The 115,623-nt window shown below is 44.2% G+C and overlaps 3 protein-coding genes across 4 annotated transcripts; 1 reads left to right on the top strand and 2 right to left on the bottom strand.

Annotated features, from left to right (window-relative positions):
• Window positions 1-18,764: 18,764 nt before the first annotated feature.
• Window positions 18,765-63,885, bottom strand: PRTFDC1 (phosphoribosyl transferase domain containing 1). The gene is made up of 9 exons (XM_033165150.1): window positions 63,765-63,885; window positions 59,874-59,980; window positions 54,559-54,742; window positions 35,035-35,100; window positions 23,420-23,437; window positions 22,494-22,576; window positions 21,586-21,632; window positions 20,230-20,306; window positions 18,765-18,934 (listed from the first exon to the last, which is right to left on the bottom strand). The coding sequence occupies exons 1-9, from the start codon at window positions 63,828-63,830 to the stop codon at window positions 18,887-18,889; spliced, it is 696 nt and encodes a 231-aa protein (XP_033021041.1). The 5' UTR covers window positions 63,831-63,885; the 3' UTR covers window positions 18,765-18,886.
• A 5,119-nt stretch (window positions 63,886-69,004) lies between these two features.
• ENKUR (enkurin, TRPC channel interacting protein) lies at window positions 69,005-79,771 on the bottom strand. 2 transcript variants are annotated; one of them, XM_033165801.1, is made up of 6 exons: window positions 79,594-79,771; window positions 77,680-77,773; window positions 74,784-74,929; window positions 72,013-72,236; window positions 70,590-70,736; window positions 69,005-69,377 (listed from the first exon to the last, which is right to left on the bottom strand). In XM_033165801.1, the coding sequence occupies exons 2-6, from the start codon at window positions 77,754-77,756 to the stop codon at window positions 69,204-69,206; spliced, it is 768 nt and encodes a 255-aa protein (XP_033021692.1). In that variant the 5' UTR covers window positions 77,757-77,773; window positions 79,594-79,771; the 3' UTR covers window positions 69,005-69,203. The 2 variants fall into 2 exon arrangements, with proteins under 2 accessions (XP_033021692.1, XP_033021691.1); XM_033165800.1 differs by having other exon boundaries at window positions 77,680-77,831; window positions 79,594-79,770.
• Window positions 79,772-81,470: 1,699 nt separating this feature from the next.
• Window positions 81,471-85,126, top strand: THNSL1 (threonine synthase like 1). Its single transcript, XM_033165588.1, has 2 exons — window positions 81,471-81,754; window positions 82,751-85,126. The coding sequence occupies exon 2, from the start codon at window positions 82,794-82,796 to the stop codon at window positions 85,011-85,013; it is 2,220 nt and encodes a 739-aa protein (XP_033021479.1). The 5' UTR covers window positions 81,471-81,754; window positions 82,751-82,793; the 3' UTR covers window positions 85,014-85,126.
• Window positions 85,127-115,623: the final 30,497 nt, after the last annotated feature.

The raw sequence follows: 115,623 nt of genomic DNA on the forward strand, positions 1-115,623 counted from the left end.
AAGGAAGAGGGCCTCTTTTCCATAAAAGTGGCTCAGCTTATCTTTGTGAACATCTTCTTCCAGGCAAGTGAAAGGATAAGGAAAATGGAGACCCAGGCTGGGCTGAAGGGTAGCAAGCACTCCTTACCATACCCTCTAATTTATCTTAGCCACCCAACTTCTCCTGCCACCCCGTCCGCCATCCAGGCTGCCACCAAGACAATGCAGCCAGGGCCACCATATTATTCCCTGTTTCTGGGTCATAGTGGTCTGTGATCAAGGACAGCAATGCTTTTAATTATTATGCAATGGAGATAATTGCAGCCGCCACACTAATTCTCTTGGGATTCTATGCCTGTCTAATACCATCAGATGCAGGAGGTTTGAAAAGGCAAAATGGGGATGAGCAAGATGGGGAACCAAAGGATCTTTCCATCTTTGCAGAAACACGAAGTCCCTTAGCAGGGGCCCAGGGGGTAAAGAAACGCATTCTCATCCTCTATTGGCCAAATACGATTCGGTATTCCAGAAAGCCAAATGGCCTCCTACTCGCTCTTGCCTGCCAAAGTCTACAACTGCCTACACTTTTCTTATTAAAGGCGCTTGTTTCCTATGGCAACGCCTCGCAATTACTTCTTGTGAATATGAAACTACACTTGCAAGGCAGGGTGCTGGCATCTGAGGTCAGCGTTAAATTGAGCATTTGCTTCTACCAGGAAAGAGTGCACTACCAATGCATGGACTCTACCCCTTTTATCTCTGCTCAATGACCAGGGCCAGCATAAGGGGTCAGCATCACTGGGCACCTGCCAAGGCCCATGTCCCCGTAAGGGGCCCAGGGCCAATACCTGGAGCTCCTCCTCTTCCTCACTGTCATTTCCTGTTCACTTCTTCAGCCTAAACAAGTGAGCAGTGGCAAGAGTGGAGAGGGGGCCATTTCCCTCCAATTGGCTTGTCCTTTCCCTCTGGGCCAGAACGCAGGTGGCACTGTGGTCTAAACCACTGAGCCTAGGGCTTGCTGATCGGAAAGTCGGCGGTTCGAATCCCTGCGACGGGGTGAGCTCCCATTGTTCGGTCCCAGCTCCTGCCCACCTGGCAGTTCGAAAGCACGTCAAAGTGCAAGTAGATAAATAGGTACCGCTCCGGCGGGAAGGTAAACGGCATTTCTGTGCGCTGCTCTGGTTTCGCCAGAAGCTGCTTAGTCATGCTAGCCACATGACGCGGAAAAACTGTCTGCAGACAAACGTCAGCTCCCTCAGCCTGTAAAGCAAGATGAGCACCGCAATGCCGAGTCATTCACAACTGGACTTAACTGTCAGGGGTCCTTTACCTTTTTACCTTCCCTCTGGGCAGCTGTGAGAAATGTGCTCAAGGAGAAGGCATGTGAACTGGCTGTTGTGACAACAGCGAGAAAAAGCAGAGTTCACTAAGGACACCTTGCCCCAGAGTCCCACAGAACCAAGAACCAGCATTGTCACGTTATACGCATTTCACCTAGTATCTCCTACTGCTTTTGCTTCTTCCAGGGCGCTGTGTTTCTTCCAAAAGTGTCACAAGGGCACTCTCACATTACAATCACAGTGTCTGCCACTTCCATTTTGTCCTTTTAAGGTGCTTTTTGTTTAAAGTGACACGACAGAGGTGTACAGTGGCATCTTGGTTCTCAAAATTAATCCATTCCAGAAGTCCGTTCCAAAATCAAAGTGTTCCAAAAACCAAGGCACGCTTTCCCATAGAAAGTAATGCAAGATGGATTAATCTTTTCCAGACTTTTAATAAACAATGTACTGCAGTCACACAATCAGTAGCTGAACTGGGTTCCACACAGTCATAAACAAAAACAAAAAGAGAGCCACAAAAATGCAAAATAAACAGCAAAAACAGATAGACCTCAGCGTAACACTCAAAACGGAAGTGTGGCACTCGAATCAGAAGTGTAACATTCAAAACGGATCACGTTCGGCTTCCGGAAAAAGTTCGCAAACAGGAACACTTTCTTCCGGGTTTGCAGTGTTTGGGTTCCAAGTTGTTTGAGTACCAAGGCATTTGAGATTCAAGGTACCACTGTACATGTACCTGCTGCATGGTGCAAGATACATATACATAATGCTTGAAGGCGGGGTAACTCAATGAAGCTGAATGGTGGACGATTCAGACAAAAGGAAGTACTGAGTCTTGCATGTCTACATGTGTTGTAATGAACATCATATGATAAGCTGACATAAATACTGAGTCATTCCTTTGCTGAGGTTAATTAGCAACATAGACATTGTGTCAATTAATGCATGCTTGATATTCCTACTCAGTTTCACCTTGATTAACAAATGGCAAGGAACGCTTTGTACATTCACCGTTGTTCCGCGTTGAGATGGAGGTTGATATACCCCCCACCCCCAATAGTATGTATGGTATTTCTCTCCCACCCTTAATAATATTTATCACAGAGTAGGGATTATACACATATGTACACTGTTCGGTTTCTCATTACTCGGTGACATAATCATCAGGCTTGGCTCACAAGTGCATATTCACACTTTTTTCTTCTTAACTGATTATCCTACACTTGATGATTCATAATTGAATGTGTGAGCCGACGTCCTTGAAAAGCACCGTCTGAGGTGTTATGAAAGTCGATTATTTATTCAGTGCTCAGTTCATGCCACCCCGCGCAAATGCATACATTACTTGATTGCTTGCAGAACAATTTTATGGCTGGCAATGTGCAGGCACAGAGCTCCGCCTCTGGTCTCCTGGCAATCGCTCTGCAGCACTAAGCCACCTAGAGTTCAGGAAGGGAAGGGGGCCAAACACACAGAAAAAGTGGAGCTGGAGGAGCTATCTCCTTCCTTGTTCTCTCCCATTAGAGCCAGTGAGAGAATACTACAAACACCAGGTTTTATCCTGACATAGCTCTTTCATTTATTTATAAAAGTACTTCTGTACCACTATAATGACAGTGAACAGTGTGCAAAGCTAAAATACATGAACTCAGCTGTGTATGTGGGCCTATGGAAATGTTCTGCCTGTGTTGTGCTTGCTCTGTGATGATCCTTACATGCAAATGTTGCCACTTGGTAACACAGTAGTGTGTTGCGACTCGAGAATCACATGTGTGCATGAACCAGTCCATTTATTCAGCTGGGGAAGCACATCAGATGCACTTCAGAATCAAAGCAGCACATTTTCCAGACGCCCCTGCTGCGGAGCAACACAGAAAATTGTTTCTAAAAATGCTTCTGAGATGTCACTTGGAAACAGGTTGCAGTTGGGGAACATTTGCTGTCCCGGCCAACTCCTTGCATTTAAGCAGGATCACTGATGAGATACAGCTGCAGGGTGGAGGCCTTTTTAGATGCTCCAGATTCGATTGCCAAATATAATGAAAGAAGGATGACTTCCAGCTGATTGTTGATTTTAATGCGACAGAGGTTTTGCAATGTGAATATTTCAGAGGCCTTGAAACTGGACTGCGGGAGCACCAAAAGCAGAACAGAGGCCGCTAGGAAGGAAAAACTTGAGGCAAAAATTCAGGAGGAGGGTAGAGGTGTAACAAACCATAGTCTGCATAATGCTGACATGAAGATGAAGATGAACGGCACAGGTATGGACATGTGAGTAGCAGAAGGAGGATAAGGTGGGAGAGGAAGAGAAGAAAGATCAAGTATACTTTAAATCTGGCTTCTAAAATGGCACATTCTGAATCGGCTTCACTGGATCAGGCAGCTTTCTTTGTGTATCACAAATAGGAAATTGAAAAGTTCGGAGAAGGGCAAATTCTGAAGGATGGCTTTGTTTTGGTTTGGATATTGCTTCAGAAAGTGCATATTAGCTACATTTGTCTTAAAACGAGAATTGAACCAATTTTTCAGAGTTAAAGCTAAGGTTTTCAGGAAGCTGAATTTCATGGTCAAACCATGTTGCATCCAACATAACATTCGTACATAGGGAAATGCTATATACTAAGTCAGACCACTGGTCCATATAGCTCAGCACTTGTCTGCATTGGCTTGCCCAGCTCTTCAAGGTTTCAGGCAAGGTTCTCTCCTTGGTCTCACCTAGAGATGCTGGGGATTGACCCTAGGACCTTCTGCATTCAAATTCAAGTGTTACTTAAATTTATATCATGCCATTCCTCCCAAAGGAGATCAGAGCAACAAACAACCAAGTAGTAAAAGTAATGCTTGTTGTCGTCGTTTAGTCATGTCTGACTCTTCGTGACCCCATGGACCAGAGCACGCCAGGCACTCCTGTCTTCCACTGCCTCCTGCAGTTTCGTCAAATTCATGTTGGTAGCTTCGAGAACACTGTCCAACCATCTCATCCTCTGTCGTCCTCTTCTCCTTGTGCCCTCCATCTTTCCCAACATCAGGGTCTTTTCCAGGGAGTCTTCTCTTCTCATGAGGTGGCCAAAGTATTGGAGCCTCAGCTTCAGGATCTGTCCTTCTAGTGAGCACTCTGGGCTGATTTCCTTCAGAATGGATAGGTTTGATCTTCTTGCAGTCCATGGGACTCTGAAGAGTTTCCTCCAGCACCATAATTCAAAAGCATCAATTCTTTGGCGATCAGCCTTCTTTATGGTCCAGCTCTCACTTCCATACATCACTACTGGGAAAACCATAGCTTTAACTATACAGATTTTTGTTGGCAAGGTGATGTCTCTGCTTTTTAAGATGCTGTCTAGGTTTGTCATTGCTTTTCTCCCAAGAAGCAGGCGTCTTTTAATTTCGTGACTGCTTCACCACCTGCAGTGATCATGGAGCCCAAGAAGGTAAAATCTCTCACTGCCTCCATTTCTTCCCCTTCTATTTGCCAGGAGGTGATGGGACCAGTGGTCATGATCTCAGTTTTTTATGGTGAGCTTCAAACCATATTTTGCACTCTCCTCTAACACTGAAAAACAAGAACTTCTAAAAACTAGAAGAGCAGATCTGATGAACAATTCAAAAACAATTTTTTGCTTTAGGGTGGACACTACTTTGACAGTGTCCAAAGCGGTTTCTCCCTTTAAAAAAAAGAAGCTCTTTCTGCAAGGAAGGCAACATTCAGGCCAGAGTGCCAAGATAAGGTAAACCAATACCACACAAGGAACAGAAGGCAGCTGCTACTGACTGCCAGCTTGAGTCTTGCTGAAGGAAACAGACAAAACATAAAGGGCTCCTATTATGAGGCTCTGCGCACCTGGCATGTTTCGCCAACCTAGATATTAAATCTAGGTTGGCGAAACATGCGCACCCAAACAACTCAAGACCAGCTTTAATCCATAGTTTCAGATCCGGGTTTGGTGCCTGATTGCAAACCATGGTTTATCAACCTGGACATCATGACAAACTGTGGTTGGCCTTTGCAGATCATGATTACCGTAGGCATTGTGATGGAACTGGCCCTATGTCAGAGACAACAAACAGCACCTAATGTTGCACTGTGTAGCCTGACATTTTATTATGGGGCAATGTGCACATACATATTCATCACTTGACTGTGGAAAACACTGTTAACTTGTATATGCCACTGACTGAAGTGCTGCTGGGATCTGCAGTTGAATCTTACTTCAGTACTGCTTGCTCTTATCTATTCCAGGATTTGCCACATGAGGCAGTCACCTCACTCTGCCTAACAGTAGGGCCATTCTTGGGGATGACGATCCCTTATCCCATTGCTACCTCCTTTGTAGTCTGTCCCTCAAGGCATTTTCTCCTCAGCCAGGCTCTAATACTATATTAATGGGTCATGGTATAATAATAATAATAATAATAATAATTTATTATTTATACCCCACCCATCTGGCTGGGTTTCCCCAGCCACTCTGGGCAGCTAAGTTAAGCATTGTCTCCAGTTATTATTGGTTAGAGTGAGGACTCCATGCTTTAGCTTGTTATTGTGGCTACATTCACTTTCCAATACAGTTGTGGGTTAACCTATTCGAGGATAAATGGCCTCTTCTTCTGAGCCTACAAAAGTGAGTAACCCTGCCTTATACCGGTATTAAAGAAGAACTTAACAGATACCAAAAATGAGCAGAGCTGGAAGAAAAACATCTGGGAGGGGGTGGTTGAGGACAAATGCACAGGGTAAAGTGGCAGGCAGAGGGAGGATTCAACTTCCCACATGCCTTGTAGTTGCTGCTGCTTATTTTACATTACCCAGCAACCATTTTTCAGGCGCTTCACACTTTCTCACATTTAGAAGCCCTGCCCTGCAGTTCTCCTATGTTGTTGGGCCCTAAGATGACATTTTCACTCGATGCTGTATGCTGTGCCATGAATGTTCCAGACACTTTTTATCATAGAGTAGCAGCTTCATTAATATCCTCGACTTGCTGGTTTCTTTCTTCTCAATGCTAGGCAGCCAAATCTTATATAATATATCATACAAACTTTCACTATGGCATGCCTGCCTCATAGCTGTCCTAGACTAAGCAAGAGAGGCGATTTCCTAATTCATTTATTTTCTGGCGCTTGATGAGTGCAATTTTGGGGGAGGTGTCGTGGGTGTCTAGGACTCCTTCCTTCTCCTAATTCCAGACTCACCTGCTGGGCTCCACAGTGTGCTTTGAAAACATGGGACAATCTCCTGATTTCTGGAGCAGGTTTGCATTTATTTTCACTGAGGCTGCTATCAATCAGCGTGAAGCAGAAGGCCCTATTGCAGAACACACAATACTGGGGCTTGATCAGTAAGCATCATATTAGCATTTCAACCTGTCCCTGGAGGGATGAGCACTTTTGCAGCTGCAGGTTCGGCAGCCCGTTCTGAACTGGCCCTTGAATGAGGCATATTATTTCATTTCAGAAGAAAGGAAATTGCAACTGAAAGGAGCTTTTTACATCATCAAGCAGTTGAGCTCGCATGCTCCCTGCTTGCTCCCCCGCCATGACCTCCCCAGGTCCAATCACTTCAAAACTGCCCTCCACTTTCTTAATTCTCCCGTTCTTTGTCTCGTCCAGTTGAAATGACTCAGGCTATGGATCCCCCACCATTTCCCTTGGGAAATTAGTTCACAGTCTAGTAGTCCTTACTGTCAGGATTTTTTTCTTTCTTTCTTCCAGATATTTGGCCTCCCAACACATTTTTCCTTTGTCCATATTCAGCTCATTATTTCTGCTGAATCCTCCTGGTACTGTATCCTCGACCATTCCTGTCTCTCTTCTTTATAGCTCCTCCATTCACTTGCTCTTCATAAAAACCTGCCAGCTTTGGTGTTTATTTATCATTCTTACCATTTACGTGAAGAAGTGACACGGGGGGTGGGGGGGTGGGACAGACATATAGGATAGCTGGGTCCTTTATCTGGAAATATTTCCTAGTCTGAGCCACTGATGGGAAAGGGGAAATCTTACGATTGTTCGGTCATTAAATCCAGGCCCACTTAAATGGGCAAATGTCATCCCTTGCCACCTCCAGAGTGATTATAGAGGATTTCTGGGCAGCTGTCCCACTATTTGAGCCCTCCCCTGTAGTTGCTTCCTGAGCACTCCCTCAAATTGGATGCTGTTTCCTGTACCTTTCACCTAGGCCCCATCTGCACTATAAATCTAAAGCACCATCATACCACTTTTAAACAGTCACGGCTTTCCCTAGATAATCCTGGGAGTTTATTAAGGGTGCTGAGGGTTGCTAAGAGGCCCCCCCCCCCAAAAAAAAATCCCTCCCAGATCCACAATTCCCAGAGTTCCCTAGAAAGAGGTATTAATTGCTGCACCACTCTGGAAATTGTAACTCTGTGAGGCGGGTATGGGGACCCCTAACAACACTCAGGATCCTGAACAGACTACTGTTCCCAGTATTCTTTGCAGGGAAGCCATGACTGTTTCAAGTAGTGTGATGCTGATTTAAACATATAAAAGTGTGCGGATGGGGCCTCACGTGAAGAAATTTTCCACATGAGTTTTAATCAGTTTATAAATATCAATCAAATTGCAAATGTTAATATCGGAGGAAGATAAAAGATGCTGCAGAGCCCTGTCAGGTTTCACATGCAATTAGCCCGTGCCGACAGAATTTGGACAGGTCAGAATCTTAGCATCTGAGGTGCAGCTTTCATTATCCTCTCAGGCACAGGACTCCGTAACAGAGGCTCTTTGCTGGTCACCAGCTGTAGACTGATCAGAGGTGCAAATGCCAAGGTTGATTCTATTTGGGAAGGGGTGGCAGTAGAATGGATCTGAAGCATGTGAGTGCACAGAGGACAGAAGGGGCTCAGCCAGGGATTGTGAAAGCACCATGGGTTATTTCCCTCGCCTTCCATTCCCCTGTCACTGTGCCACTATGTGTCATGTACATAATCTTCTATAAATTGCCCCCAGATGCCTTCATAATCCCCCAGCCAATCTCTGGGTTTAAAGACTATCCTTTCACTATTGTGAAACTCTTTCATTTCTTCAATCCACGTTTGGTTCATTTTCCCTTCTAGATAAAAGTATCCCAGCAGTTCCCCGTTTACACTTTCCACGATTTTCACATGTAGAGCACCCATATAATATGAAAGGGGGAGGGGAAGAGTGCATTTTCTGGGAAAACTTTTAAACTTCCTGTTTCTTTCCTGAAAACCAGAGAAAGCAGTCAAAAAGGATTAGACCAAGGATGGGGAACCAGTGACCACTGGTCAGGATGATGGGAGTTGGAGACCAATAATATCAGGTTGCCCTTCCCTGCATTAGCAGGTTTTCTATCAACCTGGTAGACTCTTAGATGGTAGATTATGGGCAGCCGTGGCCATGAACTTTTTTCCCCTCCTGAGAGCCAGTGTGGTGTAGTGGTTAAGAGCGGCAGGCTCGTAATCTGGTGAACTGGGTTCGCGTCTCCGCTCCTCCACATGCAGCTGCTGGGTGACCTAGGGCTAGTCACACTTCTCTGAAGTCTCTCAGCCTCACTCACCTCACAGAGTGTTTGTTGTGGGGGGAGGAAGAGAAAGGAGAATGTTAGCCGCTTTGAGACTTCTTCGGGTAGTGATAAAGCGGGATATCAAATCCAAACTCTTCTTCTTCTTCCTGAAATGGGAGAAGAATGGCTTCACAGCCTAGGCTGTGCCTTGGACCAGGTGCATTATCAGTGTTTCCTCAATATTTTGCATGGGCACGGGTTTTTCCAATCTAACCTAGAATGCTACATTCATAAAATAGTTGATTTCTACCTGCAGAAGGGAAAATGTTTATTATGTGATCATGACACATAAATGTGGGGGATAGCTGTATGAAGACCCAAGAGTTCCTGCACTTCTGAAAAGTTGATTATAGAGTCATCATGTTACTGTGGAACCTGAGATACAAAATAGTTAGAGAGCTTCCCAAAGGCTGTGCAGGAGCTGCCTTATGTATTTAGAGTTCACTATAGGAGGTGTGAAATCCCAGACACTTCAGGTGGTGCTGTGAAGCTACATCAGAATATAGGGAATTCTTTCCAGTAGCACCTTAGAGACCAACTAAGTTTGTTCTTGGTATGAGCTTTCATGTGCATGCACACTTCTTCAGATACACTGAAACAGAAGTCACCAGATCCTTAAATATCATATCTTAAATATCATATCAATTAAATATCATATTTAAGGATCTGGTGACTTCTGTTTCAGTGTATCTGAAGAAGTGTGCATGCACACAAAAGCTCATACCAAGAACAAACTTAGTTGGTCTCTAAGGTGCTACTGGAAAGAATTTTTAATTTTGTTTTGACTATGGCAGACCAACACGGCTACCCACCTGTAACCAGAATATAGGGGTTCATAATTGGCAAGTACATGCAGGTCCCGCTATCTACCTGCTTGTTATGTGAAAATTCACTTATCCAAACATAAAGAATTATGCCGAAACCTCGCTATACATTCTACAGATATCTGAACAGCCCGCGTTTCTCTCACCTCCTTAATTCTTGTTTGTTTGTGCTTCGCTGGTTGGCGGCAGCCATTTGGGGGCAGAAACCAGGCAAGGAGGGAGGAAGCAAGATCCGAAGAATCAGAGAGCAGGAGAGACTTGACAAATCACAGAGCAGGAGAGATCAGACAAATCAGGTTTTTCCTTCGTCTCTTCTTGGCTAGTTGGCTGTCGCTATTTCAGAAAGAAACCATGGAAAAAGCGGGGTGATAGATCAGAAAAATCCTGGATTGAAAATTTCCCCATAGGATTCAATGAAAATCCTAGGCTCTTTATGTGAACGCTTGCCTGACGAACAATTTCCAGGGAACACATTGTGTTTGGTAAGCGGGACCCCTAGTGTGTTCTCTTTTTACTTTGTGCTTGTTGTTTGATCTTGTTGTAAACCACCATGAAATCAATTTGGATGAAAGATAGCATATAAATACCAAGTAGACTAATATTGTTGTTTGTGCTCGAAGAGAGGCCTTAATTCAGCTGCCTTTACCCTCTTGCCTACTCATGTGGCATACCGGCCTCGCTGGCTGCCAATTTCTCTGGTAACAGCTTGCAAGGTTTAGAGAGAGTACCTTGCAGATGGCACTGCTCAAGGATCCTAGAGTGGCTCATTTTCCAGGTCGGCTTTCACTTGCCCAATATGGCAATTGTCACAAAGAAAAAGCTGCTCCAGACCAACACTGTTTTGGAGACATATTTGCAATCAGTGCCTTTTTAGTGATAGATTAACATATGCTCTTGCGGCTTTAAATCAACAAAGAAACAGAATCCTTGCAGTAGTGGCCCTGAAGTTGAAAGTGCACCTGTGATCATCCCACTCTATATTTCTCCTAGGTCTGCTTGTTCTTCTATCTGGAAAGAATGCATTTGCTAGGAAACCCTTCTCTCTGACACTGCTGTCACCCCCACCACTGGGGACAGGTCCATAGGCAGCTGCCTTATTCTGAGTCAGACCATTGTCCCAGATATCTCAGTATAGTTTTCACTGACTGGCAGCAGCTTTCCAGGGTTTCAGGCAGGGGACAGTCCTGGCCCGACCTGGAGATACAGGTTTTGAACCTGGGACATCCTGCGTAACACTGAGCTATGGTTACAAGGCAACATCTTTGGGACAAACTTTGCCCAGAGTTTTCTGGCCATAAAACTCCCTGCCAGAAAGGGTGACTTCACCTTGCCTCAGGACAAGGTTGGAGAGCCGCCATGGGAGTCTAGGCTGTGCCAGAGAGTGAACTCATTGAATATTTCTGCATCTCTCTGGAGAGAGACAGCTTGGGCTATTTTGCGGCAGCAGCTCCACGAATGTACCCAGACTTCCTTCTCCCTTTCTGTGCAGGAAACACGTTCTTACTTCTGGTTCCGTTTACATAAATAGAAGTAAACACCCACCAATTTGCGACTTTGGCTCGTCTCCTTTTTGGATGTGGAGCCAGGTGTCTGCTATATTAGGATTCGGCTAATATTCCATGTTTGGATGTCCTAAGTGGACTCCGCTTAGGTCAAGCAGCCACTCCCTCTCATGTCAAGAACGCACTGGGCTACTGGATCAAGACATGTGCTTGATGCTGGTAAAGTTAAAGGTAAAGGTACTCCTGACCGTTAAGTCCAGTTGCGGACGACTCTGGGGTTGCGGCACTCATCTCACTTTATTGGCTGACGGAGCCAGCGTACAGCTTCCGGGTCATGTGGCCACCATGACTAAGCCGCTTCTGGCGAACCAGAGCAGCGCACGGAAATGCCGTTTACCTTCCTGCCAGAGTGGTACCTATTTATCTACTTGCACTTTGACGTGGTTTCAAACTGCTAGGTGGGCAGGAGCTGGGACCGAACAACGGTGGCATGGCTCATTTGCGTGTCCAGTAGCCAGGGAAGGCTTTCCAACCGAAGGCTCTGTTTCATAGCAGATCTGTTGTCTCAGCTTTGGGAACAAAGCGTTTGGGCACGGTGGTGGGTACAAAGAGTTTCTTGCTGTGCACTCAGCATGCCAGCAAGCCTTTCGACTCTGATCAAGCTGGAAACAAACCAGAAGCCTCTTTTAAAATAATGAAAATTAAATTTCCATCTGCTTTCTCTGCTTCTTTCAGTCTGTAAAGTAGGTAAGAGAGCTGATAACTGTGTAAGGGTGGATCCATACCACACATTTGAAAGCACACCCAATGCACATTTAAGGCACATGATGACTACCTGGAAACCCCCCCCCCCCCGCTCACAAAGCTAAAACTACCAGCACCCTTAACAAACTACAGTTCCCACAGAGTCCAGGGAAAGGCTGTAGCCCAGTGGCAAAGCATCTGCTTGGAGTGCAGAAGTTTCCAATTTTCAATCCTGGCATCTCCAAGGAGGGCTGGGAGAGAACCCCGCCTGGAATCCTGGACATCCTTGGCCTATCAGTGTAGACACTACTGAGCTGGATGAACCAATCACCTTACTCAATATAAAGCAGCTTCCCATGTTCACTGGATTCTTTGGGGAAAGTTGTGAGCTTTTAAGTGTGTGATGCAGATGTCAGGGAAGATAACTTGACAGGGAGGGACGAACAGCCACCAGCCTTGCTCCAGTTTATCCCCCTCCTGTGCTGACATAACCCGTAAGGGTTGTCCGCTCATCAGACTCCAAGGCATCCTCCTCTTGGACCAATTTCCTCCTCCTAAACGATTGCCCCCTTTTTATTCTTATAAAAACTCTGGATTAGATAGTTAGATACTGAGGGGTCCAAGGTCCCTGAGGTTGCTTTTATGTGCCCTTTGGGGAACATAAGAACCTGGGAAGCCCCGATGAATCAGAGCAAAGGCCTGTTAAGCATCCTGCTCTGACAGATGCCAACTAGATGCCTATCAGAAGCTCACAGGCAGGGTATGAGTGCAACAGCACTCTCCCACTTGTGAGCCCCACAACTGGCATCCAGAGGCATCCTTGCTCTGACACTGGGTGCAACATATACCCATCATGACTCGCAGCCACTGGTAGTCAACTCCATGGATTTGTCAAATCTCATTTTAAAGCCTTATTATTATTATTATTATTATTATTATTATTATTATTATTATTATTATTACTACTACTACTACTATTAATGCTGGCTATAGTAATTTCTGCTACTGCTATTAATGTTCTTGTTGATAATAACGATGGTAATGGTAATAATTAATAAATTGCATGTTACTGTTTGCACACCAAAGAAAAATGATGCAATTTCCCCAGGGTACCTTGCAGTGGTCTTAATAATAACAGTGGCTTGAATTCAGAGTTTGATCTTCTTCACACATATGTCGTATGTGCTCTTCTGCCCTGTTATTCGCACAGTGGGAACTGGCACAGGAGCATTTGTGTGTCGGGGTGGGGAGGCTCCTTCCAAGACTCCAATTGGCGTTACTTTCCTTCGGCTGCAAACACCCCCGCAACAGCCAAGGAGGAGGAGGAGGAATCAGGAAAGGAAACAGCCTAGCCAAAGGGAAGTGCTTCCATTTGCCAAGTTTCTCATTCATGTTCTTCCTTCTGTGGGGCACCTGCCATCATGGAGTTCCCTACTCTGCCTTTAGAGCTGCGGCAGACCCATGAATAAGGTTCATTAGCAGAGCAATCCTGCGGTTGAGTTACAGTTCCTGGCTGTGATGGGGATGCAGGCAAAAGGCCTGTGTGGTGCAGGAACAGAAACTTTACACCGTGCCAATGTAGTGATAACAGTGGCACTGACAGCAGGCTGTGCTGGCCAAATGCCTGTGTTAGGCAGCGTTGACGGCATGGAGAGGAGCAGAACTGAATTGCTTTTGCCGTGCATGTTTTCATCATACATACTGTCTGGGTTGCCAACATGCATGTACACGCTGTGTTGTGCATCTCTCAGTAATGTGGACACAAATCACCAGTGTGTATTTATGCAAGACTTGTGGTGCGTATATGTTCTCATTGCGAAAGCTGCATGTATCATATTGTGTTTGCAGTTATTTATTTACTATTTCTCTTTATAAAGCACCCTTCACCCCAGAAGATTCCATCATGACTTGATGCTGCATGCATGCCCTATATGTTGAGGAGCATGTTATCATCGTTTATGAAAGACACCAATCAAATTAGGTGTTTGTTTGTTTTTAACAAAATCAGAATTACAAGGCAGAATCATGGGGAAAGGGTACTTGGGACACAACATACTTCCTTAAGCAGAAACAATAGATCTGGACTGCTTTGTAGATTGAAGCTTCTCATTAAAAATATAGCCCTTAAACTGGTTATAGATACAGCTGTTTTGGATAGTGTTTGTTTTGTCATCATCAGTCATTTTCTCCCAGATAGCTTTGGGATCCAGCCAACTGAAGGATGAATGAGTTGAATTAATTGTGGAAAGGGAGCACTCCAAAATGCTGGTGTCACTTTGGAAGATGCAACAGTCCTGCTTTTATCTTTGGGGGCAGGGTGTGGATGGATGTCAGCTATTAGAGAGCAAGAGAGGGAAATCAGAGAAAACTGTATGTCTGCAAAAAACAGAGAAACATGTTGTCCATGACGGTTTATAAAGAACATCCTCTCGCCTTATATAATCTGCCAGATGTTGTTAAATTGATTGGAAGAATAAACACCCTCCGACTAGTTCATGAGTCAAGAGATGCGACCATGATTGAAAAAGATCAGTTGGCTCTGATGATAAAAGCATTTGGATACAAGTGACTCAAAGATTTCACGGGGACTAGGAATAAAATGTATAAACAGTTATGATCTCCCCCACTTCACTTTATTTATCCCCCCCCCATATTTTCTAAAACAACCATTAAAATAATTGTATACAGTACATCAGACTAAAATGCAAAGATGAAAATAAAATATATATATACAAACAAAGCAAAGATAGATTCCTGAATCAGTATTATCTGTACCATTAATCCAGTTGCTTGGCCCAGAGTCTGTGTCAGAGCTGGGTCACCACCCCTAAAACCCCACATGGTTTAGGACCCAAATCCCTGTTAGGTCACCTTCTCCTGCATCATTTTGGCTAGTCCACTGAGATCACCACCCTGAGGTCTTTCTCAGGGTGCCTGGTGTTGGGTAATAACAAGAGAAACCTTTCAGCGTTAGCCCCTTGCTTTTGAAATGCCCTCCCTAAGGAGGCTTGCCTGGTACCCTCATTGCTATCATTTAGCTGCCAAGCAAAAACATCACTTTTCTTAGGCTTTTAAGAACCAATAATGCAAATGTTTTTAATTTTGTGTTAAAATAAATTTGAATTATTTTTAAAGCCTGAGAGTTTCTGCATGGTGGAGAAACTGCCACCTGTGAGGCGAGTAGCATTTCTTCTTTTTCATGCTGCAGTCAGGTTTTCGGGAAATAAACTATGCCAGCTCCAGGGCTGGTGTAGGTTTTGCAGTTGGTCTGGGGAACAAGGATGCGTAGATTTCTGTGAGTCATCGCCTTCTCCAATGTGCCCTTGGAACACACAATTTCAGGTTCCATCATGGGCAGTGTTTCTACCTGCAGAACAGCAGTGGAGCTTGCTGCCACCACATCAGGGCATTCCTGACATTCCTTCTTTGCACAGAGATCTCTCTCTGCTCATTCATGGAGGAGGTGGCTATCAATGCTTACTAGCTATGATGGTTATCCTCTGCCTCCACAGTTGGAGGCAGGAATGCTTCTTGAATACCAGTTGCAGGAAGCTCGTGCTCGTGTCCTGTTTGCAGGTTTCCCATAGGCATCTGGGTATCTGTAAGAACAGGAAGCTGGACTCACTGGACCATTGGCCTGAGCTTGCATGCTCCTCCTATGTGAGGGAGATCTGTAGGATCCAATGAACCCAATGCCACCCTTCCAGGGAGTTTAGGATTGCTCTCCTAGACCAGGCACCCCCAAACCCGGCCCTCCAGCTGTTTTGGGACTACAGTCCCCATCATCCCTGACCACTGGTCCTGTTAGCTAGGGATGATGGGAGATGTAGTCCCAAAACAGCTGGAGGGCCGGGTTTGGGGGTGCCTGTCTTAGACAGATAGCTGAGTGGGAATTGTTTTCTCTCCCAAAGGAAACTTGCAGAAAAATCTATCCTCAACCTGTCCCCGCTCCCCACAATCTGTATATGCATAAACATGGGGCAGTGAGAACAATTAATTACACAATGGTGGCAATCCCATAGTTACTACAGTTCATTTTATTCGGCTAAGAAAAATGTACAGGCCACAACAGAGGTACATAGGAAATGTTTACATTGGTTTCCCCCAAAGCACTTGTGTACATTGTAAAGGCTTCTGTGGGGTGTGCAAATCTGTGCTGAAGAAGAGGCGATGGGAAATTGAAAGCAATCTCTAATATAGCAAAGCGCCCTTACTGTTTATTAGTGTAAAGGAAACTGCAGTCTAACAACAATAGGCCCCATGCTGTTCTGAACAAAGCAGCTTGCATTCGATTTTTATATTTTTGCACTGGCTTCCTTTAGGAAGTTATTGAGAGCAGTTTGTATATAGCACATAATGGCCTTCTTCCAATGAGTGCAACAGGTAAATGAGAAAAAAATATTTTGCCGATGATGGCAAAGGAAACGGGAAACCTCAAAAGCCCGGAAAGTTGAAGATGCTTTTAATATGGATTTGAGTTTTGCTACATGAAATGTTTCCTATCTTCAGAAAAGACTGTTTTCCCACCCCTGTATCAACACCCCCATATTCATATTCATAGATAGGTTAATTGCTTGTGGAAAAAAACAGGATCATTAAGAGAGAGAAAAAACATTTGAGAAAGAATATATGCCATCTAAGCAACCCTTTGTACATGATTAGTTTCGGTTATGGAAATGTGCACTCATAGAGGGTCTTGGTTTTTTTGTCTAATCTATGACTTTCCTATGTTGTACACAAAGGATGCCGTTTGGGAACCCAAGCTTGGCTGCTATTGTTTGGTTCCAATTAAAATTCAGTGTATTAAACACAGTTGAGTACATCCATGCATTCATGACACACCATCATCTCCCCTTGAAAGGTCAAATCAAAAGTGTCTCACAAAGATTCATTAAGATTCAGTGTTATTATACTGGAGCTCCATATGATTTTGGATGAATGGGTAACAAAGGCTCATCAGAAACACACCCATAAATACAATTACTGAAACTGACCCACTGGGGACTTTATAGATTCACATACCTTGGTGAATCTGCAGTGTGGGACTAGATATGAATTAAAACCAGTTACCTTCCTAGGAAACACATTCCTAGGAAATACAAATGGCTTAAAGCAGGCTTACTAAAATATATATATAAGTCCTTCCATGCTCAATGAAATTTACTCCCTAGCAAGTTGTGCTTAGGACTGTAGCCCTAGAACAATGAATCACATATGAGTGACTCTACACAAATCGATCCTCATTTCAGACATTGTGACATATCGGTATATTGTGATGTTCTGCTGGCGATATATCATGATGTTGAAAACCAGATATCGCCCTAGTCGTAGTCATTGGGTGACTTAGGGGCAGTCTATATTGTTGAGCCTAGTCTACCTCACAGGGTTCCTGTGGGGATTAATGGGAGTAGAGGAGAACCATTTACACTAGTTCCTGCTCCACTGGCAGCATCAGCTTTTGAGATGTCAACTGATCAGGGATCGATCAATGTGTACTCCTGGGAGAACCAGCACACCGTTAACATAATGTATATTTGAAGTTTCTTGAAAGTGATTCTCACAGCATGATTCAAGAATCTTGTTATCCCACAAAACAGAAACTTACTGACAACAAAACTCAAGATACAGGAAATGAGCCAAGCAACCTTTTATAAGTTTGCCCAGGGCAACTGCGTTTGCCCATGATGAACAGACAGATTAATTTAGAGCACAATTATTATATAGTCTGCACTTTTGCATGCCACTCTAAGCCTCCTGAAAGCCAGTGTGGCATAGTGGTTAGAGTGTTGTCCTAGGAACTAGGAAACCAGGGTTCAAATCCCCACTCAGCCTCGAAGTTCACTGGGTGAGTCTGAGGCCAGTACATTCTCCCTCAGCCTAAGCTACTTCACAAGCTTCTTGTGAAGATAATGGGGAACATTTTTCAACCTACTAGGAGCCTTATTCCCTTTTGGGGGAACCTTCCAAGGGCCACATGCTTGTGATGGGTGGAGCCAGAAGCCAAACTGAACGTAGCAATGAATGTGCATTTTACTTCTGTAGAGCAGACTAGTTTTTTATGCATACTCACGCTCCCCCCTTATTTTCCATCCAGGCAAACATGAGGCATTATCAGAGTTCAAGGGCACATTCCAGGCAGGCGAAAACACTTGGGCGCAAAGAACTGCTAGCACATTTGCAAAGCTAAGCATGGTCAGGCATGGCTCCAAACTGGATGGGAGACCGCGTGTTGAGATTCTTGTGTTGCATGGGGTTGGACTAGATGACCCTCGGAGTACCTTCCAACTCTATAATTCTATGATTCCAAGAGCTAGTGAGGGGGGGGGGGTGAACTGCGGAAAGAGGTTGTGGCTTGCAGAAAGTCCCAAGGAGCCGACAAAGGTGTCTGGGGCTACGTTTGTTTCCAGGGCCTGCAGTTCCCCACCTCTGATGTACACTGAGCTTCTTCAAGAAAGCTTTAAAAGAAGGGCTCAGAAGAAGGCACTGGTAGGTTACTGGAGAGAATTAGAAGCAACAAGATGCAACAAAGCTACGGATCCTTGCAGAATGGCTTTGTGAATAGCGCAGCTGCCCTCACTATGTTCACAAACAAGACTGGAGCAAGGTAAGGGATAAAGCAAGCCAACAAATAAATGCCATCTCACTTTCTATCTCATAGTAACTAATTATAGTCATAACTAATTATAATGAATTAACTAATTAGTTGCTAGCTTATAACACTAAATTATATATATATATATAAAGATCATGACTTCTCAGTCTTTGCCTTGTCCAAGTTCTGGTACAAAGGCTCGAGGAGATGATGGTAGCTGAGTGCAGCAAAGCCATTTTCCCCCCTTAGAAAGAAGGGTCCACTTTTTAGTCCAGGCTGAATGAGACGGGTGTCAGTTCAATTGTTCTTCAGGAGATGCTTCAAGGGGACTGTCAGTTTTCCAGTTCAGGCTAGCCGGTTATTTCTTAGACTCTGTATTTGGCTTTCCCATGGTTATTGATAACACATATGTGCTGAAATGAAAGTTTTAACATCACAATCCACAAAGTCAACCAACAACGTTTATCATAGCTGTCAACTTTCAGATTTGAAAATAAGGGATCAGCAGCCTCACCTATGACAGCCACGTGACAGTGGTGGGCAGAGCCAGAAGCAAAAGTGGGCGGAGCAGCTAGAAAGCGGCAAAATATTATATATTTTAATGCCGATGGGAAAAGATGCCGAGGCTCCACTCCTGGGCTTACCTGCGCCATCTCCTCGCTGGGGATCCTGGCTCCTGCGCCCAGTTGCTGCTGCTTGATCTTCTCGGGACCCTGCCCCGGTAACTGCGCTGCTTCCCGGCCACCCAGCACGGGCTTGAGCTGCGCAAAGACTGGTTCCTTGGGCCCCAGGCGGGCTCAGCACCCACGTAGCCATGCGGAAGGCGCGCCTCGGCGCGAAAGCGGCAGGAATGGAGCCTTGCCTCTCTCACTCCCGCCCGACAGCAGCGCACATGAGGCTCCCAAGCTCGCTCTACCTGGCTGAGGTCGCTCCGCCGGGCCAGCCCCGTCCGTGGGCCCGCCCTCCCGCCTCTATTTCACTGCCTCTGCCCAGACGAGGGGCCGGCTCTGCCAGGCGGGAACGCCCACGGGCCCGGCCAGCACACTGCACCGCGCCCCATGGGGGGGCGGGCAGCGCATTGCTCAGCAGGCCTGCAAGGCGCACGGCTGGACTCTGAGGGGAGCGAAACAAGCTGTTGAGCGGGGGCACGTTTCTCGGGGCGCTGCCCCAAAGCACCCCATCCACTTTCTCACACAACCCAGGAATATACGGGTTTTTGAGCCATCCGGGACAGGAGCTGGAAACGTGTTTAAAAACGGGGGAATCCCGGCAAATACGGGATACTTGACAGCTATGGCGTTTATGGAGGAGCCACATTCTGCACTCTGGTCGCTAGAGTGTGTTGTGTCGAGTGACATAAATAAATCACATTCTCCCTCTGGCAGAAATAATGCTGCAAGTATGAGTGCTGAAAAAGGTGTTAATCTTATGTAATGGATATTTCCATTCTTCTCAGAGCTGTGTGGAGACGAGAGCATGAGCCCAAGGCTTCCCACAGCTAAACTATGGTTTAGCATTATTGTACATGGAGGCAGGCAGGATAAGGATTAAAAAGCACCATGCGCTGCAGAAGTACGATACAAATTTTTACTGTTACCCACAGAAGAGGAAACCCAGTTCTAGATTGGCTGGGTTTGAAAGTCGTAGTTTATAAAAGTGTTTTGTTTTTTTTGTTTTTTTCAGGCGGCAAAGAGTGGGAGACACTTACATTTAGATCTCTGAAGTACTCATTGTAGTCTAAAGCATAGCCCACCACAAATAAATTTGGAATTTCAAATCCATAATCTGGAAGAGAGGAAAAAGGGGCAAATGTCTGTATTGTTAAAAATACAAACCTTGACACTTCCTTTATGCAATAGTTCACTGACCTGGAAAATGTATACAAGAGCCAAATCCCAGTGACTGAGAGTTTGGGGCTCTGAGATGGGAACACTTTGCCATAGCTGAAGCAGAGCTGTCTAGATGTAGCCAATTAGGCTATATAAAGGACCACAATTCTGTCTAAAAGGAATCCCGTTAGCTAATATTGAGGGGGGAAAGAAATATAGAGCTGGCTCTATATAGAAATATAGAACTACAGCTCTTACCCAAACAGAGATGTGTCCCCAGGGAAGTTAACTCCCAAATGATTTCTCTGACAGCTTCAAGGAACAATCTGCAGTTGTCTGCAGCTGGGATACACTTGGACAACGTAGGACTTTGAAGCCACAGTGTGTTGTATCCTGGCCAACGGATAAAAGGTGGTCATTTCCTGCGCAGTCTCTCATACATGTCTATAATGAAATAGGGACAGTGGAGGGGAAGCTGCCCCCCCAACTGATAATTCTGATCAAGGTGGCACTTCCATTGTTTAGACGCAGAGCCGTCTCATCCATTGGGGCTGGTGGCGCGGCGCACCAGGGCGCAATGGCCTGGAGGGCGCCTCCGTCCTCCAGCCCCGCTGGCAGCGCCCTCTGACTCCCGGCAAGGGAGCTGGCCGGCCACGCCACGCCCTCTGGCCGCCCAGCAGAGCACAGGAGCTCTGCGCGCCCTTCCAGCGCTTCCGGGACGGGAGGCGAGGGCAGCCGGCTCGCGCTCCCGCGCGCAGCCGGGCAGCTCGCGCTCCGCGCGCAGCCGCCCGCCCGCCCGATGCAGCGCGAGCTGCCCAGCCGCGCCGCGTCGTCCGGCTGCGCGCGGAGCGCGAGCTGCCCAGCTGCGCGCGGGGGCGCGAGCCGGCCGCCCTCGCCTCCCATCCCGGAAGCGCTGGAAGGGCGCGCAGAGCCCCGCGCCGCTCCAGCGCCACGCCCCTCATCCCCCGCTCGCCCACCCCCCTCCCAAGGGGCGGCAAGCGCGGGAGGGAGGCGGCGGAGAGGCGGCATGGCGGGGGCGCCGGAGGGATAGCCGCGCCAGGGCGGCAGATCCCCTTAAGACGGCTCTGTTTAGACGCTATTCCTAGCATCACTTTTGAACAACACCCCAAGGACCGGGTGTGTTACGTCTTGCCTATTTAATGAAAACAGGACAATGGAACATTTTAGCTACTTCACAATCAGGAAGCAAAGAAAATCCACAGGAGAACACTTACAGTCTGGTCTGTATCCATTAGGCTGAGATGTTCTTTTCACCAGCAAACTATCATTAAATAAATAACAAAATGTGGTTTTTTTAATTGTAAACATTTTAAAAAGCTGGATTTGTTCACATAACTCCTGAACATTTTGGCTTGGTTAGATGTATTCTTCTGCCCCCATCTCTCATTTCCTTAAAGCCTGTACAACTTGCAACCTGCTAAGCCTGGTGCCCCTCTAAAATGTTGTTGGACACCAACTCCCAACAGCCTTAGTCAGCTTGGCCAATGGACAAGGATGATGGGAGTTGTAGTCTAACAACATCTGGAGGGCACCATGTCCTAACATTAAGCTGAACCACAGCCCAACAGCCATATATTATGGCCTCCCAGGTCAGGTATTTGTCCACCAAGCTCAGTATTATCCACTATTTTGATTATGGTCCTTGCTCAAGAACCAAACCCATTCCCTGTTTTGATACTCCCAAGACAGGTAGCAAAAACAAGAGATACATTGAGCCTCTGATGGGTAACCATGCATGGCTGGTGAGCTCTGTTTAGCTTGGCAAACTCCCCACCTCACCCCAATTTCAGCAGAAGAGTAAATGAGTGCACTTCCCCTCCATCGGAGATGTCTGAAGACTCATCAAGGGCAAACCCAAAAGGATTTCCTTTCTCATTCCCTTAGCAGCTGAGTCAGCTGCCTCTGCCATCCTCCCACAGAGAAAGAGACAAGCTTCTGAGCAGTAGCTCAGTCAATGCAATGTCCTCTACATGCTGTTGGACTGCCATTCCCATCATTCCCAACCATTGGCTGTGCAGGCTGTGGCTGATGGGACTAGTAGTCCAAAGCATCTGGAGGGCATCACGCTATCGAAGGCTGCTCCAACCACTGAGATGTGGTCCCTCCCAAATACTACACTTACCTTGCCACCTTGACCATCTTGGGCTTGCATTTTTCAATTTTGCTGAGGAGAGCTCTCATCGTTCTTCCGGTTCCAATGATATCCTTTGCAAAGCATAGAAGCATAGAGCTGTAGAGTTGGAAGGGCTCCCCAAGAGTCACCTAGTCCAACCCCCTGCAAATGAAGGAATCCTGCCCACAGCCCCTGAGTGGGCTCAAACCACCATCCTTCTAGTTAACAGCCAGAAGCACAGACCCATTGTGCCACAGGCGCACAAAAGGTAAAAGGAGGCCGGTGGGTGGGTGGGTGGGTGTGGAGTTGGGGCATTTATTTATTTATTTATAAAAATATTTATATGCTGTCTACTCATATAAAATTTCAAGGTGGTACACAACGATATGTGCAAGTACAATAAAACACCATTAAAGACAATGCAAAAATAATTTTCACAGGAGGTTGGAAGTGCAATAATAAGGAAGAAAGTTTAAAGCAGCTGAGCCTTTGTAACATGGGGGACAACTTATAGTGCTCCTCCAAATGATTTCAGCGATCAAGCTGGGATATAAGGGCTTGTGCGATCCTTAAGGCATCCTGGACCCAAGTTGTTAGGGCTTTGTATATTAGCTAATAGCTGGAAAGTTCTGCAACATCAACACCATTTTATTATTTTGCTTTTCGGGGGGAGGGAATTAGCCTCTTTTAGACCTTTTTCATCATCCCCCCCCCCAAAAAAAGGTGTCACAGCTACCAGCCATCAGAGGAGAGGTGACATTCTTTGAAGACACCAACAGCACTTCCCTCACCTCAAGTAAACGAGGACTGGAGCAACAAGGTTTGCTTGCCAATAGCTGAATGGCTTTCGAAAAGCACTAGCAAGGGTTTTGTTGACTTTGTATACATTAAGTGGACCACCACCCAGTTTAGCCAATTCAAATAGATGAACTTACCTCCACAATTAATACGTTCTGAAACACAAACAAAGGGGAGAAAAAGAAATTTGGTTAGGCAGGAGAGCAAAGTGAATTGACAGCAAACCACTAGCAGAATGGGAGTCCATGTTCTCTGGGTCTTCTCCAGGATGAGGAGGAAAAGGGAGAGCTGATGATGGAGAGCTGCAAGGGTGGCCCTGGCAAAGCCAACCAACCAAGTACTGTGAGAAAGGAGAGTCCCTGTCCCCGGCAGACAGCAAGGGGACTCTCCCTGCTTCTGCCCTATACCCGCAGCTCTGACCCATTTCTTCCTTTCTTGCAGTGAGAGGTGACATGGTCTCCTACCAGGGAAGGGGAGAGCGAAGAAAATGGGAATAGTTTCATTCCCACCACCACAGCACACACACACTGTATGCAGAACATCGAAGGCCCAACCCCTGGCCTCTCCAGCTAAGAAACAACGTGGCTGGGAAAGCTTCACTGCTGGAAACCTTAGAGCTGTGTCATGAAAGAGCAGCCAATACGTAGGGCTAGGTAGACCAATAGCTCAGTTCAGTATAACTATTTTATACATAGCTCTGCCAACTGGCAAGCATTAAAAACAATGGCCTGGCAACTCTCTCTCTCTCTCTTTCTCTCTCTCTCTCTGTGTGTGTGTGTGTGTGTGTGTGAGAGAGATATTTACAGGGATTGGCAGGGCATGAGAAACCTTTGGCCAACCAGATATTGTTGGACTCCAACTCCCATCCTTCCTGGCTATTGACTATGCTGCCTAGGGCTGATGGGAACTGAAGTTGAACATCAGGAGGGCCACAGGTCCATCATCCCTGCCAGCAGGAATATACATAGCTTTTAGGCAGGGCTCTGCTCCCTGAACCATCAAATTCTTATCCATCCTTAAAGAAATCAGCCCTGAGTGCTCACTGGAAGGGCAGATCCTGAAGTTGAGGCTACAGTACTTTGGCCACCTCATGAGAAGAGAAGACTCCCTGGAAAAGACCCTGATATTGGGAAAGATGGAGGGCACAAGGAGAAGGGGACGACAGAGGATGAGATGGTTGGACAGTGTTCTCGAAGCGACTGGCATGAGTTTGGCCAAACTGCGGGAGGCAGTGGAGGATAGGGGTGCCTGGCATGCTCTGGTCCATGGGGTCACGAAGAGTCGGACACGTGAACAACTGAACAAAAACAACTGCTCCCTGAACCACCAAATTCTGCAGGTTACCCACCCCTGCTTGACCCCCTCTATATCTCAAATTCAACAGCCCTATAACGTAAACCAGCAATACCATCTCTATATTACTGGTGGGGGTTTAAGAATGGCTTGTCAATGCGTTCTTCAAATGGTGCAAGCCCCTAAGCTTCTCAAGGCCAGGTAGTATGAGACATCCCTGGAAAGGAGGACCTCACATCATGAACAGTCCCAATGAAACCAGCACACACTTGCAGATTATAGCATCAGTCAAAGTAAATTGTGACCTTGGAATGGCACAGTTCAACTTTCCATTGCTAACAGCCAGGAACCATCAGCACAAGGGTTATTTTGGTGGATCATCATCTTATCTATCATGCAATATGGAAGTCTTCAATTAACTACAGCTTCATCTCAAGCAGGAAACTATGGTTTCCAGCTCCACAACAAACCATATGTTCATTCTGATGTTTATTTAGATCCTAGCTTGTTTTAAACCTGATAATCCTGTCTTGGATAAAATGGGAAACTATGGCTAACAACTCCCTGGTGTAACTGCAGCATGCCAGGAAAGGCAGAAGGGTCTGTGATCATACGTACAAGTTTATTCAATTCAGTATCTTGGCTCGTTAAACTGAGATAGGATCATCTGAATTAGGTCATTACCTTCCAAACCTGTTTACATGCTACTGATGTTACTTACATGGTGAAATGTGACCTGTAATTAGCTGCAAATACTCAAGCCATGAGATAATCATACTGCAATATTAGCAAATGGGGGAGGATTAGCTAATGAAATATTTTTAGAGGGAAACATAAAATTGTAGAGTTGGAAGGGACCACAAGGGTAGAGGCATTAATACATAGCAGTGAATACTTCAGAAGTGGTTTTCTGTCTTCCAGATGGCCAGACATATATTTTCTATCCGCTTCAAGCTTCTTTCCACAGTAAATCAACCTGCAGCCAATGATAGGCTCATGTGCAGCTGGTGATCATTCTTCTGCCATGTTGATAAACCAGAACTCTATTTCAGTAGTCCTGTAATAAATTTAATAACATGGCGCGTCCACACTATAAAGTTACACAATCTTAACTCGCCTGCCTTAACAGGTTTTACAGCAGATTGCTGCTGTTGACTTTGGTGGAAGAATTATACCCAAAGTCCTCTTCTCAACTCCACCCTGATGCCAGGGGCAGGCACCGCTTGTTGGGACTCCTTGGGCTGCAAATGCCAGAAATCCTTGCAAAAGGAGACTGGAAGCTCCTGCTCTTGGCCAAGCTTACAAGCAGTTCCTTGCTGGAGCACAGGAAGATGGTCTGATTCAGACATAACAACAAACCATGGTTTGTTACGGCAAGAACAAGAAGTACAAGGGGAGGAAATGTAAAGCCTCTGGCTGCAACTTGTAACATGAAGGACTGCCTTCTTCCATACAAGCCTTCTTGGATGTTGAGAAGCAGCAGCTTGTGGGGAGCAGGCAGTTGTAATGCTGGTTCCCCAGAAAGTGGATCACTGATGCTTACCAGGAGGAAGAGAGAGAAGGGCGAGGCACCAGAGAGGTCAGGACAGTGCAAATTGAGTTATTCTGCAGAGGCCCTTTTCTCTGTCCCAACAACTTCTGATGCATGTTTGGCGGGAACTCAAGAAAGGGCCTTCTTAGTAGCTGCAAACCAACACTTGAGGAGACCAGGCTTTGTAATCATGAAGAGTGAACACCAACCATCTCTGTGTTTATCATTATATGGTATTAATTGTGCCAGCATCTGAATCTCACAAATCTGGTTTTGCATTAACCTAGAGGGGTGTTACTCTAGTACTGCTTCATGAACAGCAAATCTGCTTGTGCTAGATTTGTGCCTGTTAAATGTAACTGGTTGCAACTCCCCCCCCCCCCTTCCCAAAGCATTCAATATTTGCACAATAGACAGAAATCTTTTTTCTATTGTGGCATCTTTACCCTCGGAAAAGATGCACCCATTGAATTTTTATCTACCATTAAACTGTTAAATGTACAGGGTGCTGGTGGGCAAAAAAGTGGCAGTCCTACCTATACCTGAGAAGGTTGTGTCGTTGAGGCTATAAGATATATCCAAGACGGCTGTGATGTTGAAGCTGGGGGCTAGTAAAATGAGAATATTTTCCTTTATATAAGGACACTGAAGGAACAGAACTGACTTATTCATAAAACAATATCAAGGAAATGGAGCTGGAGTTGTTGCAGTTCCCGACATCCAAACTGTGGCCAGAGATCAGGCAGTTCAGCCACAACCATTTATTGGAGGATATACTTTTAATAAGATTAATATATGTGTGTGTGTGTGTGTGTGTGTGTGTGTGTTTATAAAGTAATCAAGAGTGGTACATGGCACCATGGAAAATATACTGGCTTGGCTCCAGTTGAAGTTAGTTGCACTTTCCCCAATGAAATCAATCTGCAAACTTCAGTAGGACCCAAGCGTGACTAACTCAGGATTGATCGTAACATCTCAAAGCCAATTCTGTATACATAAATTAATCTGTGATGTGACAGCAGTATGTTTTGGGGAAATGATTATGGAGGTTATCAATATAATATTTAAGCTGCAACTTATAAATCTTGCATTTGTTGTTCAGTCGTTCAGTCGTGTCCGACTCTTCGTGACCCCATGGACCAGAGCACGCCAGGCACACCTATCCTTCACTGCCTCTCGCAGTTTGGCCAAACTCATGTTAGTAGCTTCAAGAACACTGTCCAACCATCTCATCCTCTGTCGTCCCCTTCTCCTTGCATATATTGACTTTAAATCTTGCATATATTGACTTTAATTACACTGAAAGCATATCACCAATAAGGTTTCATGCAGCAGCACCTTATCAGTGAACATCAGCAAAATAGTCTGAAACTGAACACAGATAAAAGGGCAGTGAATAGCTGGATAACGTTTGAGATTTGATAGCTTTTGTGTAATGAGCCGTGTACCAAAAACCAGGCTCAAAATAAAGCTTTGGAACTATGAGTCTGGTAATGAGCAATATAACCAACTTACTGAATACAACCAAAATTGTTTTTGCCAAGTGGATTTCATTTACAATCGTGTGGGGTGTCTTTACTGTTTCTTGTCTTGCCTCTGCATTTTATTTTTGCTGTTCATGTTCAAGCCATGCATTTTGTTTAAAAATATAATTCCAGAGCCATTCAGATAATTCCATAAAAATCTGTGCACTATGTTGTGTTGGGAGGTGGCTGTTTTTTGTTTTTTGTTTAAAAAAATTACAGAATCAAGACACCAGGTGCAAGCCATGCCACCTCCTCATTCACAGCTCATCTTAGCACTGCAGTTCTACTAATAAATGAAAATGAGTCAGCAGATGAATCAACAGAGTGGGATGATACAGTCAAACACACACCAAAACTCACATCAGACTTGGCTAGTTATATAAATCAGAAGATTTCACTTGATCATATCTTCATAAATTGCTGTTCTGAAAAGGTTTTAGTGGGGTGGGAGATCCCTAACAGTAGGTGAAGTTCAGCATTGGGACAAAGGGCGACTCTGCATCACCTGCAGGTCCTACAGATGCTGCTGGACCCCAGTTCCTGTCATCCTTGACAACTGGCCATGCTGGCTGGGCTGCTGGGAGTTGCAATCCAAGAACATCTGGAGGGTTCCCTACCTCATCCTACCCTTAGGCAGAATGGGGCAATTGCCTCAGGTGGCAGATGCCAGGAGCTGCCCTGACCTCTCCCCGCAAGCTAGCAGGTGCAGTGGTGGATCTGTCCCGTCACCAATATTGAAGTAAAATTCGGCTGCCTGTTTCTTTGGCTTCCCTGTATGTGTGGATGGTCACCTTGCCCTTGGCCTCGGGTGGCAGAATGTCTTGGGCTGCAACTGAGCAGCAACTGAACATCTTTTGGGACCAGGATATCTGAAGGCCTGACTTCATCTCCCATACAATTCTACCCACTTTCTGAGATCATCTTCAGAAGCCCTCTTTTGTATCCCAGCACCCCCTGAAATACACTTAATTGGGACCAGTGACAGGTCCTTTTCTGTGGCCGCTCCTTTGCTGCTGACCTCTCTCCCCAAGTACATGGGCTTTGCCCTCTCCTTAAATGGCTTCCAGAAGCTAGTAAAAGCTTCCTTTTGGTTTGTAAGGTATATTAGTTTTTATGTGCATCTGCTTTTTTCCTTTTAAAAACAATCTTTGCTGCTGCTATTGTATTGCTTTTTTTACTGTTGTCTTAGCGTTTTGATGTTTTCAGCTTGTTAATTTATGGTGTGAGCTGTGAGCTGCCTTGAGCGAGCACAGATGGGAGATAACTGTTTCAAATAAATATAAAAGAACAGGAAATTTGCAGCACAGTACTATACACCCATTTGCTTGGGGTAAGCCCTATTGGACTCAATGGGAGTTACTTCAGAGTAGACATGGTTAAAGTTGTACGGTGAGGCTGCAATCCTGCACATGCATATCAAAGAGTAGGCTCCGTTGAATATAGGTGACTTCTAAGTAAACAAAGGAGCATTGGAAGATGCCTTATACAGAGTCAGACCGTTGGGTCCATGCAGATTAGTACTGTCAACATCGATTGGCAGCGGCTCTCAATAATTTCGCACTGGGTACTCTCACAGTTCTACCTGGCGATGCCAGGATTGAACCTGAGACCTTGGCCATGCTCTGCTGCTAAGAAGGGTTTGGAAGAGTTTGGATTTGATATCCCGCTTTATCACTACCCGAAGGAGTCTCAAAGCGGCTAACATTCTCCTTCCCCTTCCTCCCTCACAACAAACACTCTGTGAGGAGAGTGGGGCTGAGAGACTTCAGAGAAGTGTGACTAGCCCAAGGTCACCCAGCAGCTGCATGTGGAAGAGCGGAGACGCGAACCCGGTTCACCAGATTACGAGTCTACCGCTCTTAACCACTACACCAACCCTTCACACAAAGAACAGCACTCACGTATTCTGTATGTTCTACAACTGTGAGCTAAGGGTCCTGCTAGCGCTGCTTTAATGGTGTGTAGTAAATATCAGATCAAGGTGTTTCCATCCCCCCCTCATGCCACTCTCTTAGGTATGGCAGAGTTCAATTTGCAAGAAACCCCCCCCCCCACCATCCCTAGATTTATCTCCTAATTCAAGAACATATGTCTATGGAGCCTAGATTGGTAAGAAGGATTAAATAAGAGATAGAGAAAGAAATCTGAATCAGAACATCCAGCTCCATTGTGACAGCTCCAATAAGATCAGTAACCTTCATGCTGCTAATGATGAACAGAAGGCAGATGCTCCATGATGAAAGATGATACATGTGGGTCCTGCTGGCTATACCTCAAATTGATTCTCCCTTTTCCCAGCAGCATCCTTTTTTCTTTTTTTTCTTTTTTTTTGGGGGGTTCTGCTTCAGAAGGTGTTGAGTCATCTCATCTGCTGCAGAAAATGTAACAATGCTAATTATATCTGCTGAGGGTAGGCAGGTAGTTGTCAGTTGCATGCCAATAACAGAGCAAGGCAAGGTGGGCTTTTGAGACGCAGAAAGAATTCCGTCAGGAAACAGATTCCCTGCAATCAGAGCAGCCAGATGAAGCTGCCAACTTTCTCTCTTCTGGGCAATTGCACAGGGAAGTGAGGTTTATTTTTATTTATTTTTATAGACCCTTCCTAAAATCTGACATGCCTAAGGGTGTCCTTCTCGTGCTCTTTGTCTGGGCACAGACTGGGCTCTTTTCTCCCCAAATAAGAACCATGTTTGCAGGCACTATTGTCATGGACTGTTTGGACGCAGAGGAATGGTAGGAGGAACCAGCTGGGGAACTGAAGAAGGCTCAGATCCTGGGGAGTAGTGGTGGGAGAACAATGAGTGGTCAGAGGGAGAAGACTGGGGAGATGAGGTGTCAGAAGCTGAGGAGGTAACAGGGCTCAGTGAGCTGGCAGAGTCTGCGACAGAGAGAAGTCCAGAATCAGTGGCAGAAGCTGAAGCAGGAGGGTGGGAGGAGAGAGGCCAAGAGGCAGAGATGAGTCAGGTTGGTGAAGAGTCACGGGTGTCTCACTCTCCTACTGCAACAAGCTCCCTTCCCCACTTGTCTCCCAGAATCAGAAGAGGCATGAAAAGGGCAGAGAAGAGGTTGGTGACATTCAGACGCAGTCTCTGGTTGCTTGGAAAAAAAGCAATCAATTGTTGGAGAGGAGCAGCACTTAGGCAGCTGCAGAGAGACCTTCAGTCTCAGCTACTGCTTCATGGGGGCAAGCCCTACCGGAGGTGAGTTGCTGGGTTTATTAGGCCTGATAATCCTGGTTTTTTATTATATATATATAATAAAGAGTTAACTCCAGTTTGCACAGTGTGATTTACTGCTGGCTCATTCCAGACAACTAAACTGTATAGGTGGTTTTCATAGTTTAAAGGTTCACACACCCTAAGTTGCATTCTCAAAAGGAGTCTGAATCCTTGGGTTCATATCAAATATTGGGAAAGCAGACAACTAGCTATCTGGTCAGGAACTGGCTGGGAGGAACTAGGATCCAGGATAGCTTGAATCATTGACTAACCTTTGGAGGGGGTATTGTATATAAATGATGGCTTCAGATCTCGCACAGGAGGCCAGGAGCTCAAGCTAAAAGCTTTGCAAGTTGCAGTTCTAAGGCAGGGGTGGGGAACCTGTGGCCCTCCAGATGTTGTTGAGCTACAAATCTAATCCCTAACCAATCCCTGGCTAGGGTTGTGAATTATGAGTCCAACTATTTCTGGAGGGCTATAAATTCCCTGTGGCTGCCCTAAGGTTCACAGAGTGTTGGACTCCCAATTCCCATCAGTCCCAGCTAGCATGGCCAGCAGTCATGGATGATGGCAACATCTGGAAGGCCACAGCTTTGCCACCGCCGAGCAATCCTCTTGCTGAGACTATTTCTTGCTGAGACTTTAGTCATGCTAAATCTATATGTCAAGTAGTTTTACGCACATAAAAAGTGTGTTTTCTATGACTGTGCTTTACACAGGACACGTTTTTCCTTCGTCAAATATAGCCACAAAGGGGCTGGGAGGCTGACTCAGCAAATAACATCTTCAGGGACAAATAACAGTGTTGGGGAGACAATTTAATGCAAGTACCGGTAAACGGCATGGGAGGAAAGAACTAAAGCAGATCCCAGGAGATGCTTTTGTTAAAAAATGTGCAATCTCCTAAGTGTGGTAGCTGAAACACACTACTAGTGTGTTTGCCGCTCAGCTTGGGCAGGTAGTTACAGGTGAGGGGAACCTGTGGCCTTTAGGATGTTGTCGGACTCCAACTTCAACCAATGCCACCCAGCATGGTCAGTGGTCGGGGATCATGGAAAATGCAGTCCATCCCTATCTTTCGTATTTGTATTATCCACTGTTTTTGAGGGCATTTGGCTGGCACACTAGGAATGCCCCCAGCGGGTCTCTTTCTCCACACTCTGGCAGTATACTTTTGAAGCCTTGTTGACACCAAAGCTGTAGAAAGCTTCGCTAACTGCTGACAACAAAACCCAGCAGGGTTCTTTTTTTTTTTTTGTACGAAGTAGATCTTCAAAATTAACCTTTCAGGCACAAAACACGATACAGGTAGTTAATATTTAGCTCCAAGCAGCTTTTGATTCCTTAATATATCTCAAACGTTGGCTTAAAGCCTCTTTTTGGAAAATGGGAAAAAAACGGAAAGGTTTTCTGAAAAAGGATATTAAGCTTTATCTAATCCTGTCAGCTGGCGTTATTCGAGTCATCTGTAAGCAAGGATGAAAATAAACACGTACAGTATATGAACCGCGTTCTGTTTGTGGCAGATTTTCAAAGGTTGCTCAATGTTGAACAACGAGGATATTTATAATAAACCTGGTACATTTACATAATCTTTGTAAGGAACACACGTAACGTCCTTAGTAAGACTGGTAGGCAGATGTGATGGGGGACTGGTGAGAACCTGCTAATTCAGCCTTGCAAAAAATTGCAACCTATGCTCTATTTGCCAGCACTGCTAATGAACATATGAAGCAAGCTTAAAAAATGGGTGGTGGTTAACCTGTGGCCCTCCAAATGTCAATCCTTGACTACTGGCTACACTGGCTGAGGATGATGGGGATTCATCAACATCTGGAGACCACAGGTTAGCCACCCCTGGGCCAAATGGAGATAATTGCTGCGGGTGTAGATTGCATAACAAGCTACAGCTGCTGAAATTCCCCATTTTAAATCCAGGAAGCCTTGCCTCTTTTAACACTCAACACTACAAATCTAAACACTGGTTCTGGTACTAACGTACTAATCATGCAACAACTGACATAATACTGATGCACAATAATTCTCACAAACCATTTCTTATACCACCCGGCAACATACCGGTATAAAAGAAGATCAGCTTGAGTTGCATTTCACTATTTTAGACAGTACTGACGACAATGGATGGTAGATAGCTTTTGTTAAATAAATCATGAAGTTATCATACACTTCCTTCAATAAGAGAAAAGGACACTGAGATTTTGGTAATAGGACAATTTATTAAAATGTAATTGATTAATCTGTTAAAAGCCACATGATTAATTAACTAAAAGTCTTCAATCAGTTACCAGTCCTACTATTAACACAAGAGTAATTTCACTTGCAGTGTAAATTAATTTTAGTGGTTTCCTGCCCAAATTCATCCCGAGGCTTGCTGTTTTGATCACTTTCCCACACAGACCATCTGCCTAATGAAATAAGTCATCCTTCCTCCTCAAGTGATTCAGCGTATAACTAGGCCTGGATTAAAAGAGTCTTGTCCTTGAACAAAAATACTTTATTTCCCCCTTTTTTAAACATCAGTACTGTATGTGCATGCAGAATGGGGAAAAATAAAAATAAATTGCTTATCAGCCTTCCAGCACATAAAAAGATTCAAACCATTGACAAGTCCCATGATTTACCATTGTCAAAACCAAGGTGCTATTAAAATGTTCAGGGCCAAAACAAGACACTTGTATTCAATTTGCCTTCACCTTTGAAAACAGAAGCTGTGTGAGAGCAGGAGCAGGATATGGATGATGGTGTATTTTTTTGTGTGTGTGGGGGGGTGTTTAACCCTTCCCTCCTATAATGCAGTTTCATCCAAAATGACCCATCCCATGTTGCCATTTGTGCTGGGTGAAAAGCTGTAATTGATGGTAGATTTACTCATGGGAGAATAGCATGACTGCTGGATGGTTGGAAAGTGTTAACCTCCCTTCCTGCAGTCTGAATCCTGCTCATACCACTCTGCGACTATTCTAGTTAACAGAAGGGGGATATTAAATGCAATCATGCATTCCACATATTGTCTTTTTTTTGGCCCTCTGAAACACAGGATTATATCTAGGCAAAACAATATTTCTAGCTGGCCTTTTGCTAGAAGCAGCTATTTTGCCAGCTCGAGAAAAGTAAAAAATTAATAATAATAATAGGCTGTTGTTTAAATTAAATTGAATGGACATAAGTACTTGAATGAACTGGCTGAAATGGCCTTTATGCAGATTGAATCAAACATTTACTTTTCAAAAGCAGCTTCTCAGTTATCTAGTGACAGTTTATGACAATGTTCATGCTGGCTTATGTTGAAGCAAGGTACATAATTGTTTAACGCATGCGGGAAGCTCTGCTGGGATGGCAGGGAATAATTGCTCCAACTGGGAGCACCTGGGAGTGAGCACTACAGAATGCAATGGCACTTAGACATGCACCTGAGCTGTGAACACTCTGTGGCAGGTGAGGAACCTGCAGTCCTCCAGATTTTGTTGGACTTCAACTCCCATCATCACCAACCTGCTGTCAGGGATCATGGGAGGTGCAGTCCAACAGTATCTGGAGGGCCACAGACTAGCCAACCATGGGTTAGCACTTCAATTCTGCTTCTGCAGAACCCTGGCTTGCTGTGATTTACAAATCAGAGATTGCGGTTTATCACAAACCCCATAACCCATGGCTTGGAACTGGCTTGTGTAGAAGCTCATCAGAGCTTGTGGTAAACTGTTATCTCTGGTTAGTATGCCATGACGAGCCAGGATTCTCTAAACGCTACCAAATTTCTCCACCTGGCTGTGCAAGTCCACTTCAGGCATGTAGCGCTAATGACAATTTACTATTATGTGTACACAATGTCTTTTCCTCCAGGACGCAGGGCTAGAATCCTTTCAGGGATGTTTATCAGTAGCTCACATGTTCACTGTCAATAATACTGGAGTCACTAAAAAGTATGTATTTAGTTCTGATACTAGTTGTGGACCCAGCTGCGATTCTGCACCCTTGCTCATGCTGAAACCAAGGTGACTGTTTCTCTTTGCCCTGCCTTTCTCGGAGCAGGTAATTATTAGCATCTTGCTCCTCTTGCTTCTCTGTAGGTTTTGTTATTGCCCTAATCATGCTATCTTTGAATCTCGGTGTTAGTTCGATCTTGGTGTCATAATGGCCTCGTTTTATTTAAAAATCTTACAAACCTTTCCAGCCAGCTTTGAGAAGTCATCTCCCCCTATGATCTGTGTATCTTGCATAGACTGGTCATTCTGAAAAATAAAAAGTAGATCACATTTCACTTGCACTCTAACTTTGACAAATATCTTCATCCCTAATGAGTTGACCATGAGCTAGTACCCAAAAGGGGCCCACAGACCAATCTCAGTGAAACTTATTTCTGTAGAACTGATTCATTTGTTGTCTGTTATTACACCTCGCTCAACTATCCTTAAGACCAGATAAATATACAAAACCATGAAATAGAAATAAAGGTTACAATAAATCCATACCAGCAATATACAGTACTCTCAGTAGCAGTGGCAAAATACTTTTTTTTTAAAGGAGGCAACTAAATACCATGACTGTAGTGGATGGTCTAATCTCAGGGAAACTTTTTTTTTGAAGGGGGGGGGAGTTTTCAGGTTACTATTGGAATATTGATTACTATATTATAAAAACCACCATAGAAGTTTTATTGAACAGAGGTCTATAACTGAAATTAATAAGGATAAGGAAAACAGAACACTCTACTGCCGCAGAAAAAGACGTGTGTTTTCTCTAGTGTTTCCAAACTAGAAAAAGTGTATGTGTGTGTGTCCCCGCCCACCCCCCACCCCCCAGGTAAAACCACCAATAAGACATCTATTTTGGGAACAAGACTCTTCTAGACCTACAGAGTAATTAATAGTTGTAATAAACAAACAAGCAAAGGGTCTTTTGTTTACTTAAAAAAAACCAAAATGATAGAAAGACTTTGAAGTATACTTCCTTTGCATTTTAACACTCTTGGCTGTGGCAAGAACTCTGCTGCTGGCAAAGAACTGCAAAAGTGAATCCAAGAGTCTTTCAAAGCACAGGATTATACTATCCAATAAGAGAAGTTAAGGATTGTATAGCTGCGAACTGGCAGCTACTGGGGAAACTGCTATGTAATTCTTTGTGACCATATTTGCAATTCCTGCCAAAGCAGAAGAGTATTTCGCCACAATGGAAGGAACAGATGTGAAAATGAAATCAAAGCAAATGCCTGTGTATTGCATTAGCTGCCTTTCATAAGTGACATTATACGTTGTTGCATATTCTCAGGGATTGCCCGGCTCCTCACGAGGAGAGGGAGAGGAGAGGCCCTACTCAGGAGGAGAGCCGGGGCAAGGTTATTGCGGATGTCAGGGATTGCCCGGCTCCTCACGAGGAGAGGGAGAGGAGAGGCCCTACTCAGGAGGAGAGCCGGGACAAGGGTATAGGCGATAGGCGATAGGCTAGAAGAGGAGGAGTCTGTCGACAGAAGCGGCTGGGGTTCCCTGTAGCGTAGAGAGCCCTCCTCTCACGAAGAGCTGCTCTCCCAGTCCTCCTCTCGAGCAGGACCTCCAACCAGCCCCTCCTCTCGAGTAGTCCTCCTGTCCCTCTTTTCCTCAAAAGGAGGACCTCTCTCCCCTTGTTCCTCCTTATCCTCCTTAAGTCCACCAGTGCTGCTGATATTCTCTTTTCTTGTGTGATTTCAATGGGTGAAATCCAACCTTGCTGTTCTACTTGTCTTACAATCCAGTGGAGGCGTATAAATAAAAGAAAGAGGTAATTTTCTGCAATTCCCTCTCTCGCCTGATGTCCCCACCCTAGCTTCCATGCTCTTCTAAAGCAACCCCCAACCCTCTGGAGCAGATTTTCATGGAGCTGAGAGGGCTGCTGCAAGAATGTGGGTGGGTGGGGAATGTCTCCCTTTCTCAAATGTTAGTGGACACCTCCACTGGATCAAAATTGGCAACACTGAATTCCACTCTCTATATTAATTCCACCCCCCTCCTGAAGGGCCTTTTCAGTGGTGACCCCCTGGTTAAAGAATTCCCTCCCCAGTGAACTGAACCATGCCTCTTCTATGCAAAGCTTTTAGCATACCTTAAAGTGTTCCAAATTGGTTTTTCCTTAAATGTTTTAAATTTGAAACTGCTAATTTTGTTTACAGTTGTCTTATGCTATGTTTTTGAACTATTTCTGGTTGTGCTTTAACTCAGTTTCTTTTCTTTTCTTTTGGGCCGAGCCTCCCCCATTTTTATTGTTACGGATGCAACAAATACAAACAAAATTTATTAAATATATATATAAAAAATAAAACAATCTCAGTAGAAACTAAAAAGCCCTTGGATAGATTACACAGATACAATAATGTTAGGCATCTTAACATCAGTGATAGTTAAATGAACCACATTTTCATCTTCCAAGCACTGTATGGATGTTGTTTGGTGATTTCAAATGCATTTTATATTGTGTTATGTAAACTGCCTTGGAGGGCTAAAAATACAATAAATAAAAAGTCTAGCAACCTAAAATCGGGATTTTATTCCATCATATTTAAAGGTCAACTTGGACTCACAACTGTCTTCTAATGGTATCAGCGAGGGAGATTCAATTTACTGCCTCCCTGATGTTCTTGGACTCTAGCTCCCATCAGCATGAACAATCAGTCCAACACTGATTGGGAGAGCACCACGCTGGCTTCCCTCTGAGCTAGACAGTTCATTCCCATGCTTTTTCAGAACTTTAAAGACAATATTGGAAAAAAGCAGTTCTTATCACCGATTTTGTATTCCAGTTAAATTCAACGTATTGCCGTGAATCATTATGAGCTGCTTCCTCTCTTCTAGCTAACTTTCAAGCCACCTCACAGTATTTTGCTCCACAATTCATCACAGCTCCCCGTGACAAATTGAAGAAATTGCCATCAGGAAACATCTTTTAAATCTGTTCTGAAAACTTTATAGAGGGCAGACATCTAACAATGGCTGACCTATGAAGATGAGTGGAACCCAGGCGATGGAGAGGCGGGAAAGGCATCAAGAGACCTTAATCTTTATCTGAGCAAACCTTCATCTATGCTCTCTGACGTTGCCAGAAGTCAGGAATATCTGAAGGCGCTGTGGATGAACTTCAGGCTTCCCTCCGAAGACGGTGGATGCATTCGCACCATCAAATCCTGGCTTATAAACTGTGATACGCACAACCTACATGCTCCCTTTGCACAAGCACGTAAACGAGCCAGGAAGCTTAAGCTACTTCGTTGTTGTTCAGTCGTTCAGTCGTGTCCGACTCTTTGTGACCCCATGGACCAGAGCACGCCAGGCACGCCTATCCTTCACTGCCTCCCGCAGTTTGGCCAAACTCATGTTAGTAGCTTCGAGAACACTGTCCAACCATCTCATCCTCTGTTGTCCCCTTCTCCTTGTGCCCTCCATCTTTTCCAACATCAGGGTCTTTTCCAGGGAGTCTTCTCTTCTCATGAGGTAGCCAAAGTACTGGAGCCTCAACTTCAGGATCTGTCCTTCTAGTGAGCACTCAGGGCTGATTTCCTTGAGAATGGATAGGTTTGATCTTCTTGCAGTCCATGGGACTCTCAAGAGTCTCCTCCAGCACCATAATTCAAAAGCATCAATTCTTCGGCTGAAGCTACTTCAGCTTCCCGCTATGTCTGAACTGGCAACTAGAGTAAATAGCTTCCAAAGAAGCCAGGATCTGGAAGCCATATTTTATCTGTTAACCTTGGTTTCCTGATTCAGACATCATAGGAAGCTATGGTTACCTGTAGCTTCCTGGCTTACATGAACAAAGCTGCTGTGAAGCTCGTGCATGTCTTGGCTTACTCAACTGACATTTCATCATGCAAATGTAGCCACCACAGCAAGCTGGCTGGGAATATTTAGCGGGCTTGAATCCAAGTTTCCAGCAGCCAGTCTCCTGTGCCTTATCAGCTATACCATCAACACTCTGGTTCATCAGCAAATTAAACTCTGTGGCTCAGTTATATCCTCTGGATTTCAGTACCCGCATGCATACTGTCTGTTGACCCTTCAAACCAATCAAGACCCTAAAGGTTTTAATAAAACAGTAATATCCCAAGTCATGTGCTCAGTTGGTCCTTGGCAGATGCTGCTAAGTGGACTTTCTCCATCCCTCTCATTTTGCCTGCCTACCTGCTCTGCAGCCTGATCCATCAAAGACCATACCCTCTGCCTCTGAATCTTAAGCCTGCCTGCATTAGAACTGGGATTCCCCAACTGCAGCCTGTCTGTGAACTTAGCTGAGGCCTCACAGATACAGTCGTACTTTGGAAGTCGAACACCTTCCTAGTAGAACATTTTGGCTCCTGAACATCACAAACCCAGAAGTGACTGTTCTGGTTTGTGAATTATTTTTGGAAGCCGAACATCCGACGGGGCTTCCATGGCTTCCGATTGGTCGCAGAAGCTTCCAACAGCCAATCGGAAGCCGCACATTTGTTTCCTAAAGTTTTGGAAGTCGAACTGACTTCCGGAACGGATTCCGTTTGACTTCTAAGGTACAACTGTATTCTGCAAGAATGCGTCCATGGCAGAGACCTGTGGCAGGGATAAATGCACTGCAATCATGAGAAACATCACCAGAAGCTGGATTGCAGCCTTATCCCCTTATCCTGTACTTTATAAACTTCCCAGATAAATGGAATTTCAAAGAACAAACCCAAAAAAGCAACGTTTAAAGCTTTCTGTATATGCTCCTTTAAGTACTGTAGAGAGAAATTCCCAGCATAATACGTTTCTTGAGCCACCTTCTCAAAGCTTCCATAACAGCAGCGACTTTTAGGTTGCCAATTCTTCCAGTATTAGATCATGTCTTTTGAACTGGGTGGGTTAGTCTATTATTACAGTCTTCCTTTTCTTTTCTGGAGGCCGGAGGGATCTTGAATCCATCTGAAGCTACATGTGCAATGAATTGGGTGGTCTCAGGAAAGAGAGGAGTCCCACAAACAGGGCTGCCGATGTGAAAGTTGCACAAAGCAGCACACATCTGCCGGCCTGCAGTAGCTGAGCAGAAAATGGAATCTTTTAAAAACTGTTCTGGCAGAACAAAGGCTAACTTAATAATGGCACAAATGCAGCTGCAATAAATTTCCAGCACTCCGCCTCGTTAAAACTATGGACAGGCCCTTTGCTACATCCCTAGTTGCCTATCATCCGAGCTGTTATATTCAACCCCCCCCCAGAAGAAATCTGTTGATATGGTGTTCCTAGAAAGTGCAAGTTTTTTTTTTTAAGTACATCGGGTTTGGGATGTGTCAACAATATAGATTTTTATAGACAAGGTTTTATTCATCTTCACTGCATCGCAATCAGTCCAAAGCACAGAAGCTGTCAGACACTCTTGGACAAGGCCTCAGTTAGAAGAAAGCCATCTCCTTCTTTCCTTGTGAACCTGCCCATCCATTGTATTCAGCACTGCCTTCTTGCATCCATGCCTTCTTGCCTTCAGAGTTGTGGCCGGATGGGACATGGGGCAGGGCCTTCTCAGCTGCTGCACCCAAGTCATTGAACTCTCTCCCTAAAGAGATTTGGTTCCCCCCTCCCTTTTAAAATGCAAGCTGAAAAGCCTTTTAACATTTTCACCATTAAAAATTGGTTCGGGCTAAGTTACTGTTCTCCTTCTATTGCTTTTTTGCGATCCTATTTTAAATATTAATTATATTTTTAAAACCTAGGGTTGTTGTGTTTTTGGTTTTGGATTATATTAAATGCTTGTTTGCACAATCCAAAGGATAACTGTGTCCGCTGCACATACAGTTGTACCTTGGACCCCGAGCGCCTTGGTACTTGGATGTTTTCACTACCAAACGTCACAAACCTGGGAAGTGACTGTTCCAGCCTGCAAACATTCTTTGGAACCCGAATGTCAGACGGTACTTCTGAGGCTTCTGATTGGCTGCAGGAGCTTCATGCAGCCAATCAGAAGCAGCACTTTGCTTCCCAAACATTTTGGAAGTCGAATGGACTTCCAGAACGGATTCCATTTGGCATCCAAGGTACTACTGTATTAGCCTGGAGAGCATGCATTAGGTTAGGTAAAGGTACCCCTGACTGTTAGGTCCAGTCGTGGACGACTCTTGGGTTGTGCACTCATCTCGCTCTATAGGCCAAGGGAGCCGACGTTTGTCTGCAGACAGCTTCTGGGTCATGTGGCCAGTATGACTAAGCTGCTTCTGGCGAACCAGAGCACGGAAACAATGTTTACCTTCCCGCCGGAGTGGTACCTATTTATCTACTTGCACTTGACGTGCTTTCGAAATGCTAGGTGGGCAGGAGCTGGGACCGAACAATGGGAGCTCAACCCGTCGCGGGGATTCGAACTGCCGACCTTCTGATCGGCAAGCCCTAGGCTCTGTAAGTTAGACCACAGCACCACCCGTGTCACACGCATTAGGTTAGTGTGCTTAAAAACATGGACCAAATTAATTTCCCCAGCACCACTAGGTGTGACTCACATATTAGCCTCCAGTCAATGCTGGAAGAATGACAACAATGTGCCCAGACTTTTGGTTGCTCCTTGCAGAAAAGTCTTAAGTGTCCCTAAGCGTGTACACACCTTCATTTATTTTTAGCATGTTGGGAAGCATTTACAGCAAATTCCGGATGAAACATTTCATGAAAATGGAATTTGTACACTCATCATGCTAGAAACAGGAAATCTCTTTCCCTTGAACCGGACCCTAAGAAAAGATCTGGCATAATGGACAATGTGCCATGATTAATAGGTGTTTGTAAAGGATGCAGCCTTGTTCTCTTTTTTTGGATTTTTTTTTTTTTTTTTTTTTTTTTTGGATGACTGAGAACACAACAATGAAAGTGTAGCTCCCGGAGTGTCCTGGTGGCATCCTAATTCCAACAGAACTCCAGAACTGTTTTGTCTGAGCTGTGACATTTTGATGGCCTTATCCATTCTTAGACACTTGAAATAAATAAAGGAATCAAGCAGCAGGGTGCATTTCAATTTGGTTTGTGTTGCTGATTTCATGATAGCCTCTAAAGTTAAGTTATCAATAGCTAAGTGAGTTGGTTTTTTTAATTGTTCTGGTTAAGCGCGGAAGATTGTCGGGGGGGGGGGCTGCAAGCATGGGTCTTTAAACTGTATGTTTCGAAGTGCATAAAGCACTCGAACAATGCATGGAGGGGAAATACAAGCTGTGGTGCAGCAAGAAGTTTCTTTTCAGTAAACCCCCCCTCCGCTAAAGATGTGAAGCTTCTCCTTTATATTGGCAAGTATTACAAACAACTGTCATAAGGGCTAGTACAATGTTTATCAAACAGGGAGTGAACCCCAGACCAGAGCACAAATAACTATGCACACTTGGTTTTGCTCGGCCTTGAAATAGCCCAATTATAGGTTAGGATGACCCTGTTATTGTTTCCTGTCCTTATATCTGATTATTTTATTTTATTTTTGCAGTGTAAGTCACTCTGAGTGCAAAAAATGTGATTAATTAAATCTAACAACAACAACAATAGTAGTAGTCGTACCGCCAATCTACTTTATTGGCTAATATTGCACTCTTATCAAAATGCTCTTCCCAGTGGCAATCCTACTTACTGCCCATCTATGCATAGATGGAAAGAGTGTTAATAGCAGGTTTGCAGAACGAAGGCCTGGCTGATCTTGTGCGGCTTTTCAATCGCAAGCAGGAATTATTTCCATCCTTGATTCTGGGTGACTACAGCTGAATGGCGCTTGCAGATGGCCGGCCATAACGCTGCATACGGCGACTGGGCCAGTGCAACTGCAACCAAGTGAGATGTTTTCTAATGATGAGTTCTTTCAGAGCACAGAAACAATGTGATATATTGTGTTTCTCCACTCTGCTGTAGATTAACCTTCCACCCAATGGCGTCACTGCGTGAGCAGTTTCAGCTGGGATGGGGAAGGAAACAGAAGAAAGACAGTTTTTTAATGCTGTTCAACCACTAGCAGGGAAGATTTAACCTCCAAATTTAATTACATGAATGAAAAGGAGGATGAGCAGGATTATCTGCCAGCTAGAGCAGCTCAGTAACCCTGTGCCGTGAACCATGCACATCTGATAAATCCGAACTCCCTGAAAAGTACAGTTTTCTCAGATGTCTACCAATAAAAACATCTGTCTTGACTAGTTGGGGAAATTGAGAGAGCCCCTCGCTTCTTAACATGCCTTTCCACTCGATGACAGTTCTAATTTTGCAATATAATGTGCTCCTATTGATATGGGTTGGCCAGATCATTTTTTCTCCTGTTAGGTCAGGGAGGTTTGTGCAAAATGATGTTTGTGACGGCATAAGAGGTTGGACAGTAGCAATATTTAGCACAAGGTGTGCCTAAGGGTGGCGCTGTGGGTTAAACCACAGAGCCTAGGGCTTGCTGATCAGAAGGTTGGCGGTTCAAATCCCTGCGACGGGGTGAGCTCCCGTTGCTCAGTCCCTGCTCCTGCCCACCTAGCAGTTCGAAAGCAAGTCAAAGTGCAAGTAGATAAATAGGTACCGCTCCAGTGGGAAGGTAAACGCCGTTTCCGTGCGCTGCTCTGGTTCGCCAGAAGCGGCTTAGTCATGCTGGCCACATGACCCGGAAGCTGTACGCCGGCTCCCTCGGCCAGTAACGCAAAATGAGTGCCGCAACCCCAGAGTCGGACACAACTGGACCTAATGGTCAGGTCAGGGTGCCTAAGGCAGAAGTAGGAAACTTGTGGCCCTTCAGAAGTTGTTGGACTCTGACTCCCATCAGCCTTGCCAACATGGCCGGTGGTCAGAGGTGATGACAACTCAGCAACAGCTGGAGTGCCACAGGGTTGGAAAAACTTCTTTAGCCCAAGGGTGATCTTCTTTGGGCTGCACTGCAGAGGTGGGGGTGTCGCCAGACTCATGTCACTGTCTGGCCTAGCAAGCAAGAGGTACAATCGCAGTTCAAGGACACATTCCATGCAATTGGAAGAAGGTGCAGAACAAGGCTGGTGAAGGGCGTGGCCTTGGGAGCATGACCTGGGAAGAGTTCTGAGGGCCGTACAGAAAGGCTTGGAGGGCCACATTTAGTCTCTGGGCCCAACGTTCCTCACCCCCAACCTACAGGCTAGGGCAAAATATTCAGATACAGACCATTTGCCTACTAGGGCAAATGGATAGCAGGTTTCCCTCCAGAATAAACATCCATTCACAAACCTGCAAATCTGGGTGATTGTCAAGGCAGCACTTTTTTTTAAGAGCAGGGAATACTTTTGTCACAGCAAAAAGCAGAAGGTAATTCCTGTTGTGAATGTGCTTTCCCCCCTCTGCATAGGAACAGAAGCATGTGTAGAGAATAGCAGGAGAATTGTGTACTAATGAAAATGAATATATATTGTTTAAAATTCACACTGTGAACATTAGCATACTTGAAATAATTTTGCCGGAAGACTAAAATCATTAAGTTCATGGCTTCCCCTTTCCGGAAATTCATATACTGCAGACAATAGATGGGGTTATTTTAATCCCATAAATAACTTATTGAGGCCCCCCCAAAAAACCTCTAGTGGAAAAACAAAGTAAGCACACAATTATATTCTGTCACACACACCCATCAACAGTACCACCACTTTCAGCTTGACCTCAAAGCCCCCTTTGCAGAGACACAAACCTACAGTTTACAGTGCAATTCTATGCATTTACTCAAAAATAAGTCCCAGCGAGACCAGTGAGGCTTAATCCCAGGTAAACATGTAAATGATTGCAGCTTCTGAGTAGAAATGTAGAGAACTGTATTGCTAATGTCACATAAGATGCATGACAAAAGATATTTTTTTTGTTACTGAAAATGCTAACTCTAAGGTTGCTTATAAATAGTAATTCTTTTAGAAATCGTAAGAACAGCTCTGTTGGATCAAGCTTCTAACAGCAGCCGTCTCTGGGAAGTCCACAAAAACAGGGCCTACAGGCAAAAGCTTTCTAACACAGAAACTGGTATTCAGTGGCCTGCTGCCCCTGAATAAGGCATTTAATTATCACCACTTATGAATATACAGATATCACAGGTCAACTGGACAGGTGGAGGAGGTGCACCATCCACAAACCCACTGAATCAATAAATGTGTAATTGCATCTTTTCAATAAAAAGTTTTAAATCCTAGTACTAAGGACAAGCTGATACTGCAAGTTAGCAATTTTACATTTATATCCCACCCTACATCCTTTTGTCACACAACCCAAATCAGTGTTTATGTGGTTCCCGGATGATTCCCCCATCAAGGTGCTGGCCAGACCCAGATCTGCTTAGCTTCAGACCACACCCTGGATCAGTTGCAAAAGCCGGGGTTCAAGGAGCAAGTAATGCTCGAGATCTAGGTTTGTGAAGAATGGGCCATGGACTGGAGAGGACACCTAAACTCCAAAATAATGGAACCAGAACCACGGGGACAGTCAGCAGATGCAGACATGAATACTACAAAGTGCATTTGTTCTCTGCAAGCATGAGGCCCTCTGCCTTCTGACCACACTGTTCAAGGTCTCTTTCAGTTCCTGGACATCTGAAGGCTCTGCTATCCCAACTCAAACTAGTCCAGTGTTTAATCACAAGAACCACTTATGGATGAGGCACATGAAAGAACATGGAATTGGATGTGCCGTGCTGAAATATGCCTCCACATTCTTGAACTAGACTGAATAGGCTCTTTCTGGCTTATGTCTTGCAAGGCGGGGTCCCCATCTGATCTATTTTAAATAACAAGCCCTGAGAGATGCCAGCAGAGGATGTCATAAAATTCCTTGGGAGAAATTATAATGCTTCTGGGCTTGCTCCAATTAACAATGTTCCTTTTCCAGAGCTAAATGAAAGGAAATGCTCTCTAAGCATTGTCATTCATATAGGAACAAAACAAACAAACAAACAAACCACTATATACTTCGGAAAACTGTTTCTTTTCTTAGTCTATAGGCTATAGGCAGGGTTGTGTGTGTTAAAATTCGAGCATCTACACCAAGGGGACTTTATTCTTATTGTTTGAATGTGTATCCTGCTCATCCTACCACAGGGTGGCAAAAGGAACTTGTACCATGGGAACAAACTATCAAGAAAAGCAGGATCCTTTGGCCTGTGAATCAACCACCCCATTGGAAAGGGTACTAGAATGAAGGCCTGGTCTACATATACACTGAAAGGTATTAAGCATATTTATTCTGATTCTTCTAAGATGGGGGAGGGACTTTACGCAGAACACTGAATTCTCACTCTCCAATGAAACCTGTAGGAACACTCCCACAAACATTCAAGCACACTTTTGCAGCTTAGTGTGGGGTTAAGCAAACATTAGTGCACACCAGATGTTGTTGGGACTCCAATTTCCATCAGCCCTAGCCAACACGAGCAATGGTCAGGGATGATGGGACTTGTATTCCAACAACTTCAGAAGAGCATCATTTTGGGTTACCCCAGGCTTAGCAACTTCATGTTTTTAAATGGAAAACTAAGAATCTCAGGATGCTGAATGCTCTTTGCCTAATACGTAATACACACAGCCCGAAATAGAGAATCATGGGCTTAGAATGGCTCATGCCTTTCTCTTGCCATATTGCAGCACTTGTGGAAATTGAGAGTCTAATTAGAAAACCATGCCCATCGCATCTTTTGGTCTAGCCAGCTGTAGCTGAAATCCAACATGGCAGTAACAACTTGGTCAAGAACCACTTGGCGTATCTTCCTGATCTACCTGTGGGTGTAGATTCACTGGCTGAAGACCTAAGTGAGCTTGTCTGCTTTTCTCTTCCTCCCAAGGGAGATTGCCTCCAAAAGCATCTGTGCCAATAGTCTGGTTTAAACATCACATTCCCAGCCCAACAAGCCATGATCAGGAATGAACAAATCCTTGTGTTTATCCCAAGGACCTGACTTCACTGAAGACTTCCTGATTTGTTAAACCACAGTTTGCTTTGCCATAGCACCCAAACTAGGAAACTGTGGTTTAAGCACACCCAACAAACCAGGGTTGCAAGCAAGGAAAAAACCACACACATGAATAACAAGTGCAGTTTGGTCCCCATCCCCCCCCCCCATTTTAAAAAAAATCAAATCCATGCCTTTCCCTCAAACTGCAGGGCACCCCTCAGTGCTTCCCCATCACTAACAGTAACCTTGCCCAATTCAAAAAATCCCAATATGTTATAATAGTCTTGTTTGGCTCTTCTTACTAATGCTGAAGCAGCTCCTACCAAAACTGAGAAAAGGAAGGTTTCCTTGCCAAGAACCCCTTGCCAAGGCTTGTACTGCAGGGCCAAATTTTGCACTAACTGGCTTCTTATACTTGGCCCTCCCACCCATTTAAAAAAACTCATCTTAAATTAGTGCAAACATTGGCTTCAGGGGTGATGAGAATTCACTCCACCAGGCAGGCGCCAATATGTAATTAATCCACGACCGCATACTGTGAATGAAGACAATACAAATCACCACTTTGACCGCAGATATGAAAGCACAGGGAACAGAATGCTTGACCTCAGCTTCTTCCAAGGAAAAGCCTTTAACCAGCTGAAATAGTGGAGATTCTCCTGTAACCCACAGAGCAGGGTGGAAAAAAAAACACCCATGTGTGCGTTTTCCCACAAGGAGAGTCATGAGTTCTATTTTCCATGCCAGTTGGGTATAGATAACTGGCAAAATGCACTGAGCATACTGACTGAATGCCACTAAAGGTTAGCAAGCCTTTTAATGGTTTTTTCTTCTTTTCTTTTTCCTACTGGCCACAAATTAAGTGAAGTTTCCATGGCCTGCATATTAGAAAATTAGATGCCGGTCTGCTTTTAGTGCGGTTATTTCGCTTGGGAAACGTCCTTCAGCCTGAAAAGGGCGCACACTTACCCCCATTATAAATGAAACACTGAAACTCGCCTAAATTAGCAGTGGAACATCTAGCAGCAATCAAGTGTCCCTTTGGATTGTGCTTCCGTGCCAGGAAACCACAATGGATGGTCTCCCGGTAGGAAGTCATTACTTCATTCATAGCTGCAGCATCTGATTCCTCATAATGCCAAAAGTACAAAAACAACAGCAACCAACAACCAAAACCAAGCACAGCAACAAATCCCAGCAGCCTGAGCCTATAAATATTTATTCCAATGTAGGTGGGAATGCTGGGTGGACAAGGACCCTGGAGGCAGAGCGGCCAAAATAAGGGCCAAAGGGTAGGAAGCAGGGTGAGAAGAAAATAACAAAAAGGGAATTCCAAACAGAACAGAGAAGCATATTAAAGAAAGAGTTGGAGATGGGGAAAGTGGAGCAATGGGGACTGGGGGGAGGGGGGGAGGGTAGACACAATGCAGGCAAGACCAAGGGACAGGAGGACTGTGTACCATTGGCAAGAAGTGTGGAGACAAAGGACCTTTGTAGGTTTGGTGACTGAGAGCCAGAAAGCGAGCTCAGAGGAAGGGCAGGATTACATATATTGACTTCAGCTCATCACTTTTGAAAAAGGAAACTTGATATGCAGAGTTCTAGTGTAGCCCACAAATTTATCAGAACTTTAAAAATGGCAGCGTGTCTTATAAGTCTACAGCAGGGAGAGCCAACATGATGCCCTCCAGATGTTGTCAAACTGCAACTCCCATCGGCCAATGGGCATGGATGAAGGGTGTTGCAGTCTAGCCACATCTGGAAGCCACGACCTTGGCTACCCCAATCTCAGTTTACCAAAACCTGAACTATTAGCTGAATGTAATCAGATTCCCTAAAAGGTTCAAGCACAAAGCCCGTATTGTTGTATGTTTTTCTCAAGTGTTTTCAGGCATGGATCCTTCTGTCTGAGGCAACACACCGCCGAGAATGAAAAACTGTAAAATAAATTGCAAATAATGGAATGCAGGGGAAAAAACAAACATATAATATCAATGTATTTGCTTGTGTGCACGTATCAATGCACCCATTGTGTATCTTGGTTGTTATTCAGTAGGGAGGTCACATTTTTAAAATTAGTTATGTTCTGGATACCATAAATAATTGTGATGAGTTTCAAAGGATTAAGCAAGCTAGCTCAAACCACATATCTTCTACACTTTCTACCACATGATTTAGACATCGACAAAACAACTTTCTTTTGAAGATTTCCTATAAACACAGGAATGAACAAAGAGTTACTTTATTGATAACAGAAGATGAAAATGCCATTTTCAAAGCTGAAACACATATTCATCAGTCACTACTAAAAATATTCTTCTAGGAGACCATATAACATTTTTTTTCAAATTGCCTGCATCCCTTCTGTAGAAATACAGTGAAAATTTATTTAAAACACCAGTCACATTTAGCAACTTTTAGACGAGGGTTTCTCTCTAATATTTTTTTTTAATATGTAACAATGAGGGACCTGTAGCCCTCCAGATCTTCTTAAACTCCAACTCCCATCAGCCCCAGCCAGGATAGCAAATGGTCAAGGATGATAGGAGTTGTAGTCCAACAACATCTGGGCAGCCACAGGTTCTTCATCTCTGCCTTAGATGGTGAGAGACAATGGCTGCATTCAGTCATGTGTGCCAGAATGAAATGCAGAAGTCTTCAATAAACCATAGGGGTTACCCAGGTTTTTGAAAAAGCCCATTTCTTCACCTATCTTCAAACCATAGTTTAAAATCCTGACTCATTCTGAAGCCTAAATCGCAATTCGTTCAGGGATGCTGAGAAGAGGGCGTGGGGTGGGGAGGGCTGCAGGACCAGGAAAAGGCTCATGTACATTGGGCTTATTAAGCAAATCCTTCCCAAGCCCCACTGAAAGAAGTAAGAATGCAAGTGTCTTCCGGATCAAGCCACAGCCCATCTCGCCCAGTAGCCTGTTCTTATGGTGGCCAGTCAGATGGCTATGAGAACCCTGCAAACAAGACCTGAGTGCAACAACACTCTTCCCCTGCTGTGGTTTCCAGCAACTACAATCAGAACCATAGTGCCACTTACAGTTTTAATGTCATTTTAATCTTTTGTGGCTGGGGAAACCCAGCCAGATGGGCAGGGTAAGTATGTATATATGTATTATTATTATTATTATTATTATTATTATTATTATTATTATTATTATTATTACTACTACTACTACTACTACTACTACAGTGGAGGCAGAACATAGCCATCAGGGTTAGCAGCCAAACAGGAGCTGCACAAGAGCTGTAGTGAGTTCTTGTGCAAACTCCCATTCAATTCAATGGAGCTTGTGAGGAAGTTGCAGCTGACTGGAAGCTGCAAAGAAAGCCCTGGTTTCACCAAGTTCCAGGCTGAGTGCCTGAATATAAACGAGTGAGAAATCCACGTTGATGCTTGAGGATGGAACTGCAATGAGTATTTCCCAGTTCTGATTTCTAGTTTTCACCTTGCAGTACTAGTTGTGTAGACATTTTCTCTCAAAACCTCTATAATATTGTATATTTTGTGGTTATTCCTCCTTCCCGGGCGATTCTAGCCCATCAGGGATCACACAGTGAATGAAATGAGGAAAATGTCACAATCTACATAACCAATCAGATTTAGCTATATAAAAATGTCGCTGAGGGCAGGTGAAGGCGCTTGAGATTAAAAACAATACAAGCCTGGCACCGGAGCCATAGAATCATAATACAGAGCTAAGTCAAATACATACATAGGATTGCCCCCTTCCCTCGTCTTCTCACTATGGGTCACATTGAAAGGTGGGGGTGAAGAAACGCAGGGCAATATATGGTTTGTCTGATCATATTTTCAAAAATCAGTTTTTTTAAAAAAAAATAGGCAAAGAAAGTGGAGGGTTTCACAAATGAACATAAAAAAGAAAATCTTTTCAAGGGTTAGGGGTGTTTTTCAACTGAAATTCTTTGCAAAAACAACCACCATCCATGAGCAGGTTTTGGCTCTAGCTGGAATTTTTATATACTTGTGAAGGCAGATGGATCCTCCATTGGCTGAGGCGGTACCTGCCATCCAAAAAGACTCCATTTGCATGCGCACAAAGAAATTATATTCAAACTGCCTGCCCCCCTGCACGGCTTTTGAAACTGTCCAGCGCTTGCCTTTGTGTCCTGTATTGAGAAAGCAGGAGAAAGCCTGGCCGAGTTGCGTTGTTCCGATGTGTTTGCTTGCTGTGGGTTGTAGCCAAGGCTTTCTGTCAGGCTGTGTTGGTAAGGTAGCAAGCGTTGGCAGTTGCCAAAAACCTCTCCTTGCACACAGGAAGAAAAAAGAAGGGGAGGGGGGGCCTGCACTAAAACTTTGTAGTGTATTTCCTAAGTGGTTAAATCCAGATTATCTCCCCCACCCCACTTCCATTTACCATTGTCTACGATGAACTAACCTGTTAGCCATGGATGCTGAACGTGGAGCAAGAAAAGACATCAGAATCCCACCAGTGTTTACAAGACTTGGACATGGCTCTCGGAGACAAACAGTTGGAGACAGAAGAGAGCACAGCTGCATGGAAAGTGAACAGAAAGCAGCAGGACTCCTTTAAGGAAGAGAGAGAGAGAGAGAGAGAGAGAGAGAGAGAGAGAGAGGAAATTGTTAGTAAGGGGGAAGCTGGAAGAGAATGGCGGGGTTGGGGAGTAAATGTGTTCAAGGGAAACCACTATCTGGCCACAGAAAGTGAATTAGGTAAAAATAAAACTGAGATGTTAAAATGCAATGGAAAAACAGAGCAAGGAAAGCAAAGTTTGATCCCACACAGAAAAATGACGAAAAGCAATTGAAAGGGATATTCATAAGCAGGCTGATACCAGCATTGGTTCTGGTTGATATAAATGTGTCCGTATGAATATTGGTGCAGAAACTGAACACAGCCCTCCACCACCCTGGGGTTGGCAGCAAAATGGGATTCCTGGGGAGTGCAAGATTGCTATCTTCACCTCCTGCCAGTGTCAGGGTGCAGGGCTGGATTTATGAGATGACCCAGGTGACCCCTGAGGAGACAAGGGGAAGAATCTGTCTCCAGCTATCTAGTTAACCAGTTGTCTCGTTAAGCATACAAACCATGAGCCTGGATTTTGAATGCAACCCTAAGCCATACCGTGATATAGCACTCTGCAGTGCAGCAGCACCAGGGGAGGAACGGCCACGATTTTGACAGCAAGTTCCTTCTTCGTACTTAGCCATGGTTTGGCTTGGCGTTAGATGTGAACTGAAAGACCTACACTGGCTCCCAGTACGTTTCTGAGCACAATGCAAAGTGTTGGTGCTGACCTTTAAAGCCCTCAATGGCCTCGGCCCAGTATACCTGAAGGAGCGTCTCCACCCCCATCGTTCAGCCTGGACAATGAGATCCAGCTCCAAGGGCCTTCTGGCAGTTCCCTCATTGCGAGAAGTGAGGTTACAGGGAACCAGGCAGAGGGCCTTCTCAGTGGTGGTGCCCGCCCTGTGGAACGCCCTCCTATCAGATGCCAAGGAAATAAACAACTATCTGACTTTTAGAAGACATCTGAAGGCAGTCCTGTTTAGGGAAGTTTTTAATGTTTGATATTTTATTGTGTTTTTAATATTCTGTTGGGAGCCGCCCAGAGTGGCAGGGGAAACCCAGCCAGATGGGTGGGGTTATTATTATTATTATTTACTGGGACAGTGAATGTGTGTGTGTGTGTGTGTAAACAACTGGAATCAGATTCATATGTGCAACTTTCTAACCTCATTATGACAGGGATAAACATAAGAAGAGGCTGCTGGATGAGGTCAATGCCCCATCAAGTCCAGAATGTTGCTCTCACAGCAGCCAACCAGATGCTTGTGGGAAGCTTGAAACCAAGACCTGAGCACAAGAGCATTCTCCCCTACTGCAGTTTCCAGCAACTGGTATTTAGAAGCATCCTGTCTTTTGACTTTACCACCACAAATTTGTCTAATCCTCTTTTACAGCCATGCACATTGGTAGCCATCACTCTCTCCTGTGGGAGCGAATCCCATAGTGTAACTATGTACTGGGTGAAGAAACACTTTATTTATTTATTTTGCCTGTTCTTAAATCTCTCGACATTCAGCTTTCATTGGGTGTCCACGCGTTCCAATGTTATGAGAGGGAGAACAAATTTTCTCCAGCCACTTTCTCTGCATCGTGCATAATGTTATGCTCTTCTATCATGTCAGCCCTTATTTGCCTTTCCCCTAAACTAAAAAAGGCCCAAATGCTGCAACCTTTCCTCTTAGGGGATTTGCTCCATCCTCTTGATCATTTGGGTCACCCTCTTCTGAAACTTTCCCAACTCTACAGTTTCTCTTTTTATGAGGTGAGGCAGCCAGAATGGTACACAGCATTCCAAATGTGGCTCCACCCCATAACAGCATTAATGATGTCAGGAATTTTTATTCTCAGTGCCTTTCAATATGATCCCTCAGCATGGAATCTGCCTTCCCCCCCCCCCACAGCTACTGCGTGGTGCATTGACATCTCCACCAACCTATTTGCTACAGCTCCAAAGTCTTGCTCCTAGTCAATTGCTGCCAGTTCACACCCCGTGAATGTATATGTGAATTTAATTTTTTTTTTTTACATGTATCACTTTACACTTGTTTGCAATGAATTGTGTTTGCTATTTTACAGCCCATTCAACCCTTTGGAGAGGTCCTTTTGGAGTTCTTCAGAATCCTTTTTCTTTTCTTTTAACAACCCTGAACAACTTAGTATCATCAGCAAACTTGTTAACATCACTGCTTAAAAAGCGCAGGTCCGAATACCGATCCTTGGGGCGAGGGGAGGGGGACGACACTTCATTTTCTGAGCTCCATCCTACACTTTACTCCTAACTTAACTAGTTCCTGATCCACAAGAACTGCGGGTGCAAATTGCATGACTGCAAATTGTGCCGAGTCATGAAATGGGCTATGAATCCAATAAAAAAACAAGACATCCAAAAACCTGAGCAAAGAGAGGGGGCTGATGGGGATGTTCCCTGCATTTGGTCTGGGGCCAGCCCTGTGGGTGGGATGCTTCTACCTTCCTGTTCCTTCTATTATAAGGATTAATGACAAAAAAAACAAATAGTTCGCTGTAAAAAATGGCAAAGATCCAAAAGTGCTGCTCTGGTTTGCCCAAGGGGCTTGTGCTAGCATGGTAGAATTGCTCGCATTGTTTCTCCAAACATCTGTGGAACCACATGTCATATCACAAACTGCTTTAGAAACTCCTCCCTGCTCCTTAGCCATTTGCTACTGGGTGTGTGGATGGTGCTGGGTAAGAGAAACGAGTGTCAGATCTCAGTCCCACCTCCACCACCTGGGCTCATGGACCCAGTTTCACTCTTTCTTTGGATTTTGGCTCGAGTCTTGCTTCAAACCTAAGGCATATCTATGCTGTGATCTTAAACAAGCTTAAACAGAACTAATTGACCCAAGGAACTCTGGGGATAGTCCCCCCCCTTTCTCTCTCTCTATAAAGCCAACATTAAAAAAATGGAACTTTGTGCTGGCTGGTTCAATTTCACTGAGAGAGAAGGAATAACAGATGCAATAATGCTGTAGTGGAGTAAATAATGTAGGATCCTTAAAAAAAATCAACCAGATCTTAAGTTGAGTGTGTCATCTCCCAAATTCCCGTTCTATTCACGAAAGGAGAAAAGTTAATTCATTACATTACAACAGTTTATTCACTTACGCCTGCAACAGCAAAAACTGGGAAGGTTGGACTTTGATGCCTGCCTCTAAAAAAATTAAAAATCCATGTATACAAACTGTAATCAGACCACATTCAACTTATGAAGTCCCCCCCCCCCTTTTAAGTAAGCATAATCATTACTTACCAGGTAACTTTTCAGTCTGACAAAGTCAACTTTCATGGAGATGAACCTTTCTGAATTTCTACTGAGGTTCTTAATATGCTCCACAAGGTCAGCACAGAATTTGTAGCCACCTTTAAGTACACAGAGAACTACAATGTCATTGTATCCAATGTCTTGCATGATATCTTTGGCCAAACATTCTGTCCTAAAGCAGAAATCAGGGATAAATATATGGTAAGACTTCGGATTTTTTCAATGCAAGTATATTCTATGGTGCAATACAAAAATAGTAAAAGTTCACAGTCGCATTTAAAAAACAACAACATGTTAGCCTGATTCAACTTCAGGATCAGTTGCACCAGAATGTGGGTGGAGATGGGCCTCTGAATATGCATCCCACTTAAAGTAATTCGGTGCAGACAGACCACATCTGTATTCAAATGAGCATCGCCACCCAAATTCTGGTGCAACTGGTCACACATAACTCTCATTTTTATGCACAAATATTAGCAGCATATCAAGGTACATGTAAGAAAAAAAATTAAGTTCCATGTGTGCAGGACAAGTAAAATAGCCAGGAAGCCTAGCCGCAAAGTTCCTGGAATCTTCTGTACTTATTTTATTTATTGCTGAATTTATATGACTTTCCAGTATACCTGAAGGAGCGTCTCCACCCCCATCGTTCTGCCCGGACACTGAGGTCCAGTGCCGAGGGCCTTCTGGCGGTTCACTCGCTACGAGAAGCCAAGTTACAGGGAACCAGGCAGGGGGCCTTATCGGTAGTGGCACCCGCCCTGTGGAACGGCCTCCCACAAGATGTCAAAGAGAAAAACAACTACCAGAGTTTTAGAAAACATCTGAAGGCAGCCCTGTTTAGGGAAGCTTTTTTTTGGGGGGGGGTAAGTATTCTTCTTAAAGATTTCTTGATCTACAACAGTATTGCAATGTCTCTCTCTCGTTATTTTTTACATGTATCATTTTTACTAACCTGGCCAGTTAGCCCTGGTGATCCCACTGATGTTTGTTTTTATGCTCTTTTTAGCTGTTTTTAAATTGTTTTATTCATTGTCTTATATTTGTTGTTAGCCGCCCTGAGCCCGGTTTTTGGATCGGGAAGGGCGGGGAAGAAATAAAAATTTGTTATTATATTTATTATTATTACAAATCAGTTTCATTTGTTGAGACATTGGGAAGAAAAGGGGGGAAAGAGGTGGACAGGGAAGCTTTTAATGTTTAATAGACTATTGTATTTTAATATTCTGTTGGAAGCTGCCCAGAGTGGCTGGGGAATCCCAGCCAGATGGGTGGGGTATAAATAATACATTATTATTATTATTATTATTATTATTATTATTATTATTATTATTATTATTTCTTCGGCATAAGCAACAGAATAAACACACAAAAATTAATACCGGTAATTAAAATATACTGGAAACCACAGAATGTAGCACAATACTTTCTTTTCGGCCAAGGAAAACAAAACCAAAACCAGCAGTTTGGAGTAGAAAACAGAACACAACTCAACCACTGGAAGAACAGGTTTACAATACAGTACTGTCTCTTTAAACACAAGTTGCTTTGGAAAGACCTGGGTGAATGAAGAGGTCTGCACTTGGACACCAAAAAGAGACCATAAGGATGGCATCAGGTGAGCCACTCTGGGGAAACTATTTCATGATACGGGTGGCACCACAGAAACGTCCTTCTCTCTAATTGCAAACCCCACTCAGCACATAGAGAAGGGTCTCTATAGATGTGAAGGTCCAGATCAGAGGTAGGCAACCTAAGGCCCAGGGGCCGGATGCAGCCCAATAGCCTTCTCAATCCGGCAGTCCGAGAATCAGCATGTTTTTACATGAGTAGAATGTGTCCTTTTATTTAAAATGCATCTCTGGGTTATTTGTGGGGCATAGAAATTTGCTCTTTTCTTTTCTTTTCTTTTCTTTTCTTTTCTTTTCTTTTCTTTTCTTCAAAATATAGTCCAGCCCACCACGTGGTCAGAGGGACAGTGGACCAGCCCACGGCTGGAAAAGGTTGCTGACCCCTGGTCCAAGTAGACATACACAGGTGAAGGCTATCCTTCTGGTGTCCTGGTCCAAAAGATCCAGAACTCAGTAGACTGCTCAAACATATTTCACAAGCAGGCAATCATTTCATATTTACAAAAGAGGGTGTATGGTGATTTCTTGGCAGCTTGTTAATTTTTTTTGCTGCGGAAATTACAATTGCTCACTCACAGTTGAAGTTATTTTTACACATCTGCTAATTCAGGCACTTAAAATATGTTGATTACCCAGTAAGGGGAATTAGTGACCTCTGGTTGCTGTTATTTTTATGCAGAAGGAGGTGCTCAATTGTCTTTTAAGATCTCCTCATTTTCCTAACCCTTTTGCTATTCTGAGGACAACAATGTGCACCTTGAGTGATTTCCAGTGACATTCTGGCCCTGAAGCTATTTCAGCTTTAGCATTCAAAACATCTCGGAAATTAAGTATTTAAACTTTATTCTAGATGACAGCTTAGCAATTAACAATCCCCAGCTACAAATAACAAAGATATAATTTGCCAGAGCTTTCTAAAATTAATTTTGAATAATAATGATGATGATGATGATGATGATGATGATGTTATTCCCTAAAAGATATAAACTAGACAAGTTCTCACTAAAGCCCATATTTATATTTAAAGGTAGGCGATACAGTATGCTGGCTAGAGTGTTGGGTATGGATGTGGAAAATGCAGGTACAAATCCACATTCAAATATAAAACTCAGCTATATGCCTTTGGAATATCGGTCTCTTTGAACAGCCTACTTCGCAGGGCTGTTGCATGGGTATAATCGTTGCTCTTCCTTGGACGAAGAAGAAAATACAGATTAAATTATATAGAACTTATAGAACTTATCAAGCTGAGTGCTGAAAGGGTAAAAAATGAAAGTGGGCAAGCCACTCTAAACCATGGTTTGCCTGTTGTACATTTGGAAGGTCCAACCATGGTTAGCACAGGCCACATAATAACCATGACATGTGAATAAAGCCACACACAATGTTAGCTTGATGCAGAATAGTAACTGTTTCAGTAAGAAGAAGGGTTACATTTTTTTCCAGGGGGTACTCAAAGGTAGGGATGCGGCTGACGTTGTGGTTTAAACTACTGCACCACTTGGACTTGCCAGTTGGAAAGTCGGCAGTTCGAATCTCCGCAACGGGGTGAGCTCCCATTGCTCGGTCCCAGCTCCTGCCCACCTAGCACTTCAAAAGCATGCAGTGCAAGTACATAAATAGGTACCGCTCCAGTAGGAAGGTAAATGGCGTTTCCGTGCGCTGCTCTGGCTTCGCCAGAAGCGGCTTAGTCATGCTGGCCACATGACCTGGAAAAACTGTCTGCGGAAGCGGACAAACGCCTGCTCCCTCAGCCTGTAAAGCGAGATGAGCGCCGCAACCCCAGTGTCGTTCGCGACTGGACTTAACTGTCAGGGGTCCTTTACCTTTTTACCTTTACTCAAGGGTACACAGTACCGGCATCTTTCTCTCTTCTGGTTAAAAAATGTAACACTTACTGTAACAACGTCATGATGAGTACCGACACCTATTTTTCTGGGAAAAAAGCACTGGTTACAGGTATCTAGTTTAAACAAGTCACAACTTGTACTTATTGAGCACAGGAAATGAGAAAAGCTTGGAAGCCTACTTTTTTGCATTAAGTAGTATATAAATAAAACAAGATGTATATGAGTAAATGAAATAATCAAAGAACCAAGACTTAAAAATCTGTACCCATCCATGCAATACCAGGAAAGTACCCTGTCTTTACCAGAGCTGCATAAATGTGTCACTGAGTCCACCTTCTTGAATGGGTATTGAGCATCTCCACCCTAAATAGTTATGTGGAAACACATCTCCCCAATTTCAACTGAGCTTACATACCAGTAACTGCAGTAACCATAGTGCAGTTGTGGCCTATTCCCAGCCTGTCTCTTTAAACACTTCCAGGTCACTCAGCTTCCATTTCCTAGCAGTTGGCAGACCAGGTAACTCTGGTCAAGCCCACGATACACAAGCTGAAGGAAGCCTGTCATCTCCCAGGCAAAATCTGGCAATAATTATCCCTTTGAATGTTGGCCTCATTCCGTTGTCTCTCACTGTCCTCCTGACCAGCCATGATGCTACTCATGAGGAGACCAGAAGCTTGTTTGTAAATAGTTGCATTGGGTTACACAAACATGGAATGTTTCTTCTGCGTATTCCCTTCTGCTTTCTCCTTTTGGCTCCCTTGAGCCTGGTTTTTAATAAATCCTCTTAAAATGAGCTGCCAGGGGGGCGATGTGCATTTGTGACTGCACCATGCCTAGATGTCTTTCATTCCATGCTGCTCATTCATGCTGAGGGGGAATTGGAGGAAAGCAAGAAGGCCCTGCTCCCTTAGGGGCAGGTGTGGGGCTGGGTGCTCCCTCATCTTCATACTCCTAACAACATAAAAAAGAGCCTGCTGGATCAGGCCAAAGGCCCATCTAGTCTAGCACTCTGCTCTCACAGTGTCCTCTTCCCACCTGTGGTTTCCAGCAACTGGTATTTAGGAGTGTGCTTCCTTGACTGTGGAACACAGCCGTTGTGGCTAGCGGCCATGGATGGCCCCATCCTCTGTGAATTCTTCCAATCCTCTTTTAAAGCTATTCAAGATGCCTGCCATCTCTTGTGGGAGAGAATTCCATAATTTAACAACATCCCGTGTGAAAAGGTACAGTGGTACCTCTGGTTACGTACTTAATTCGTTCCGGAGGTCCGTTCTTAACCTGAAACTGTTCTTAACCTGAAGCACCACTTTAGCTAATGGGACCTCCCGCTGCCGCTGCGCCGCCAGAGCACAATTTCTGTTCTTATCCTGAAGCAAAGTTCTTAACCTGAAGCGTTATTTCTGGGTTAGCGGAGCATGTAACCTGAAGCGTATGTAACCCAAGGTACCACTGTATTTCTGTTTGTTCGTCCTGAATCTTTGCTTTGATGGTGTTTCCTGCTTGGCAGGGGGTTGGACTGGATGGCCCTTGTGGTCTCTTCTAACTCTATGATTCTATGAATCTTGCAGGCCTTGCCTCATGGTCAAGAGGAAAAAGCAGAGCTGGTAACAGCATAGTCCAGCTGAGATAGAGAGACAGGAACTTATTCCTGCTCCCAGGCTAGGAAGAGAGCAAGCTTTTAGGCTTCCTGTTACAATAAGCATTACAGCATAAATTGGGGTGTCAATATTTTAGCAAGCAAAACATTAAATGGGCTGTTCCAACCTTGGGAGGAACTGAACATGCAGCTTTCATAAACGTCATACTCTCAGACCCTCACCTGTCCACAATGATCCCATGCGGTATGAGCACATAGTCAAGATCTCCATAGTAGTGTTGTGGATATGTAAACAGTTCTAAACTATACCCAGGCCAATCATCTGAAATCTGTAAAAGAGATAAAATGTTCATTAGAAACTTAATTTTTGATCGCATCATCTGTGTTTAAGCACTATTTGGCAATCTGTTTAGCAGAAGCAGAATCATGGAAACCTGAGCATGGCTTGATCCTTCAGCACAGAGGTGGGGAACTTGCAGCCATTACCCTAATTTCATGGGGGGGGGAGCCCAGAAAAGTGGGGGGGGGACGAAAGAGGAAAAATGCTGAAACTAATGGAACAATGGAAGCACTATGCAAGCGATTGATTCACACTTCTGGCAAGACTGATTTGCTGCTCTCCTGGTAGTTTGCTGGGAAAGGAGAACAAAGAATTGAGGTGTGTGGGGGTGTGTGGACAGGGAGTGAAAGAGGAGAAAGGGTTGCCCTTGCCCATCCCTGTCCTTCCTCCAACCCACTGCCAGCATATTGCTGGGTTTGGGAGGGAGGAAGGTTCCTCAGCCTTATTTTAATAGAAAGCCTTGATTCTAAGAAATGATCTAAGTGGGTTGACCAAGAACAAAAGAGACAACAATAAATAGTCGTTTTGTGGCATTCTCAGGGCTAAACACATTTCTTACGGCTTAAGCTTTTGTGGACTACAGCCCTCTCCCATCAGATGCAACCTGATTCACCTCTTGAAGTGGGCTGTAGCCCACAAAAAAATTATCCCATAGCAAGCGTGTTTGGTCTTGACGGAGCCATAAAACTCTTTGTTGTTTCTGCTACCCCTCTTCTAAAAAAAACGAGAGTGAAAAGTTCTCTCTGGCTTCAAGTCCTAGCAAATTAATCTTTGGGCATGCAGAGACAATCTATCGCTCTGCAGGAATCTACTTGGGTTGTGCTTGGAAGAGGGCCTTTGGCTCGCTCAAACATTCTTCTTCACCTCAGACAGAAGGTAGCGAGTGAACCAGAAGATCACATGAGGATCACATGGTGCTTCTTGGGCCTTTTTAGTATTGCAGCAAGAACAGGGAAGACTACTTCTGGCCTCCAAGCATCAGTATGTGCTCTGTTCTAAATGCATTCTGAACTAGTGCTGGAACATCCAGCCTTGGCTGGGTTTCCCTTGGACAGCTTTCACAAGAGGATACTGGAAAGGATCATTTCACGGTTCATCTGGGCAAAAGTTCAAAGTTAAAATGTCACTTTGTCCGTAACTGCATAACTGTGGAAAACAACCCTGCAAAAGTCTATGGGTTAGTCCCTTATTGCTCGTCCTCATTTTAGAATACACAAGTCAAAAATCTAGGCTAGTAACCTTCTGCAAGAGATTATCAGCATAGAAGCAACACAGCAACAAACTCAATTCATGTAGAAATTTGCATGGGAGTTCTGCATTCCTCTTCTCTGCATCGTTCCAGTTTTAGAATATATGTGCTGCCAAAGAGAGTGCAGGAGTTCTGCATTAAAAGTATGTGAGGCTACACCCATAGAACAATAACTTAGTAGGAAATGCTGCAACTTCATTAAGACTCTTTCCTTGTAGAGCTTCTCCTTTCAACATGCTCCAAAGACCTCAGAAGCCCAGTCTGCAGTAACTCACAGGAGAGCTTTTAGTGTGGCTGCCCATGTTCTGTGCAGCAGCATTCTTGCCAAAATGTGACAGGCGTCCCACATTCTGCCCTTTCCGGAAACAAGTGAGTACATTTTTGTTCTGACAAGCCTTCCCAGCAGGATGAAAGGATCTTTGCCACAGGTGTCTATTTGGTATTTTTTGTTTGTTTGTTTTTTACTTTGCTGCTATTTTCTATATTATTTAAAACTTTTTGTTGCATTTTGTACACTGCCTTGAGATGAGCATGGAAGGCAATGCATAAATAAAAGATTGACATTTGTCTGGTAAATCAAATGCAGTAAAAATAAATAAATAAATATTCTTTTTTTGGAATGGTAACATAGTCACCTTAACAGAGTTTTCCACAATATGCCAAGACATGTGGAAAGGAGCAACATATCCCTGCACTCTAGGCAGCTCTTCTGGGGAAATATATCTCATTCTCCTAACACAAATCTTCCATTCTGTATCAAGTACTGCAAGATCTTTGCTATACGTGCCCAAACCCCAGACTCTCAGACAGTTTAAAGCAAGGGTAGCCAACATGGTGCCCTCCTGATGTTGCCAGGCTTCCCAAATCATGTCAGCTCCAGCCACCAGAGCCTATGATGAGGTCTGGCGGGAGCTGCAGTCTAACAACATCTGGAAGGAACAACACTGGTTAGTCTTGGTTTAAGGAAATAAACCTGGTTTAAGTGTCATAAAATGCTGTGGGCATGTATATAATAAAGTGGTACCTCAGGTTAAGAATTTAATTCGTTCTGGAGGTCCGTTCTTAAGCTGAAGATGTTCTTAACCTGAGGTACCACTTTAGCTAATGGGGTCTCCCGCTGCTGCCGTGCCACTGCTGCACGATTTCTGTTCTCATCCTGAAGCAAAGTTCTTAACCCAAGGTACTATTTCTGGGTTAGCGGATTCTGTAACCTGAAGCGTCTGTAACCCGAGGTACCACTGCACTGCCAAAGCAGAGGTTTGCTTTCTCCTTCCGTGACCCAAACACTTCTGTCATCTAAGACAAGGTAAACACAGGGGTTCAAGGGAAGCCCTTCAGAGAAAGGCAGATAAAGCACGTAAGAGCAGGCTTGCTGGATCGGAACAAAGGCCTATTTCGCCCAGCATCAGTTTCCTATAGTAAGTAGTATCTATACCAGGTGCAGAAGGGCATAATCCCTCATGTGCAACTCCTTTTTGTCTAGGTCTGCCAGGTGGGTGCTTAGGGTCAATCAAGACTGTCTTAAGCTATTAACAATCAGTAAACTGGAGGCATGAGTAACAGTAAAATCCTATGCATATGTGCCTGGGAGTAAGCAACATTGACCAAAGTAACACTTTTACTTCAGAGTAAACATGCCTAGGACTGGGCTTCATGATTTAGAAGACAGCTGTACTTATTACATGCACCCTTAAGAGTACATAGGAATAGAAACCAGTTAATGTTTGATAAGAATGCACACCTTAAGATTGCCTAACTATATCTTAACATTCTTTTAAGCACACCTGTTGTGAAGCTGCTAATCCGGGAGGCTAAGCAATACTAACCCAACCCCCCCCCCCCCTATTCTGTAATTATGGCTGCAGGTGGGGTAATACATTCCGATACAGAACTGGGCCTGGATTGCTACGCACAAACATACACATTTTCATATACAACATAGCATAGCACCTAGTGAGGAAAATTAAGAGTATTGTTGTACTTTTCTCCCACAGAAGGTTTACTTGCTGTGCTAGGAGGACGCGTTGCTGTTTTTTGAGTGGCGGTGGCTGCACTGAATGGATTTCTACAAGCCAAGACTATTTTGGATGAAATTATAAAGTTGCAGCTGTGGCATTTCACACTCTTAACGTGACAATGCATACTCGCGCAGCCCAGTTCCTATCTATGCACGTTGACTCGGATGTAAACCCTAACTGGGTTCAATGGGGGGGAGGGTATTCTCACCACAGATAAGCGGGTTCAGCACAGCAGACACGGAGTGAGCCCCATCGAGCGCAATGAATGACTAACCCGCTTGAAATTCAAATATTCTTTTTTGGGGGCGGGCTGGGAGCGTTTCATAACTTGGGGGGGGGGGGAGCCGCCATAAAGGGCAGGGACTGGATAGATGAAAAGGTAGGGAAAGGGACGGAAGCGGATGCTTTAGCTGCAGAAGGGGCAGGGGAGGCAGCAAAGCTTAGGATGCGGGAGCAGGGGAGGGGAAAAGAGATTTTTATTTTTATTTTTTATTTTTTGCATTTACCACGACCCCTCGGCGGCTGCTTCTCGGCACCTCCGCTGCATGGGTCTTGCTGTTTAGCCCGGCCATCTTCCGAAGGGAGGTTGGCGAGAGCCTTGAGACAGAGGAGGAGGAGGAGGGGAAAGAGGCGGCGCCTCGTTCGAGAAAGAAAAGGAGCCTCCGGCCGCTGCCGCGAGAAGTTGAGCCTCTGCTAGACGTGGCCCGCGCCGTCGTAGCTTCTGCAGAACTGCTCCCAAAGTTTCACACACCCGCTCTTGGGGGGGGGGGGTGATGCCTCTCAAACCACCTGCCTTTGGGCAGGGCTTGCTTTTACCTCGACGGACCAAAAGAGCTGTCAGTCCCCGGTTTCAGCCCCGGAACCTCCCCCCCCCCTAATACCCGCGCTCGGGCCTGTTAAGTTCCTCCAAGGAGCCTCTCCGTCAAGGAGCTCAGCTCAAAGCAGCGGCTCCCTCTCCGCTTGAAATCTGCTACAGCAACCCCCCTGCGGGGCTTCTTTGGGGAGCGCGGGATTTGAACATAGGTCTTAGGAAGCCTAAAGCCTGGAAGACCGCTGCCTTGTGAAGGGAAGCGGGCCTGGTTCCAGGTTGAAAGGAAGAAAAATGGGATATAAATGTAAGAAAAGGAATACATAATATGATATGCTTACATGCTAACCTAGATATAGGGAACGATATGCTCATGTGGCCCTCCAAAACCCTGTGTCTGGTCCTCCGGACTCTCAGCTGGCTACACCTCAGCCACACCTCTGCCCTGCCCTGAGCGTTTTTGCCTGGCTGGAATTTGTCCTTGAACTGATTTTCACAGTGCCTCTTAGATGCATGCTTATTGGGCATTGATTTCACTGAGACTTAAAGGTGTCTGAGTCTGCAATCTTACATATGAGATTGGATCCAGGCTGATTTAACTGGGGAATCAGTTTTATTGTACTGGGGCTTCTGAGCGGACGCAGGATTGTGTGTATAGACATCTGGCATTGGTGGGACTTAAGTCATGACTAATTTGTCCCAATAAGTATATTGGGACCTTAGTTCAAGTAATACTATTAATGTCTACTTAGAACTCATTGGGTTTAACAGCGCTTTCTCCCAGATTGCAGCCTTTGTCTGCATTCAGCCCATAGATTTCAGATGGGGATTGGTGAGTGTTGCACAACATAAACCAGGGAGGGAGTGGGAGAGACCCCATGGTACCCTAAAGGCTAGCATATATTGTAGGATAAACCTCCATCGATCAAAGACCACTTCATCACCTACATAATGCATTGATGGCAACTGAAGACAGCCTTCCGTGCACTTGATTAAATAATCTCTTGTCTGCAGAAGCTTATGCCAAATCAAATGTATTTATTTATTTGAAGCGTTTATACTCTACTCTTCAGCCAGAAAGGCTTCCGGAGTGGCTTACTGATAAATGAAAACAGCACATTTGCTGCCCTCAGGTTTACAGTCTGAAAAGACGTGACACAAAAGGGGGGGGAGGTTTGGGGGGAAAAGACGAAAACAAACAAATTCTTAATGTTACAACTTTTTTATACATAACAGCTGGGATGGAAACTAGCTGCTTTCTAAAAGCCTAGTGACCAGATTTCCTGAGAGGCAGTGACTTGCCCTAGATCAGGCATCCTCAGCCTCGGCCCTCCAGATGTTTTGAGACTACAATTCCCATCATCCCTAACTACTGGTCCTGCTAGCTAGGGATCATGGGAGTTGTAGGCCAAAACATCTGGAGGGCCGAGGTTGAGGAAGCCTGCCCTAGATCACCCACTGATTTTATTGGCTGGGTGGGCATTTGAACCTGAGCTTCCCAGATCCTAGCCCAATGCCCTAACCATTGCACCACACTGGTTTTAATTTTAGCATTACACCACTTTCTGCTTATCAGTTAAAAGCAAACAGTGTTTTGGGGTAGAAGAACTAAAGCCAAGGGAAAGGAAATAAGCCTTTCCCTGTATGCTGCCCATGGCAATTTTAAAACAAACAATAGTTGTGCACTGAATGTGACATGTAGCTTGTCCCTCGGCCACAGGTTTACCCTTTCAGAGCGAATAAGGTGTACCATTGGCTCAGTTAACACATCATGCCAAGACATAATTAGTGGTTTACTGTGAACAAACCCATAAGGCTGTTCTAGCTCCTCCCTGCTAGCACATGGAGGAAACAAATCATGGTGCCTGGGTATGTATTATGTCTGAACCAGGGGCCACAGTTTATTTCATTCATACAAACAAACAATAATAATAATAATAATATTTATTATTTGTACCCCGCCCATCTGGCTGGATTTCCCCAGCCACTCTGGGCGGCTTCCAACAGAAATCAAATACAAAAATATTATAATAACAAACCATTATTATATAACAAACCATTATATAATAACAAACCATATTATATAACAAACCACAATCAGTAAGCCCAGATCAAACCTTCACAACAGAATTTGGTTTGTTGGGAGTGAAATACCTCCTCTGCTCCTGCCCAACACACTGTAACACGGAGATTGTGGTTAATGTCCTTTGCACTACTAAATTATGGTTTACTGTGACATGCAGACTGGGCCATAGATTATATATAGAAGGTCCCAGGTTCTAAAGATCTCAGATAGCTTTGGGCCTGAAATATTGGGAGACTGACACAGGTTAGCGAGAACAAGGATCTCAGGCAGCTTCATACAGTATGTTCACAATTGGTGCAAGTCAAGATACACCAAACAGCAATGAGAACAGATTGTCCTATAAAAACAACTTGACATTTCTTCTTGGTATTCTAATGAAAAAAATAATTCTAATGAAATCTCAATTGTGTTTATTCACCTTTGTTCCTTTTGCTATACTGGCAAGGGCACACAAACCAACTGAGAAACGCTGCCAATCCAATCGCTGGCAATTCTTTTACCTATACATAAAGATAGAACAACATTCCTAGGATTCTCTAAATGTATTTTGTCAAACTTCCTGGAGAGAGAGAATTGAATAAGAATGTTTTCCATGTGTCTGTAGCTTGAATGTTTTTCATTACAGCAATTCCCCCCCCCACTCCCAGTAATCAGCCATGCTGATGACCTTTATGAAAAGTACACATCTGTTTTAAATGGGAAAAGATATGTCCGTTCCATATGTTGACTTGATAGATGCTTCCATGTGCATCAAATAGCAAAGAGCATCCTGTTCCATTGTGGTGTTCAAAGACTGGCAGAGCACAACACTGGCAGTGTAAGGAGGAGGAAAGAGGAGCACCATTAACACTTGGATGCAGAATGAAGGGGGAAACAAACCATAGAGCAGCTGTCCTAGCATAATTTATGAACCAGCAGCTTGTGGTTTCTCACAAACCATGGACGTGAAGTCTAGGACAAGCTCGCCAATCACAATTCACTTAGGAGAAACAAATGAGCACGGCTTTGGGTGTAACACTAAGCCAGCCTTTTCATTGTTTGCTTCCTCACTGAGAGAAAGGTGTGAGTGTGGGCTAAATACAATGGCACAAAGCTCATGCACAAATTAATTTGCCTAGCGTTGGTTAATGGTCAATGTTATAGCTGAATGTATCCTATGCATCTTTTGGCAGTAGCGCTGCAAGTCATTTTTATTCAGATTGGATTTTGGTGAAGTATAGAGTACAAACAGCCCGTGGGATGAGATGACCTATATCTAATTACTTTTTTAAAAGCCGCTACAATATTCTGATAAATGACAGAGAATTATTTAATAATGCATTGACTCTTATTCACTGCCCAATTCACACCCTGAAGTGAAAGTAGGAACAAGCTGCCTTGTCCTAAGCAGCCGAGACACATTCAGCACTAAACTATGGCATAACTATGATTTGTTGAACCATGGCTTAGCACTATGCCTGAGTCCTGCCCAGCAGCTTACCTATGGTTTTACTGCCAACACCATGATCTGAAGCCATGATTACAAATCTTCACTTGTTTTAACTATAGCTTGACATTATGAGGTACTGCTTCTTTAACCATGGTTTGTTTGACCATCCCATACCAGGAACTCACTAAAAGACAAAGGCATGGGACAAAAACAGCTGGAAAACAAAAAACAAAAACAAAACAAGACACCTTTGGAGAAATAAACCATGGTTTGCTTGATCATTTGCGGTACAAGTTGTGTGATTTGTTAAACAAACCGTACCATGCTGGTGTATATGAACCAGGCAATTAACAGGAATATTTGCAATTCCAGGGACTTTTTGTGAAGTTTGGTGAGGAGGATGTCCTGTATGTGATTTAGGACACAACCCAAATACCATTGGCAGGGCTCTGCAGGGTGTGTGTGTGTGGAAGCACTGTCATTTCCACAGCCCAACTGCTCATGGTAGTTGCAGTGGAAGGTGGGGAGGACTGGGCCCAATTGCTACTCCAGCTCCAGGCTCTCTCAGCAACTGGATCTGATCAGGATTGACGCTGTTATACGATGGCAGTGGGACTAGCTTAGGATGCAATGGATCCCAGACTGTCTCAGCCCCTCACTGTTTGGGGGCTTTCTGCTAGCCCTTACCAATGGATACAAAGAGGCCTCCCACTTGTCCACACATTCGGAAGCCACTGGGAGGCTGGTTCAGAAGGCAGAGCTGAGTGGAAGGATACTGTAATTCAATCCAACCCTGCCAGAAGGGAAATTTAGAGTGCTCTGCAAGTCTGGAAAATGCACAACCTAGTACAATGCCATCCGCGTTGCATACAGTGCAGGTAATGTGTGAAGCAGAGTTCATGCCTCAGTTCTAACCCACAAAAAATCTTAAAATGTTTTGGACTTGTGATGACAAAGCTTGTTCACATTCCCATTACTTTAAATGCAAATGTGGTTTGGAAGTCCTGTAAAGCTAGACAATTTGGCAAGATGTGGGAGCTGCAAGAGTCTAACTTTGTCTTGTTCACTAAATCTTGTAATACTTTAATCCTGGAACATACCTGTTCTTTGAGCATGCCTTAAACATCAAGTGCTTTGGATTTATAGAGCTGCTTTGGTGAGCATCACATTCCATTTACTGCCCCCATTTTCACCTTTAAAGGAAGATTACACTGTTTCCTGGCTGCTGGGTAATGTAGAATCCAAACCATAAATAGAAGCAACTTGGAGCTTTGGTTAGCAACTCTTTATTACTCATATATTTCCCATACTCTCTTAATTTATCATCTTATTTGAATTATTGCTGCACATCATGTTACACGAACAATGAAACTTTCAGGGTGTTTTTTTAAAATAAAGTATAGGCCACCGAACAATCAGGAAATAAATAAATAAATAAATTTATTTGGGGGAAAAATAGGTATTTTAAAGCTTTCAAAAATAATATATAGCTAAAGTTCTACATAACTTTTCAAAACCTAAGTATTAATCTACAGATTAATATATAGGTACTTTGTGCTTCTATAGTGAAAGTAATATTTGTTTTCATCTCACGAGAATTCCCCCCCCCCAGAATGCCCTGATCATTTGTTTGCAATATAAATAATTCTGTGTTTCTCAATTGTCTGAATGTCATGTTCCAGCTGTTTCATCTCTGCTTCCAGCCTTTCTTTGTGAAGTTTCTTTGGTAGTGTATCTATTTCAACGGAAAGGCTTTGGAATTTGTGATGCACGTCTTCCCAATTCTTCTTGAGACCCTATTTGGAGTATACAAAGAGAAGAATTAGTATACAGCAGCATTACACAGTAACACAACAAGGCTGCAATCTTACACAAGCCCTCTGGGAAGCCACCCTATAATCAAACATGCATTCGTACACCATATATACAAGCATACATACATACATACATCAGAGCACACATACAAATGCAGGTACACATAAATACATGACTGGAAGACAGTTTAGCATCACAGAGGGGTGAGGGAATTGTGCCCACTCCACCTCTTCAGACTATTGATCTGAAGAGTGGGGAAGATGGTGCTTCCCTTCCCATTAAGAGGGAATGCTGTGTTCTTACTTGATGCAGATTCTGCTACTGCTGCAGGCAAAAATTGGTACATGTTGGAGGAGCAAAAAAATAAATAAATAATGCTTAGCAGTTCAGCCTGCAAGGCAGCAGTTCACCACCTTGCAATGCATATTTACAGTGGAATAAGCCTCTTTGATCTCCATGCAATTTTCTTCTGAGTAGAGAGATAGATAGATAGATAGATAGATAGATAGATAGATAGATAGATAGATAGGACTGCACTCCTATACTCCAACTTGGAGACCTCCAGATGTTTTGGACATCTCATATTATCGCTATCCACTGGCCATGATTGTTGAGACTCCAGAAACAGCTGGAGGTCACAAGTTTGAGAAAGGCTGCTATACTCGGCTGAGTGTAAGCTAAGCTCCACTGAATTCTGTAAGGCTTTCCTCTGAATAAACAGTTATAGGCTCACACTCCAACAGTGTAGTCCTATATACATTTTCCTGGGAGTGAGGTGCACTGAACTCCATGGGATTTACTTCATATTAAACATGCAAAGATTGCCTTGCACAACTGTATTTTCCGCACACTGTAACATAAGAAAAAAACTGAAGACGTTGGCTACCAATTATTCTTTAAAGTGGGACAAAACCTTTTGGCATGCCTTTAACTGCAGTTGGGTTCCACAGTGGTCCACTACTGCTGATGCAATGAAGTGTGTGATGATATGGAATCTAGCTTCCAGAATAGACTTTGTAAACATTTATGTCACATCCAACTTGCTCAATCCTGCAGATAACTATTCTAGAGCTCCATCTAGTGAAAATCTACCCTTCTTAGTTGCAATGCTATTCATAAAGTCTTTCCCATTCGTGCCTGTACAAATATATCTTTTATGCCTCAGTCTGTCTAATTCAAGTCAACCCACATACCTCAAGAAGACTGTCCCTGTCTTCATCAGAGAGCCGTTTCATGGCTTTTTGTCTGAGAGTTTCCTTGACGTAGGCATCATATTCTTCCTGAGCTCTCTTTACTTCTTCATTTCGCTTAGTTACATATTTCGGAGTAATGCCATAATCCTACAAGAAAAATGCACCTTCCAGATATTAATATATTATTATTATTATTATTATTAACAACAACAACAACAACAACAACAACAAAGACCCTTATGTAATATAACTTTTTTTGAACTTTTTCTAATTAATCCTAGTATATACAGTACTAATAGTGAACTCATTCATTTGGGTATGAATCCTTATGTAGCCAACAGCAGCATCTACATGCAAGTGGGACATATCAACAGGCATGAGGGTTTGCAAAAGTACAAAAAAAACCTTTAGAAAATAAATACATAAATAATGGAGACACACACACACAAAGCCTCTAACTAAAATTTATAGAAATGTTGGCTAGGCACCTTTAGACTTCAGAACTGTAGATTCACATCAAATCCTCCTATACATACCAATTCAGACGTAAGCCCCACAGAATTCAATGTGGCTAATTCCCAGTAAGTAGATACAGGATTGCAGCCTTAGCAGAAAAATTATTCTGTTTCCTATGAATAATGAAGCATGCAGAAGGGGGATGTAGCTGGTACCCTTGTGGGCAAAGGGACTGATTTGGAGATGGATGGGGTTCTCCTGTTGATCTGTTGTTGCTTTCAAATACTGTACATGTGATTTCAGTTATGATATTAAACATCTAACACCTTTTATAAAATACTCAAAAATATTCCTACTTCTCATTAGTGTCCACTACTTCACTTTGGCTAAAAATATTAAAATTCCCAATGAAGATATTCAGGGTCAGGCACTTCTGGTTTCTAAAATTTTTGCTTGTGCCCTAAGAACATAAGAGGAGCCTGCCGGATCACACCAATGGCTCATCTGGCTCACTCAGTATTGCAAATAAGTGAGCCTTATGCTGCAGTCCTATGCCTGGAAGTTGATATTGGTATCTGTCTGTCTCGGGAGACAGTGGAGGAGTGTGCCTTTGGGGGCAAGGTCAAGTTGTTGAAAGGCACCTGCTGTGGCTGTAGAGAACAACGTGGGAGAGACATTGTCTTGTTGCAGATGAAGGCGTCCAGTTGTGCTGCTACATATGTACCATGGCGTTTCTTCTTTCTGCGTTCCTCCAAACAGTCTTTTCTCTTTTGGTCACTGCTATGGATACACGACTTGATTGCCTGTCTCCAGGCACTGCGGTCATCCACAAGAGATTCCCACAAGGCAAATGGGTTGATGTTGCCTGGGAGGAAGCCCCATGTAACTCAACAGGACTTATTTCTAAGGAGGCATGTATAGGATTTCACAGTTAGTAAATGCACCACATCATTTTGATAAGGCATACCTTTTTCTTGAGATATTTTGGAATGAGTCCTGACGTTTCAAGGACATATTTGTCGCCTTGTCGTCGGTCAACACAAGCTGGTAGAGGTTTCTTAGGCACTCCCATGATGACATTAGCTGCATTTGTGCTTATGAAATTCTTTGAAGACTGAATTCCCATGAGTGGGTGATCTGACAACTTAGGCACACTTTGTTTCACTCTCTTAGCTCCTTGATATTTATTTCCTGTTTTTTTTAAAAAAATAAAAAAGCCACAAAATGAATTACATTTTTTAAAAATGTTCAACTACATGGCACAGGATTCTGCTAAGTCTATGCCTTTAATTCAGCTTTCACCTTTGCCTCCAATTTTCTGGATTCTGATCTTCCAGCCCTAGACTTTGCATCATAAGGAGGATTATTTTGGGGAGCAGCAAGTATAAGAAGTGATGTGTAAGAAGGGAGAGGTGACAGATCACGAAGGACTGGGTAGAGAGGGACTTGTCATGTCCTGGATGATAAATGAATAAAGTAACTGCTGTAAACTATCAAGATCAACAATATTTAAACCACTGCGCAAGACATCCCAGTGAAGGGCAAAAGATACATTTCAAAATACCTGTAGTTGTGGAAGGAAGCAAAACAACTTGATGACATATTGCCATAAAGGCTTAAAAAGCTAGCTAAATGTACATTAAACAAACAACTATATTGTGCTTCAGGAAAAAAAACCACTCTCATTATTTTGAAAAGTTTCAAACAATTTTTTTTGTGTGATTGTGTGTGTGTAGTTAGATGGAGGTGGAGTTCTTGTCTGCTGCTTTTATAATTAGTCTATGAACATTTTAAGTGTTTCTTGTTGTTCTTGTTAATTTTTTGTATCTTTTTTTGTTCTTCCTAGCCCTATTTTTCATACTGCATGTCACGCTGAAACTTTTTTGTAGTAGGTATCTAACAAATAATAATAATAATATTAGAAAAACATTTGGAGTCAGCAACACTGAGGCTCCTGATTACTTGGGGTCCAACTGTAATGCTCCTGGACTTGTCACAATTCTCAAAATTCATTTGTGAAAAGAAAATGCCACATTCTATAACCACTCTTTCTGACAATATTTACATTTATAAGCAAACCCTTCCATTTTAAACACTATAAGGGGACTTCAGTGGAGATCTCTATTAAATAGCTGAGCTTTCCCAAGCATGGTATGGATTGGCCAACTTAAGTCTTGCTTAAAATATGCAGACTTGGCACGATTAACAAAAGCCTTGATGTCTAGCCTTGCACATCCAGATCAGAGGCAAAAACGAAACAACCAGCCAACTAACATATGGTCCTTAAAATCACTAGAACAGAATTGCCCATATGTCCAAGAGAATTGGGACACGGGTGGCGCTGTGGTCTAAACCAGAGAGCCTAGGGCTTGCTGATCAGAAGGTCAGTGGTTTGAATCCTGATGGGGTGAGCTCCCGTTGCTCAGTCCCTGCTCCTGCCCACCTAGCAGTTCGAAAGCACGTCAAAGTGCAAGTAGATAAATAGGTACCGCTCCGGCGGGAAGGTAAACGGCGTTTCCGTGCGCTGCTCTGGTTTGCCAGAAGCGGCTTAGTCATACTGGCCACATGACCCGGAAGCTGTACGCTGGCTCCCTCGGCCTGTAAAGCGAGATGAGCGCCGCAACCCCAGAGTCATCCGCGATTGGGCCTAATGTTCAGGGGTACCTTTACCTTTACCTTTACCAAGAGAATACAGAAGATATTACTGGATGTTAACCTGGGTAAAATTGTAGTGAAGTTTTATGTAGCCTGGGATAATCATCAATGTGATATAGTCAGAATATTACACTACGCTTAGGGAGACTGTGATACAAATAACTATTTAGCAATGGTACTGACTTTGGGCAAGTCATTATATCTTCCGGGGTAGCCATTAGAATAAAATGGTGGTGGTGGGCGGGGGGTGGGGAACAACGTTGAGCGCTCCTCAGATAAAGGATGAGATTAAAATGAAATAAATATCTAGGCTTAGGTTTGGTAGGCTTTCGTTATATCAGCTCCCTGTGTTCAGCAGTTAACATCTCTGCAGGCAATCCTTATATCTGCTGCTAGAAGTAGGGCTTTTTTAGCAGTGGCCCCAAGTCTGTGGGATGATCTCACTCTAGAACTGAATACTTTTTCCTCCTGGTGGAAACTTCCTGGTGAGAAAGGAAGTTAATATCACACATCCTTTCTCACCATGCTTTGGAGATAACTTCTGAGAATGAATTGGAATGGCCTGATTTATGTTCTTGGCTGCTTTGTTTAGCTGCTCAGTTTTTATCTTGCATTTATGGATATTTTTACATGATTTGTTCTTTTGCTTTGTACCAAGCCTTATGAGGAGCAGCTGAAGGTACTGGAAAAGAGGAGACAGAGAGGAGATAGGATAGCCACCTTCAAATATGTTAAGGGCTGTCACGTGGAAGATGGAGCAAACTTGTTTTCTCCTGGTCTGGAGGGTAGAACTTGAACCAAAGGCTTCAAGTTACAAGAAAGGAGATTACAGCTAAACATCAGGAAGAACTTTCTGACAGTAAGAGCTGTTCAGCAGTGGAGTGGTCTCCTTTGGGAGGTTGTGGACTCTCCTTCATTGGAGGTTTTTAAGCAGGCACTGGATGGCCATTTGTCATGGATGCTTTCGTTTAGATTGCTGCACTGCAGGGAGTTGGGACTATATTCTATGACTCTATGCACTGGAAAAAAGAGACATACAAATGGTATACATTTAATAAACATATACAAATTAATGAAACATACTCTGTGGTAACTTTGGTTCCTTTGAATGTTTCTGAAGGAAGTCTTTTGGATTTGGCACCTGGACTTTTGGTGGTCCTATGGTTTTCCACGGTGCTTTACTTTGCTGTATTGTATTTTTTACATACGTTTTCAATGTCGATACATATCTTTAGTGAAGAGAAAATATACACACAATAATTAGAACTGAAAGAGAAGCTACAGGCTATTCCCCCCCCCAGACCACTGTGTTCTTGAGCACTGTCCCTTAATGACTGTAGTCTATCAAAGTAAAAAATGAAATATTTGAAAAGAATTAATATTGTTCTGATCTCATTTGTGCCTGAAATCAGCAAAACTCATTGACCTGGTTCACATGACACAGTAAGCCAAACTATGGCTCACCAGGACCATGCAAATGGGCAGGCTCGAGAGGAGGTTGTAGTCACATTGCTCTGCCCCCAGCCTTCCCAACTCCTGTGCAAAGTTTGTTATTGGCTGCAGCAAGGGATCATAGAATTGTACAACTGGAAGGAATCCCAAGCGTCACCTGGTCCAACTCCCCACAATGCAGGAATCACAGCTAATGAGAGTTTTTAACTACAAGCCCAGGTTCAGGTGACACGCTAAGTCAAAACTGGGCTTAGCTGAGCAGCAGAGCCGTCTCATCCATAGAGGCCGGTGGCGCGGCGCGCCAGGGCGCCGGGCACCCCAGGGGCGCCCCCGCGAGCCCACCGGCATACCGGGCTCCCCCTCCCCAACCCGCCCCCGCCCCCACGGGCAGGCGGGCACTCGCGCGCGGGCGGGCCGTAAACCGCCCGCCCTCGCCTCCCGGAGCCCCAGCTGGAGCGCTGAAGCGGCGCGGGGATTTGCGCGACCTTCCAGCACTCCAGCTGGGGCTCTGGGAGGCGAGGGAGGCCGGCTTGCAGCCCGCCCGCCCGCCGGCTTGCAGCCGGTGCGCGAGCGCCAGTCCGCCCGCCCCTCATCCTCCGCCCGCTGGAGCGCGGGCGCCCGCTCCAACGCCACGCCCCTCATCCCCCGCTTGCCCACCCCCCCTCCCGAGGGGCAGCCAGCGCGGGAGGGAGGCGGGCGGAGAGGTGGCAGGCGGGGGGCGCCGAGGGATCGCTGCGCCAGGGCGGCCGATCCCTCTAAGACGGGCCTGCTGAGCAGTGTGGGAATAATAAAGACTGGGGAGGAAATAAGTTACTGTGACACCTTAACACGGTCCCTTTAAGCCATAGCTTGGTATTATACACTGCACACCTATCAAGAGTTAAATCAACAGTGGAATAAAAGTGAGCAAAAATAGGGAATTGCTGTTCCAAAGTGCTTCTCTTCACTGGGCTTTAAAACACTGTTTCTCATTCATTTTATCACTTTATAGTGATTATATTGAATTTCTCTCTTGGTCTGCCATGACTCCAAGTGGTTTGGGTCACATGAATGAGAAAGGCATGACATCTGCCTGAGCTGGTGAAATTAAATTTTAGTTACCGATTGCCGTATATTCAAAAAGATGCGTCCATTGTATAATTCTGCCATTAGTGGTTCACGCAATAAAAATCCTAACCACATAAGACAGAGCTGGGGAGTGTTCTCTTTGACTGCCAATTTGCAGCCATTCCCTTATATATCAGCCACACTAGTATGTTGTGAGAGGATACAAAGCATATCTTGAAAAATTAAAAAGATGAAAAAGAAAGGAGAACGGCATTAAATACTAGGAAGCAAAAAAAGAAAAAGGCAAACACTTCCAGAACTATAGTGGTTTACAGTGAAATTATCTATATAAATAAAAATGTAAATGTTTGTTTGTTGCTAATCTAAGATCTCAGAAAGTCCTTGACCGATCGCTTTGACATTTTGACACAACGTTGGGTTCCATTCCTGCCATGCTTTTATGTAACAATATTACACAAATGTCACACCTGTGAGTGACAGGTAAAAACTTGATTTTTGGCAAAAACAGCACCATCTGCTGGATGCAAAAACAGCACAGGGTAATTTCATTGGTCGTGTGCATGGGGGCGAAGCCAGCACTTTTACAGGAACGTCCATTGTGTGTGTGCGGGGGGGGGGGGGCGGAGGCAGCAGTTTTGATGGAAGAGACGTTTCTGAGGGAGGAACACCATGGAGCCTCTCCGCTGGGAGAGGAGGCAGGTGGGAATTCAACGGTAGAAGCTGTGGGGAGGCAGGCAAAAACGGGGTCTTCTTCCACTACAGGGGGGGGGAGCCAGGAGCCAGGTGGGAGTTCAATGGGAGAAGCTGTGGGGAGGCAGGCGAAAATGGGTCCCCTTCCACTACAGGGGGGGGAGGAAAGAAGGAGAGGAGGCAGGCGGGAGTTCAACAGGAGAAGCTGTGGAGAGACAGGCGAAGCTGTGGGGAGGCAAACAAAAACGGGGGGAAGCCGGAAAGGCAAGTGGAAGTTCAACGGTAAAAGCTGTAGGAAGGGAGGCAATATCTCCACAGAATTACAAACGTGTACTTTCTCTTTTCTATCTTCCTTTTCCATTGAACCAAATGAGCCACTGCAACGTGTGGCCGGGTACAGCTAGTATTTGGAATATAATGCAAGTTTAGCACTCATTTCCATATTATTTCCTAATAACAGAGAAATGAGTAATAAACTTGCACTATATCTCACTACAGTTCCAGAAGTGTCATTTACTTCATGTGAAAGTTCAGATATAATGAGGACATTAAGAGTTAGGGGAAAGTCGTGAAAACAGAATAAACTGCCATGTGAATGCAGCCAAAGGTCCCTTCTCACTTCCAAGGCTGTAGTGTGATAGGAGACACAAAATTCATTTTATTTTAACAGAGAAGTTATTGTAACATTTTTCATAGGAACAGGTACATCACTGATTGACAAGTATAAAAGGATTGTCAGAATGATTCCCAAGTGTCCTTACCCACATACCTAGGTGCCTTGCACGACTTATCCAGATTGTAAGGTAGAAGGTTGTAAATGCTCTCCTCCATGCACATTGCTGCCATCTTCACAGTGATACAGCCTGCAGATAATTTAAATTGCCCAGACTTCTAAAGTGAACTGTCTTAAAATATCTGTGTCTGTGGAGGGGATACATTGATTGAAAATGTATTGTAAATGTATTGTAACTTTTGAATAAAAAATTTTTAAAATAAAAAAAAAATCTTTTAAAAAGTGAACTGCCTGTCACATTTTGTCTCATAAACACCATTCCACCTCTCCTTTCGGTTATTCTCCCCCCCCCCCATCCCGTCCCCGGGGCACATACCTCTTTCCCTTCCCTTCCTTCTTTTACACTCTACAGCAGGGGTGGCCAACTTCCAAGAGACTGCGATCTACTCACGGAATTAAAAACTGGCAGTGATCTACCCCCTTTTGGGGGGTTCAGGTCCAAGTTGTTGAGCTTTTTTTTAGGAAGGAAAGCCCTGTTTTTTGGGGTTCACGTAAAAGTTGTTGAGCATCTTTAGGGAGGAGGAAAGCAACACTGAGCTTTTTTAAGGAAGGAAAGCCCTGTTTTGGTGGTTCAGGTCATTTTAGGGGTGCAGGGCAAAGATGTTGAGGTGTTTTTTTTTAGGGGAGCCAAAGCTTTTTAGCTTCTTTGGGGGGAGCCACTGATCTACCGGTGATCTACCACAGACGTCCAGTGATCTACCGGTAGATCACGATCTACCTGTTGGACATGCCTGCTCTACAGTATATTCTTCTCATTTGCACATTCCTCCTTGGCTGGTCACTATTACCCTTTGACCTCAACATTTCAACCATCCCAGTTCCCAGTTCCACAGTTTGCCCTAATATTACTCACATTATCACTCCCAGCCTCCTCTCTAGGTCTGCACAGAGTTGACCCTGGGCCAGAAGTTGTTGGGGCAGCCCCCACCAGCATGACCAGTAATCAGGGCTGCAGAGAATCGTCCAACCACATCTGCAGCACCATGGGTTTCTCACCCATTTTACCAAGTAACAACATCACACACAGGCGAGTCTCTACAACCTAACACCTGAATTGCCCTGCCAAGAGGGTGAGGAAGGTCTTATCCTTCTTCTGCACTTGGCTGAGGAAACCCATGTATGACACCCCCAGAGTTATGTTAAACCTCACCCTGCGGTAGCTTGGATAGTTTTAACACCATCCTGCCAAGTGATCGGGCGATGTGCTTTGCCACACGTCAGCTGTCATAAGTGCAAGATGTATGCTGCACAAGTTAAAAGCAGCTATCAAAATAGGCTCCAGAAATGCTATAATGCAATGTCAAAGTGCGTACTGTACAATTGTTTTTTATTACGGGTCATGGTTCCCAAAAATACACAAATGCTTTTCGTTCAGGGTATGGAGTGTTTTTTTTAACCTCGTTAAAAGGCTGTCAAGGTGATAGAGTTGGGAAAAGCGAGGCTTTGGAGAGCTGCTGCTGCTGCTTATCTGAACAGGCAGAGGAATAGTACAGAGATAAGATGATGATGATGATGATAGCTTAGCCTTTGAGATGTTGTTGGACTACAAAACCCCACTTCGCCAAGAAGCTCATTGGGTGACTTCGGGTCAGCCGCTCTCTCTAGTTGACCTACCTCGCAGGGCTGTTGTGAAGTTAAAAATGTTTGAGATTTGGACCAAAAAAAAAAAAAAAAGTGTGAGAGAGAAGCGCGTGCAGCGCTCTGAGCTCCTTATGAGAGAAGGCGGTGTATAAATCTAACAACACACAAAGAGTCCAGGGCGAACGACCTGCCTGCCTCGCATTCCCGCGCGCGCCGTCTGCACCCGCCCAGAGTACCTCTTGCTTTCCCTGCTACCTGCCCGCCCTTCCTCACCCCTTCCCCGCCTTCCTCTCCCCTTCCCCGCCTTACCCCGCTCTCCTTTCTCTCCTCCGAGCCCTTTTCCGCTCCCGTTCGAAGACTCCTCAGCTGCCGCGGATTAGAACGAGAGGCACTGTTTGGTCACCCTTGGAAACGACCGCTTAGCAACGCGCGCGCGTTCGTGTGTGTGTGTGTGTGGAACGGGAGAGTAGCTTTGTGACGCCATTTCCGGGACTGTGCCGTGAACAATGAGCGAAGCCGGGGGAAGCGAAGGGCGGGGGGCGGAGAGGAAAGGAATGGCGCGCAGGCGCAGGGAGGGAGGACGCCGCCGTACAGATACCGCACAGAGATAGGAAGGAGGACGCCGCTGGCGTGGGAGTTCGCGCACGCGTAGTAGCAGGTAGGTCTGCCTGCATGTGGTTACAGAGGGGTTGGGTTGAGCAATGGCGGAGAGGCGTTTTATGGGAGGGCGGGGCTTTTATTTTTATTTTTTTGCGTGCCTTGAAACGGATTATTCCTAGGTGGTCCTTCCTTCCTTTTCGGATTCATGCATGGATCCTTTCCCTGCTCACGAGGAGCAGCCTCCCTTCTGCTCTTGGCCGCGCCGCGTTGGGCGCAGGGAATGGGGGAACGGGTGGGTCGCCCTCTGGTTGCCCTGAAGGGAGAGACTCGGCCCCCAACTTGCGCAAGGAGCTGCATTGGAGCAGGTGCCTCCCTCCCCATCCACTGCCAAGACCGGGGGGTGGGGCGCCCCATATCTTTTGCATTCATTTGCATACATCAGCTAAATTTTCTAAATAAAAGGAACTAAGCAACTTATGAAGAATAAAATTATAGATAAAGCACACTGGAGGTATTCTAGTAATGCAGTAGAACAAACAAAATCACTATGAATATTAAATATCTATGTAAAGGTCATAACAGAAATGTAATAAAAAATGTTTTAATGCCTTTATACACCACCTTTCTTTCATCCAAGTAGTGACCAGCCCCAGCCCTGCTTAGCTTCAGCAAACTCTTTCATCTGCCTTCAAACCATAACCTGGGACTCATTGCAATTAGTTATCCAGCAGAGAATGCACCTGAATTTTTTATTTTATTTTTTAAAATAATAATAGCTGGATGATGGAATAGAGTAGGGGAGAAGGTTCGTGCTCCAAGCCCCAGAAGACTTGAATAGCACAGAAAAAGAGGGAGCATGGAGTATGGAAAACAGTTGCTGGGTTAATGTTGTACTTCTCTGTTTGCCCTTCTAGTTGACTTTAACATTGTGACAGAGCAGACCTCCCACCCCTGCAGGTGCTGTTGGCCTACAACTCCTTAACCATTGGCTGTGTTGGCTGCAAGTGCTGGTTGTAGTCCAACAACCTTTGGAGGACCACAGATATCCCTGCCTCTGTGCTATGACTAGAATGGGGGGATTCCCTTCAGGACATTTATGCCCTCTGTCTTACAGACTGCATACTTCTTATTGTGGAATAAACATGTCAAAAGATGCCATGGGGCAAAAATGAATGGTATAAGATGGTGAATGAGAATGGTTCATCTGACACTATTAAAGTAGCTCAGCAAGTGAAGGGAGCTTTGTCTAGAAGGGGTGAGAAACTCGTCCCCCTCCAGATGTTGAGCCCCAACTCCTATAAGCCCCAGCCAGCAGGGCCAATGATTATGGATGATGGGAGTTTCCCAAAGCATCTGAAAGGTACCAGATTAGCAAAGGCTACATTAAACTGTGCTTTCACCAAAAATATTTTACTTGCAAGAGCTAAGCATCTAGCATTACCAGAATGCAGGATTATATTGTTTTCAGGGCCAAATTGTTTTAATTTTGAAAAGGCAAAGCATACGAGGTTTTCCTAGTCTGACTTGAAGTGTGTGCACTCTTTGTTTTGACATCGTTGTTGATTTCCCTGAGCAAACAAAACGAATCTACTCTTGGCAACTGTGATCATGTGCTGGGGCTGGAGAGAGTCCTCTTTACCCGGTGCTTGTTCTTCTGTTGCCTCTGGAGAGCAATTGCTTGTGCGGCATTTGCTTCACTCTGATCTTTCTCTTTTATTCTGCTCCATCTAGATTGAGGGTTAAAAAAAAGAGGAAAGAAAGCCATACTTGGTTGCTGCACAAGAGCATGTCACAGATGCCATTCGGTTGGGCTTGTTATTATTATTTTGCTCAGACGATAACGGGACAGAAGTGAGCTACTCTTGCAACCGTAAGTTATGTAACAAAACGATTGGTTGGTTGGTTTCAAAGGAAGGAAATATATCCGGATGCTAAGAAAGGATTTTATATAAATGCATAAAGTGCACTCTGGCTCCATTTACGACTGGGGAAGTCTTGACATTCCAGTGGGAGTTGAATTGCACCCATGGGCATAGCTGTCAACCTTCCCTTTTCTTGCAGTGGGAAACAGCCATAGCTGTCAACCTTCCCTTTTTTTGCAGTGGGAAACGGCACTGGAATAAGGGAATTTCCCGCATAAAAAGGGAAAGTTTGTGCGTTTTAAATAAAAAGTTACAATATTCATTGTAATCGGCTGTCAGCTTCTACAGGTTTGCCATCCTCTGGTAGTTAGGGTTAATGTGCCCCAAATATTTCCTTACATGTGCAAATGAAGGCAAGGGGAGGGCAGGGGTCTAAGAAATGGAGTACATACTGGTGTTTCTAGCAGCCGGTTTCATGAGCTCCATTGAGGATTTTTTATTGATTTTGAGAACATTACCTGCCTACAGTCAGTGCCTCTATTGAGTATTCATTGTAGCTCTGTGGTGTTAGAGGTGGTTCTGTCCTGTTCTGCTTGTGGCTCTTAGCCAAGGAAATAGTTAAGCTATCCTACGCACAGAAAATGAACTAATTGTAAGGATTTTATGCAGGAAGGCACAGAGGCTTATTTTTTTAAGCATGCGGCTTCTTTTCAGAGTAGAAATTTCACAACAAACACACATACTTAAAGGGAAAACCTTTCCCCTCTGCACACATTTCACAGAAGGTGGAATTCAATAAAATCCTCACCATTTATTTGTGATGATCAGGTCACAGAATGGGTGAGTGACCTTGTTCAAAATAAAAAATAAAAAGGTGCTCCCCTAAGATGGGAATGGAGCAGCCAGAAGTTTCTTCCCATTCTAGTAATTATTTTAAATGTCAAGTGGCTAAGGTTTAAAGTATTTCTGGCTCACTGGATTTTCCCCCTCCTCTTCTTTTAAAGCGTTTCCTTTGCTTGTGAAATTGGCTCGAGAGAAAAGAAGAAGATGTTTCATGTGGTCTGGAATCGGCATCTAAAGCTAATGAGTCGCATCATGGTTTCTGATGTGTGTTTAAAGTTGATTTTTTCAAGAAGCTTTGCCCTTGCACGGACACCACGGATGTCTAGGCATTCTCTTGTCGGGGACAAGAATATTGTCCTGATGGGACCCCCTGGCGCTGGTAAAACAACAGTGGGGAAAATAGTAGGGCAGAAACTAGGCTCCTGCTTCATAGATGTGGACGACGATGTCCTTGAAACAACCTGGAACATGAGTGTGGCAGAAAAATTGAAGGATGTTGGCAACGAGCAATTTTTAGAAGAGGAAGGAAAAGCCTTGTTAAATCTTTCAGCATCCGGAAGCGTCGTTTCCCTTACTGGCTCCAACCCAATGAATGCTGCCAGCATGGAGCACGTGAAGAAAAATGGGGTTGTGGTCTATCTGGACGTACCAACACAAAGCATCATAGATCGGTTGCAGTTGATGAAAGTAGACCGTATTGTGGGGCAGGGGCCCGGAACCTCACTGAAAGACATCCTCCAGTTTCGGAAGCAGTTTTATAAGAAGTGGTACGATGTCCGCGTGCTTTGTGAGAACGGAATTACAGCCGACGCTGTAGCAGAGAAAGTGCTTCATGCAGTGAAGCGGCACCAAGACTCTGACTCAGACAGCTTCATTTCCACCAGGAGTCTAAGATGCAATAAGAAGGTTGAGCCAAAAGGCTCTGTGAAATATTTCAGCGACGTTCTTGTTGAGGGACTGGCACCTGATGGTGGGCTTTTTGTTCCTGAGGTGGGGCTTCCAATACTCACTGCAGGAGAATGGCAACATCTACTAGGGGCAAGCTATGCTGAAAGAGCTCAGGTTGTACTGGAAAGGTGCATACATCCTGCTGATGTGCCTGCTTCCAAGTTATGGGAAATAGTTCAGGCCGCCTATGGACAAAATTTTACCTGTTCTAAAATTGCCCCCGTTAGGCACCTGGCAGGCAATCAGTTTCTTCTGGAGCTGTTTCATGGACCAACAGCTTCATTTAAGGATTTGTCGTTGCAGTTGATGCCCCACCTGTTTGCATATTGCACCCCCCAAAGCTGTAACTATTTGATCTTGGTAGCTACTTCCGGCGACACAGGAAGTGCCGTCATGGATGGTTTTAGTCGGCTTAAGGAGACGGATAAACAAAGGATTGCCATGGTCACCCTCTTTCCCCAGGATGGAGTTAGCCAGATTCAGAAATCACAGATGGTCGGCTACCAGGAAGCAAACACAAAAGTAATAGGTGTCAGATCGGATTTTGATTTTTGCCAGTCTGCCATCAAGCAGATGTTTACCGATTCAGATTTTACCGGCTTTCTCACTGTGGAATATGGGACGGCGTTAAGTGCAGCAAATTCTATAAACTGGGCTCGCTTGCTTCCCCAGGTGGTCTATCATGCCTCTGCCTACCTTGACCTTGTTGAGCAGGGCATAATTTCCTTTGGGAACCCTGTCGATGTCTGTATTCCCACAGGGAACTTTGGCAACATACTAGCTGCTAAGTATGCACAAGTGATGGGGATCCCTATACGGAAATGTATCTGTGCTTCCAATCAAAACAACGTCTTGACGGAATTCATAAAAACAGGCCTGTACAATATAAAGGAGAGGCGATTAATGCAAAGTCTGTCACCAGCAGTGGACATTTTGAAGTCTTCCAACCTTGAACGACATTTGCACTTGATTGCTAATGGTGATGGGCAGCTGGTGACGCAACTGTTTAGCAGTCTGGAGAATCAGCGCTGCTTCCAGTTGCAGGAGCACTTCCTGGACAGGCTTCAGCAGGACTTGGTGGCTGATTGGTGCTCTGAGGACGACTGCCTGGGTGCCATTCGCTCTGTTTTCGATACCACAGGCTACATTTTAGATACGCACACAGCTCTCGCAAAGGTGGTTGCAGATCGACTGCAAGATAAAACTTGCCCGGTGATCATTTCTTCTACGGCTCATTATTCCAAATTTGCACCTGCTGTTCTACAGGCATTGAGGATTGGAGAAATCAAGCAGACTCCGTTAAGTCAGCTTCACTTGTTAAACTCTTATAACCCTTTGCCTCCGGTCCACAGGGGCCTATTAGAGACTCTGAAAAAGAACGAGAAGCAGCAGTACCAGGTCTGTGCCGCTGACATGAACGTCCTCAAGGAGCACGTTGAATCCTTAATACAAAACCACTTCACGAAGGTTTTCTAACTGTAGGCTTATTTGACATTTGCCTCCTATAGCGTTTTGAATATTTCCCCTCCTCCTCCTCCTCCTCACCCATTCACCCCAAAGCATGTTTTAATAAATGCTTAGTAAACACAGTAGCTGCCTTTTAGTGACTATATACTGCCAGATATTTACATGCATGAGTACTGAATGAGGTGTAAGAAACAAAACAAGTGTTGTTGAAAAATAATAGTGTCATATTCCCAAAGGTGAGATCATTGTTTGGAAGAGAAATAGAAAAGGTTAGCATATGGTTCCCAGGGAAGTCCTGTTTTGGATGCTCAGTACTGCCCACACGGTCTTGCAGCCAGGGCCGTCTCGTCATAGATGCTGGGTGGCACGGCGCGCCAGGGCGCCAGCCCCCCTAGGGGCGCCCCCGCGAGCCCACCGGCATACCGGGCGCCCCCTCCCCAACCCACCCTCCGGAGCCCCAGCTGGAGCACTGGGAAGGGCACGCAAAGCCCCGCACCACTCCAGTACCATGCCCCTCATCCCCCGCTCGCCCACCCCCCCTCCCGAGGGGCGGCCAGCGTGGGAGGGAGGCGGGCGGAGAGGCGGCACGGCGGGGGCGCCGAGGGATCGTTGCGCCATGGCGGCCAATCCCTTTAAGACGGCCTTGCTTGCAGCAATTTTCCAGGGTTTCTCTCTGCCCTATCATAGAATCGTAGGGTTGGAAGGGGCCACGAGGGTCATCTAGTCCAACTCCTTGCAATGCAGGAATCTTTCACCCAATGTGGGGCTCAAACCAATGACCCTGGGATTAAGAGTCTCATGCTATACCGACTGAGCTAATGAGAGGAAGAAGAAGAACCAGGGACCTTCTGCATGCAAATGAGGCGTTCTACCGCTGAGCTACAGCCCTTCATCAGATGTTTCTGGTTGGCCGGGGAAGGAATAAAATAATTTTGGGGAGATACTTTGTGTAACAAGATGGCATCCTTAACAGTTTGCTAACAATAGTTAATAATAATAGGGTTGCCATATTTCAAAAAGTAAAATTCCTGACACCCACAAAGTTGTTGAGCTTTTTTGGGGAAACCTCCACCCAAAATAGTGTTTTCACTGCTTTTTACATAGTAAGTACCAGTAAGTAAGTAAATTTTTATTTATACCCTGGCCAAGACTGGGCTCAGGGCAGCTAACATCAAATATCACATTGCCTTACATCCAGGTTTTCCCCTAACATTCATTTCAAAGTTTGGACTTGCATTAAGGGACTCTTTTGAGTTAGCTATAATTATTAAAAGAAATATTTATAAATTGGGGGTGGGGGGAAATTCATCACAATTCCTTTAAAGGTGGGAAGAAGAAATGCAAAGAAGCACCACACATGTAAAATATTGTTGGGCAGGGGCGTAGCAAGGTAAATTGGTACCCAGGGGCAAAAAAAAATTTGTCACCCCCTCCCCAGGCATGGGAAGCTCAGGTGGTACCCGGTGCGAAAAATTTCTTGTCAACCCCCCCCCTTGATTCCACACACACACCCCCGCAAAAATTGTTTTACGTTATTTCATATTTTCTTACAAAGGAATAATAACAAGTAATAATAAAAAACCTTTTATTTATATCCTGCCCTCCCCGGCCAAAGTCAGGCTCAGGGTGGCTAACATCGGATACATAACATTGGTATAAAATCAAACAATAATTAAATTACCTCCTAAAAACATCTCAAAATCAAATTAAAGTCTAATTAGATGGCTTTCCACAGGGTTAGGGTTGGGAACAGTAAGTGTTCTCTGAACTGAAATTTCAGCCTTCATGACATAGGAAAACAGCCAAGTGAACAGCTATTTTGGTGGAGGAGGGTCAAGATATTAACCAATATGCATGAAATTTCATATATAGCTATATAATCCCTAGTATAGTAAGATAAGACCTTCGGAGCAGGCATTAAAAAAAAAATCAAAACAATTTCAAAAAATTGTTCCTTGATAATTTGTCACCCCCTCCATTATGGAACACGGGGCGGACCGTCCCCTCGCCCCCCTTGCTACGCCCCTGTTGTTGGGCAACATCCTTTGGGCAGCTTTATGACTGACAAGCTCTTCCTCAGAGCAGAGGAAGGTCTCTCATAGATGGGTTGTTATGCCATTATAGTGGGGTCTGAGTCACTGGAGCCATCTCCCAGCGACCTGGGCACCCACAACATTTTTGCAGTGGGTGCCTGACCTCTGCCACCTGCCACTGCCTCCGCGGGCTGCCCGCAACAGTACATAGCATAATACCCAATTTAGCATCAGCTGACAGCCATAGAATAGTAAGCCGTCCTCATTCTCTGACTTCCTCCGTGCTATGAAATGAGCTTGAAAGCCTCATTATCGCCTCATCCAGCTGTGCAGGGCTCCTACAGACGATGCCATTTCTTTTGCTCTGAACAAAGTCCTAGAGCAGCAGTCCCTTGTGTTCCCCTCTGCATTACACCATGAGCACGTGCCTGGGGGGAGACAGTCTCTTCCAAATGTCTGCATTGCCGCTGCGGTCTTAGTGAAATATTAGAAAATATTACAACTGCCATGCAAGAAGAAACCACCTAAGCAGCCATCGTGCTTCGCTTTATTCAAATAAGCCTGGGTAGTGTATTATGCTCCTCCCCTGCCCTGTCTACTTGGGCTGTGCCTGCTCTTAGGAGTCCAGGGAGCAATGAAATCGATGTGGGGTTTTTTGGGGATTTTTTTTTGCTCTTGCTTGAGAGAGCAGGAGGCCTGTCGGTTCCAATCACCCTGCCAGCTTCCCAGAGCCAAGGTGGCGGCAGGATTGACGGATGTGCTGACACATACATGGAGCCGCAGAGCTCTGATCTCCTTGGATCATCCGAGCTCAAAATGTAGGCCTTTTAAGCTGTTAGGAACGCTTTCGGCAATTAGTGGCATCTAGAGAGAGAGGGAGGGATTTTAAAACTTGCTAGAGAACTATTTTAAATCAGGGCTTGGTGGATGGATTGTGAATAGGGAGATTGTCGTCTACTGCTCAGTCTATTCCTCTCTTTGCCTTGTTAATCAGTCAACAGACATGAAGCATTTGGTACATAAATAGTTGGTTAAGTCCAGCCAGGGGGGAAAGGGGGGGGGAGCAATTGGTTGGCAATAAAGAACTGGTGGTTGTATCTGCTATAGGTTTAAAGCAGTATCATAACACTTCAAACAGTCATGGCTTCCCCCTTAGAATCTTGGGAACTGTAGCTTGTTATGGGTGCTGAGCATTGTTAGGGTACCCCTATTCCCCTCACAGAATTACAGTTCCCAGGCTTTCCTGGGAACAGGGATTGATTGTTAAGCAATTCTGGGAAATGGAGCTCTGTGACGCAAATGGGAGAGTCCTAACAACTCTTAGCACTCTTAGCAAACGACAGTTCTCATGATTCTTTGGGGGAAGCCAAAACTATTTAGTAGTATGATGTTATTTTAAATGCATAGTGTGGATGAGGTCTTAGTTATACTTAGGCCTATTGAAATTAATGGGTCTAGGTTAGTCATGTCTGTTATCTTCAGCAGGTCTGATCTGACTAGGAGCAACATCGGATACGGCAGTAAAGTTTTAATGCTCATGCCAGTTAATAGCATGGAAAGGTTCTTGCTTGTACTCCGGTTATTGGGCCTCACTTCTTTTGAGTCTAGCTTCTATGAGAAGCCTCAATCCTTGCCTCTGAAGTCCGCTGGTATAGCTATGGGTTGGCATTTTCGTTTCTTTCAATTCCCACATGGCTTCCCTTCTCTCCTTAAAATGTTTTCTGTACCATTTCACATTTATTTTTCTCCCACCTGTTCTTGGAAACAGTATTTATATGTCTAGCCTGAGTTGATTTTGTATGTGTGTATCTATATGCACACTTCTTTTCTCAGTGGAGAGATGGTTAAAAAGGAAAAAAAAATCGTTCTCACAATTTAAATGTTTGGAGTGTCATTGAAACCACCTTGGTAATTTTTTTGTTTGCAGAGCAGCTGTCTGGGTAATACGCTCAAATCTTTCACTGTCACGTATTATCATAAAGTCATTTTAGCAGAACCATTTTTAATTCACTCTAGTCTGCTCCTCCTACAAAGGAATGTAAAACCATCCTTTGTAGGGTAAATTTAGTGCCATATTAATTCAAAGAGTTAGAATAATAAACTTTTTTTAAAATGGAAATTAATAGGAGCTTTGGGGTTAAGGCATTAAGTTCCTTTCAGGTTAATTGTGTGTACACTAGGATTTGGGAGAATGGGTTTTTATTTTATCTTTTGGCTCACTTAACTGGCACAACATGAACTGCCCATATTTCAGCTTGTAGGCAGGAAAAGCAATTCCTCACAGGAAGGTGGGACAACCTTTGCCTCTTACTATGGTATTACCTGTGTGCATTGGCAAAGCAACCACCTTGAGAGGGAGTGGTTAGGGTGACATGTATGTGAAATGTATTAGGGGGGGGATGCTCAATAAACAGGTGATGTCATGCAACCTCTAAGCAAGTTATACAAACGTATCGGCACTAATTCCCATTAAAGAGCTGGTCCCAAAACTCCCATGGTGCCAGGGTGTGTGGTCTGAAGGGCATTAAGGCTACCACCTTGTTGAAGCTAAGGAGATTTGGGGTCTGGTCAGTGCCTGAATGGATGATTGCCTGCAAACTGTATGTTCATTTTTGGCTCCATGATGTGGAGAAATGGGGGGGGGGGATTTAACTGTAATAAAATAAATATTTGTAGTGCTACAGTCTAAACCCTTTAAAGATGTTCCAGGATTCCTTACTGAATTTTTTTTAAAAAAAGGTTTTCAAAACAGTGTGTGTGGTTTAAGAATACAGAATCAAAAGGACAAATAAATGAATCCCCCAGGAGTACAGTTTTGTGATGGGTAGAACATTACTGAATTTCCAGCATGCTTTCCCCCCCAGTTTGTTTTGGTTTTAACATAGGAGTGATATCCAATTAACTCTTACTTAGAGTGGGCCCATGGCAATGAAATCAATGGACTTAAGATACTTAAGTTTGTTGATTTCAGTGGGAATACTCTTGAATATGACTAATGTCTTATCACCCTATGACTCAGCTTTTTCTACTTGGGGAGATAAATGGGGGTGGGGGTGGACCCCCATGCTGCATTATTCTGCCTTAACGCTCTGCCAAAAGCCAGCCTTCTCCAAACTGGTGAGTGCTCAGTGCCTGGCACTTTTTGAGGATTGTGGCTTTAGTTTGTACTTCCTGTATTACAAAGCAATAGATGTGCAGCATCCCACAAATGCCTTGGAGAGCTGCACAATAAATAACCCTGTGTTTGCAGATATGGAAATAAATACATTTGCTTGAATATGCCGTCATCTGGTGAACTGGGTTCGCGTCCCCGCTCCTCCACATGCAGCTGCTGGGTGACCTTGGGCTAGTCACACTTCTCTCTGAAATCTCTCAGCCCCACTCACCTCACAGAGTGTTTGTTGTGGGGGAGGAAGGGAAAGGAGATTGTTAGCCGCTTTGAGACTCCTTAGGGTAGTGATAAAGCAGGATATCAAATCCAAACTCTTCTCTTCTGGTATGGGCCCAACACTCAAAAATGTTTGCTTCGCATGTGATGATACTGTGAGAAGTGAAAGGATTAAGGGGGTACTAAAGCTTCATTGTACTGGTATATTACACAACATTTCTCTTTCTTTTCTGATTGTGGAAATCATAACCAACCATCGGAAGACTGGCTGCGCTGACTTTCCTTGGGAAGAGGCTTGCAGTAGTTTACATGGTACCGGTATATCAGTTGTCACAGGAATGCCTCCTGTCTGGCTGTCAGATCTCAGCTGTGCTTAATGTAAAGCAGCTCAGGGTTGCAAAGACTTGTTTATTGTGCCCTGAAGACTGCAAACACCACGGCCTAACAACAGAGTCCTAGAGGATTCTCTTAACAACTGGACACACACATCAGGGCATGCACACACCATTATAAGTACAACTTGCAAAACATATGAATGATGAAGTGATCATTTTATTCAAATGGATCTATGGCAGTGATTCTTAAACTTTTTGCAGGGTCGTGGACCTCTTTTTAAGAGTGTGATGAAAGCTATGGACCCCATCCCCAGAAAAAATGTACACAAAGATATGTACACACAATTATGCATGCAGTTTATTTTATTGCATTATTAAAAACAACAACAACACCCAGTTCACAGATTCCCTAAAGTCCATGCATGGATCCCTGGTTAAGAACACCTGATCTGTGATAAAGACTGGGGGTGGGGAAGGTGAGGAAGGGTATAATAAATAAATAATTTAAGTTTGCTTCTGGTACCTCGAATACATTTTAAATGGAAGGTAGCGTAACTCCCCACAAGATGTGAAGACCATTACTGGATATACTAAAAGTTAAATTGCTAAAACATTGCTTATCTTTAGAGCATTTTGGGGTATGTGCTTTTAATATTACACAGTAACCAGAGCAATATGTAAACAATGAAGACTGACAGTGGAGTCCTAACCCCCGTTCCCCCATGGAAGTGGGGTGGCGCCCGAGGGAACGGGGGGGGGGCTGTTGAATGGCATGTAACTGTCTCTCTGTTGGCCTCCAGTGGTGGAGAGGAGCACTGCCAATGGGGGGGGGAGAGTTTCCAGTCAGATAAGATGCTTCTGCTGGCAGTTCTCCCATTGGTGATAGCCAGTTGGACCCAAAGCCCTTTGGATCCTCTGAGAGGGACAATCTTGGAGCTATTATAGCAAAAGAAAATTAAAGATACACACACACACACACACACACACACACACACCATTTTTCACACTGGCAAGTGCAAGCCAGCAGGACTCGGGATGTGTTGCTCGATCTGCCGCCACAGAGGCTCATTGAATTGTTTATAACAATTGGCACTCCACTTGAGTTGCTCCCAAGGAAGCCTTGCATGTAGTTCAAAACACAGCCTATGGGGAAGGGAAATAGATATTTACTTCCTTGAGAAATGTAAGCAACCGTCTTTCCATTCTGCACATGGGGGCTCCCAAGTTAATTCAAGCGGGATAAAATGATAACAGCATAACATTGATTTAGGTAAAACAGATTAGGCCATTTTATTTTATTTTCAAAAGGGTGGTGGTGGGGAAAATCAAGGGAAGTCCCTGAAGTGTAAAATACTGAAAAAGGGTCTACGAAAGGTGTTTCAGTGAGATAAACCAGAGACATTTTCTAAGAGTCTAGTCTAAACCTCCCTCCACTGCTGGACAGGTTTACAAAGCTAAAATTAAAAAAATAAATATCTGTTTTTGAACTACAATATTTGGGAATATGATATTTTATTTTTGCTTTGCAAAATCCAGTTGATGGATTATGATGTCAAAAATGTAGCAGCCTATGGCATCTTCCGGCCACATGAGCAGCCATACTCTGTTCATCGGCCTGGGAAATATTGGAAAGCAGACCCATGAATAACAAAAAGGATTTGCATTCACTGACAAAAGAGAGCCATTATGTGCTTTAGCAGGTATTTCATTATCGCGGAATGAGCACCATATGGCACACAGGCTCCTGCCTTGTGATAAATTTGCTGGGGTTTCTTAGAAAATATGTATGTGTGTGTGTGTGTGTACCCCGTATGTGTATGAAGCCAGTTAAAATATAATGGAAAACGATCAGCCTGCTATGTAAGTCAGAGATATGGACCTTTTAAACAAACAACAATAGTAGGGTAAGTTAAATGACATTCAACAGCTTCATAATGAAATTAATCTTTTCCAGCTCTTTGGTGACATGTCATTATAATTCGCTCCATAGCTGAAATGCTGTGCTTTCTTAAGTCTCTACTCTGTCCTGGACTGCACCACCTCACACTCGGCCAGATGATTGCTCACTGTGGCTCAGAGGCGCCAGCTTGTGAAGAAAGCGAGAAGGAACCATTATGCATCTGATATCATGATGTCACCCGTGAGATGACATCCGCATGTCACACCAGGTCGGAGGAGCCAGGAATGTGGCGGCGGTGGCGTGGCTTTAATGGTGGGTGGGTCCTCCTTCTCCTGCCGCCACTGCCACAGGACAGGGACTCCTTCCCTGTTGTTAGCCGCCTTGAGCATGGTTTAAAGTGTGAAGAGGCGGCATACAAAAAAAATCATGTATGCGTGTATTTTTGTTGCAGAGCAGTTTTGACTTGATTCATGAATGCGGCAGAGGAGCCACAGGGTGATCACCAGCATTGCTGTTCTGTGGGGAGGCAGTTCTAACCACAAAGCAGCATGCAGGCAGCAAAGATCTTGTCCATTCTTGGAGCACGAATGGAATCCTTAACACCCTAACGTGGGCGGTCAAGAAAAGAGAGAACTTTAACATCATAACCAGACACTGGAGAGACCTGCCAGGAGTAAGCATGGACCAATGGTACCAAGTAGTATGGGAAACAGCCCTACTAGAAAAACTGACCAGTAAGCTGAAACAGACACAGGGACAAATAGAAGAAGACGCCTTCACCCCGGTATGGCTCCCCTTCATCACACACACACAGCCCAACAAGACAATGACAAAAATCTACCAACAGCATACAAATCAATATGGCTAACCTGATCAAAAGCACTCACCCACCCCACTCACACAGGAAACCAAAGACCACCACAGCCAACCACAAATGAACAATCCCACCCTACGCCAACCCTGACCTCTCTCACCACCAAAGGAGCACAAGCGAACAACAGGGAACCTGCGCAAACAACGCTGACACCAAACCCTACATATATTAAGTAAAATAGAAAGAAATACCAAAAATTGAAGAATGGCAGGAAAAAGTATTCAGTTTTATAGATTTAGCTAAATTAACAGACTCAATCAGGGGATGCAGCAACCAAAAATTTCAAAAAAAATGAGAGAAATTCGGAGACTACTTGAAAAAACAATGCCCCATACTGAAGTCGTGGATCCATTTCTAAATATTCCATATTGAGAACAATTAGATAGTAGTAATAATAGTTGGAAGAAATTATTAGAGTAGCAATGTTAGAAGGTTTAATAACCTGAGAGGATGACAAGCAGAAGTCAACGGTTAGGAATGGAGGAAATAAGCAGGGATAGACTTACAAGAGAGATGTAAGAGAGTCGAGATAAAATGTAGAAATAGTGGGATTATGGATACAGATCAAGAATGGCTTGTATGTTTGGATTTATTTGTAAGCTATGTTTTGATTGAATTTTGATGTGTTTAAAGATTTGTATGTTTTGTTTTTAATTTTATATGTAATAAAGATATATTAAAAAAGAAACATTGTCACCCCACCCCACCCCACCCACCTCTTTCCCCCTTTTCTTCCTAATGTCTCAACAAACGAAACTGATTGTAAAAATGTTACATGGAAAATATACGAGAGAGACATTGCACATACCTTTGTAAATCAAGAAAATCTTTAATAAAAAATACTTTAAAAAAGACAAAAACAAAGAGTGGAATCCAAAGGGTGTCCTTCTTGTGCCTCAATCACATGGTCCTACTACAATGGCTCTGCAAGGTGTTAACTCTGCTAGCGCCTACATCCAACTGAATCCTTATATACATTGGATAGACCATAGTGCAGTAAACCCTACCTCCCAGAGAACCTCACGTAATTCTTCAATGTTAGGCTCCTGCAGACTGTGGAACCAGGGAACCAGGCAGAGGACCTTCTTGGTAGTGGAACAAGAACACCCTCCCATCAGATGTCAAGGAGTTAAATAACTATACAACTTTTAGAAGGCACCTGAAGGCAGTATTGTATGGGGAAGTTTTTAATGTTTGATGTTTTATTAGGACTTTATATTTGCTGGAAACCACCCAGAGTGGCTAGGGCTACCCAGTGAAATGGGCAGGGTACAAATAATAAAATTATATTATGATTTTTTTAAAATGATGATTATTATTACTTGGAAGGGTGCGGTGGCAAGGAGAGCAGCCCTGTGCAGACCCACCGACAGGAATGTTAAATTGGCTGTGCTAGTGTGCTTGCACTTGCTGACTTCACCACTGCTTCGCCCTTCCTCTCCCAGTAAGCGGCAGCAACGCACCTGCTGGGAGCTCTACCATGCAGGCTCCTTTTCTGAATTGAGGGAGGCCAGCAAGAATATAGGTCCTCTGGTCAGGAGGCTCCTCTTGAAGATGCCCTTGCTACGGTTTCTAATGAAAGGAATAGTGTGTGGATTGTCAGCGGCTCTACCCACCTGTTCATCACCACCTACCGTATTTTTCGCTCCATAGGACGCTCCGGACCATAGGGCGCACCTCATTTTTAGAGGAGGAAACAAGAAAAAAAAATATTTTTCTGGTTTTCCTCCTCTAAAAGCCCTGTTTTGTTTTGTTTTGTTTTTGAGGATCAGCTAAAAGTTTTGCAGCTTTTTTTGCAAAGGGAAAAGCCCTAGGGGTTTTTTTTGTTTTTGTTTTGAGGATCAGCTAAAGGTTTTGCAGCTTTTTTTGCAAAGGGGGAAAAGCAAAGCTCCTTTTGCAAAGGGGGAAAAGCAAAGAGGAAAAGCCCCATTTTTATGGGGTTTAACTCACATTTCTGAAAAATCTTAAGGAAAGGGAGCCATTTCTACTGTTTCCAGACAGATAATCTAATCAGCCAGTCACATGTCCTGGGGAAACAAACAACCTCCCTCTGCAGCACATTCAACAATGGAGGGCGGGGCTGAAAGGGAGCCGGGACTCTTATCTCTCTCCCAATCTCCTGCTGATCAGCTGCTGAGCGGGGTCCTTTCAACACCCCCTTTTCTCTTTGTAAAATAAAAAGCACAATCTGCTTTTGGCCCCTGGGCAATTTAGCTCCAGGGACCACCATTCGCTCCATAAGACGCGCAGGTATTTCCCCTTACTTTTTAGAAGGAAAAAAGTGCGTCTTATGGAGCAAAAAATACGGTAACGGAGTCCTCTTCTGTTCCTTTGAGAAATCTGGGGCATTCACGGAAGAACAGGCACACACTTGCCTCTGAAATGTTTCGGTCTCTGAAGACTCCTGTAGGCCAGCCATGATTTCGGATGGAACCGTTCACATTATTTGCGTCAAAATATCAGCAACTTGGTTCCCCCATCGTGTCTCTCTTATCCTGCGTTTTCCAGGCATTATGTCATTCCCCTGTAGCCATCTGTCAGCTGCCTGTGGCTCTTCTGTTGAGGGTATAATGTTTCCCAGGAGGAAGTGTCTGAGTCGCTTGCTCAGAAATGATATTATATTGCGCATATATATATATATGTACAAAAAGGTGACTGAGCACTCTCTCATGCCTAATGGCTGTTTTGTTCATTTGCTCTCTTGTGTTTACATGATCTCCTTGAGGGAACAGTCTCAGGTCCCTTTGGATATTACATTGCTTTGACTCTGTTTCATGCTAATGGAGATGGATAATATTTTCTTTCAAAGGACGGGTCATATTCCTTTACAGGAGGATATCAGTTCAAAATGCCTCCTCTTAAACACAAGCAGCATTAATGTCAGCTCTCTCCTCCCGCCGGAGTGATTTTGATTGCTTAAAATAGTTTCAAGTTTCTAAACAGGTCTGTAAAAGGGGGCTTAAATGTTTTAAAATCGCATTGTCTTGCTATTTTGTTGTTTACCGCCCTGGGCTCCTTTTGGGAGGAAAGTCAGAATAGAAAAAAAATTAAAATAATAAGGAAAAAATGCCTATATGAACTTAGTAAGACAGGAAAAGAGGAGGTGCCTTATTTGAAGGGGAGGAATCCATGTAATGAGAATAATTGAGGGCATTAAGTGATATGTAATGAGAGCCACGAGTGAGATAACAGCTACCAGTCAGCCTCAGTTCCCCAGTTGTACACTTGTGATTCCCATAAGCTGGTCTTGAGGACTATATTACCTCTGACAGTGGACAGTGGAGGTGTAACATAGACATTGTGGCTAGTAGCCACCGATAGCTTTCCCCTTCATGAATTTGTCTAATCTTCTTTTATTAATGCCATACAAGTTGTGTAACTACAATATTATTTAGCTCAATTCCACAGTCGTCGTTACGGTCATTATTCTGAAGGAGGAGGCAAAGCTGTGTTTCCCTAGTACTGAGGTCCATTCATTTCCCATCAAGCTCTGGGCTGCTTCAACAACTAAGATATTTCAAAAATTAGACTGTGAATATGGCAAACATCTACTTGATAATGTGTACCATAGAGCCACACTTCTCTGGGAGGTTCGGTTGTCTTCAGCTTCCTGTTGAATGTACCACTAAATGGAATGTACCACAACTGCTGTTGCATATTGGGCAAAACATGTTCCAGTTTCAGCGTTCTGTTTCTTGTGATCCTTCACATATAATAAAAACACCATGGTGCTGCCAGGTGTTGTTTTTCAACCTGAGTACTTGTTATATTCAGTTCATTCATATGCTCACCACCATATGAATGGATCACGGGACTCCAACCATAGGAATCTACTCATAGAGAATGTCTTACATTGCCTAATGTGTTTGAGACCATCTGTTGCCTTCTCTACCACATTCAGTTAACTTCACTTCATCTACCTTCTTTTGGTTATTGGCTACAGGTAAGGTAAAGGTAAAGGACCCCTGAACGGTTAAGTCCAGTCAAAGGCGACAATGGGGTGTAGCACTCATCTCGCTTTCAGGCTGAGGGAGCCGGCATTCGTCCACAGACAGCTTTCCAGGTATTGTGGCCAACATGACTAAACCGCTTCTGGTGCAATGGGACACCGTGACAAATGCCAGAGCACACGGAAATACTGTTCACTTTCCTGCTGCAGTGGTATCTATTTATCTACTTGCACTGGTATGCTTTTGAACTGCTAGGTTGACTGAAACTGGGACAGAGCAACGGGAGCTCACCCCATTGTGGGGATTTGAACCGACGACCTTCTGATCAGCAAGCCCAAGAGGCTTAGTGGTTTAGACCACAGCACCACCCGCTCCTGGTATTGGCTACAGCTATCCCTTAGGACCTAAGCCTTGAAAATTAGAGAGAGTATTGGGGGGTGGGTCAGTTTTGCCAGTTCCAACTCCTCCTTCCTGAATTATAGATAATACCTGGTGTGAGAGGAATCTTCCTTTAATGGGGAATACCACAGGTTCCTCAAGATGACCTGTTTATTTAGCACTCATCCTGATTTCCTCACACAAAACTTAAAACAGTGGTTGGACGATGTCTGGTCTTTATTGAGCACGGGTTCTGATTTCTTTATAGGGTGGTTATAAAACATTGATCATTCATCCTGATTTCCTTGTGAGATGTTTGCACATTTTCTTACTGACCGTTTGTTCACCCCCACACTTTTCAATGACTTTACCTATTGCTTCTGTAACCACAAAAAGTGGTGTGTTCTGCTAGGGTGACAGAGCACTTCAATCCACTTTGTGCAAACTTTAATTTTTTGGTGTGCATTTGAACCACTCCCACAAAATAGTGACAGTGTGGTGTAGTGGTTAAGAGCGGTAGACTCGTAATCTGGGGAACCGGGTTCGTGTCTCCACTCCTCCACATGCAGCTGCTGGGTGACCTTGGGCTAGTCACACTTCTTTGAAGTCTCTCAGCCCCACTCACCTCACAGAGTGTTTGTTGTGGGGGAGGAAGGGAAAGAAGAATGTTAGCCGCTTTGAGACTCCTTCGGGTAGTGATAAAGCGGGATATCAAATCCAAACTCTTCTTCTTCTTCTGACAGTCTGGGCAGTCCATATCTCATGGACAAGCCCTGTCTACTGTTCTGATGTGATTTGTTTAAACAGGAGCCCCCTTTGCCACACATGGATACTGGTTTGGAAGCCATTGCCCCAATCCCTCTGTGATGCTCCCCAGTTGCAAACCTCTTCCCCATGCTGACCAATGAGAAATGTCCCTGCAGATTGTATCTACCTTGGTTTCCTTCCTTGGCTCATTAATCTTCATTACAGTAAAGTTAATTGAGATTAATACTTTGCTGGGGGGGGGGAATCTCCCATTCCCTAAACCTTTGAAGTGTGTAGCTTTGGGGTGGGGGAGAAACCTGAAAATGTGCTTATTAATATCCGGGGAAAGCAGCTTGCTCTCTCTCTCTTCTCTCCCCATCAACCATTTCAAGATAAACCCTCTTTTTTCTCTTGGATAAAAATCTCCCCCACCTTATCTGTCCCCTTCAGAGTGGCTTTTTACAGTGTCCCAGTTCCTATTCTGTTTGCCTAAGGAGAGCAGATGCAGTTCAGCTTTAATTGCAAGACTGACATGATTTTGCCTTGTTGGAAACCATCCACTACAGCGAGGGAAGCTCTTCTTTGTTTCCAGGCTGTAACTTTAGTTTAAAAAAAGAATTTAGGGTTTTGTTTTCTAAGCAAAAAGACTGCTAAAGCAAACCTCTCCTTTTGCTTTCTGCCATGTTATTGCAAATGCTGTTGTTACAATTCTCAACCCCCTCATCTGGCCACCCGCACTGTAAATATGCCTTTTTAATAAGTACAAGTGTGCTGGTATATGCGAGTTATAGTTAATCCTTTAGCTTTCCCATGGGAAAGCAGCTTGCTGACTTTCACTACCAATTAGGGAGAAAGGAAGGGGAAAGTGCAATTGAGGTTGTTATTTATTGAGGCTGGCAAATCAACCTATCCACAAGGACTCGGGGTAGAAAGAAACTCCCATGAAACTAGAAATTATAAAACAAATCAGTGAATTTTTATATACGATTCTCTCCCTAAGTGAATTAGCCACTGTCTAGTAAAGAGCATCACCAACTCTTGGGGGTCCATATAGGCATACCGTATTTTTCCATGTATAACACGCCTCCGTGTATAAGACCAGGGGCGTAGCAAGGTAAATTGGTACCCGGGGGCAAAAAAATTTTTGTCACCCCCCCCCCGGAGGCATGGGAAGGTCAGGTGGTACCCGGTGCAGAAAATTTCTTGTCCACCCCCCCCATTGATTCCCACCCCCCAAATGGTTTTACGTTATTTCATATTTTCTTACAAAGGAATAATAACAAGTAATAAAAAAACACTTTTATTTATATCCCACCCTCCCCGGCCAAAGTCGGGCTCAGGGTGGCTAACATCAGATACATAACATTGGTATAAAATCAAACAACAATTAAATTACCTCCTAAAAACATCTCAAAATCAAATTAAAGTCTAATTAGATGGCTTTCCACAGGGTTACGGTTGGGAACAACGGTAAGTGTTCTCTGAACTGAAATTTCAGCCTTCATGACAGAGGAAAACAGCCAAGTGAACAGCTATTTTGGTGGACGAGGGTCAATATATTAACCAATATGCATGAAATTTCATATATAGCTATATAATCCCTAGTATAGTAAGATAAGACCTTTGGAGCAGGCATTTTCAAAAAAAAAATTCAAAAAAAAATTGTTCCTTGATAATTTGTCACCCCCTCCATTATGAAACACGGGGCGGACCACCCCCTGTCCCCTTGCTATGCCCCTGTATAAGACACCCCCTATTTGGGGGGACTCCAATGAAGAAAATGGGGGGTTGTTGAGCTTTATTTTGAGGAGGATTGCCCAGACCTTTTTTAAGGGGGAATTGCTGAAAATCGCTCACCCACCACAACAACGCTGCCACTCGCATGCATCGCAAAAGCCACTTTCGTCTGTCCACTCCTTGGCAGAAGCCACAAATCGCCCGCCCAATTACCAGAGCAATATCCAATCAGCACCAGCCCTTGCTGCAGCCACCAATAACACGCCCAATAGCCGCTGACAATCTCCGGCTCCCAGAGGCAACACCAATCCCATGTCACCCCATATCACTAACTATGTATAAGCCACCCCTGCCCCATTTTAAACATGATTTTTAAATTATAATACACCTAGTCTTATACACAGTATATTCAAAACAGAGAAACTCTTGTGGGAATCACACAGGCACCATAACCTGTTCTATTGTGAAAATTCATGCCTCAGATCCCCCATCTGTAATATGAGAGATGGGGTTTCCAAGAAACACAGGTGCCCTAGCATTCTATACTAGTCCTCCTCCTGCATCCCACACTTTCTGTGAATCTGTTTCAAAACTGGTGCATGCATTTTGAGCCAGGATGGCACTGGGGCTAGAAGCAAAATGAGGCAAAATGTGTTTCAGGGCACTGCTCATCTACCAAGCACACTAGGTGGCCTTGGTCAAGCCAGAGGAATTTGGTCTTTTTTTCTTTTTCTTTTTCTTTGAAACAACAGCCTACAATCAGTGCTTTAGACTGAAATTGTGTGGTTTCTCCCTCCTTTTTTGTTATTAGTTTCAGATTTCAGCATTGTGTTTGAAGTGCTGCTATTTATGACTTTTCAAACAATGTGCTGCAGGAAAGGAATTTAAAGAATGTTCATGAGTGAATTGAGGGGGCTCTTCAGCATGCGAGCAAAACGAAGGTTAATCCTCCAAGTTGTTCGGGATCACATTCCATGAGACAAAATCAAGCACACACCAGAAGAGAAAGGAGAAAGGCTAATAGAGTCAGCTGGAGGGTGTTATTAAATGCCTTTGTATTGTATTTTAGTATTTGTTGGAGGCCGCCCAGAGTGGCCGGGGAGACCCGGCCAGATGGGCGGGGTATAAATAATAAATTATTATTATTATTATTATTATTATTATTATTATTATTATTATTATTAAAAGGGGTTTCCACTGATCTAAACTTGTCTCTAGAGCCCAGATAACTTCAGTTCCTTGGAACACATTCTACCAACTGAGGCTGATGTTGCAACTGTGACTCCTTCCTGAAATCTATTCTGATGCCTTCAGAATGATGAGGATGATCCGCATTTTATGTGATTTTTCAAAATTTAAGAATAAAACCTTACAAACTAAAGTAAAATAAAAGCTTAAAACACACACACACAATTGTAAATTTAACATAGTGCCACATAGTGTTACCTACTTCTGCAATGTATTTCCATCACGGTCCAAGTAAAACATTGTAAAGCAAAGTGGTGTGTTATAGAATATCCCTTTTGCAAAAGTAAATACATGGTGACCAGCTTGGAGAAGGTTTAGTTCATCTTTAGCTCATTCCCTCCTTTGTCTTTCAGTCAGCGCACTTGTCTGAACGCGCAGCTGCAGGATTCATAGGTGTATAGAGCAGCATCTCTCAAACGTTTGAACTTTCTCCTCCCCTTTTTTCTACCTCACAAGCCATCAAACCATCTCTGAATGAAATTACCTTAGACCAAGTCAAACCTTTGGTCTATCCAGCCCAGCAATGTCTCCTCTGATGGGCAGCAGGGCTCCAGGGTCTCAGGCAGCAGTCCTCCCTCCACCTTCTCTCTGCTACTTTAATCACTGGAAATGCCAAGGATTGAATTTGGGACCTTCTGTGTGCTTTGCCTGCACTCTGCACCACTCAGCAATGGCCCCTGTTTGGCAGGCAAATGCACAGAATCTCCCCATACAACCAAATGCCAGCAGCCTACCAACATGTATGTGCAGGGACATGTCAATCAGGGAACTAACCTGACATCAGCAGTGTCTGGGGCCCTCTGGAACTGGTGGGACAGAAGGCATGGAAGCCCAACAGTAGGTTGGCTTTTTTTTTTTTAACCAAACATTTAAAGCACACACACCATCCCAAGAAACCTGGGAACTGCAGTTTGTTGTGGGTACTGAGAATTGTAGCTCTGTGAGGGGTAAACTACCGTTTCCAGGATTCAGGGGGTGGCAGTGGGAATGTGCTTTAAATGTACGGTGTGTACGCAGCCATAGGAGGTGGAAAAAGCTAGGACCAAGGGGGGGCATAGGGGGCAGCTCCCCCCCCCCGATCAAATAAGACAATACAGTGGTACCTCTAGTTACAAACTTAATTCATTCTGGAGGTCTGTTCTTCACCTGAAACTGTTCTTAACTAGAGGCGTGCTTTCGCTAATGGGGCCTCTTGCTGCTGAGAACGATTTCCGTTCTCATCCTGGGGCAAAGTTCTCAACTCGCGGTAACTCTTCCAGGTTAGCAGAGTTTGTAACCTGAGGCGTTTGTAACTTGAGGTACCACTGTATAAATACTTAACTAACTGACCAATCACATTGTCTACGCCATGGGTCCACAAACTAAGGCCCAGGGGCTGGATGCGGCCCAATTGCCTTCTAAATGCGGCCCGCAGACGGTCTGGGAATCAGTGTGTTTTTACATGAGTAGAATGTGTCCTTTTATTTAAAGTGTTTCTCTGGGTTATTTGTGGGGCCTGCCTGGTGTTTTTACATGAGTAGAATGTGTGCTTTTATTTAAAATGCATCTCTGGGTTAATTGTGGGGCATAGGAATTTGTTCATATTTTTTTCCCCAAAATATATTCCGCCCCCCCCACAAGGTCTGAGGGACAGTGGACCGGCCCCCTGCTGAAAAAGTTTGCTGACCCCTGGTCTACGCCTATGGGGCTGCCATGTCAGGATTTTCCCGGACATTACCAGGACTTGAAAGGTGGAATTGACTTTGGGGTTTTCCTTTAAAAAGCTCAACATTTTGGGGGGTCTTCCTAAAAAGAAAAGCTCAACAACTTTTAGGGTGCCTTGGTTTTTACTTTTTGGAATTTGGCAACCCTTAAAAAGCTTACCAACAGTGCCATCCCCTGGACGGGTTGCAAGCAGGCAGGCAGGCAGGAAGGTGGGGACTAGCTGAGGTCAGGGCAAAACTGGTGGCAGGCCCATGCAGAGCTTGTCTGAGGCCCAGGGCAGGAGTCTTGTTAGAATGAAGTTATAAACTCAAACAATAAAGTAGCCAGTCCCTGGCGGGGAGCCCTGGCCAGTTTAGCTCTCTGAGGCCCAGGGCAAGTGTACCCGCCTGCCCCCATACATGGGCCTGGTTGGTTGGGCAACACCCCTTCATCTTCATGTATCAGCCTCCCACATCTTATAAAAGTGTATCTCAGACCTCCCTCCTAAAACCAGCCAGACAAAGGAGGTGAGGAGCTGTTGAGCCAAGAACATTTCATACTTCCATGGGTAGCCTAACAATACCTTCAGCACAATTTGCTTCACCAGGTGAAAAAGCAACATTTCAGGACCCAGCTGTCTGTTGGTTTGCAAATTCCCTGGATCAACAAATGACAGTCTTTCCAGAGAAAAGCATTTGGAGCAAAAGCCCTATTGTTGTTATTTGTGAATCTGTTCTCTTTGGAGTCCTTTATGTCGGGTTTCTCATTGTATTCTTTCTGCCTGGCTCCAGAGAAGAGGTTGGGTGTGTTTGTGTGGAGAGAGAGAGAGAGAAAGAAAGAGAGGCTGCATGCAGAGAGAAACATCTCCTGCTGCTTTCTTTTGAAGAGTCCGCACTGCAAATCCACATTTCTCCATAGTCTTCTTTTTCACAGTGTCTTCATTGCATCCCCACCACCCACCATACCATCTATAAAAATAAAGATCACCTGTGGCTGGTGCTTTTAGCAGGTATTAAAAGAAAAGAGAATGGGCCTCTTTGCCACTGAATCCAGGATGTTCAATCCTTGCTGCTTGCTGGCCCTTAGAGCAGCTGAATGAGCTTTATTGAAAATAACCATTGCCACTATGGAATGGAATCTTTGACATTTTACTGTACAGCCACCACACGTCTGAAGAGCATTTATTGATGCCTGTTTAAAAACTCACCATCTCTGTTTAGTTTCTCTGAACTGTAAAGCATGGGGTGATCATCTCTGCTCATTTTTAAAAAAATTCTTTTTGTTGTTGTTGTTGCTCTGGTTAGCTTCAGCAGAGACCAGTCTAAAAAAAGAATAAAGCTATTTCTGCCAAGGCTTAATTTTTGCTTTTTTTGTGGTAAAAATAGAATAATTGGCAACAAAAAATAATAATCACAAGCTTGTTTGAATTTTGCTAAATGTTCATTCAAGGCGAATCAGAATACCTCAATCCAAAAAAGGGAGGAATCACATTTTGTCCCTTCCTGCATAGCCTCAGAGGAGAGATGCTAAAGGATCAGAGAAGGTAAATGCCTCAAATGGGTTTTTTAAACTAATTTTTGCAACCTATCTTGAGCATGCAATTTACATAGGTTGTCCCTGAATGTGTTTTGAAAATATTCTTTGCCTTCCCTTTGAACTCAAGCTGCATTTCCCCTCAGAATCACCTGGACTGATCTTAGATGGTTGGCTATGTTAACAAAATACTGCTATTAATTTCTACTGCTTGGGTGGACCTAAGTATTTAGTGTATTTAGACGAAATAGCAAAGTATCTGGAGTCAGTTTTGTCCTTTTAACATGATAAAAGTCTGCTTGATGCAGTGGGTGTTCATTCCTTGCCACAGACTAGCCAGCTTCCCTGCACTCTCCTTAAGTGGCAGAGTTACCTTTCTGCTCTCTGATCCAGATAAACATGACTCAGTATTTTTTTAAAATATAGGAACCAGAATCTGCATTCATCCCTATTTTATGTTCCTTTTGATATGCCTGAAATTGTGATGAATAAATATTAATTTTGCTTAACAGTTATTTGTTTTGCACTGAATTGTCATCAAAGCTCTTGCCACGCCACCCGCCATGCAATCCCATACTAAAGCCCATACAGTCCATAGAAGAGCTAGCAAAGGATTGAAATCCAGCTAGAGTGACAAATATGTGCACACAGACCCATATTATCTGACTCCCAACTATTGCGGTGGCAGGTTACAGACTCCAGAGTGAAATCAGCTGTCCCCTTTTAACCTGCTTTCTTGGGTCCTGGTCTGCCACGCTATCTACCGGTCTCAGAACCTTGGATAGCTTACAGCTTCAGTGTTTTGGACATAAAAATCCCCAGCAGCTAATGTTAAGTATTTGTTGTCTACCAATTTCCTCTCGGTTCTCTTCCATCCCCTCTACCAATTAGCAAACAAAGACGCCCTGGGGATCACATGGCAGGATTTTGCCTGCCCAAAGGAACAGAATTCCTGCCAGTCTGTCCATCTCGTGCCTGCGTCACGTCATGTACCCTATGAGAGTGTACAACTAATAAAGCAACGTTGTTTGAGAAATGACAGCCAGCTTTTGCTCTGGCAGTAATTTGACAGGATCTTACGCCCTCCCCCCCTCTCCTGCCACAGTTTTTGTTCCATTAGGAGGCCGAAAACATAGCCCTCTTGGCTTTTATCGCAGAGGTACTTGTCGCAAAGTACGAAGTCTCCACAGCACCTTGGGAAGAAATCACAGGCTCATCAGCCACACGGCTTGTGCAGATGTCAATTATTACTCTCTAGAGAGTCTCCGAGCTTCATGATCCACGAAGTCTCCAAGTTGCAAGGATGAAGTACCAGTAGCTTCTCTGCAAAGAGGCAGAGGCTATTCATAGAAAGAAAGAAAGAAAGAAAGAAAGAAAGGGAAAGAAACTAGCTGCTTCTGCAATCCTGACCCCTCAACTGCCTCTTTTCAAACATCCCCTTTTGTATAACCAAACACTTTTGTATAATCTTCTACTAGCGCATCTGTTCTGGTTTGTTTTGAGTATTATATTTACTTATCATGTTTGCCTTCTTTTTGCAGAGGAAGTCCAGGGCTCTTGCAACCACTTTGGGATGTGTGTGTATTTTAAACAATCAAATGGTGTATAAATTTTATGAAATAAATAAATGAATGGGGGGGGGGGAAATATGGGAAGGCCTCTGGAAGGAATAGAGTGGCCATTTGTCCACCTTCACAGAAGGCAGTCCTCTTGCTGAAGGGCTGTCTAGTTGTGCAAATTGGTATCAACTTTGACCCCCTCTTTTGGGTGATGTGCAATTATTCACCCTAATAAAGAAGAAATAGATAAATATTTGTATACATGTGTTTGTGTGTGTGTGTGTCAGTGTTGGTGTCTTAAAAAAAAAGCCACAGGGATGCCGGGAATGTGGAGTGTGTGAAAAGGAGGGACATTCAGTGAGGCGATCATCTATTAGATGAGACGTTCCATTTCCAACATTATTTATAACTCTGAGGTTCTCCTGCAAAGCATATTCTCCTACATGCAAATGCATTACAAGGGAGATTTCCCACTCCAATGACAAAAGAGCTGCTTGACAGAAAGATAAGCCATCTGCCTGATACAATAAGGTTTGTCAGGGATATGACAGCAGCACGGCGGGAGGGAATATCTTCTCTTTGCCAGTGGAATTCTCTCTGCCAAACTCGTAGGTGGCTGACTGACATCTTGTTGAAAATGAGGATGGGGAAATGCATGTATGTTCTGTACCACTGGTGATGCTAAGCGCAGGCCAGCACTGCTAAAATGAATCCAATTAACTGCCACCGTCTACAAAAAAATCAATGCCAAACTATCTGGTTCAGGAAGGGATAGCCAGCGAACTGGAAGCTGATTGAGGGGCTGGAAGGAAAGAGGAATATTTTATTTTTGATTGTCAAAGCTGTTATTTGAATATGTCAGTGTGGGAGCTCTTTGGCCTCATAATGAACATGCTAGCTAACTTAGCTAGCATGGCTACATAGTGTAGCCAGGTGGCTATCTCTGGTCTTACTGATGTGTTGGGACTTCCAACAGCTCCCATCAAGGGTGCTGGGAACCGTAGTCTAGCAATGTCTGAACAGTATCACATGACTATGTTGAGATGAGGCTAAGAAAGAGGGTGCAGCTGCAAACTGGTTTAACAGCAATTCCACTTTTCATGGAACCCAGGAAAGGGTAGCCCTGTTGCCGATATTCACAAACCCAGGGATGTCTAAACCACTGAGCCTCTTGGGCTTCTTGATCAGAAGGTTGGCGGTTCGAATCCCCATGACAGAGTGAGCTCCCGTTGCTCTGTCCCAGCTTCTGCCAACCTAGCAGTTCAAAAGCACGCCAGTGCAAGTAGATAAATAGGTACCACTGCGGTGGGAAGATAAACAGAGTTTTCTGTGCGCTCTGATTTCTGTCACGGTGTTCCATTGCGCCAGAAGTGGTTTAGTCATGCTGGCCACATGACCCAGAAAGCTGTCTGTGGACAAATGCCGGCTCCCTCAGCCTGAAAGCAAGACGAGCGCCGCAACCCCATAGTCACCTTTGACTGGACTTAACCATCCAGGGGTCCTTTACCTTTATCTATTTATAAACCTGATCTTGTCACATCCTGGGCATTATTCTCCGTGACTGCTGTGTAATTCTCCTGTTTTCTTTCTGCCCTTCCCAGAGAGAAAATTTTAAACCCCCTTTTAAAATGCATAATCTTTCATTTCTGAAAAGTCCAGTGAGATGCTGCTGCTGCTAATGAAGATAAATGGAGGAAAGAGAATGTGAGCCCAGAGTATGAAATTGAGCTCATCTACTTCTTCTTCCAATTGGCTGCTTGATATTACTTTGATTACGGCGGTGCAATTATTGACAGAAAGTAATGAAAGGGTGTAAGAATGATATGGGACACTGTGTAGGAAATCCAGTTTTGTTATTCTGATCCTCCATGTTATTAATATAATCTGCTTGGGAGGAATCTTTCCACTTTTGCCTTCTGGCAGGCATCCTTTTCAGAAGCTTAAGATATGAGGGAATTCAGATGCTGAACCTTTCGCCAACATGATGAGGGAAACTTCGCCCGCTGAATTTCTGCCCGATAGGCAGGCATTAAAGGACAAGTAGCTTTGCCAGGATTTTTTTTTTGTCAAACCCCAGTTGTAGACCAGTTAAGTGAGAATCCTCCCTCCCCTCTGAATTTTCGTAACGTTGTGATTTTGTACCTTAATTCTCGGAGTGGATTGTAGCCATGGTGACCTAGCCAAATTGGAAGTGGAATGATTGCAGAAAACCCCCCTACACAGGAATCTCTTGCTGATTACATGTGACATAAGAGGCTTGTGTAGCTTGTGATTCACCACACCCTTTCCTTACCACCCAACTTGTTCCTGGTTCCCTGCCAGCCATTGAAATTGGCCCAGAGATGGAGGAATCATGACCACTCATGTCAGGGGATAGTGGGGTGTAATGGGCACAGAGCAGTGGCCTGGCTACTCTCTCAACAATGGAGATCCCGATTCTCCATTCCTGTGTGCTCTTCCTCCAGGGCTTTTGCCTGCCTTGGGAGGCGGGACTTCCTGCTCACTCAGTTGAGTGGGCAACTCTAGTCTTCTTAATCCAATCTGACCCTAACAGTTCCACTGATGTTGAAAGTTGCTGCTGGTACTGAAAAGAGCTGCCATAGGGGGCGGGGAATAATTGGGAAAGGCTGCAATTGTTGACTGAACTGCAGTTTGTTCAAAGACTGTGGTTAGAACAAACCACAGTGTCCTGAGTTCATTAGTAATGCAGAACTGTGGTTTGCTGTAATGCAAATGCAGGGGCCTCCACTCTCCTCAGGTGCATCACAGAGGAAAGGGAGCATGCAAGCCCAAGGCACACTGCACCTTGTTCCTGTTATACTACAGTTCCAAAGGCTTACCGGTCAGTTTCTCGCGCAGCCCTGGGTTTGTCTGATCACTGTATGATTTTTCTCATTCCAACTTATAAGAAAAAACTAAAAGCTATGAAGCCTAGGGTCAGAACAGTGAAAAGGTGGACAGAGGAGGCAAAGCTTAAGCTTCAGGCCTGCTTTGATTGCACTGATTGGAACATTTTTGAAATGGCCTCAAACAACCTGGATGAATTTACGGACACTGTGACATCATATATTAGCTTTTGTGAAGACTTATGCGTGCCTACTAAAACCTTGCGCATATACAATAATAATAAACCGTGGTTTACAGGAAAACTCAAGCAACTCCGATATGCTAAAGAGGAGGCACATAAGAAAGGAGATGGAATTTTGTACAACCAAGCTAGGAATGCACTGGCCAAGGAGATCAAAGTGGCAAAACGAACTTATGGTGAAAAACTGCAGATTCAATTCTCAAATAGTGACTCGGCTACTCTTTGGAAGAATTTACAGAATATTACTGGATATAAGAGAACATCTTCTTCTGCTCCGGAGAGTCAAAAATTGGCAAATGACCTGAATCAGTTTTATAGCAGGTTCGAAAGTCAAGCATTGCCAACTAGTGTCATTCAGTTGGCGCCAGAGGCATCAATAAGCAACTCAACATGTTCTGAAACCACCCCACTGGTAATCTGGGAAAAAGATGTACTGAGCCTTTTACAGAAACAGAAGACCAGAAAAGCTCCAGGCGCAGACGGTGTGACTCCTCGTTGCTTGAAAGTGTGTGCAGCACAATTGGCTCCGATCCTCACACAGATATTTAATCGTTCTTTGGAGTTGTGTAGAGTCCCTTCATGCTTTAAACATTCTGTCATCATTCCTGTACCTAAGAAGCCTTCCATCAGTGTGATGAACGATTATAGACCAGTTGCTTTAACATCTGTGGTAATGAAAGTATTTGAGAGACTAGTGCTGGCCTACTTGAAAGACGTTACTGATCCCTTGCTGGATCCTCTGCAATTTGCTTATCGAGCTAATAGGTCAGTAGATGATACAATCAACATGGCATTGCACTACATCCTGCAACACCTGGATTCCTTGCGGACCTATGTACGAGTTCTGTTTGTGGACTTTAGCTCAGCTTTTAATACTATTGTACCATCTAAATTGTTTTCTAAATTAATTCATCTCAATTTACCTGCCCCTGTTTGCCGATGGATATACAGCTTTTTAACGGACAGGAGGCAGCAGGTGAGGTTGGGGAAAATTATATCGAGCAACAATACCATCAATATCGGTGCTCCCCAGGGGTGTGTCCTTTCCCCACTTCTTTTCTCTCTATACACAAATGAATGTACCTCAACTGATCCATCGGTTAAGATCTTGAAATTTGCTGATGACACAACAGTTATTGGGCTTATCCAGGAGGACGATGAATCTGTGTATAGGCGGGAAGTAGACCATCTTGTTTCGTGGTGCACCGAAAATAATTTGGTACTAAATATCCAAAAGACAGTAGAAATGGTAATTGATTTCAGAAGGCATTCTTCTGTTCTGCCACCACTTTCCATTCTTGGTAACATGGTTGTAATAGTAGAGTCCTTTAAGTTCCTGGGCTCCATAATTTCTTATAACTTAAATTGGTCAAGCAACATCAATAGTATTATTAAAAAGGTCCACCAGAGGCTGTATTTCCTGCGTCAACTAAGGAAATTTAAATTGTCCCAGGAAGTGTTGATTCAATTCTACAGAGGCATCATTGAAACTGTTCTCTGTAATTCTATAACAGCTTGGTACGGTACAGCCTCTAAGAGAGACAAGAAAAAGCTCCAACGAGCTGTAAGAATTGCAGAAAGGGTAATTGGTGTTAGCTTGCCTTCAATAGAGACAATTTATGCTACCCGAGTAAGGAAGAGAGCAGAGAGAATTGTAGCAGATCCTTTAGATCCCGGTCATCATCTGCTTGATTTACTTCCATCTGGACGTCGCTACAGGACTTCATATACAAAATCGGCCAGGCACAAGAATAGTTTTTTCCCTTGTGCCATTAAATTGCTAAACTCGTAGTTGTATAGCTTAAGGGGAGGTAAAATATGGGTGGGGTTTCTTTGCTTCTTTGTATTGTGAGAGGAACAGTGTCTGTATGTTTACATTCCAATGTAGCCGAAACAAATTCCAAGTATGTTGGAAAATGTACTTGGCCAATAATAAATTATTCCTATTCCTATTCCTATAATATAAAGCAGGGTTTAGATAAGGCATGGGTGTAGCCAGGGGGGTGCAGGGGGAGGCTGCCTCCCCAAATCAAGTAAATAAAAAGAATACTTAACTAACTGACCAACTGCATCACAGATACAGTAGCTCAGTTCTGCCCCCCCAACAAGAGTCATGCCCCCCTAACATAAATCCTGGCTACACCCATGGATAAGGTATGGGGAATGAGCATTGTCATTATGTTATCAGAGTGTGTGATATTCAAGAGGGGGAAAGTTGCCAATAGGATAAATGAATCCAGGAATAAACCAGGGAAAAATAGGTATACAAAATGTGCTCTGCCACTGAACCAGGTATGCTTTTAACTGAAGAACCTGATATCATTTTCTTGACAGTTAGTAGTTATGAGAGTAACACCTCTTTATGTACATATTCAAGAGGGAGAAGGGAGAGAGAAGGCCATTTTTCTTTCCTTAGTTTCCTATGAAGAGCAAATAACCCTCCTAGCAGTTAATAAAATAATGCGATGATTATGAAAATTAAACTTGGCAGCCTCTTTTATGAAATAATAATCTCCATCTGAAGTGGAAATTTATCCTGGTGGAAAATGGCAATAAGGCTGAGAAGCAGCTGAGATTATATAATGTTGCAAGTAAGAAAAGAATGCACAAAAATATTAAATTCTAATATGCTGAAGGTATGCTAAAAGACTATCCCCTTGATGGGCTGTTTGGGCCCCTCCAGACATCCTTCTTATTGCATTTTTTGTGATGATTTGTGCTCATAATCACGTATGATCCTGCTTGCAATACCCTTTGCACCTGCAAAAATTTGGGGCAGCCATTCATCTTCATTTCCAGTCAGTGCATAGACGCGGTGACCTTTTATATGACAAACATTCTAGTATATTTTTAGCCTGTTGCATGGTAGCCCCTCCAGACAGCAATGATGTAGTGGGGAAGCATTGCAGAACAAACTAAAGCAGAATAAAATCTACCATGAATGCCCCATTAGTATGTCAATAACATGTTGCAGAACATGCTCGCTATATAACACACCAGTTTGGAGGGGCCGCTGGTGCAGCCAAACCCTTCTAGATGGCCCTGCTCTCCTCTCTTTGATCTTTGCAGTCTCCTTCGCCTCTTTGCCTGCGTTACTTCCCCTGCTGCCATTGGATTATTTCACTCTGAAATCACAGAGGGGGCGAGGTTACTTATGGCTTAGCTCTTGAAGTAGTACTGCTGGAGAGCTGTGTGGCCTATGGCCAGGTAGAGTGTTTGGTAGAGTCACTGGAGGCCTCTTAGAATTCTATGCCTGAAGTCCTGGAACAAAATTTGGTAACCGTAACGGACTGTTACAGTACATTGCCTCATTGTAGGAAGAAGTCACACAGAATCCCTGTTATCATTTTTGCAATGAAGGAGCCGATTAATGATAGCCAGCAATCACTGGATATAATCTGTGATCTCTGTCTGATCTGGTTTTAGACTAGAAGTTTCATGTTATTGGTTTGAATGAATCAAACAGGATCGTTGGTGTCACCCATGTACATTTAAAGCACATGGTTCCTCCAAAAGAATCCAAGTTTGGGGATTGTAGCTCTGTGAGGGGTAAATGGCAATTCCCAGGACTGGTGGGGGGGATTTCTTTTTTTGGGTGGGCGGGGAGTATTCTGCAACATGTCACTGGCATGATCATAATAGATTAGTGGTGGATTTACACAGGACTGTCTTTACCTAGTTCTTTCCCATCCCCATTTTATCACTGCAACAACCATGTGAGGCAGGTTAGGCTGAGAGAACGTGACCAGCCCAAGGTCAGCCAGTGAGCTTTATGACTGAGTGTGAACCTCCAGCTTCCAGGTCCAGCACTCTAGCCACTACACCTCGTGTCCCGCCAAGGGGCAGGGTTCTTTTGGGGTCTGGATTCAATGAACACACCAATGGAAGAACAAAAAATATGCTTTTATTTCTAGATACAATCAGCAGCAGACAAATGTAGCATACCTGATAAAAGCCCAAGCACAATCTCCCCTTCTGCCGCCCGGGGCCCCAAAGGAGCGGCGAGAGAGACCCCCCACACCAGGAAACCCACAGCACCCAGTACCTGGTCTGTGGCGAAGCCCAGTTGGTCCCCACCATTACTTCGTTTATATAGTTAACTTAATAGGTTTGATTGATTCCACCTGGCTATCAGGTGCCATTCCCGACTGGTCAGACACCTGGGTGTGGCTTGGCTAAGATCATTGGCAGCTGAAGGTGTTCACAACTAATTGTATCTTCCTCACCAGCAACTTATTACAGCTGGACATCTTCTTTTCGGCATGTACCATAGGTAAGCATTACTTTGCCAATTTCAAGACTGAGGATGGAAAAGGGAGGAGGATATGCCACCTGACTCCTCGTGATTACAAAGATCTTCTGCGAGTTTCTACTACACTTCGCTGGCTCTCTGGGTTGTTTCGGATGCCTATCGAGTTCTACCATTCAGTGGAGAAGATTGCCGTGTGTGTGTGTGTAGGAGAATTTCACTCTCTAACAGACTGCATGGGAAGCTCTATTATGCAGGAGCTCCAGGTGTGCATATATGGGGAATCCAAAAGATGCTCACAATCTTGCTTCCTAGGACCTCTGTGCAGATTTGACAGTAAAGCAGTTTGGGTTGTATCCAATGGCAGACTCAGAGTGGACCCACTGAAATTAATGAACACGACTAACTTAGCTGCATTCATGCCAGGTGGTCTACTCCGAGTAGGGCTTAGTTGGATACATGCTTGCATGCTGAAAAGGCTACTAAGGGTGGCACCTGAATGCTCAATTATTTTTATTGCTACTTTAATGAAAAGGAAAGATGTGAATTAATTTGTATATTTTAGTCACCCGTCCTCAAAAGGATCACATGAGCTCAGGTTCTACAGTGTTTGACTTCTGCCACATTCCCTGGCCCCCCCACCCCGAATGCACAACATATGCGTTCCGTTCTGGGGGAATGTTGTGAAGCAGAATTCCTTGCTCTCTCTCTCTCTCTCTCTCTCTCTCTCTCTCCACATTTTTGCTTCTTCCCTTGATGAGCTGCAGCGAGAGATTTCTTCAATGCTGCTTCCTTTCAACTCCCATAGATATATAAAGAGAAGGCCCCTTTCTTTAATTAGCGGTTCACAAATTTAGCTGCTGTTAGAAAAGGAAAGAACAGTGACAGGGAAGAGACAAATCCAAAGCACCACATCTCAGAGAAACAGTTTAATTTGGTGCATCTGGCAGAAAAGCATCACTGCCGTCTGCAAGGTGTATAATCATTAGCTTCTGTTACTTACCAGGTAGTTAAAATGGGCTGGATATAGGAAGGCAGATGCTGTTATCTAGAGACATTTGCTATTCCCCACCCGCACCCCACTTCTTAGTCGCTCAAAATAAAACAGCGCTTGGGGGAAAAATAAATTAAAAAGGTAATTTTGAAATGGCCATTTCTCTCTCAATTAAGTTTAATTGCCTTAAATAAGTGCACTGTCATCTTCTCCACTCCCCTTCTGTTCTTTGTAACTTCATTTCTTGAGTTTCACATCTGCAACTTTTTCAGACCATCAACAGCATTTTTTTTCTGGAAGCATATTTCATGAGGGTTTTGAAGCTGGCAACCTAAGCAACACATCTCTTCCCCTCTGTGTACAGTCAGTCAGTCTGCTTTTTTTTTGGCACTGTGCATCCTAGTCTAGAGTTTGAATGCAGGATGGGTTATAATGAGGGGTAGAAATTGAATCCAATGCTTTCAGGGTCAGTAGGAAGAGGGAGCAGCTACTTATGGGTGCTGCAGAAACCCATCTCCGAAACAACATCTGGGACAGACAGCCCCTCCAAGAGAACCACAAAAAGGCAGGCAAAACATCCCTGCAAAACAAACAACTGCTGACAAAATACCCCCATCCAACAAAATCCCACCTAAATATATTCGACAGGGAAAATACCACACGTCAGCACATCTTTGGCAAATACTTCAGCTGACGGCTGCCAGCCAGCCAGCAACAAATTTGTATACCAACCAGCAGGTGGCGCAAAGAATCTCCAGTCGCTGCTTCTAGCCTCTTTGGCATCAACAAACTGGAAGCATCAACAAGATCCCAGCTGCTAGTGTGGCCTGCAGACATCCTCTCCTAGGAGCGATTTCAAACAAGAAGGGTGAATCTACTGGTTTGTAATTTCAGTGAGTAGGGCTTGCACCAGAGGGTTTGCT

The sequence above is a fragment of the Lacerta agilis genome, chromosome 12, assembly GCF_009819535.1.
Source record: "Lacerta agilis isolate rLacAgi1 chromosome 12, rLacAgi1.pri, whole genome shotgun sequence".
NCBI classification, from domain to species: domain Eukaryota; kingdom Metazoa; phylum Chordata; class Lepidosauria; order Squamata; family Lacertidae; genus Lacerta; species Lacerta agilis.

Bases quoted from the DNA above. Each gene is read 5' to 3' on its own strand.
- ENKUR (XM_033165801.1), bottom strand. From the start codon at position 77,756: ATGGCAGCAATGTGCATGGAGGAGAGCATTTACAACCTTCTACCTTAC. The intron at 72,237-74,783 runs GTATGTTTCATT...TAAAAAAAACAG, and splicing joins GGAACCAAAGTTACCACAGA to GAAATAAATATCAAGGAGCT. The intron at 70,737-72,012 runs GTATGCCTTATC...TTTTTCTTGTAG, and splicing joins CAAAATATCTCAAGAAAAAG to GATTATGGCATTACTCCGAA.
- THNSL1 (XM_033165588.1), top strand. From the start codon at position 82,794: ATGTTTCATGTGGTCTGGAATCGGCATCTAAAGCTAATGAGTCGCATC.
- PRTFDC1 (XM_033165150.1), bottom strand. From the start codon at position 63,830: ATGGCCGGGCTAAACAGCAAGACCCATGCAGCGGAGGTGCCGAGAAGC. The intron at 54,743-59,873 runs GTGAGGGTCTGA...TTTCTGCTTTAG, and splicing joins CATGGGATCATTGTGGACAG to GACAGAATGTTTGGCCAAAG. The intron at 35,101-54,558 runs GTAAGTAATGAT...TTTATTTTTCAG, and splicing joins TCAGACTGAAAAGTTACCTG to AATGACCAGTCTATGCAAGA.